General features: G+C 41.6%; 9 protein-coding genes, 3 long non-coding RNA genes and 1 other non-coding gene across 16 annotated transcripts; 9 read left to right on the top strand and 4 right to left on the bottom strand.

Moving 5' to 3' along the window:
- The first annotated feature begins 13676 nt into the window (after positions 1-13676).
- LOC115573860 (mucin-5AC-like) lies at positions 13677-28518 on the top strand. The gene is made up of 22 exons (XM_030404907.1): positions 13677-13731; positions 16490-16596; positions 16722-16773; positions 16906-17049; positions 17294-17467; positions 19524-19553; positions 20873-21028; positions 21131-21298; positions 22981-23010; positions 23552-23593; positions 23919-24074; positions 24177-24344; positions 24588-24617; positions 25170-25295; positions 25621-25776; positions 25879-26046; positions 26293-26322; positions 26683-26748; positions 27074-27229; positions 27332-27499; positions 27743-27772; positions 28328-28518. The coding sequence occupies exons 2-22, from the start codon at positions 16495-16497 to the stop codon at positions 28516-28518; spliced, it is 2343 nt and encodes a 780-aa protein (XP_030260767.1). The 5' UTR covers positions 13677-13731; positions 16490-16494.
- Positions 28519-29750: 1232 nt separating this feature from the next.
- LOC115573859 (uncharacterized threonine-rich GPI-anchored glycoprotein PJ4664.02-like) lies at positions 29751-32684 on the top strand. Its single transcript, XM_030404906.1, has 7 exons — positions 29751-30147; positions 30227-30315; positions 30419-30480; positions 31258-31379; positions 31495-31710; positions 32346-32546; positions 32659-32684. Exons 1-7 carry the CDS (start codon positions 29751-29753, stop codon positions 32682-32684), a joined length of 1113 nt encoding a protein of 370 aa, XP_030260766.1.
- A 40-nt stretch (positions 32685-32724) lies between these two features.
- Positions 32725-39572, top strand: adgrf7 (adhesion G protein-coupled receptor F7). Its single transcript, XM_030406273.1, has 8 exons — positions 32725-32846; positions 32938-33119; positions 33878-34048; positions 34140-35519; positions 35912-35953; positions 36857-36907; positions 37007-37073; positions 37901-39572. The coding sequence occupies exons 1-8, from the start codon at positions 32774-32776 to the stop codon at positions 37957-37959; spliced, it is 2025 nt and encodes a 674-aa protein (XP_030262133.1). The 5' UTR covers positions 32725-32773; the 3' UTR covers positions 37960-39572.
- Positions 39573-44376: 4804 nt separating this feature from the next.
- On the top strand, positions 44377-60596 carry adgrf3b (adhesion G protein-coupled receptor F3b). Its single transcript, XM_030406272.1, has 18 exons — positions 44377-44487; positions 46847-46907; positions 47068-47077; positions 47887-48027; positions 48549-48701; positions 48911-48975; positions 49063-49121; positions 49473-49597; positions 50636-50866; positions 53585-53827; positions 54000-54140; positions 54292-54491; positions 56598-56783; positions 57194-58492; positions 59411-59452; positions 59539-59568; positions 59651-59730; positions 59818-60596. The coding sequence occupies exons 1-17, from the start codon at positions 44423-44425 to the stop codon at positions 59720-59722; spliced, it is 3123 nt and encodes a 1040-aa protein (XP_030262132.1). The 5' UTR covers positions 44377-44422; the 3' UTR covers positions 59723-59730; positions 59818-60596.
- LOC115573858 (meprin A subunit alpha-like) lies at positions 60588-73903 on the bottom strand. The gene is made up of 28 exons (XM_030404904.1): positions 73355-73903; positions 73232-73256; positions 73097-73141; positions 72923-72963; positions 72606-72681; positions 72180-72297; positions 71789-71964; positions 70971-71192; positions 70739-70885; positions 70396-70611; positions 69319-69783; positions 68197-68370; positions 68036-68081; positions 66172-66190; positions 65971-66108; positions 65862-65886; positions 65720-65773; positions 65592-65629; positions 65433-65508; positions 65229-65346; positions 64881-65056; positions 64188-64409; positions 63575-63721; positions 62870-63085; positions 62290-62736; positions 61964-62137; positions 61498-61702; positions 60588-61114 (listed from the first exon to the last, which is right to left on the bottom strand). Exons 1-28 carry the CDS (start codon positions 73490-73492, stop codon positions 60964-60966), a joined length of 4095 nt encoding a protein of 1364 aa, XP_030260764.1. The 5' UTR covers positions 73493-73903; the 3' UTR covers positions 60588-60963.
- Positions 73904-78916: 5013 nt separating this feature from the next.
- LOC115574618 (centrosome-associated protein CEP250-like) lies at positions 78917-83561 on the top strand. Its single transcript, XM_030406274.1, has 2 exons — positions 78917-81233; positions 81626-83561. Exon 1 carries the CDS (start codon positions 78944-78946, stop codon positions 80666-80668), a length of 1725 nt encoding a protein of 574 aa, XP_030262134.1. The 5' UTR covers positions 78917-78943; the 3' UTR covers positions 80669-81233; positions 81626-83561.
- Positions 83562-85563: 2002 nt separating this feature from the next.
- Positions 85564-88098, top strand: LOC115574623 (uncharacterized). 2 transcript variants are annotated; one of them, XR_003982522.1, is made up of 4 exons: positions 85564-86419; positions 86513-86690; positions 87482-87529; positions 87910-88098. It is a non-coding gene; the product is annotated as an uncharacterized LOC115574623 (long non-coding RNA). The 2 variants fall into 2 exon arrangements; XR_003982521.1 differs by having other exon boundaries at positions 85564-86690.
- A 601-nt stretch (positions 88099-88699) lies between these two features.
- On the top strand, positions 88700-88781 carry trnas-gcu (transfer RNA serine (anticodon GCU)). The gene has a single exon. It is a non-coding gene; the product is annotated as a tRNA-Ser (tRNA).
- A 141-nt stretch (positions 88782-88922) lies between these two features.
- LOC115574621 (protein FAM177A1) lies at positions 88923-90835 on the bottom strand. The gene is made up of 5 exons (XM_030406277.1): positions 90333-90835; positions 89914-90075; positions 89756-89810; positions 89557-89651; positions 88923-89399 (listed from the first exon to the last, which is right to left on the bottom strand). The coding sequence occupies exons 1-5, from the start codon at positions 90351-90353 to the stop codon at positions 89196-89198; spliced, it is 537 nt and encodes a 178-aa protein (XP_030262137.1). The 5' UTR covers positions 90354-90835; the 3' UTR covers positions 88923-89195.
- On the top strand, positions 89645-90338 carry LOC115574624 (uncharacterized). Its single transcript, XR_003982523.1, has 3 exons — positions 89645-89850; positions 89925-90091; positions 90201-90338. It is a non-coding gene; the product is annotated as an uncharacterized LOC115574624 (long non-coding RNA).
- Positions 90836-91926: 1091 nt separating the features above from the next.
- Positions 91927-100705, bottom strand: brox (BRO1 domain and CAAX motif containing). The gene is made up of 13 exons (XM_030406276.1): positions 100571-100705; positions 99934-100053; positions 98652-98758; positions 97707-97803; positions 97310-97405; positions 97092-97164; positions 96293-96398; positions 96021-96110; positions 95661-95746; positions 95485-95566; positions 94519-94669; positions 93868-94027; positions 91927-93758 (listed from the first exon to the last, which is right to left on the bottom strand). The coding sequence occupies exons 2-13, from the start codon at positions 100032-100034 to the stop codon at positions 93675-93677; spliced, it is 1233 nt and encodes a 410-aa protein (XP_030262136.1). The 5' UTR covers positions 100035-100053; positions 100571-100705; the 3' UTR covers positions 91927-93674.
- On the top strand, positions 100576-111523 carry LOC115574625 (uncharacterized). Of its 3 annotated transcripts, XR_003982526.1 has the most exons (4): positions 100576-100803; positions 106554-106728; positions 107800-107886; positions 110959-111523. It is a non-coding gene; the product is annotated as an uncharacterized LOC115574625 (long non-coding RNA). The 3 variants fall into 3 exon arrangements; XR_003982525.1 differs by lacking the exon at positions 106554-106728; XR_003982524.1 differs by lacking the exon at positions 100576-100803 and having other exon boundaries at positions 106196-106728.
- On the bottom strand, positions 102259-105570 carry LOC115574619 (alpha-1,6-mannosyl-glycoprotein 2-beta-N-acetylglucosaminyltransferase). Its single transcript, XM_030406275.1, has 2 exons — positions 105473-105570; positions 102259-105395 (listed from the first exon to the last, which is right to left on the bottom strand). Exon 2 carries the CDS (start codon positions 105149-105151, stop codon positions 103913-103915), a length of 1239 nt encoding a protein of 412 aa, XP_030262135.1. The 5' UTR covers positions 105152-105395; positions 105473-105570; the 3' UTR covers positions 102259-103912.
- Positions 111524-114271: the final 2748 nt, after the last annotated feature.

Raw genomic sequence — 114271 nt, 5'->3', positions numbered from 1 at the left:
CTGAAGATCTCTTTACAAACGCCTGAGTACACCGAGGCCTCTGTGACATTAAGACCACAGCGCTCCAGGTCTTCTTGGTAGAACATGATGTTTCCTGTCTCCAGATGTTCAAACGCCAGCCTCCCCAGCTTCAGAAGAACTTCCCTGTCAGCCTCCGTCAGCTCCTGTGGACTCGTCTCACGTCCCTCATCGTACTTCTGCTTCTTCCTCTTTGTCTGAACCAGCAGGAAGTGTGAGTACATGTCAGTCAGGGTCTTGGGCAGCTCTCCCCTCTGGTCTGTAGTCAACATGTGGTCCAGAACTGTAGCAGTGATCCAGCAGAAGACTGGGATCAGACACATGATGTGGAGGCTCCTGGAGGTCTTGATGTGTGAGATGATTCTGCTGGACAGATCTTCATCGCTGAACCTCCTCCTGAAATACTCCTCCTTCTGGACATCAGTGAAGCCTCGTACTTCTGTTACCCTGTCCACACATGAAGGAGGGATCTGATTGGCTGCTGCAGGTCTGGAAGTGATCCAGACGAGAGCCGAGGGAAGCAGCTTCCCCTGGATGAGGTTTGTCAGCAGCACTCTGACTGATGACTTCTGTGTTACATCAGACACGACCTCATGGTTGTTGAAATCCAGTGAAAGTCTGCTTTCATCCAGGCCGTCAAAGATGAAGAGAAGTTTACAGACAGCGAGCTTCTCTGCTGTCACCTTCTGTAATGTTGGATGGAAAACATGGAGCAGCCTGAGAAGACTGTACTGCTCATCTCTGATCAGATTCAGCTCCCTGAACGACAGCAGAACCAGCAGACTGACATCTTGGTTTTCGGAGCCCTCTGCCCAGTCCAGAGTGAACTTCAGCACCGAGAAGGTTTTTCCAACTCCAGCGACGCCGTTGGTCAGAACGACTCTGATGCGTCTCTGTTGGTCAGGTGAGGCTTTAAAGATGTCGCAGCACCTGATTGGAGTTTCACTGAAGGTCTTCTTCTTGGAAACTGTCTCAAGCTGCCTCACCTCATGTTGGGTATTAACCTCTTCACTCTGTCCCTCTGTGATGTAGAGCTCAGTGTAGATCCTGTTAAGGAGGGTTCCACTTCCTGTTTCATCACTTCCTTCATTCACACGTTCACATCTCCTCCTCAGACTGATCTTATGTTCATGGACAGCCTCCTGCAGACCAACATTCACTGAAAGAAGAGAACAAAGTGGGAAACAAAAATATAATATTTTTAGCAGTCACTCTTCTTTTCATCATAGATTAAAAGCCATCAGTATAAAAATATGTTCGCTGTTTTCTTTTTCTTTCTTTCCACCTTAACATCGTGGAGAGGTCTGTGTGGGGCCAGACTGAGAGTGATTCAAAGAACCTGTATGAATCAGCCACAAAAGGGCTGCAGCACCTGAACCAGGAAAGAGAAATCAGAGCACCTTTCTGGAGTTAAACCTGGGAGTGGAAGCCGCTGGTGAATATCTGATGGCTGGTCTTTGACTACATGGACACACCCTGTTTCTTGAACTGAACTGCTTTGCTTGAGGGACGACATCTCAGGTTGGCCCCTGTAAATGACCAGCACCTGCACCTCAGCCCGTCCACTATACTCTGACTACTGCTAACTGCTTGTTATTCCCTTATAACAAGGGAGGACCAGCTACTGCTCAACTAAATCCAGACTGGTTGATGTCCTGGATTCACAGTAGTGACACAATCCCCAAGTGACATCAGAACAGAACAAACTCAACACAACTTCAGACTGAAAACTCTGCTCGGACTGAAAACTCTCCTGATCAGACTGAAAACTCTCCTGTTCTGACTGAAAACTCTTCTGTTCAGACAGCATCTTGGTCCATAAAAACAATCTCTCTCTGGATCTCTTGTTGTTACTAATTGTAGCACTTGACCCACTTCAGTATAATTGATGAATTTGATCTACTCATGTTGTACCCACATGGTTCAATCAGTTATTTTCAGTCTCTTTGGATACAAAGATCAGCTAAATGAACATATTGTAATGAAGCAGGCTACATTTTTAAGCTGTATAATGTTGTGAAACTGAGCAGCTAAACTATCTCCTGTAGCCTGAAAATAGATGTAGGCTGTTGTTTAACATGCTGTTTTGTCTCAAGCAGCTGTCTGACACTTCTCCATCTCCATCTATGCATACAGAGAACGAACTGCTTCCTGATTGATAAATGTGTGACATTGTAGTGGACTGAATGGACATAATTTACAATCTGGTTAGTTTCCCTCTCACTGACAACTGACTGTTGGGCAAGGCCCCCTAGTAAGCCCGCATCGTCGCATCATCCGCCACGACGGCCGATGCGGACCCCTGCAACCTCCCTACGATGGACCATTCCGTGTACTGGGGACCGAAGACAAGCACTTTGTGGTGGACATCGGCAGCAAGCTGGAGTGTGTGTCAGTTGTTATGTCAATAATTATGTTGGCATCCAAGGCACTGCATTGAAGTGGTTTACATCTTACTTGTCCAGTAGAACCTTCTCCGTTATGGTTGGTGACCTGTCCTCTTCCAGTGCTCCTCTCTCCTGTGGAGTCCCACAAGGATCTAGTCTTGGCCCCATCCTCTTTTCATTGAACATGTTACCACTTGGGTCAAGTATAGCCAGGCACAACCTTTCCTTTCACTGTTATGCAGATGACTTACAAATCTATCTGCCAGTAAAACCAATTAGTAACAGTGCACAATGTTCTTTGTTTGATTGTATTGCTGATATTAAGTAGTGGTTGGCCCAAAATTTCCTTCATTTAAATGCCGATAAAACTGAATGTATTGTATTTGGTGATACTGTGACGGCTGGCTTTGGCACCTTGTCTTCAAAGCTCAGTTCAACCGTCAGAAATCTGGGAGTGACCTTTGACAGTCATCTGAGGTTTGACAAACAAATCAGCAATGATGTCAGGACGAGTTTTTTCCAGTTACGTCTTCTGGCCAAAGTTAAAATGTTTTTAAGCCGTCATGACCTTGAGAAAGCCATCCATGCTCTAATAAGTTCAAGGCAAGACTACTGCAATGCACTTTATGTTGGCGTCACCCAGTCTTCTCTTAGTTGCCTTAAACTTGTGCAAAACGCTGCTGACCGTCTTTTGACCAACACTAACAGACGTGTGCACATCACTCCTGTTCTTAACTCCCTTCATTGGCTTCCTGTCCTTTACAGAATTGGAAAAGGATTGTTGTAAAGGGCTGTATAAATAAAGTACATTTACCCCCTCAAAGCAGCTGGCCCAGTCCCCGTGGAAAGGGCGCCCACCCACACTACCCCGGCACAGCAGCAAGACTCCCACAGTTTCCCCAGCAGGAGCACCAGCCCCCGCACCTGTTCTCTGGAGCCATTACGGTTGGACCATCTGCCCTCCAACAAGTTGATGTTGTAAATTTGTTCCTCTTAAGGTGAATTCTGGGGGGGTGTATGTAGGGGACTGAATGGACATAATTCAACATCAGGTTAGTTTCCCTCTCACTGACAACTGACTTTCGGGCAAGGCCCCCTTGTAGGCATCAGTGAATAGCATGGCAACTAAGAGTTGTGAGTGAGTAACCATGGCAACTTAGGGCGGGGCTAGGAAATTAGCGTTTTTTCCGCTGTTGTAGTTTCTCTTTGTTTTGGGTGAATAAATGACTGATAAATGCAATCAAAGAGAGAAGTTGTTCGCATCCTACTTTCCACAACTTCTTCAACTTAAATGTATTAAAACAACAAATAGTGTGTTCAGACATGAAGACAGCAGCAGACAGTCTTACTTTGTACAGTGTTGGTCAGACTGGCTGTCTGCAGTCCAGCTCTTGTTCTGGATCTTTCTCCACACTGGGGACAGGAGGAGTGTCCTGGTGAAGCAGACTGGTCCGAGTATGATGTGATGCACTGTCTGCAGAACCAGTGTCCACAGCTGGTAGAGACTGGATCCTTCAGGACGTCCTGACAGGAAACGCAGCAGGACGGCTGCTCCTCCACAGAAACATGCCTCCTCTTCTTCTCTCTGTGAAGACATTTATTTACAAATAAAACCATTTGTTGATCATTTCTAAAAATATCCAGATTTGTTCGACACTGTTGAGAAGCTCAGATCAGCTGACAGAGGACAGTAAAACTGTCGTTACTTTTCTGACTGAATTTAGCATTCAGTCTGGAATAAAGATTGCTGTAAGGGATATATAATACTGTTTGTAAACAAAAAGGTACCTTTTGCAAAAAAAAGTATTTGATGACAGTTATGTTCACTTAATCACTTCCAATGGGAAAACTGATCTGTTTTTATGAAAACATGCTATCTGTAAACATGTAAACATGTAAAAGTTATATTTACAGAAGCATTTTATCAATGGGAGACACATATTTTTTGTGAGTTTGAAGGTGCATTGGTTAAATGGAAGGGCAATTGTGTTTACAATAAAAGCATTAAAATAAAACCAATGCTTTTAATAATTTCTTTGTCATTTGTAGTTTGTTTTTGAGAAGGAAAAAACAAATCAGTTAAAATCATAAATCGAGTATAGTGTGAAAAAATCGGAGATTCAATTTTTAGGCCTTATCACCCAGCCCTAATATAGATCAATAGATCAATCAATATATCAGTAAATTCGATCTACAACCTAGCTCATCAACAGGTGCACATAGATGAAGTTTCCCACACGTTTATGTATTTGTGGCGGACCGACATGATATCAAAAGGCTGCCACCCTCTCACTCACGTACACATGACATAGTGTTTCCCACATATAGACTTTACTTGAGCGGGTCAACAAGGTCATTAACGACCAGTAAAGTTTACCTGATGACCCATTTTAGCATTTTGTAAGTGTGAGAGAACAACAGCAGTCGTAATGGTTTAACAAGTGGACAATCGCTCTATCCCTCCTGTAGCTCGACCTGCTCTGCACAGAAAAGAGAGACGTTCTCAAGAATCACCGTCAGCAGTTTGTGGCTATTAAACCAGATTAACATCATCTCAATCTAAAACAGGATCTGCAGGAAAAGTTCTTAAAGAGAAAATGTTGTCTTCATCCTGAAAGCATCATCTTCATCAGATCAGCTTACAGTAAGAACAGTCTCTTACTCTGAGTCTGATGGTCCAGGTTCAGTACTGAAGTTTGGAGGACGATCGTTGGACCGGTCACTGTTCATAGACAGACAGCTGGATACTGGAGACTCTGCTCTGTCCTCCTCCTCCTTCACACAAACACTCATCTTCTGCTCTGAAGTCAGTCTGAGAGGTGAAACAGTAGCTGTGAGCTCAGGACACAAGAATCAGGAAACAGATTTGTTCAAGAGTTACACAAGATGGAGAGAGCAGGAAGTAACTTCACACACACATTATACAGTATAACAGCCAGCCCCGAATTGGATTTAAAAGGTCCCATATTACACTGTTTTTCATCAATTTCACACAGCTGTCAGAGGTCCATCAACTCTGTATTTGATATGCATTGCCCCAAACCCATCCGTGGTCCTGAATTTCAGCTGTCTAAAAGACGCTCCTGCACCTTTAAATGCAAATGAGCTCCGTCTGTCAACATAGCCTTGCCTGCTACCCATCACTCCAGGAAGACAATGCCTCTTACGCTAGTGGTAGCATGCGCTAATGTTTTACGGTGGATAGATAGATAGATAGATAGATAGATAGATAGATAGATAGATAGATAGATAGATAGATAGATAATATATATATATATGTGTGTAATATATGCATATATATATATGCAAATATTATATGCAAATATTACTAAAACTATTATTATTCTATTCTAGGCAGCTACAGCAGGGAAGCAGTAGGCCATCTACCAGCAAAGAAGTTGAGATAGATGAATCTGGAGATTCATCTACAGATAAAGCAGAGTCCATAGCAGCACCAAGTCTATGCACAGTTACAGAATCAGAAGTGCTGTCTGATGACCAAAATGAGGGTCCACACTGAAGAAAAGTATAAAAACAGAACAGCGTGGACAACTGATGGCATAAGAAAGTGGAACACTGCTCTTGAAAAAATCAAGCACATCACAGAGATGCACATGACAAGCATGGTTAGATGGACAAATTTCCAAAAAAAAGGCCCTCCAGTCTGCATTTGATGTTTCAGATGTAAAGGGGGTGGAGCTTAGAGAGCGAGAGCGGCAGACAAATAGAGAAATCCTGACAAGATTAATTGATCTTACATTATATCTAGCACGTCAGGGACAAGCATTCCGAGGTCATGATGGGAGCGAGTCCAGTGACAACCGTGGAAACTTCCTTGAACTGGTGGATGTGTTTTCCCGTTATGACAGTGTGCTAAATATACATATGGAAAAAGTTGCCAAAATTAAAGTCACCAAGACAAGGCCCCAGGTGTCACTGCTTTCTAATAGAATCCAAAATGACATAATTTCAGCACTTGGTACTTACATCAGGAGGGAGATACAAAGTGAAATAAAAGAGGCTGAAATGTACTCGATCCTACTTGATGAAACCTCTGATGTTTCACACAAAGAAAGTGTCATTTGTAGTGCGATATTTCCAGCATATGCAAATAAAGGAGAGATTCATTGAGGCGTGCAATGTTGATACAACTACAGGCCAGGAGCTGGAGAATACTGTGTTCTTGCTTCTGCAGAAGAATGGCCGAGAGCTGAAGAATATGTATGGCCAAGGCTACGATGGAGCTGGCTGCTCCATCGTTGGCTTGGCCTTAGCCTTGGACATGAGTGGTATGTATCTTCAAGCCAGAATACGTGCACACAATGAGAAGGCCCTCTCTGTGCACTGCAAGGCACACTGTATCAATCTGATCCTAGTGGAAGCGTCAAAGTCAAACAAGAATTTTGTGACATTTTTCAACCTTGTGGAGAAATTGTATGCCTTTTGCACAGGCTCCCCATAGCGCTGTCAGATACCCGATGGTCTTGCAGGGAGAAAGCACTGAAGGCCCTTCAGAGAAATCTGAAGGCTATTTTGAAGCTCCTTGATGACATCAGTGACAGCAACCCACCTAACCTGGCCCGGGGTGATGCTCAGATGTACAGAAATGCCATCAACTTCATGTTTATTCTCTGCCTGGAAATTGCCACCCCAGTGTTCGAAGTCACTGCTGTGGCATCAGATTCTCTGCAGGAACAACGCTTGGACCACTCCACTGCCGACAAGGTAATTGATAGTGTGCTTCACACATTGCAAACCATGAGGTCTGAGGAGAAGTTTGGGGAAATATTTGGATATGCATCAGAGAAGGCAGAGAGTCTCGACATTCCAGTACCTACTGTAGTGCCTGGTCAGGAGAGGAAACGGAAAGTGCCAGTGCGTTTCCAACACAGCCCAACAGTGTCTCAAGTAGGTGCTCAGTTTGAGTCTGTGGAGGCATACTTCAGGAGTAGTGTGTATTTCACCTTTCTGGATACTATGACTGAGGAGCTAAACAGGAGATTCAAGGGGGACAACACTGGAAGTCCCACTGCTAGAATCATTCAGTCATCCACTCCTTAACTGTACATGCCAACTGGGTAAGCACGCCAAACGCAGAAGCCAAGGAAGCTGTCCACATTCTCTGTGATTTCTATGGAGAAGACGAGGACCAGCTGAAGACAGAACTAAAGGTGTTCCACTCCAGCTTTCCTGCAAAAGACCTTGAAGAAATATTTGCCATACTGAGGGATAACAGTGGGCAGCTCATCTTTCCTGCCTTTGTGAAAATGATACAAATCGATGCAACATTGCCAGTGACAACTGCCTCTGTGGAGAGATCATTTTCAAAGCTGAAAATTATCAAAAACAAACTAAGAAGTCTGTGTGGAGAAGAACGACTCTCTGACCTTCTCCTGCTTGCCATAGAGAAAGACATCGATGTAAATCATAGTGAGGTCATCAGACTCTTTAAAGACATGGCACCAAGGAGGATGATGCTTTAGAGAGTGGTAACGCTCACTTCTCACTCCTCACTTCAAAATGACGCTTTGTACACTTCTGTTGTTCTGACAGGGGAAAAAGAGTACACTAATCTATCATTGTAGCTTGTAACTTGCTTAAAACCTCTCTATGTGCGTTCATTCCAAAGAAATAAAACAATAGTGATTGACTGATCAGTGCTATAGTGTGAAACTACCAGCTCAAAGGTCAAGTAATTTTATCAAGATATTGACATAAATAAATATGCAATTACATTCAACATGTGCCTTTAATGTTTATTTTTTAAATCTCACACTGCTGTAATAAGGCAGCCGTCAGTTCTACATGCCGCATAAAGTGCCCTTATTTTTCACTGAGCAACTGCCCCCCAAAATGTCTGTGCAAGCCACTGGTCAGAGGCGGCACAGAGTTTAGGTCGTGTGAAAAAAGTGCGTGATAGCATGACTTCCCTGAGGACTTTTAGAAGCTAACTGGTGTTTCTCCGATTTTGTGTGTGACACCAGCGCTTCCGCTAGTGTACGGCGATAAATTGGGACCAGGCTGTTGTCAAAATGCTACTTACGTCTTAGTGTTGCTAACTTAACGACTTTGTCACTGTATTTAGTGAGTTTTCAGACCCCTCTAGCATCTCTTTTTCAGCAAAGTCTAGCGACTTTCTACTGATGTTCTTGGAGACTCTGACGAGAAAACATGTATCACTCTTACTCTTCTCAACGAGCAGCGGCTGCTGCCGTGGGCCCTGCACACCGTCCTAAAACACTCACAGGCGGCCCAGTCCTCACGCAACATTCCTCCCAGGTGCAATCAGAGCAGATTGGGTGACAATGTAATTTAGCGACTTATAGCGGCTTTCAGGATAGCCAATAGCAGCTTTCTTCACTTGGCCTTTAGAGTTGTTTTTCTATTTTTGGTACAATTTTTAAAAGAACTTTGGGATAAATGAGGTTTTGAAAATGTAGTATGATAATGAAATCATTTGAATGTTTTAGAAATGATGAGATTTAATCAGTAATGTGTGATAACACAATGACGTATGTACGTATGCTGGGGGTCAAACCTACAGTGCGTTTTCAAAATGGAGAAGCAGGGGCTCAGTGGATCAGCTAAACGAAAACAAAGGAAAGAAAAATAAGCCAAAGAATCCACTTTGGTGGTACAGCAAATTCCATCTCAACGTTTTTCACCAGAAAAGTGAGGCAAGATGATGGTACTCATAACAGCAGTGCCAGTACTACAATTCACGGGGATGACCTGCAGGATGCTAACACTGCTAGCTCAAATTCGCCGGAGACGTTTGGTAGTGGTGGAGTGGCACTGCCTCCGACGGACACCATAGCGGACAATGCTAGCAGTACTATGGCAGGCAGCAGCCGGGGGCCGAGCCAGGTCAGCCTGAGCTAAATCCTCTCACATCGCCAGCGAGGGATGAGATGTTGGTGGCCGGGAACAAACCTATACTTGATTGTGGATTACAGTCAACTTTTCCTAATGTGTACATTGCCGTAAGACTGTATCTGACGCTTCCTGTCACAGCATGCGAGGGAGAACGGTAATTTTTGCAAATGGCTAGGATAAAAAATTCACTTCAGACAAAAATGACCCAGAGACGCCTTAACAGTTTGTCACTCATGGCCATAGAGGCCGAACTGGTCCGAGAGATGGACTTTGATGACCTTATCAAGGACTTTTACTCGTTAAAGGCCAGGAAAAAGCCGTTGGTGAGTAGTTTCACTGTGGTTTTGTGTGGTCGTAGCTGTGGCTTTTTACTGATGTTCATTCATGTTGCCTTTATTACTTTCACAATCTGTTTTAGCTGGTCATATATTAATTAAGGTGTGTTTTACTTCATAATACTGCAAGGGCTGGCTATTTGAGCTTGCTGTCTCTCCTTTAATATGTATATTATCCTGTACATGGCAGGTGCCAAACAAAACAGAACTAAAAAGACAATAATTTTGTGTGGTCATGTGTTGCCCGGTGTTGTTATGTGCATAATGGGAAGAGCGCCTTTGCATGCAGACTGTTTGCATGTGTAGGCAGGGGCCCAAGGTCATGATAATCCATCTATGCTGGTGCTATTACAGGTCATTAGGCTCCGGTTACAACTGCAGCGGAAGAACTTGTCACACAGGTAGTGTTACATTCCTGGATACTTCAGTAAGAAGTACAATACACGGAGCTAACTGTGAATCTCACCAACACACACACACACAAAAAAGGCGATGACAGAAGCAGTAAATGAACGTACATATTTAAGAATATTTTTCTTCACACCTGTGCTTGTTTTCTTGGGTTACTGGAGGTTTAAAGAGTATTATTCAGCCAATCAGGACTTTGTGTCCACAGATGAATCAAACTGTTGACTTCACTCCAACATTTCTTTCCTCCACAGTCCACAGGGAGAAAACTGACTCACAGTAAGTAAAGTCACAGTAAATAATCACAATGTGTTGTTAACACTCACCCTGCCTCAGACTGCAGCTGTTCTCCTTCTGCTCCGTCCTCTCAAAATAGAGTCTGACTGAATACTTTCACTTTCAGGTTCCTCCCTGTTCTCACATACCTGTTGTTTGCTCCTCCCCTCTCCTTAAAAAGTAGTCAGGTGAGTTAATCTGTTTGTGTGTGTGTGTGTGTGTGTGTGTGTGCGTGCGTGTGTGTTTGTGTGTGTGTGTGTGTGTGTGTGTGTGTGTGTGTGTGTGTGTGTGTGTGCGTGTTTGTGTGTGTGTGTGTGTGTGTGTGTGTGTGTGTGCGTGCGTGTGTGTTTGTGTGCGTGTGCGTGCGTGTGTGTTTGTGTGTGTTATGACGTCCTTGTCTCCTCCCTGTGCTCATGTTCTTCTGATTTCATGGTGGATTGCAACCACGACTTTTAAGGTTCATACCGCCACCTATTGTACCAGAGTATGTAGCATGGAGATGAAAATACTTTACATCATGGGGTAAATAAGGTAAATAAAATGAACACACAATCAAAAGATTCCCTAAATTCTATGAACTCTCTCTTTCTCTGTTATCATGTTACATCCCCCTCTGAAGTGCAGGTTCATCAAGGACTTCACGTTACAACCTGGAACATTTTTTGGAGGTGGAGCTCCGTTAATTCTAATTCTTCTTCTTGTTTTTGTGTCTTTGAAGCTGGTTGGTTATATGACAGTTTCTCATTTCTTTACAGAGTCCTTTGCATTTTCATTGAACACTGCAAGATCCTTTGAGCTGCGCTTTATGACTCGTAAAGACACATAAATCTGAGTTTGGTAATGTGCGTGCATTTGTTAAATTATTCGCCATGTGTGTTTGTTGACATTAGAACAGCTGTAGTGAGAACGGGAGCCGGGTAGCGGCAGCCCACTACACAGTGGAAATTGGCACGGCGTTCAGCGGTAGTTTAGTAGCTAATCCACGATCAGGGTTCTCCCCAGACGGTGGAACAACGGCGCTGCGCTGCTATACTGCTAGCTAAGCGCCACAATACTCATTTGCAATGTTAGCTTCTTTATAGCGAGTGTTAGTGGGCTGTCGCGATCTTCTTCGTCCGTCTGTCCCCCAGCTGACAGTAGTGTTGTGTAGGAACCGTGACGTTTTGGCACCGCGAGTACCATGCAACACTAAATGTTTAAATCACAGCCCTACGTTGTATACGCCTCCCTGTAATTCACTCACTCATTAGGATACTCTGCTCAGGCCGTGACGAGCAGAGACAACCATGTTGCTGCTAATCAGTGTGCTTGCAGCAGCAGGGCATTATAATTCATTACTTGTGGTGTTGTTGTTGTTGTTGTTGTTGTGAATGTACGGCAGGCTGTAGCCAATAATATATAGCGCAATTCATTACTTATGGGAAACGTTTTAAGAGCAACAGGCTCAGCACAGCACAATGCGGAAGACGTAGCTGGCGCTGGAGCCAGGTCAAGTCAACCAATAGAAACTCTTCTCTCATCCACCAGCGTAGGCCCCGCCCATCAAGTGCAGTTGAAATCGCAAGCAAAGGTTTTTAACTTGAAAGCAAAGAGGACTGATTTATAAGCAAAATGGCTGTATGTTTTTACTTACAAACATTAGTTTTGATTGAAGTTCAGGAAATATGTTCTCTCATATTTTTTTTTCACTTGCAACCTGTTCTGTTTTGATCTCAAAAAAAAAAAAAAAAATGGATTGCCACTTACTCTTTTTTGCTCTCAAATCTCTTTTTTGGTTTCAAATCTATTCTATTTGATTGAATAATAAAGGAACAAAATTCTCTCCATACTGCTCATTATGAATTATAGAGAGATATAGACAGTGGACTTTTAATGTCTTAAATATGGTCGGTATGTGGAGACAGGTGTTTGATGCTCGTAAAGAGGTTTTCAATCAGGATATTCACATGATCCCACAGTCACTGTTAGGAGTAACACCTGCAGCCTGCACAACAGGGCCAACAAATATCTTTTACATATATTACTGACAGCAGCCTTAAAGTGTGGCACCATCAGGTGGCTGAAACCAGACCCTACCACTCACAGCACCTGGATTCAGGCTGTAAGGGAATTAAAATGTACACGCGTCTGTTTGTGATGAAAAACTAAATAACAACTGAGTTTAAACAAAAACTGAACTTTTACTTTGAGATGTTTTTTTAGTCTTCAACCTGTGAAGAACGACCTTGATAATAACACTTTTACCAAGAAAGTGAGAATATCAGTCGCTCAGTCAGCCTGCATTCATTTTCCTGCCAGCAGACATGAGCCAGGAGCCTTAAATCCAGGCTGGATCAGTTTATGTCCCGTCCTGGATCTCTGGTTCTGCTCCCTGGGGCGTTCTGAAAGGTGGCGTGTCTGGTAGCTAGTGGAACAAATGTCTGGCGCACTCTACTTCTGATGAAGACTGAGGCATGTCTGTAACTCAGCCCAGTACAAACATTTGAGTTATGTGTCCACTTATTCATTAAGCGAACAGGTCGAAGGTGTGCTGGACCTCTTTGGTAGAATCATGGATGACACTGCTGAATATTAATTCCTCCCTCAAAATGGTTTTGGACTGAGCGTAAAGAAAGAAGAACAAGACGAGGCAGAATGAGAAAGAATAGTATAACAGGTATCATTATCGTTAATTATGATAAAGCCTGTTCTCACAAGAGTTTTTAAGCTTGTGTGTTACTTGTTTGCTTGATATCTTACTTGAAATCTGATCTGAACAAAGCTATGTGTAAAAATTCCAGTCTGACTTAAGATAACATAACATGAGGGAAACAGCTCGGTACGATCTGAGGCCTGCTGACACAGCATACAGCAGGTTCTGAAGACAGCAGCTCGAGAAATGATTTGGGTCCTGACTCTGTTTACATCCATTAAATTAAATTAGAGAAACAGCTGAGTTTCATGCAGTGACTAGATTTAAACTAACACTGAGTTGTTTATGTGAATGTACATCTGAAGAGATAAAAGACACAACATGCACTCTGTTTGAATGCAGATCCTGTGAAACACGCTGATTTTTGTGTTCAACATGAAACAAATCAGCAGAAATATAATAAAAATATAATCCTGATCAGCATTATGAATAACAATGGGATTAAAATGCTTCAGCAGCCAATAATAAGCACTTGTCAGCCACCTGTGGATACTGAAGCGCAACTTAAATCTGTGTGCACACAAACAAATCATCACTCTCTCAGTGCTCCACGTTACAAGAATGTGCACTTGTGCCAAAGATCGAGTCACTCAACTCGCCTGACGGGTGTTTTCCAGGAAGCTGACTGATTGCCTTTCTCTCTCATGTTTAACAATCAGACTGTGTGTGTCGGCCGTGCAGTAAAATGATACATGCTTCCTGACGAGAGGCTTTTTTGCGAGCCAGAAGACAACGAGAGGTAAACAAACACAAATACAACTTTAAAATGTAACTGCTATGATGTGGTGCTGGTTTTAACATATTACAGAGAGACACAGGCAGAGACTGGATAGTCTTTACTTTTTTAAAAGAACATTCAAAACACTGAAATAATGAAAGCATGTGGAAACTTACTGAAGGGAACAAAGGAGGACAGTGATTCTGATATTTTCTTTGTAAACACTTTACATTTACGTCCTCTGACTGGATTTTTGTGTCAGTTTACTTACAGATGAACTAAACATCAGTTTTGTCATTATATTGTGATGCTTAACATCCTGTGAGCTGTTGATGCTACATGCTAATAAACATGTATTGTGTCATACAGGTGAGACTGTTCAGTTGTTGACCTTTTAAATGGACACTGAATGTAGAATATTAAAGGAAGCCCGGTGTCATGTGTTACCTCGCCGTGTGAGACAATCATGTCATGAGAGAAACATCATGTACCCGAGGCAGCGACACAAAGAGTGTCTGCAATACGTAAAGCTGTTGAATTCATATATTTAAAGATTTAAATAACTTCACATTTATAGTGATCCAAAGTTGACAGTGTTAAGCTGTAAGTGTCTCTTCAGGAACTGGAAACACGAGAACTGTGTTTTAGTCAGATGTTGTGTGAAAATTCTTCATTCCTGAGCCAGTTGACAGACGTGTTGTAAATTAGATAGAAGCAGTCGTCGACTTCAGCCTGGAAAAATGTTCCTTGTTTTAAAAAGTGGCTTAAATTCATTTGGATTACTGACGCGTTGACCGCGGAGTCCCAACAGTGTCTTCAATGTAAGTGGTCATTAGTAGGAGCGTCTACACAGCAGCTGTGTGAGGCGGCTCATTAAACACGGCGAGGTTTTTAAAAAGCTGAACAGGAAACAGGAAGAAAAATATATAAGCGTTAAGAAGAGCACATTCACAAAAACAGTAAGTTTAATGTGCTCAGCCTAGAAATGATGTTAACTTACAATAAATCTCAAACAGTAATTTTACATTTTCAAGCAGTGCGATTTGAAGTAGAAATAATCCTGGAACTTAATAAAGAGTTTAAAGTGCTTCACAAGCAAAAACAGGAACACTGACAGTAAACTAATGATTCTACAGTGAGTGACCAAGTTTGTGTGCACTTAAAAAGAAATGCATGTGCAAAGAAACAACAACATATAAACTCTGATCAGCAGGACTGATAATCAATACATTCAGTGCTATGCTGCTTTTCCTCAACCTACCGTAGCTGTCATGTCACGCAGAACCTTTTGCGTCCTGATTGGACGGTTTGACTTCAGATTGGTTCAACCGGAGGCAACATACCAATGCGGATTTGCTCGTTAGTTCAAGAGTTGAAACAGGGTTAAACTTCAGGTTTGTCAATCGTAGCTTGTAGCTTGTAGCCTCGCGCACACACAGAGGAAATCTGTGTCCACTTTGTGAAAACTCGCTGTTGAAAACATTCAAGAGCAAGAATTTAACTTTATCACGTGTGTAAATTATATCTCTGTTCACAAAAACTGTCTCAAACACCCACAAAAATATTTCTATATTTCACACATGCATGAAATATTAAACATTTCTACAGCTACTAAAACATTTAATACATAAAATCACAAACCTGAACAATGCTTCCCGCATGCTGAAAGTGGGAATGGGGTGAATACGCAGTTTTTAGTAATTTCCAGCATTTACACGTGTGTGTTTTGAATATAAATCATGGCTCCTACACAGTTAGAAACAACATGTCCCTTAAATGTACCAACAAATAGGCAATTAAAGAATTTCAAACTAATGTCTGAAGTAAAGCGGAAGCCTGTGTAATGTAGAGATGTGACGTCTCATCTGGTTGCAAAGATTTAAACAAGGCGGAGACGATTAGTGACAGAAGGAGAAGCCAGAGAAGAGTAGTCAGCAGTGTAATCAGGACACGATGAAGACATTCTCAGTGTCATGAAGTAAAAGAAAGCATGACTGAACCTTTTTATTCTCCTCATGTCACTAATACAGAATCCTATACTCAGGCAAACTTGCATCACGTGGTTCAATAAGGAAATCAAGTGATGCTGAACAGATGTGACTAACAGAGTCGCGGTGATTAATATCTTAATAACACTGATGAGGAAAAGGCACATGCTGCAGGATCCTGCAGGTCTCAGGGAGAACTGCTGCATATGTGGAGAAACTAGTGGAAACCCTTTATGTGTCTCCAGAGGAAGCTGCTGATAAACAGCCTCCAGTGATGTCACTCAGGGGCAGAGTTGCATTATGGGTAATGTAGGCCAGCAGATTTGAAAAGGAATAAGAATACTTAGATACAAAAAGGGTTATGTCTGGTTCTGTCCATACTGAGTTAAACAGCAATAGGGCAGTGGAATTCTTTTCATAACCCGGTGTTATCACTCCAACGTTCAGAACACAGCGGCCTGGTCAGCAGCACTATGGCCCTGAACTGACACTGAAGCTTCCCTTCTGGTGCATATTACGCATTAATTCTATCTTGATGGCAGAGCTCTTCAGGTGCAACACTGACACTATAGGTGAAGGTAGAGCGTCACAGTTTGAGGATTTAGGTCACTGACCAAGCTGCCAAATAGGACGAGGTGGACGTAAGAACATGTTGGTATTAAACATTATTTCATTTTAAAGCATCCACACCACCATCAGCTATCATATTTGTCCCACAAGGAATAAATGTAACCGTTTGTTCTGATTGATTTAGCAAATAGGAGTCAGTGTGTTTCTTGTGTTCTCTGCAGTCAGGATGGAATTATCAAAGGCAGCTGGATACGCTGTATTTCTTCTGGTTATGTACTACATCCTGGAGAATCAGGACTCCACCCAGTCTCAGAGTTTACCCCTCGAGGTAAGAGTAAAAAAAAGCAATGCGAATTTTGTATTCGTGGCAATACCTAAGGATACATAACTTAACATGATATACTTAGTTATAGTAAGTAATCAGATGGTAATGTTTATGGTTTTTTTAATCAGGATCTGACGAGTGTGAAAGCATCACACATTCATACCAGAGAAAAAAGAGCAGGTACGTCACATGTGATAGTATCAACAGAATGCATCAAAAGTGTTCTCATTAGTGCAAAAAATATAATTAATCTATAGTTTTCGTGTCACTTCAGTTCTGAGTTAACATGGATACTGTCTGATGTCTTCCCAGCTACCTCAAATTCCTCTGACTATGAACTCCAGGTGGTTGTTAACATCTCTGACCTGCAGCGCATCCAGGCGTTCTTGAACAATCTTAGTCTGCCGTTTCAGATCAACAGCACTGTTGAAATCACCAGCATTGAAACCACAACAGGTAATTAAACCTTTTCATTTTGCTTCCTCATTGTTTGCCAACGGTGAACGCACGACAAGGAACTTTAATTGGTTATGAAACAGTTTCAAATTCAGATCAAGAAAGATCTGTGCGACAGAAGGTGGCACTACCTCTTTTGTCCAAAATGAAAGTTCCTTGTGGCAGCTTTGAAATGTTCTAACCATACCAGTAAACATGTAATTAAATGTTTATGACGTCATGTCCTGCTGTCCTCTTCACGCAGTGTGTTCATCAAACACGACTGGATACCAGTGCAGATGTGAGCAGAGCTTTGCTTGGTCGTTTAACAACTGCATTACCCACGGAGCCTGTGACGCCATCGTCGGTGACACGTGTGGATGCATTAATGCCCTTCCAGCTGACGGCCAGTACTGTCAGCCAAACACCAGTCAAACAGGTACAACCCAGAACAACCAACAGAGCCGAGGTCTCTCTCCTTACACATCAGCACACACTCAGATGTGCATCATCCCGGAAACAAACTTCTTGTTATTGTTCACTGAAGCGCATTTGAGGTGATTTAGTCAAGCATTTTAGATTCATGCTGTTGTCTTAGTTCAGCCCACAACGTCTCAGTGGAAAACACTTCACTGCTAACTCCACTATAGTAAGAGTAGTGGAGAACTATTTATTGTTATGTTGCAGATGAAGATTTAAAAACAAAGGAAACCACGCTGAGCTTCTTGAATGCAGTGCATTGTTATGCAGTAACTTAACCCTCTCATGAGTACACAGGAAGAAATGTAGCTGTTGACAAGAAACTTACTGTCAAACTGTGATACTACACTGTAATATTATACCGCACATTGTTGGTGACTGTAATCACATACAGGACACATGTATACTCCGATTCTTAACTTATCTTCATCGTAACTTTTGGTTTTCTGTAATTTTTGATCGAATACACAATGTTCTACTGTGAAATCAACAGTAATTTATTGTAGATTTCTACTTTTACTCAAAGCTTCCACAAGGAACTTTTTTATTGATGCCCTGTTTGTGCCGTGCCACCAAACTACAGAGCAGCTTCTGTCCTCACTGTGATACTTTAGCACTCAGCTATAAAGATATTCACATTCTTTATCTGGATAAATCGTAATATGGCTTGTTGACGGGCATTAATACGTTTTAATTATACAGAAACAGCTTTTCACTGATCTTCTTTGCATATGTCACGTCAAGCAGAAGCTTTTAACTGAGACTACATTTACACAAGTTGAATTTAAAGGCACCTGAGTATTATATCGCTACACAGTTCTATGTATTGCTCCACTACAGTCATTCTACAGCTATAGTTACTTGCAGATACAGATTTTACATTCAAATATATGATCAGATTATAAAATATTATGCCTGGTTGGAGCTGAACAAACAAACAAACAAAATTAAGATATGGCTCACAAATCAATCCATTATCAACAATTTGATTTAAAAAAAGGAAAAAAGGACTTAAGTACAATAATCAGTCTAAATAGACTCAAGAACTACATTTTTTCTGTACATGAAACTGTTTTAAACAGTTGTTAGTCATAAATTGTTCCCTCCACTGTGAGAAGACTCATTTAAAATGTGGAGAACCATAACTCAGGAACATTTGGGTAAATGTTTGCGCTCTATGAACTTTTGGATTTTAGAGTAATTGCCAGTTTTGGCCAGCAGATGGTGGTGAAGATTCTGTTTGTGGTCGTATTGGGCCTTAAGAGAAGCTGCTCCGTGGGTTGGACACACTGGTCTTCACTTTCCTGATTCGCGTTACCACCTGTGACAGAAAAAGTTCATGCTTGCTCATGTTCCCCTTCAAGAACTAGATGAACTGTAATCACATCATCACATAGTGTAATCACAACGTCTCAGTGAGGTTTTATCCTGAAGAGAAGAATTTCACGCATTCAGATGGATAAAATCTCTATTCAGGTTTGATTGTAACAATTGCGATGATTCTGCTTCGTGTCCTAGAAGTGTCTACGTCTTGAATGAGGAAAAGTTGTTTTGGCTTTGCTTGGAAGAACAAAATTCTTCAGTTGGAGTGTAAAATACAGGTCATAGGTGTCGGCTACACTGGCCATCATGCTTTGGGTTTAACTGTCCAACAACATCTGCAGGAATTCTGTTACTGGTTTTGCATCGCCCGAAGTCCTACGTACTCGAGAACTGCCTGCTGAAAAGAGTTTGAGTTTCAGTCCAAATGTCTCCTGCCCTTTTATAAAACTAAGACAACTTACCTTCTGGTTTGCAGTTCATTACGGTACAGCACTTGAGGGGGAAAAGTGAAGCTTGCTGCTTTATCTTTGACAACGTTTTTTTCATCTGAGGCCAAGATAAATTCTGTATCGTTTTGCCGTGATAGAAAATACTAACATATAACATACCTTTACTATGTGAACAGAGTTTTATGATGCTATATGGGTGGCTGACTTGTTTTTTTATTTTGTTCATGTTTTGTCTTTTTGCAGAGCCAACACCGTCACCTACACCACCAAATGGTATGGCAGCTCTTTGAGTATCTGTTGTAGCTATACACCTATTTAAATGGTGTGAAATACATACACTACTCAGTAGTGAAGGATGGGGTCTGGGATATTGGGACATGGGTGCATGTATGTTCCTTAGCAGTGTATTTGTTGCTTTGATTCACTCACGGAGAGTCATGTGTAACCGATTTTTTTCTTTGTTTGTTTGTGGAACTGCTTCAGCTCAGTTTTTGGGGCAATAACTCAAATAAGATTTCAAAGGGTGGAAGCTTTTATTGAGCAAATATTTTTTGGGGGGACTGTAAACGACTCAGGATAATGAGTGATTTGAATAAGTAGTGGTCAACCGATGCAAGCTGACTGAGCAGGAGCGCCTCAGTGTGTCAGAGTGTTGTTAGCAGACTGATCTCTTGATATCTGAACACTGGTTTAGTGCATGAAAGGCATCATAGGGGTTCCCCACATGTCACAGACAGGGCAGATGACCAGTGTCTGAGGACCTACATCAGCAGGATGAAAGAAGATTGATGTCAGAAGAACCAATGTGTCTGATCAGACCATCCAGAACAGGCTTCACAACTATGGGTTGAACTGCAGAGGACCGTTACACGTCACATCTGCAATGGGCCAGGCAACATGTTGGTTAGACCACCCAGCATCGGAATGATGGGCGGGAACAGGTTTGGAGGGTTAAGGGTCAACACTATGCAGCTGTCAACATGGTCCCACATCCTAGAGCTGGAGGAGGTGGTGGTGGTGGAGGTGTAGGTTAGAATATAGATGGACAGAAAACAGGTCAGTCATACATGCAGGACATCATCCAGCCCATCATCATTCCCCAGTTCATGTTCATGTTCATGGATGACAAGGCACCACCACATCGTGCTTGTGTGGTCACATCTCAAGCATCCGCAACCATGTGACCTCCAGAGTTGCTGTCATTGCAGAAATCAGGATCTATTCGATTCATCCGTCTATTATCTTCTGCTTATTTGGGGTCGGGTTGCAAAGGCAGCAGGCTTAGAAGAGTATTCCAGATCTCTTTATCGCAGCAAAACTTTCCAGCTCCTCTTGGGGGATCCCGAGGCAGTCCCAGGCCAGATGAGATATATAGTTCCTCCAGCAAGTTCTGGGTTTGCCCCGGGGTCTCCTCCCAGTTGGCCTTGCCCAGTACCAACTTCCATGGGACCTTGGAGGCGTCAAGATGAATGTATTCTGGGCAAAAACAAATGACAGAAACCATGAAAAAAAAAATACATTTGAGATTTGATACCTAAAAAGCTTGATGCTGATAGAATGTGTGATGGTTTTTCTCTTGTTGTGGTCCACAGACCCGGTGGACATTGATTTAGTCCTTGAGCTGCGTGTTCCTGTCTCCAGTGTGCCATCAGATTTCATTAATCTGTTCAGGCAAAATGTGAATGATTCCCTGTTGCCCTTCTCCATCACGCAGTCTTTAAAAGTAGTGAGCTTAAATTTCACCACAGGTAAGACCCATCACCTGCTGTCTTGTTACCTTGTTTCATATGTATGACTCATTAAATGCCTCATCAACAAATACGTTCTGATTTGAAACCTTTCTGTCAAAGGGTGCTACCCAAACTCCACTGGAGGACTGCAGTGTGAGTGTGAAGAGAACTTTGCTTGGTCATGTGACACGTGTAACAACTTCACTGTGTGCAGCAATGCCACCGGACCAACCTGTGGCTGCATAAATGGACTTCCTTCTGATGGACAGTTCTGTGAACCAATCACAGGTAAGCGTTGTTATGTTGTGGCTGTTTCTTTAGAAGTTATACAAAAGGACACCAAATCAACACAGACTGTATCTGCATGACTGTCCTACATATGTTGGCATAAACATGGTTGTGTTACGTTTAGTTGTCTGTTAAACATGGAGTCACATGTGAAGTGATGATGATGATGTTTATGCATTGTGATTAGTAATTAGCAGCAGACAATCATGGTGTAATAATTGAATCTCCAATGTTGCTCCACAGATGTGATTCCATGTCCAACCTCAGCTCCAGGTATGTAGTTGGTCAGAGTCAGTAGTCATTGAACACAGCTGTTGGAAAAATAAATGAAGTAAAAAGAGCATTTATTGATACCAAGTGTTGCACAGAGATGCACTAACAACTCCACTGACAACAACAACAACAATTAAAATAAAAACAGGATATGTTACTCATTAAATCTCTGAAAATCTCTGTTACACTTTGCATGGATGAAGCAGAATATACTCTTGAGTTGAAACAGAAAACATTAACATATAACTGACATTTAAATACAAAAAAATATTATGATACTAAAGGTGCTGCTGACTTTTTAATCTTTATTGTTTTAATTTTTACAGAGCCAACACCATCAACCACACCATCAACAACACCATCAACCACACCATCAACAACACCATCAACAACACCATCAACAACACCACCAAGCGGTATGACACATGAAATGTAGAGAAATGTACAGAGAGCATCCGTGTGTGTTTCTGATGATTTCTATTGACTCTGTAAAATCCATTAAACTGCATCTGTTGTATCTGTTGTCACTACAAACCTTTTGAAACGGTTTGCAAGTACAAATATGTGCCTGTTGGCTCGTGACAAATTACACAAGTCATGTTAATTTCAGTTCAGGTTACTTCAAAGGTTTGATAAACACTTAAGATGAGCAACACTCAAAGCAACATAATTCTTCATGATATTGTTGTTCATGCTGCTGATAGAATGTGTGATGGTTTTTCTCTTGTTGTGGTCCACAGACCCGGTGGACATTGATTTAGTCCTTGAGCTGCGTGTTCCTGTCTCCAGTGTGCCATCAGGTTTCATTAATCTGTTCAGGAGAACTGTGAATGGTTTCCCTTTGCCCTTCTCCATCACACAGTCTTTAAAAGTAGTGAGCTTAAATTTCACCACAGGTAAGACCCATCACCTGCTGTCTTGTTACCTTGTTTCATATGTATGGCTCATTAAATGCCTCATCATCAAATACGTTCTGATTTGAAACCTTTCTGTCAAAGGGTGCTACCCAAACTCCACTGGAGGACTGCAGTGTGAGTGTGAAGAGAACTTTGCTTGGTCATGTGACACGTGTAACAACTTCAGTGTGTGCAGCAATGCCACCGGACCAACCTGTGGCTGCATAAATGGACTTCCTTCTGATGGACAGTTCTGTGAACCAATCACAGGTAAGCGTTGTTATGTTGTGGCTGTTTCTTTAGAAGTTATACAAAAGGACACCAAATCAACACAGACTGTATCTGCATGACTGTCCTACATATGTTGACATAAACATGGTTGTGTTACGTTTAGTTGTCTGTTAAACATGAAGTCACATGTGAAGTGATGATTATGAAATTTATGCATTGTGATTAGTAATTAGCAGTAGACAATCATGGTGTGATAATTGAATCTCCAATGTTCCTCCACAGATGTGATTCCATGTCCAACCACAACTCCAGGTATGTAGTTGGTCAGAGTCAGAAGTACATTTTGGACCCTGACACACACAGACCTCATTTCTACATTTAATGAGGCACATATTCTGTTGTTGTTGTTGTTGTTGTTGTCAGTGGAGTTGTTGAATGCATCTCTGCATAACACTTGGTATCAATAAATGACTATCAATGAATCAATGAATTAAGAAGAGCATTTATTGATACGAAGCGTCACACAGAGATGCATTCATCAACTCCACTGACAACAACAACAACAACAGAATATGTGACTCATGAAATGCAGAAAATGAGGTCTGTGTGTGTCAGGGTCCAAAATTGACTCCTGTTTCTCAGTAAATTCTAATAGAAATCTACTCTAACGAATAAAATGCATGAGGTCAGATGCCATTGGTGTTTGAAAACCTCCGTTGCACTTTGCATGGATAAAGCAGAATATACTCTTAAGCTGAAACAGAAAAAATAAACGGCATTCAAATAGAAAAAAAGCATTATGATACTTAAGGTGCTGCTGACTTTGTAATCTACATTGTTTTAATTTTTACAGAGCCAACACCATCAACACCACCATCAACAACACCACAGAGCGGTATGACACATGAAATGTAGAGAAATGTACAGAGAGCATCCTTATGTGTTTCTGATGACTTCTATTGACTCTGTAAAGTCAATAAAACTGCATCTGTTGTATCTGTTGTAACTACAAACCTTTTGAAACGGTTTGCAAGTACAAATATTTGCCTGTTGGCTTGTGACAAATGACACAAGTCATGTTAAGTTTCAGTTCAGGTTACTTCAAAGGTTTGAGAAACACTTGAGATGACAAACACTCAAAGCAACATAATTCTTCATGATATTGTTGTTCATGCTGCTGATAGAATGTGTGATGGTTTTTCTCTTGTTCTGGTCCACAGACCCGGTGGACATTGATTTAGTCCTTGAGCTGCGTGTTCCTGTCTCCAGTGTGCCATCAGGTTTCATTAATCTGTTCAGGCAAACTGTGAATGGTTTCCCGTTGCCCTTCTCCATCACACAGTCTTTAAAAGTAGTGAGCTTAAATTTCACCACAGGTAAGACCCATCACCTGCTGTCTTGTTACCTTGTTTCATATGTATGACTCATTAAATGCCTCATCAACAAATACGTTCTGATTTGAAACCTTTCTGTCAAAGGGTGCTACCCAAACTCCACTGGAGGACTGCAGTGTGAGTGTGAAGAGAACTTTGCTTGGTCATGTGACACATGTAACAACTTCAGTGTGTGCAGCAATGCCACCGGACCAACCTGTGGCTGCATAAATGGACTTCCTTCTGATGGACAGTTCTGTGAACCAATCACAGGTAAGCGTTGTTATGTTGTGGCTGTTTCTTTAGAAATTATACAAAAGGGCACCAAATCAACACAGACTGTATCTGCATGACTGTCCTACATATGTTGGCATAAACATGGTTGTGTTACGTTTAGTTGTCTGTTAAACATGGAGTCACATGTGAAGTGATGATGATGATGTTTATGCATTGTGATTAGTAATTAGCAGCAGACAATCATGGTGTAATAATTGAATCTCCAATGTTCCTCCACAGATGTGATTCCATGTCCCACCACAACTCCAGGTATGTAGTTGGTCAGAGTCAGTTGTCAATTTTGGACCCTGACACACACAGACCTCATTTCTACATTTAATGAGGCACATATTCTGTTGTTGTTGTTGTTGTTGTTGTTGTTGTCAGTGGAGTTGTTGAATGCATCTCTGCGTAACACTTGGTATCAATAAATGACTATCAATGAATCAATGAATTAAGAAGAGCATTTATTGATACCAAGTGTTACGCAGAGATGCATTCAACAACTCCACTGACAACAACAACAACAACAACAACAGAATATGTGACTCATGAAATGTAGAAAATGAGGTCTGTGTGTGTCAGGGTCCAAAATTGACTCCTGCTTCTCAGCAAATTCTAATAAAAATCTACTCTAATGAATAAAATGCATGAGGTCAGATGCCATTGGTGTTTGAAAACCTCTGTTGCACTTTGCATGGATAAGCAGAATATACTCTTGAGTTGAAACATGAAAAATAACCTGCATTCAAATAGAAAAAAAGCATTATAATACTTAAGGTGCTGCTGACTTTGTAATCTACATTGTTTTCATTTTTACAGAGCCAACACCATCAACCACACCATCAACCACACCATCAACCACACCATCAACAACACCATCAACAACACCATCAACAACACCATCAACCACACCATCAACAACACCATCAACAACACCACCGAGCGGTATGACACATGAAATGTAGAGAAATGTACAGAGAGCATCCGTGTGTGTTTCTGATGATTTCTATTGACTCTGTAAAATCCATTAAACTGCATCTGTTGTATCTGTTGTAACTACAAACCTTTTGAAACGATTTGCAAGTACAAATATTTGCCTGTTGGCTCGTGACAAATGACACAAGTCATGTTAAGTTTCAGTTCAGGTTACTTCAAAGGTTTGATAAACACTTAAGATGACAAACACTCAAAGCAACATAATTATTCATGATATTGTTGTTCATGCTGCTGATAGAATGTGTGATGGTTTTTCTCTTGTTCTGGTCCACAGACCCGGTGGACATTGATTTAGTCCTTGAGCTGCGTGTTCCTGTCTCCAGTGTGCCATCAGGTTTCATTAATCTGTTCAGGCAAAATGTGAATGATTCCCTGTTGCCCTTCTCCATCACGCAGTCTTTAAAAGTAGTGAGCTTAAATTTCACCACAGGTAAGACCCATCACCTGCTGTCTTGTTACCTTGTTTCATATGTATGACTCATTAAATGCCTCATCAACAAATATGTTCTGATTTGAAACCTTTCTGTCAAAGGGTGCTACCCAAACTCCACTGGAGGACTGCAGTGTGAGTGTGAAGAGAACTTTGCTTGGTCATGTGACACGTGTAACAACTTCAGTGTGTGCAGCAATGCCACCGGACCAACCTGTGGCTGCATAAATGGACTTCCTTCTGATGGACAGTTCTGTGAACCAATCACAGGTAAGCGTTGTTATGTTGTGGCTGTTTCTATAGAAATGTATGTACAAAGGGACACCAAATCAACACTGACTGTATCTGCATGACTGTCCTACATATGTTGACATAAACATGGTTGTGTTACGTTTAGTTGTCTGTTAAACATGGAGTCACATGTAAAGTGATGATGATGATGTTTATGCATTGTGATTAGTAATTAGCAGCAGACAATCATGGTGTAATAATTGAATCTCCAATGTTCCTCCACAGATGTGATTCCATGTCCAACCACAACTCCAGGTATGTAGTTGGTCAGAGTCAGTAGTCAATGAACACAGCTGTTGGAAAAATAAATGAAGTAAAAAGAGCATTTATTGATACCAAGTGTTGCACAGAGATGCATTCAACAACTCCACTGACAACAACAACAACAATTAAAATAAAAACAGGATATGTTACTCATTAAATCTCTTTAATGAATAAAAGGCATGATGTACTCATACCATTGTGTTGAAAACCTCTGTTGCACTTTGCATGGATGAAGCAGAATATACTCTTAAGCTGAAACAGAAAAAATAACGGCATTCAAATAGCAAAAAAGGCATCATGATACTTAAGGTGCTGCTGACTTTGTAATCTACATTGTTTTCATTTTTACAGAGCCAACACCATCAACCACACCATCAACAACACCATCAACAACACCATCAACAACACCACCGAGCGGTATGACACATGAAATGTAGAGAAATGTACAGAGAGCATCCGTGTGTGTTTCTGATGATTTCTATTGACTCTGTAAAATCCATTAAACTGCATCTGTTGTATCTGTTGTCACTACAAACCTTTTGAAACGATTTGCAAGTACAAATATTTGCCTGTTGGCTTGTGACAAATGACACAAGTCATGTTAAGTTTCAGTTCAGGTTACTTCAAAGGTTTGAGAAACACTTAAGATGAGCAACACTCAAAGCAACATAATTCTTCATGATATTGTTGTTCATGCTGCTGATAGAATGTGTGATGGTTTTTCTCTTGTTGTGGTCCACAGACCCGGTGGACATTGATTTAGTCCTTGAGCTGCGTGTTCCTGTCTCCAGTGTGCCATCAGGTTTCATTAATCTGTTCAGGCAAAATGTGAATGATTCCCTGTTGCCCTTCTCCATCACGCAGTCTTTAAAAGTAGTGAGCTTAAATTTCACCACAGGTAAGACCCATCACCTGCTGTCTTGTTACCTTGTTTCATATGTATGGCTCATTAAATGCCTCATCAACAAATACGTTCTGATTTGAAACCTTTCTGTCAAAGGGTGCTACCCAAACTCCACTGGAGGACTGCAGTGTGAGTGTGAAGAGAACTTTGCTTGGTCATGTGACACGTGTAACAACTTCACTGTGTGCAGCAATGCCACCGGACCAACCTGTGGCTGCATAAATGGACTTCCTTCTGATGGACAGTTCTGTGAACCAATCACAGGTAAGCGTTGTTATGTTGTGGCTGTTTCTTTAGAAGTTATACAAAAGGACACCAAATCAACACTGACTGTATCTGCATGACTGTCCTACATATGTTGACATAAACATGGTTGTGTTACGTTTAGTTGTCTGTTAAACATGAAGTCACATGTGAAGTGATGATGATGATGTTTATGCATTGTGATTAGTAATTAGCAGCAGACAATCATGGTGTAATAATTGAATCTCCAATGTTCCTCCACAGATGTGATTCCATGTCCCACCACAACTCCAGGTATGTAGTTGGTCAGAGTCAGTAGTAAATTTTGGACCCTGACACACACAGACCTCATTTCTACATTTAATGAGGCACATATTCTGTTGTTGTTGTTGTTGTTGTTGTTGTTGTCAGTGGAGTTGTTGAATGCATCTCTGCATAACACTTGGTATCAATAAATGACTATCAATGAATCAATGAATTAAGAAGAGCATTTATTGATACGAAGCGTCACACAGAGATGCATTCAACAACTCCACTGACAACAACAACAACAACAACAACAGAATATGTGACTCATGAAATGCAGAAAATGAGGTCTGTGTGTGTCAGGGTCCAAAATTGACTCCTGCTTCTCAGCAAATTTTAGTAAAAATCTGCTTTAATGAATAAAATGCATGAGGTCAGATGCCATTGGTGTTTGAAAACCTCTGTTGCACTTTGCATGGATAAAGCAGAATATACTCTTAAGCTGAAACAGAAAAAATAAACGGCATTCAAATAGAAAAAAAACGCATTATGATACCTAAGGTGCTGCTGACTTTGTAATCTACATTGTTTTCATTTTTACAGAGCCAACACCATCAACCACACCATCAACAACACCATCAACAACACCATCAACCACACCATCAACAACACCATCAACCACACCATCAACAACACCATCAACACCACCATCAACACCACCATCAACACCATCAACCATCAGTTACCATCAACACCATCAACCACACCATCAACAACACCACCGAGCGGTATGACACATGAAATGTAGAGAAATGTACAGAGAGCATCCGTGTGTGTTTCTGATGATTTCTATTGACTCTGTAAAATCCATTAAACTGCATCTGTTGTATCTGTTGTCACTACAAACCTTTTGAAACGGTTTGCAAGTACAAATATTTGCCTGTTGGCTCGTGACAAATGACACAAGTCATGTTAATTTCAGTTCAGGTTACTTCAAAGGTTTGATAAACACTTAAGATGACCAACACTCAAAGCAACATAATTCTTCATGATATTGTTGTTCATGCTGCTGATAGAATGTGTGATGGTTTTTCTCTTGTTGTGGTCCACAGACCCGGTGGACATTGATTTAGTCATTGAGCTGCGTGTTCCTATCTCCAGTGTGCCATCAGGTTTCATTAATCTGTTCAGGCAAAAATTGAACGGTTCCTGGTTGCCCTTCTCCATCACACAGTCTTTAAAAGTAGTGAGCTTAAATTTCACCACAGGTAAGACCCATCACCTGCTGTCTTGTTACCTTGTTTCATATGTATGACTCATTAAATGCCTCATCAACAAATATGTTCTGATTTGAAACCTTTCTGTCAAAGGGTGCTACCCAAACTCCACTGGAGGACTGCAGTGTGAGTGTGAAGAGAACTTTGCTTGGTCATGTGACACATGTAACAACTTCACTGTGTGCAGCAATGCCACCGGACCAACCTGTGGCTGCATAAATGGACTTCCTTCTGATGGACAGTTCTGTGAACCAATCACAGGTAAGCGTTGTTATGTTGTGGCTGTTTCTTTAGAAGTTATACAAAAGGACACCAAATCAACACTGACTGTATCTGCATGACTGTCCTACATATGTTGACATAAACATGGTTGTGTTACGTTTAGTTGTCTGTTAAACATGGAGTCACATGTGAAGTGATGATGATGATGTTTATGCATTGTGATTAGTAATTAGCAGCAGACAATCATGGTGTAATAATTGAATCTCCAATGTTCCTCCACAGATGTGATTCCATGTCCAACCACAACTCCAGGTATGTAGTTGGTCAGAGTCAGTAGTCACAGAGAACTATCTTTAATGTTGATTCACAGTTATCACTCAAGGTCTCACCTCAATATTTAGTTTGCATAGATAAAGTCTATCAGAGGCTTGTCATGGAAAACACTTGGTGGAAAATGAAAAACAATGTTGATCTAAAAGAGTATTTATTGAGTCTACTTTTCTACAACAGGGACGACAACAACGACAATGAGCACAACCACACTGATGACGACAACAACAACAATGAACACAACCACACCGATGACGACAACAACAACAATGAACACAACAACACCGATGACAACAACCACACCAATGACAACAACAACAACAATGAACACAACCACACCGATGACGACAACAACAACAATGAACACAACCACACCGATGACGACAACAACAACAATGAACACAACCACACCGATGACGACAACAACAACAATGAACACAACCACACCGATGACGACAACAACAACAATGAACACAACCACACCAATGACGACAACAACAACAATGAACACAACACCGGTGACAACAACTACACTGATGACGACAACTACAACAACAACAACAACGCCAATTACAGAACCGCCCATATTAGAAGGTATTACACACAAATGTATAATTAAGGCACAATTTTAGAAATTTTAGATTCAATTGCATAACAACTGTTTGTGTTGCAGAGAGGAACCTTTCGTTTAGCATGGACATAGATTTCCAAGAGTCATACAATAACCCAGAGAGTAGTGTTTACAAAGACACTATTGATGCTGTAAGTCTGGATGTCTCACTTTGTTTTCACACTGTTATGTCACACAGCACACACACAGTCGATGCAATGAGTTTGCCATATTTGGTCTTGTTTCCTCAAACAGATTCAGAATCAATCGAAGGTGCACATCTCGGTTCCAACCACGGCAAGTTTAATCGGGTTCAGGTGAGTCAGAATTTTCTTTTGATTGTACTCACATTTGTTATTTTGATATTTAAACTTAGTATCTGCACAATAGAGTGATAGCAAATATGTGTTTGTCTCATATTTTGAGGGTGTGGTCGCTACATTGAAAATCAGAATTAGTTGCATTATTTTGCTGCTTGTGTCGCTGGGAGATGACGGTGTTGGTCCGTCAGTAAGTCAACAACAACAGTTTAGCAAAGACATTCAGAGTTCCCAGGCAATGAATCCTGTTGACTGTGTCCAGTGAACCTCTAGCAGTGACAGTTGGTAGATGTTTTTATTATTTAATTAAATAAGTTCCTTATGACTTTGGTGACCCCTTAACATTTCCTTTAAATTCCCCATGAAACAGGGGGAGGAATGCTATGCTGTAAAACGGTCAGGTAGGGGGGAACTTGTTTTGAATATTGATTGACGTTTACAGTAGCCAGTAGCATTAGCGCCAGATGTAAATTATACATCTTCCCATGCAGTTATATGTCAAAGTAGCCAATTCTGCTCAACCCAGAGCTCCTTGTGAACACAGGTTAACTCTGTGATAAGAGGGCTGGCAACACATAGACCGAGCTGGACCAACCCAGTGTCCACGATCAAAGTCTGACAGTCAGCTTGACAGGGAAATATCAAGGTGGTTTCCTAGCCAGGTTTGGTCCCGTAGCAAGCACAGCAAATTCAACATCAAGAAAAGTTTTCATGCTTGCAAAGTCTAACACCGACTGAACTTTTGTGATATTTTATTGGGATTTTATATTGCAGGAGTGGAAGTACGATCGCTGACTATTCAATAAGTGCAACCTCTTTAGAAGACACGGAAATCGTTGCATTACAAACAGGGGTACTTACACAGATGGGAGCAATATATCGCATACTATTTGACAGTAAGACAGTTTTACACATATTTGAATTAATTTTTGGAGAAACAGCTTTTTTTTACGTGAGATATGTGATCGTTTAGTCCAGAATTGTCTGACCCTTGTGTCTGTTTTCTTAAAGGCCCAGATCCATTAAAGTTTGACCCATCCGATGTATTTATTAGTGTCCGAGTGACTGTAACATGTGGGCCTCCGCCGGAGAATCTCAACTTAGACGACTGGAGAGCAGAGTGGAGACGTGACAACGAGTTGATACGAGAAGACAGTCTACACAGCTTTTCAAAAGCGAACGGAGCAGCAATACTGACAGTGTCAAATTTTTTTATCACTGACAATGGTAAGAAATAGATCCAGTAAGATGCTGTCAAGAATTTTTATTTTGTCATTCTTATATCCGGCATGTTTATTTTTTATTTTTTCTGAATATTGGACACCACAGTGACATACAACCAAGATAAACATCTTGAAGATGAAGGATTTATATCCTCCTTTTGCCTAAATGAGAGTCTGCTTAAGCTGACATGGACACAAAGTTTTCTTGTAATGTAACAGAATCTTTGGCTTTCTCGGTCTTCAAGCATCCCACATAATGTTCACCGTCTTCTTTGGTCTTCAAGTAATTCGTGAGAGCATTTCAGGTGAGCTTGGGGTCCAATTATTCTGTGACATCAGAAGGAGCTTTGTGGAATGCTGTCAAATCATGCTTGAAAAACATGAGTCCATGTCAGCTCCAGTGTCTGCTGTCAGGGCTGTCAAGGCAAAAGGAGGTATAAAGGGGATATAATAATTATAGAAATAATAATAATAATAACAATAATAATGATTTCAATTAGAATTTAAAGGTTTGTTCAAGTTTTCACGCAAGTTTCTTTATAACCTGATAGTGATCTAATACCTCATCATATTGCAGTTGTTTAGCAGAACTGACTTCACATTGATTTGATGTTAACTGATGATCACCTTTAATTTCAGGTCTTTATGAATGCAAGCTGATAGACAACAATCCGAACCCACCTGGAGTGAACTTTAGACAGAGAGGAGATATCGAACTCAGAGAGACACCCGTGATCCGAGTGACACCGGTCAGAATTAAAGTGGAATGTGTGGATCAACAGATAGAACTGCGGTGTTCTGTCAACAGTCCCTACGAGGTTGAGTTTCTAAACGTTCCAGGTAAACCAAAAAAAGGCCCAAAAGAACATAAAGCTAATCTGCTATTGGGAACTTTTTTCATATTGTTGTAGTTCTCAAACCACTACTTTAAATAATGTATATACATGTATAGTATTTGGACACCGTTTTCCAAGTTGAAAGTTATTGTTGTTGTTTTTATAGTTATTTCAGATACAGAGATAAGTTACACTGCACAAATTTTAACCTCCGACTGTGAAAGCAACGAAATGAAGTTCACTTGTCGAGAGAAGAGCTTTCAGAGGTTTAAAAAAGACATAACACTGGACTTGTCCTCGGACGGTATGTATTTCACCAGATATTAGAGCATTTTTATACATTTCAGCTCATGATATTTCTTCCTGTTACTGAAAACGACAATTTTTCTCTCCAGTATTTACCTGTAGGAACGACCCTGTCTTTGGTAACGGAAATATTAATGAGGAAGCAGTAGGTCCCTGTGAGGCGGACAAGGTGGGAGAAAAAATTGCATTTTGTAATGCAAGTGGTGAATGGAAAATCCGACGAGACAGCTGCGTTCTCCAGGTGGTTCAGGACCTGCTTAATCAGTCACAGGTGACCTCATTAGTTTTTGTCTAACACTAAATGTCACCATCCAGAGAGGTGGACCTTTGTGATGTATTTGTGATTTGTGCCTTATTTATACCCTTTCTCTGGTTGACACTGGGAGTACATTATATTGTAAAAACTAAACGTTAAATGTATCCTAAGCACTCTGCATGAAAATAAATTAATACCTTAATACTTATTTAAAGTGACTACAAGGAACCTTTAAGCGTTTATGAAACACACTCTGATTCCTCTGATGAATACAAATGACCTGTAACAGCAAACGAGACCATCAGCGAACAGACTGGTGTTTTTATATAGTTATTATTAACGCTTGTGCTCAGCTCCGATCACATTAAACACATAAAATGACATAAATACATTAACTCATCGTGGCACGCACAGGCAACAATCTCTACAACAGCGGATGCTGGTGTCATACCACTTTTGTCCAAAGGGGCCGCTAGAATCAACAAAAACTTTAAGAAGTTCAGGGCACGTTTAAGTTATTGCAATATATGGATTAGAATAGTAACATAATGTCATATGTTTTATATCCAAACATGATTATAAGTCTAAAACTTTGTTTGTTGTCTAGTGAGACGGAGAGAGGGAGACAGAATCTACCCTACATTAAAATTTTCCTATAAACAAAAACTCAAATCATTCTCATAGCATGGGAATAATTTACTCAGTGAATACAGAATTTGATACATTCGGTAGCATCTGATGCTAATGCTTGTTGTTTCTTTACAATCTCACAGTCTTTGAACAACAATTCACTGCCGGTGTTCTTGGACGAACTCGGGAACGTCTCTGAGAACTTCACTGCAGACATTGTTGAATCCCCCGCAACCATTACAGCCATTGTTAACATACTCAACAATGTAGCTGTGGCATCATTAGAAATCCCAATAAATAGCACTTTAATGGAGGTATGTGAATTTGTCCTCTGCAGTTTACACGTCCTTTTGCAATATAAACTGCATTTCAAATGATCCAGTATCCTCTTTTCTCTTACTTTAGGACGTCCTACGAACAGCAGGAGTTCTCACCAGAGATGATGCAAGGGTTTCATGGAAATTTCTAAACACCAATGACACCAATAGCATGACTGCAACAAAGAATAACATCACCACACCTGAAAGTGTCAGCTCAACATTATTGCTGTCTCTTGAAAACATCACAGGCAGCCTCACGAATGAGTCCTTTGAAATTGACACACCCTTAATTCTCTTGAACAAAACTACATTCACAGACACTTTCAACGATGACTTTAATTCCTCAGTGGGGATAGACGTACAAGAGTCTGATGGAGGACAACAGTCAATCACTGTGATAACATTCGCCTCAATGGATAACATACTCCCTGCGAGAGACGAAGACAATTCAACCTCCAATTTCATCAATGGGAGAGTGGTACTCGTTCGGTCCAATAGCACCATCAACAACGTTTCGTTCACATTCGATGTCTTAAACACAACTCTGGGTAACCCTCAGTGTGTTTTCTGGAACTTCAGTCTCTTCAGCGGTCTCGGGGGATGGGACAGTGAGGGCTGCGAGCTGGAATTCAATGTAAACGACACTGTCACCTGCAACTGCAACCACCTGACCTCGTTCTCCATCCTAATGTCACCTTTCAGTCCAGATGACCCGGTGTTGGACGTCATAACCTACGTTGGAGTTGGCATATCCATGGCCTCCCTGGTCATATGCCTTGTTATTGAAGCTGTCATATGGAGGAAAATAAGGAGGAACGCCACATCTTATTTGCGTCATGTTTCCGTTGTTAACATCGCGGTGTCTCTCCTGATTGCAAACATTTGGTTCATTATTGGGGCGGCCATCTCAGATGTAGAGGTGACGAACCTACCAGCATGCTCAACAGCCACTTTTTTTATCCATTTTTTCTACCTGGCCCTGTTCTTCTGGATGTTCGCCTCGGCTCTGCTGTTGCTCTACCGCACAGTCAATGTCTTCGACGGGGGTTTGTCCAAAAAATCGATGTTGGCTATTGGATTCTGTCTAGGCTACGGGGCACCGCTCATAATTGCGATCATAACTATAGCTGTAACTGAACCCCAACAAGGGTACATCCGGCAAACTGGGCAATGCTGGCTCAACTGGGATGAGTCCAAGGCTCTGCTGGCATTTGTGATCCCTGCGCTGTCAATAGTGGCAATAAACTTTGTAATCCTGCTTGTGGTAATATACAAAATGTTGAGGAGGAGGGCTGTGGGAGACGCTGCACAGGCCGCCGAGAGGCACGTTCTGGTGGTTATTCTGAGGAGTTTGGCGGTCCTCACACCTTTTTTTGGATTAACGTGGGCTCTGGGAGTCGCAACCATGATCCCCCCGTACAACAGAGCAGCACATATTTCATTTGCGTTCTTCAATTCACTGCAGGTACAAACACAGTGGTTAATAATACTTAATGTATTCTTATCAGGGCTGCACTGCAGGTCATTTGTTTACATTCATGCGTTCTCATTCCAAACTTGTCAAATGATTCAAGTGATTCTGGAGCGATAGTTGGATCAATAATTGTTGCGTCTCCTTCACAAACTGTGGATGTGACTGAACAATCAACTTTATTGCAAAAAGCTGCACAACATGAAAACATTCAAAAGCCAACATTTTTAATAACAATGAGTATCTGCACAGCCCTGAGTAAGACTATAATTACTCTATTTATTCCTGTATATTACTGTTATTCAGTGGACTTTGAATATGGAGTTTGACTTTGGTCATTGATGCGCTCTAACACGCTGATGTTTCTCTGTGTTTCTTCTTCAAAGGGTCTCTTTATTTTGGTATTTGGAACGCTGTTCGACAGAAAGGTATGTACGTCTCACTATTCAACTCTATTTAAATTACCTGCCCACTTGACGAAGGGAAAGTCTGTCCTGGACTCGCATGTGGACAGCAGAGAGAAAGTGATCAATCTCAAGAACGAGTGATTGATGAAACAAACTCATTCAGATTGTGATTTACTGAGATAAAGATATATTCTCTTGATTTCACAAACAAAAGCGCTCATAGCAATTAGCATCATGTTACATTTGTTAAACCGTTTGCCCCTTAACGATCCAAACAGCTGTTTACTGGAACATCCCACATGGTTCCCCCGTCTTGTTTGACACCTGCTACCATCAAAATTTAGAAAAAGCAGGTGAAGTTGTTCATCTACCTCGATCTAGATCATCTACCAGAAATATGTGCTTGAACGTAGGCATAGATACATCCGCAGACAAACGTGTACATTGCAATACAGCTAGGTATTGCTAAGCTTGTTTCCTGATGTCAAAACACCACCTTTAAGGTACGGCAGCCGTGAGTTTCATAGGCGTGAATGTGTTTTTCATGTCGATCGAGCCCCAACCGAAGGTCATTTTCTTTTCCTATGTGATAGACGTTAAAGTTTGAATCAATGCAAATGTGAAAACAAAACAAAAGAAAACAAAAAGTGAAATTAGTTCGACAAATAAGCATGATAAAATTTCATCAACAAGCACTGACACAGACTAAAAGTTTTCTTGAATCTTGAACGATCGCCTGTAATAAACACAAACAGTAAACAGTTTACAGGAGGACGTTCTGCAGGGAGTGTGTTAGCTCTCGTCGGTAGCTGTCCAACAGTGAGCTACTACAGTCAAAGTAAACTGTTAGTAGGGATCAACTTTTCACTCAAAGTGGTTTGAGTTTTATAGCAATGTGCTAATATTTGATTATGTAATTCTCAGGTGCGGTCAGAGATAGCAATAAAGTCTCAAACCTCCACGAGTGGGACAAGGGTGAGGACGGTTCTCTTAAACATATGTTTTTTTCTTATTCATTACTATTTCTTTTGCAACAATCTCAACACTGTGGTTTTGATTTTATTCATGTTTTAGACCACCAGTGCTGGAAACTCATCATCGAGTGTTTTTGGCTTTTTTCGAAACTGGAGAAGAGGAAGAGGTTTGGCAACAATTAATGCATTTCATAGAGTGTTTTAATGTCTTATTTTAAGATTTGTTCACCTGGTTTTACATCGAGCACTGCCACATGGTAAAAAGAAAACCTTTCAACCAAGGCTGCACTTTCAGGACCCTGGTTTTATACTTTTTGTTACAGTTTTGAGGGTGTATTCCACCTAAATAATACTTTGATTCATTATCTATAGTTTGGAAGGTAATTGCAAGGAACAAGACAAGAGAACACAATGTGACCAGAAGTTAAAGCTCAGCAGGATCCAATCTGCAGTCCTGCAGAGAGAGAGAGAGAGATTTTAACGTTTACTTACCAGTTGAATGTTCATAACGTCTGTAACAAAAGAACTGTCCAATTCAGTAGGTAAACTAAGGTCCTGAAAGTGCATCTGCCACTGCAGCTATACCCGATTCTATTTATTAAATCACAGTTATGCCATATGGTTAATTTTAAATAGCTATGTTATCACGCACACTGCACCATGACAATAAAGGTCTAGTGCCACTGTTCACATCACATCGTTCACTCTGTAATTACTGGCAGCCGCAAAGAGAAAACTGTTTCTCTGAGTTGTAACACTGCGTCTACACCCATGTTGCACAATGGCTGCAATTAACACCAATTCAAATAAATTCTTGTATCTGGTTTAGCTTGTTACAGTCCCATCGTGCCAACATTGTGTGCATGCAGAGCAGACATCAGCATGTTAACACCATCAGTGTGAGGATGTTCGGCCTCTGTGGAGACTCTTTTCAGGCGTGGCATTTTGTTTTTCCACAGACTGAATCACTTTGTTGTGTTTCTGTTTTTTTCAGATGGCTACAATATATCATCTAGTGCCTCCGGTGTATCTCAGTCCTTCACCGACACATGATGGTCTCTGCAGAGGTCTCTGGTCAGTCCGGATGACAACCATCCAGGAGAACAAGCTGCTTCACTTCTTTTTTCTTTTTCAACGATATAATTTATGAAGTATTTGGTCTTTGGGAAGGATTGACACAAGCGTTAATTCAGTTTAATACAGTTTAACGTCATATTGTTTAAGTTGTATCCTAAAACATGTATTGTTATGTTTATGTATAGTAATGATGGTAGATTTTTATATCTGATGACTTTCCAAAGTGAAGAGAGTTGCACTTTGTGTGTGTGTGTGTGTGTGTGTGTGTGTGTGTGTGTGTGTGTGTGTGTGTGTGTGTGTGTGTGTGTGAACCTGCACTTCCTGCATAGTGGGGACGTTGAACACGATTTGGAAAGTGGGGACATTTTTGGCTGCTTCTCACTTTTCAACAGATCTTCAAAAGGATGTTAAGACGTGGTTTTTAAGGTTTTGCTGTAACAAAAGTTATCATAACTTCACAGCGTGCAGGATCAGAGATTGCACTAAGGCAAACACAGTTCAAACAAGAAAAGTATTCATCACATCGCTCTTAAACAATGAAAGCAGATGCAAAATGGCTCCGGTTTTGGTTTACTTTGCCAATCAAATCAGTGAGACGACGATAGGCTGTCTTACACAGATCAGTGAAGTTGTTTGCTCAAGGGTTGGCATCACAAAGACAAAGTGACTTGAGACAGAACAATCAGTCAAATCAAAGTGCAAGCAGCTGATGGAATTACCCAGAGAAAATAAGAAAGGCTCGTAATTAATTTATTATGCTGAGCAAAAGGAAGAAATCTCTCAAAAGCACCTTTCTGTCTCCTCATGTAGACTAACACATACATCTGTTTACACAATCACGTTGTGGAGACTCACTTTCCTTTTGGGGATGAGCTGCAAGTTGTTGTTGTTGAGAAATCTCTTTGTTTTGGGTTCTTACTGATGTGATTCAGTCTTCGTCTACCTGCTGCTCAAAGTTACTACTACAGACGCTCTGCAGCTGAGACCTGGACACCGGTCAGCTTCAGGTAGAACTGGAAGCTGCCGTCATCCAGACGGGACAAATTCACACAGCTGGGTGCCACGGGGATTAAAAATAATAATCCTACAGTCAACGCAAGGTAACACAATGTGAATACTTTCTTCACAACAGGTCTGAACGCACCATGAGACTTGGGAGGCTTTGACAGCTCTGACAGTATTGATGTGTACAGAAACTGGCACTGATATTCTATTCTATCATTTTACAAACGTGTGTTTATTTAGGATGACAAGCAAACTGTAATCAAAACTCTCTAAAGCTGGAGGTGGAGGTTTTGTTGAAGACGTGAAGGAACTTCATTTAATTTAACGCAGAACAGTGTTTGCACAGTTCATTGTATTTTGATTGATTTTATCATTTTTTGTGATTTAGCATCTAATATTAAAAGAAGACATCCATGTAAATATTGTGATTGATGTAAAATATCCATTCATTTGTTTTTTTTAAAAAGCAGCATTACATTTTCTGTGTTGAGGTCTTGAAAATCATTAGAAACGGATTTGAAAATGTGTGCAGATCTGTAGATGTGCTGTATGTTCGGTCGATTAAAAAAGAGATTTAGCCCTGAGTTTTCTTTTTTTACATGTATGTAAATAAGGTCTTACACAATTTACCAGTGAACTCACAGCTGCCCCATGCAGGCGGCCGCAGGCTGCAGTACGTATCACTCAGATGTAGTCGTTAACTACACATGAATGAAAACGTCTTAGTGATTGAAATTAAGCCCTTCTAGAAACCCTTCTGACCTTTTATGTCAGAGCCTGCATTCCAGAAACCGGTTCATCTGCCACATTCTTTTCCACTACAGTCACAAGGTGTGTCTACCTGAGTCTACCTGTGGCTACCTGTGTCTACCTGTGTCTACCTTAGTCTACCTGTGGCTACCTGAGTCTACCTGAGTCTACCTGTGGCTACCTGTGTCTACCTGAGTCTACCTGTGTCTACCTGTGTCTACCTTAGTCTACCTGTGTCTACCTGAGTCTACCTGAGTCTACCTGTGGCTACCTGTGTCTACCTGAGTCTACCTGAGTCTACCTGTGTCTACCTGTGTCTACCTGAGTCTACCTGTGGCTACCTGTGTCTACCTGAGTCTACCTGAGTCTACCTGTGTCTACCTGAGTCTACCTGAGTCTACCTGTGGCTACCTGTGTCTACCTTAGTCTACCTGTGTCTACCTGTGTCTACCTTAGTCTACCTGTGTCTACCTGAGTCTACCTGAGTCTACCTGTGGCTACCTGTGTCTACCTGAGTCTACCTGAGTCTACCTGTGTCTACCTGTGTCTACCTGAGTCTACCTGTGTCTACCTGAGTCTACCTGAGTCTACCTGTGTCTACCTGTGTCTACCTGAGTCTACCTGAGTCTACCTGTGTCTACCTGTGTCTACCTGAGTCTACCTGTGTCTACCTGAGTCTACCTGAGTCTACCTGAGTCTACCTGTGTCTACCTGAGTCTACCTGTGTCTACCTGTGTCTACCTGAGTCTACCTGAGTCTACCTCTGTCTACCTGAGTCTACCTGTGTCTACCTGAGTCTACCTGTGTCTACCTGTGGCTACCTGTGTCTACCTGTGTCTACCTGAGTCTACCTGTGTCTACCTGTGGCTACCTGTGTCTACCTGAGTCTACCTGAGTCTACCTGTGGCTACCTGTGGCTACCTGTGTCTACCTGAGTCTACCTGAGTCTACCTGTGTCTACCTGTGTCTACCTGAGTCTACCTGAGTCTACCTGAGTCTACCTGTGTCTACCTGAGTCTACCTGTGTCTACCTGAGTCTACCTGTGTCTACCTGTGGCTACCTGTGTCTACCGGAGTCTACCTGAGTCTACCTGTGTCTACCTGAGTCTACCTGTGTCTACCTGTGTCTACCTGTGGCTACCTGTGTCTACCGGAGTCTACCTGAGTCTACCTGTGTCTACCTGAGTCTACCTGTGGCTACCTGTGGCTACCTGAGTCTACCTGTGTCTACCTGAGTCTACCTGAGTCTACCTGTGTCTACCTGAGTCTACCTGTGTCTACCTGTGGCTACCTGAGTCTACCTGTGTCTACCTGAGTCTACCTGAGTCTACCTGAGTCTACCTGTGTCTACCTGTGGCCCTGTGCCGAGACTTTAAATGTCACAGAGAGACACAGCTGAACAGGAAATGCTCAGTAATTACTGTAGGTGTGGCTGCATTCTCACTGAGGCCTCATCACTGGGAGTGTTTCAGTATTTAATGTTCAGCTCTCTTCAATAAAATCACACAAACATTAATACTAAAATACACATTCATGTCAGAATGTGTAGGAGCTTAAACAACAACCTGACTCACTCCAGTGAATAAAATATCCAAGTTATTATTCATTCTTAGATCCAGTTCTCAGATCTTTACACCGGCTTCCTGTCTGAACACGGAGGAGCAGCGTTCAGTTATTATTTATTCCAAACTCCCAGAAACTTCAGCTGTGCTCCGACTCTCACCTCTTTTAGATCGAGACTGAAGACCTTTCTCTGGTTTTAAGGTTTTGAACTGCACTGTGACTTTTATTCTTTAGTCTCGTCTCTTTTAAACCTCACTTTCCTATTTCTTCACTTGTATGAATGTATTTTAATGTCATTTCTATGCCCCTGTGAAGCACGTTGAGTTGCCTTGTGTCTGACTGAATTACATTCCAAGCAGAGTGCCATCGTGCAGACGGGTCAGTAACAACACCCTGACTGTACGTGTGGTTATGTTTGTGTTGTTGGCCCCTCTGAGGCTGCTGAGGGATTTGCATAGCCTGATGCAGTGGTGCTGATACGGACACCTTGCTTGTGGGTCAACAGTCATTATTTCCACCTACGCCGATGTGGCCACATAATGATGACTAAGAGGAATTCATATGACATGCCTGGAATTCACTGACACAAAGACATTCTTTGAGAAATGTGTGTTTTCCTCAGAATACTATAAATAAAACAGTAAAGGCAACTGGAAAAAAAAGTTCCCCTTAATTTACTTCCACCAAGATTTGTCTTTTTTACACCAACACTCAGATCCATGGCTGTTTCCAGTTGTCATGCTAAGCTAAGCTAAGCTAAGCTAAGTGGGTATGTTTCTATGTTACCAGGGTCTAATATTCTTTCAGCACACATTAACCTCCCTGTTGGGTTTAGGCCAAATAACCTTAAAGCGAAGGGAATAAATCCATAGAACATCCCAGTCGCAGTCACAAAATGTGAATTAACATCCACCAGAGTCGCAGGCTATGAACCAAAATAACATTTCTGTAAAACTACATGTTTATTTCCTGACTTTGACATCAGGAGGTGGATGGGACGGCTGTGGAATTACAGCTGACAAAGCTGCCAAGCGAGTCTGCATTCAGGCATTTTAAGTATGAAACCAGTGAGTATTTTTTGAGGTTGTGCGGCGTTTCAGCATTTGTAGGCGTGACACCATCGCTGAAGGAGATCTTGGTACTGTTCCAGAAGGTATATTAAACAGAACCATTTTGTTTTTTCTAAATCTTTCCAGAGCAGAAGCACAGTGTTGTGACAAAAGAAAAAAAGAAAAAGTTTCAACCTGTGTTTTTTTGCACAATTGTACTTTGCCAACATTTATTCTGGGGCCTGGGTTGCTTTGTCACGTCCTTTTTTAAAGTGGAGAACAACAAAAAAATCTTAATTCATTCATTTATTTTGAGTTACTGGACAGTTTACAGTGAGAGACAGAAGAAGGTCCAGGCCTGCATGCTTGTAGCAGAGCTGGAAGTCTATAAAGGTCGTTGCATCATTTGTGCTGCTATGCAAATACCCAACATGTGTTAGTTTGCTCACCTAAAGTAAACGACAGATCATAAAAAGTAGAGAAGAATCGCTCGATAGCTTTGTTTGCTCTCGACACAGAAGGAGGTCAGTCTGTTCCAGAGTTAGAGGCACTTAGTCAGTTTAATTCGCCTGCCTGACCTTGACGAGCTGATGTGTGCCGTGACTGAAGTCGAGATATTTAAATGAGCAGGGAAGCCATGAGAAGATGCAAAGAGACGAAGTTAAAAGGAGATTAATGGCTGTGATCGTTCCCCAAACAAAAGAAGTGGTTTATATTTTTTGCCTAAAAAAGAACTTGAATCCAGAGGTTTTGAATCTCATATCCACAACTGAACACGCTAAGCTTTGTAGCACAGAGGGAACTGGTTTCTAATTTTATTTTATTGTTCAAAGCAAATTAAAAATGAAATCCAGTAGTATTCCTGCACAGAGACCGCAGTGACCCTCAAACACTCTGAGCAGCTTCCACAGGAGCGACCGTGCTTCGTCTCCGCGGCTGTCCAGGTTTAAATGTGACGTCCTCGGTGTATAAACCCACCGTGACGTCACCCACCAGTCTACAGACTGCTGTGTTTATCACTGAGCGTTACGACTGTCGTTATGTTCTTTAATAAGCTGTGTTGAAAGACGTATTTGGATCTTTTACCTGAATAATAGTAATACGACAATTTATTTTTAAGTCTAAGTAAGTAGCAAAATTACCTTAAAGTGTTTGTAGCTAAACTGATTGAGCTCTCTAAGTTATTACACTGATGAATATTACACTTTTTTCTATCGTACTCTGTAAATAAATTAAATGATCAGGGAGTTTGGTTTGGACCTGCTCAGTCTGTAAAATGCCATGAGATGACTACTGTTGTGAAATGGTGCTATGCAAACATAGATTGACTGAAGACTGATTGATTGATTGATTGATTGATTGATTGATTGATTGATTGATTGATTCTCTTCTTTGTGGACCTGTTATTCTTCCACAACACAGTGAAGGTGATTTCATCTACATTTGGTTTGCTGTCCTCCTGCAGATCAGCTGAATTAAACCTCAGTGAAGCTGTTACAGGTGGTTTAAAATGTTCCTTGTTGAGTTTGACTGATTTAAAAGGGCAGTGATGGAGATTTGCACTCTACTGAGTTTTAATACAGTGCTTATCTTACTGGTTTTATTCACTGCTGGGTGTTTTAATTGTACGTGTGCCTTAAATTTCTTAAAGTTTTTTTAACAGATTCTTGATGTGTCAAGTAACAACAGCAGCGTCACCATTCAAGGGATCATTCCCATTATTAGATCGGACAGATATTTAGTTAAAAGAGACAGAAAATGAGCCGCTTTGTGAAACTCATGAGGGTTCTGTGAGGATGGCCGCTGCAGCCTGACCTCCTGAAGGAGAACGCTTCATTTGGTAGACAAATATCTGCGGCCCTGTGTGTATGACAACAACTCCATCCAAATAGAGACATGCTGTCCATTCAAATTGTCTTCCCCACACACACACACACACACACACACACACACACACACACACCACCCTCCACACACACCCTGCCCAGCCTCACTTAGGCAGCGGCACTCACTGACTTTGACTCTTATCCTGATGTGTACCTGACAGATATGGAGTACAGTCTGATATCTGTATGCTAATTTCACCAAAGTTGACGGGTTATGCTCTCTTCTTCACGATGCGGAGTGCAAACATGAGGTAAGAGCTTTTTATCAACATATTTTTTTCATCTTTGTGAGAAAGATGAGATCATGACAGAGGCTCGATTTGACTGTGCTGATAGTAGAATCCCTGATGTGAAGGTGTAAATATCTTAGAAAGCACGTGTGTGAACATTTCTGTCTGAGCTGACATTAGATGTAACTTTTTCCACAATATATCCTCTTGAGTCTAAACTGACTGTCTCGTTTGAGTCTGAGAGCTTTTCCTGCCAGTGCAGCAGGAACTCTCGTCCTTCAGTCCAAAGATTCAGACCACTCGATCCAAGTGTAGCGCTGTTAGCGGGAACTGTGCTGAAAAAACTGAGAGCGGATATGATATTTTGAGATAAGATCGAGGTGGACTGCAATGAGTTTTCTCTGCTTACATGAATTAGTGACCTGCTGTGAAGAAGAATCACAGTAAGACAACGTTTACTCCGACTTGAATGTGGAAACACATTTTTACAGGGTGTAAAAACAGCTTACCATGGAAACACTGATAGTGAATAGGAGCAGATTTACTGCATCTGTTATAAAACAGTGACATAACGTATTTGATTATAAACACTCTTCAGATTTAAACACCAGAATAAGAACAGAATACATTTAATTTGATGGCGCCTGTCATGGCACTCAATGTCGCCTTACATCAAGCACAAAAACAATCAATAAACATTAAGCATGAATAAAAACAGCAGCGTGGTCGACAGTAAAAACATTAATGCTACTATTCCACTTTTTTCAAATTTTTGAAGCTTAATATTTCAGTTTTTTTATGTAATATGTGTTAAATATGTAATTTTAAATAAGAACCTCACCTTGACAATCTCAACAAAACTGCAAACAAAAATATCATGTTTTTAATATTCCTGCTGTTGTTTTAATTTGTGTGTATGTGTGGTGGCTGTATGTGAGTTCATGTCAGCAGGAAAGTGTTTAATAATGACACAAATCTTCATGTGTGTTTATGAACTTCTGCATTTTTGTGCAATAAGGTGTAAGCATACATGTGTAGGTGTTTAAAGACGCTCTCTGTGCAGTTAGTCCAGTGTTTTGTATTGACAGTCTGACACCAGCTGAAAGATAACAACGTCCCAAATCCACAAGAAAATGAGGCGGGCGTGAACTTAACCACATCCACCAGTGTTTGACCATACTGGGCAAATACCGTCATTCATGTGGGCAGCAGCGAACAGAGCGATGTTACGAGAAATGAGAAGTACCAACGCGTGGTGTGTATTCATAGTCCACATTCAAAGTGATGCAAACAAGTTGGAAAAGCTGCAGTACAGGTGGACATTACTTTGGAAGGCAAAACAGATAGCTGCTGATAAGAAGGCTATGGAAGCTTAAAAATAAACATGTTGTGTTATACCCTGTACAGATGCACCGCTGCCGACTCATAGTCAAATACAGACTGGTGGATTTTGGCAAAGCTAACACACAAGTCAAATAAAACTCAGTGACAGTAAGATTATTCTAAATGAAATGCTGTTTAACACAGAGGAACGGCTCGCAGCACGTGGTTTATATCGTTAGCTCATTTGAACTGTTCACATGTTCTAAGTGAAAAGTACTTTGTGTGTATTCTGACTGATGGCTAAACACAAGAACCAAACACACGAGACGTCACTGCACAAACACACTGAGACAACGGTGACATCATCAGCAGGTTTTTGAAGGGACATTATCAAGACTAGAAGATTTAGGTTTAAAGCTGCTATAATCAGTGTTTTTATGCTAACAATAAAAACATACTATGTGTAATGTACATAAGCATCAAGGTAATTAACACAGTGGAGCATTTAGCAGCTAAAGAGACAGATTTTCTCTTCAGGGTTTGGAAAAATTGGAGCTAGAAGGTGAGTGAATGTTGAACCAGACTGAGTCCAGCTGGATGCAAATCTCCAGGATCTTTAGTGGACGACTGTATGCTAGCATGCTAACCACAGTAACTACGGTAAGGTGATAAGTCAGTGTTGTGTTTACAGCCAGTTGTGCTGTAGTGAGCAAAACAACAGTCAATGTAGCTCCTAAGTTGCCATTTCCACTTAAGGGTAGAGCAAATAAAGTCGCCAAAATGAAGTACGATACGTAAAAGTGTCAAAGTTGACTGATGAATGAAACAGAGAAGAATCGTGTCAGTGTTAAATGTCATCTTGAGAGTAGGATCACGTCTGTACATGTGAGAACATTATATAACAAGTCCTGATATGTTTTTATGAGTTTGAAAGAATTGAGTGTTTATACGTTCATGTATGTTTGTGTGTGTGCATTTGTGGACTTGTGCTTTTTGTTTCAGTCTCCTTGTTCCTTAATTGTTTCAATAGTTTGTCTTCCATGTTTTCCTCCATCAGAGTCACAATGTGTTCCAGGGCGATTATTTTCCTGGTGGGAGCTGTGTATATCTGCCATCAGGTAAAGAAGCCTGTCACACTGTGTTATTTACTATTTACAGGAATATATCCAAGTATTATATCTATGTATTTACTAATATGCTAAAAATTGAACACCAAAATCTTTCAATAAGACTGAATTAAACACTAATTCTGCTGTTTTCATGTTCTTGCCCTCGCAGGTCCTTGCAGGTGAGTTGTTTGTCTTCATAGTCATGTTGGACATGTCATCAAAAAAAACTTCAGTAAACATTATAAAATATCTTGCTTTAATATATTTGCAGGGAATTCCATTCACACAAATTGAATTGTGGATTTGCTCATGTGGCTGCACAAAAATCTTTGCAATGAGTTCAATTTCAGTTTCCACTTTTATTTAAACTCCTCTGTTGGAGTAAAAACTGTCTTCAAGTTATTGGTTTGCAGACAGTTTTGAGACAGGAGTTAATGATACAGCTACATCTGTTAAATGAACTCTGAACTCATTATTCCATTAGCAACCAAGCTAACAAGCTTCAGAAGCTTCTCCAAACCAATGCCGGGGGAAGTAAACACAACATCCTACATGCAGGTTAGCGGTTAGCTAAAGCTACAGAACAGGAAGAAGCCTGCTAATCTTTTAAAACTAAATATTTTGTAAAGGCATGCTGATACATTTTGTTATACCAGTTTATGGCATGACTGTATGTCACTGTGAGGTTTTTTCTAGATTTCTTTTACTTACTAATTCAGTTACTAGTTGTTCATTTGCCCTTTAACTATGTGCATAACTTTGTGTTCTGCTGATGTTTCTGCCCTGCTCCAGATTTTCATTTTCTCACAGAGTCATTCTTCTCAGTGTTTGTTGCATTTTTTATTTTTTAGAATCATTCCTAGTTTGCAACACTTACTAGTTTATATTTTAACCATGAAATCATGTGATCCAGGAATGAAATACTGTCATGCATCAACCGTTGCTAAACAGAAACGATAACACATTGAAATGATATCTAATGTTGCAGCTAATGTCTTCATTGCCGAGCTGCTGGTGGAGAGTAATGTCACACTGGAGGCTCAGACTATCCTGACGGCTTTGAATGAGACGGGTGCCATCACAGTGAACAATACAAAAGTGACCTTCTCAGAACATCGACTGATAGCAGGTGTCGTAAGTTTCTTGTTTGGTGACTCCCTCCTGTGAGAAACTCAGTGTAGTAGTTGTTTGGTTGATTATTAAGTACGATCAAATCACTTTCTCACTCCCAGCGTCATAATCTGCTCCACTGACAGGATACGTTTGTTATTCTAAGTGTCTGACAACATTAATGTAACACCACCCATCAAGAGACTTTTTTTTTTGTTAAATCCGAAGATCTTTTTGTAAACAGAAACATAAGTCTTGTTCTTAAAGGAAAGTCTCTCTTATCTTAAATGAAGTCTGACAGGGAAGCCGTCACTGCTGTTGCCTCAGATTATCAGACTCAAATAAATAAGCAGACTTGAGTTTGGAAATAAATCCTTGCTGGAAACTCCAAACTCCAGTCTCCTTCTCAAGATTTCAGAGTTTTCCTCGAACTAGACGTGTGTTTCTTGTAAACATAAGGATCATATTATTTAACAGAAATGTCTCTCTGTGTAGGAATTGTAGAAATTCTCCTTTATTTATTTGTGCCTCTCCCTGTAGAGTGCCTAATTGTTGGAGATGAAACCACTTGCAACTGCTCGGTCGGATACGTTTGGAGTAACGAAGTGTGCTACACTTCCGACTGTTGCACTGAAACAACTTGCAAAAAAAACGTGTCCCTGATCACACCACTGTGTGTGGCTAAGACCAAAGGTAACAGCACTGATGCACAACACGGTGTGGTAGTATTTGTACCGTCTTCTCCTCTGATGATTGATTATATTTTGTAATCAATCATCAATCGTTAGTTTGTGTTCGCCTGCTTCATTGTTCTCTCCATTTGTACTAACTGAACATAAACTGTATATCATGCTTGTTGATATCAGAACTGAAACTAATTGTAATGTTTGCAATCAACACAGTTGATATCAATGGAACAATTACATTGGCTAGTACACTCACCTGGGATTCTACCAAAACTAATACGGTAAATCTCACGCTCATCACAAATGTCTACATTCTGAAAGATGTTATAAAAAGAGTGTAAATGATTGAATTCTCTTTCTTTTCAAAGCTTGAAACTACCTTAAAAAAACTGAATGGCTTTGAGGGGGTGAATGTAACCGCTCAGAGGTATTGATTTATTAATTTCATGTGTCATTTCTTTTATTTTCATAAAGAAGTGGTGGTTGTGGACAACATGAGTGTTATAAAAACAAACACTTCAGGGTCCCTCAGGGCTTCAATACTATATAATAAAAAAAATATATATATCATTATTATTGTCACATATATATATAACTAACTAACTAACTAACAAGTACATTTGAAATCATTTGAAAACATACATTCAAACAGTGATCAGGACGTTAAGGTTGTCCACCTCCAGCTGCAAGTCTTATATTACTTTAATCACTAATAAAAACATTTACCGTCTGTGTCACTAATCAATCATCTTTCATTGATCTTTTCCAAACCTCAAAGGGAAGGAAACACAATTGTTGAGTTTGAGGCAGCAGTCCACGTCAGATTAAACACTTCTCAACTTCAAAAACTAGTGTATGACCTGGAGGGGAGTCTTACTGGAAAACTTAAGGTCGACACTTCAGGTCTGTATTCAAGTTTACTGTCTAATTCATCTTCATGTGAATCATTAAGATCATGAGGACTTCTTAATTGTTGTAGTGCATGCTCTCAATGTCTTCTTCTACACTGTGACCCTGATCCATCAGCAGCGGGACTCATTATCTTTGTTCTTTCTAACTTCAGTCATCAATCAGTGTTTCTCTTGAATATCAGAAATAACAAGAAGACTGACGGACAGAAACAAAGAGAGTGGGTGCGCCTAAATGTAAAAAAGCGGAGTTTGCAGCCCTGGTTCTGAAACATTATCACGATACTACGGTTTCAGCAGCGGAGCAGCAAAGTGCATCCTGTCAGTTTTCAAAATAAAACACCCGGGGCAGACCTGGGATCAGCGTAACAGTGTCAGAAATAGTCACATAGACGAATTTCAAAACTTGTTGTCCACTCAGCTGCAGTAGAAGCACAAAATCAGGGAAAATGATGAAAAAAAAAACACAATCTGATCAGCTTAACAGCACCAAAACAGCAGATAACTGATTATAACAGATCTCTGAGCTGAACCACTTTGGGCCAGGATCAGTGGCGTGCACAGACTTTTTGAAGGGCAGGGGCGAAAAGAAGGGCACTTTAGTGCGCGTTTTGGCTCCCAAGAGGGCGCTTCAGCGTGCTTTTTGGGCTCTCAGGAGGGCACTTTAGCACACGTTTTGGCTCTCAGGAGGGCACTTTAGCGCACGTTTTGGCTCTCAGGAGGGCACTTTAGTGCGCGTTTTGGCTCTCAGGAGGGCACTTTAGAGCACGTTTTTCAACAATTGGGCCACGAGGGGGGCGACTGCCACATCACAGGCCAGGAGTGTACTGGTGATGAATGAAAAGATACATTAAGTGGACATGTGTTAGTCGAGACAGTTCATCTGTATACTGGTGGAGCTGTGGGATAAGATTAAATATGATTCATCCTCTGGCGACCATGAGAATGCATCATGACGACCACAGAGACTCTGAACAGGCACTGAACCATTATTCCTCTCAACCAAACCAAATATATTTCCTTCTTCACACAGGAATGGTCAACATAGAGTCCCCCAATTCAACAGTGTGCTATGAGTCCACTCCAACTCTGAAATGCAAATTTGAGGAGGAGACGGACAGCGCCGTCTGGAGCATGAGCACCCAGCACCAGCGCTTTCAGCTCAACACTGGCATTGTTGTAGAACTGATCAACAACTGTGCGAATGAGACATACAAGTCCTGCACTGGAGTCATACTCAAGAAAGTGACAGAAATCTGGTCAGGTAAATTCAAAAAGTCAAACTGAGATTAAGTCATATTTCCACAGCCCATCATTAAACTCTCGCCAAAATGCAACCTCAGCTTTTTTTGTGAATGTACCCGAGTCAGACATTTGTTTAAAAGCATAATTACAACCAAACAACCACTTTCAAGATTTACTGTATTTTCGTTTTCGGGTCAGACTCATTTTCAGTGGGAGTGCTACGGGAACTTTTACGATAGCATCAAAATCTCTCTGTTTAAAACAGTAAGAAGTCTCGACACAACATGAAACTTTGCTGGTAGCATCACCAGGGTCTCTACACATGAACACGAGCATTGAGAACATTGTTTGTGTACACAGAGTTTACTAAAAAGAAAGTTTTTGAACAACTCACGTTAGCAGTAGCTTGTTCCGCTCGCCGCCGTCCTGCCAGTGGAGAAGTGTCGATCTCACACTAGCCCTTTTTAGGTAGAAAAGGCGGCACATTTGCTCCAAGGTAAGGGCGGCAATGTGCCAGCCTGTCTTTCAAAAACGGAGGCGTAATATTCCTCTTTTTCCAAAACCCACCTTTGAGGTAGGCGTAAACGTGACGTGACGTGAAGCTCGAAGTTGGGCTGTGAACAATGTCAACGAATATGACTTCAAAATAAGAGCTTTACATTGAACCCAATAGAGCTCAACAGTGAGGTTCCGGAAGTGAAAATGCCATTCATATTCTGCATATATAGATTTTGATTATTGGCCATAATGTCGTAACCATCCAAAGTAGACTCACCACGAGTTATCAGATTGTCAAACGATGGTATATGATCCTGTAGAAGTCACAAGTCCGTATGATATCAATCTTGTTTTGAGAAAAACATGTTTTATTCGCGATGTCATGGAGAAGTACCACACTACCCACAATCCTATAGTGTAACAGCGACGTCTCTGATTGGTGGAGCTCGCTGTTACCATGGAAATGTTTACCAAACCCGCGAATTTCATGTTAGCTAGTTACTGCTAACACTGAACTCTACAATGGTTTACCACAGAGCGACCATGATTTCATTTTCTGACCTACTGCGTTTATTTAGTGATGAGGAGAAGAGTTTATTACGGGTTCAGCCGAACATGAAATTTGCAGGTTCAGTAAACATTTCCATGGTAACAGCGAGCTCCACCAATCAGAGGCGTCACTGTTACATTCGCAATGGTTTATGGGATGAGTAGTTGCTTTACTCTTAAGATAATTATGTACACAGTCTTGTACCTTTGCTTTTTTTCTCCATTTTCCAATTTTTTTTTGCGTCAAAATAAATGTTTTATGGTCACGATTCATCTCCTAGCTAATTGGCCTAAAACTCTTTATATAAAGATTTTATGAAACGTCAATGGTGTAAATGAATGGCAAATTCACTTTCGGAACCGGAGCTGTTAAAAAAGTGGGCAGCCACTGTTGAGCTCTATTGGAGTTTAGACCTGGGTTCTTAGCGGGGGGCTTTTAATTTGAAAGTAGCGGCCGTTCCTAGCTTGCCGACACAACAACAAGCTAACACAACCAAACAGCTACAGAGACCGAGGAGACGCTGCATCTCCTGGATCTCAGCGGCGGTCCAGTTGTTCATCTTAATGTCCGTGGATGAAGTGATGGACTGACTGCTGTGATCAGCTGTTTCCTGGTTTGAAAACTCCCCGGCTGTGGGTCGCACAACAGTGCAGGTCATCGACACCTCCGCCCACCTCACGCAGAGGCCGACACATTTCTGCCTCGCTTTTAGATAGCAGGCGAGGTGGAAATAAGTGTACCCTCCGAGGCGGAAAAAACAGCGGACTAAAACAGACCACCAATTTGCCAGCCTCTGTCTAAAACCGCAGACTGAGGCGCCAAAAGGACGGACAGATTGGCGGCTTGGTGCTCTGTCTAAAAACGGCTACTGTGACGTAACCTGGAGGACAGTTAAGGTGGAACGCTCCTAAAGCTTAGTTTCATATAAATGCAGGATAATTTGTTGTTTTGTCATCAGCGAAAAACAATATTGACCTTGAAGTTAAAAAAGAAACCTCATATAAGAAACAATACTAAATCAAAAAGCCGGAAAAGTCACGTGAGATCTCGTGTGGATAGTTGTTGCTGGAAGACAGTAGTTCCACCTTAACTGTCCTCCAGGTTACGTCACATTCTGAGATCGACACTTCTCCACTGGCAGGACGGCGGCGAGCGGAACAAGCTACTGCTAACGTGAGTTGTTCAAAAAGCTTCTTTTTAGTAAACTCTGTGTACACAAACAATGTTCTCAATGCTCGTGTTCATGTGTAGAGACCCTGGTGATGCTACCAGCAAAGTTTCATGTTGTGTCGAGACTTCTTACTGTTTTAAACAGAGAGATGTTGATGCTATCGTAAAAGTGCCCGTAGCACTCCCATTGAAAATGAGTTTGACCTGGAAACGAAAATACAGTAAGTCTTAAGTGGTCGTTTCATTGTAATTATTATTATTCACAAAAAAAGCCTTGGTTGCATTTTGGCGAGAGTTTCACTTTAAGATCATATATTGGTACTGAAGTATTTAAGCAAAGGAATTTAGAACTTCTTCCATCAAGGCCTGTCGGTGCCCAAAAAGTGAGAATAATTAAAACTTCAGTTTGACTTTGAGTGAGTTTGATTGGAAGACGGATCAGCTGTTGATACTTCTGATCTGAGTTAGTAGATCACCGGATGCAGCTGAAGACTGAACTGACCTACATGTTCCCTGCAGGCACATACGAGTGTGGATTCACTCGCGGCTCGCTCACACACAAAGCCAAGACCAGAATGAGAGTGGCACTCCTCCCTGACGTGATCACCATGAAGATCGACCCTCTTACTGCAGACTGCTCGAAGAAGCTTGAATCTGCTTCTATTGATGTTGACGTCACTGCCACCATCTTAAACTCCTCTGAGAGCTTTAAGGTTTCATGGAGCTACATGAACAAACCTCTGCATGATCTATCTAACAGAAGTAAGAACAACCTACAGTGTCTCTCGCTTCCATCTGTCCTCGTTACTTCTGTCTTCCAGCTACAACGTATACATTAAAATCAAGGCAAATGTAAATTCACAATATTATTACAAAATTCATGTTCAAGTTCACAAATCTGACGCTTACACTACACCTTTTTTTTTCTTTACAGCTGATGGAGATTTTCTGATCTATGAATTCAAGGCTCCGATCAGCTGTGTGAAAATCGAGGAAGCACAAACTATTACTGTCACCTTTAAAAACGCCAAGGGACAAATCAAAAATGGAAGCATCAACGTCCCAGTTATTTATGGTAAGCTTTCTTTTGTCAACCGCAGCTTCTTTCATTCAGTTTAATTGTTTATGGCATAATACATTTATATAATATGTGACTTTGTTTATAAATACATGTATCTGCCTTGTCTCATGCATTCAATAATGATTCCCTATATTTTGTCTACAAGAGGGGAAACCATTTTGCCGTGAGGAGGTGGTAAATGGATCTTTTTGGCCGAATACCCCGGCTGGTGACACGGTGATTAACAGAACATGTCCGGCGGGCCGGGTCGGCTTCAGCTCACGCACTTGTGAAGGCAGGAAATGGCAGCAGGTGTACCACTCCTGCGTCAACGAAGAGCTGAACAAAGTTGTAAATGCAGCAGATGTGAGTGTTGAGTTACAGCTTGTGACCTGGTTTCCACGGATCAGGAGGAATTAATGACTTTTTTGTCAAAAGTGGCCGTAAACATTGACAGAAGAAAAGGATCTATCTCCAGAGTCACTCTAACTTGGCATTATAATGTTCTCGCTCACATTGTGCCTGCTCCTTCTGTCTCTTCACTGTCGCCTCACAGCTCTGAGAAAATATCAAATAGTTACTAGAGATGCACCGATCGATCGGCAACCGATAATGCCCCTATCAGTTTTAATCGGAGTTCTCAAAATAGATCAAATCAGGCCGATCAGATGACGTTTCAATATACAGACAGCACATTGACTGCATGCACGGAGGGAATTTCATGGCCGCCGTTGCCCCGTGAAAAAAAACCTCATCGTACGGCCACAGCGGCCTCTGTGCCCCTGGCCCGGTCAGCGTAGCGGGCTTGCCTTGAATTACAGCCACCTGAGTGCACAGTAGTCACTCACAGTAACTTCAGTGGGTTCGCGCAGGTGGAGTCTCATCATCACGATGATCTCACGTGAAAGCCTCTCACACAGCAGCAGCGTCTCAAAACAGAAGAAGGAAACTTACAGCACAGCGAGCGAGCGCAGCCGGTTTGACATGATACGTAACTGACTTATGTGGTAGGATTTAGTTTGGTAAAGTTGGAAATATATTCACAGATTCGAACCTTCCGGATCAATAACTCATAAGTGAAACCTTGTTAAAACACAAACGACGGCTCTTTTCTACCGTAGTGAGGAAGACAACGAGCTACAACCGTATGTTAATCAAAACGAGCGTCTGGACATTAACTCTGGTCTGTATGGTCAGCCAGCTGTGAGACGAGGGCGCAGGGACCGTCTACAAAGTGCAGCACTGAAAAGAGAAACTACAAAAAATATTCAATAACTTCACTATTATTCAGAGTGTAGTGCCACCAAAATCAATCCACACATCAGTGGTCTCCTGCTGTTATTCTACAATTTTTGGGGGGGAAAAAATGTGCTTTGCCATAATTTTGGGGAATTTCTATTTGGAGAAATATTCAATAACAATAATATTCAGTGAGGTGTCACAAAACCCACCTCACCCTAACCCTACTTAACAAAAACTACTTTCTAATGTAACTTTAACTTGATTTTGGTATTAGAAAATGTTTTAATACACAATCAATTTCTAATTAAAATTAGGATGTTATGGTATCAGTCTGAAAGGTAAATCAACACATTTTACTCAGTGGCCTTTGTGCCCTGTCATGTGGCCTTGGTGCCCCTGAAAACAAAACTGAAGGTCAAATGGACTTGCCCCTAAAATGAGGAAATTCCCACCCTGACTGCATTCCCACTAGTAAGCTACAGTTACTCTGTGTAAGCTGAGTCCAAGTTGTCTCTAAGAGTCTCTAGAGTGTGAAATACTGCACATTGCCTCAGCCTGCAATAAAACGGTGGTCAAATTTATGATACTTTCTCATCTCCTAATTTAAGACTTAATAATACAATGTCAATGTTGTGTAAGAAAAATCATTAATTAAATATATGAAAGTTACACAAGACAACAATATAGAAGAATTTATGGATTTGACGCTGTGATCGGTGATCGGCAATATCGGGATCGGCAGATACTGCTTTCGGTGATCGGCCCCAAAAATCCTGATCGGTGCATCTCTAATAGTTACTATGTGGTGCCATGCTAGACAGCTAGCTTTGCTAAGTTTAATTAAAAAGCTCATACTGTTTGAACAAAAGACTTAACTTACTTTAAAGAGATTATGGCACCAGGCGATTTACTCTCACCCATGTTCCTCTGATTTGGCACTGAGTTTGGGAAGCTTGGACGTTGTCCAGTAAACGTTGGGAGTCTGTTATCTTCCTCCTGAGTGATCACAAACTGTGAAAACAACCAACAGTGAAAATCCAGAAAGACATCTGGTCGTATTTAAGATTAAACACCAGATTTGAAAATGGATTCATTAACTTTAGAGCTCAGTTTAATCAGCTCTCCCTCTGTATTAACTGTGGTGTTTTATCTTGTATTTGTATCTAGTGGTTGTAATCTGTGTGCTTTCGTCCACTGTTTACGTAAAGATGATGTTTTCTTTGTGTCTAGAACTTCCTGAAGGGACTCGGGGCGACCCAGGAGGTGGCGATGGATATCTTCAGTGGACTCAAGAACAACTCTGTGTATGATCCCGATGAAGTTGAAACGATGGCCGACACGAGCGCATCCATCAACATTCTGAACGTGATGGCTAATGCATCAGGAAGAGTTGTCTTGCAGGAGGATGTCCTTTACGTAAGACCCTGTTTATTACAATTTCCTTCACTGTGATAGATGTGGTGTTTTGATCCTAAAGTTTAATGCTCGACCTCGTAAAACAGCAGTTTGAAAACTACGAGTTCCTGCATAGGCTTCTAGTGTTTTTCCAAAGCTTTTAACCTCAAGGCCTTTTTGTTCAGTTGACATGAAAATGGTTTCCCAAGTGGCCTAAATGCAGAATTTTGTTCATGTTACAAATAAATAAAATACCGACCCAATAAAGACAAACAAGGATCTGTTACACCCACAGAAGCAGTTGTGTGGTGATGGAGAGGTGAGGCTCAGTTAGTCCAGTTAATGTTAACTGCTGCTGACGCTGCAAAGGAGATTTTCCCCATTTTGAAATAGATGAAATGTGCCTTCTTTATTTTACTCTTCTGTTCCAGGATTTTGCTGAGGCAGCGAGCAACATGTTGAACAAGACCTGGGAGGGTGTCAACAAGTCTACTGTTGAGAACATGTCAGCAGATTACCTTCAGTCTGTGGAGGGTCTGGTGAAGAACGTCAGGGTTAACGATGACAGAGGACTCGAAGAAGAAAAGTTAGACCTCAAATTCTGTATGGGTGGTGAATGTAATGTCAGCGTGTTTGGCATCAACATGAACCTTAACTCGTCCAGCGGACCAGTGAAAGCTGTTGCTGTGAAAAATCTAACGGATAAGTTAAGAAACAACTTAGACAGACAACCTTCCAGTCTGTTGATCTCAGTCACACAGGAGAACAAAACTAATTCGACATTAATTAGACTGGCCTTCCCCAAGGAGAAGCACAAGTACACTATACCCTCCTGTGTCTACTGGGACACCAAAAAGGAAGAGTGGTCAGATAAAGGATGCAATGTCACAACTAACGATGGAAACGACACAGTCTGCGAGTGCGACCACCTGACTTCATTCGCTGTCCTTTTTGCCAAGAGTGACGTCTCTACTGCTGTCTTAGATATGATCACTAATGTGGGCCTGGGTGTGTCAGTCTGCTCTTTGCTCATCTTCCTCGTCATCGAGTCTCTCGTGTGGTCGGCTGTGGTCAAGAGCAACCTGTCACATTTCCGTCACACGGCGCTGGTGAACATCGCCCTCTTCCTCTTGCTCGCCGACTGCTGTTTCTTGGCTTCCACTTCTCCGAAGACTCTCAGCAAAACCGTGTGCCTAGTTTTGACTGTATGCAAACACCTGTTTTACTTAGCCATGTTCAGCTGGATGATGTGCATGAGCGTCATGCTCGTCCACCAGCTCATCTTTGTCTTCAGCCCGCTGAGGAAAAGAGTCTTTATGTTCCTCTCCAGCATCGTAGGCTATGTTTGCCCGATCCTCATCGTGGGATCGAGCTATGTGTATTGCAAATACACCGAAACAGAGTACTTTGATCCAAACACATGCTGGCTTCGATACGAAAGCCTCCTGAAGGGCTCCATGCACGCTTTCATCCTCCCAGTGGGAACCGTTATCCTGACCAATCTCTTTTCCATGGTAGTCGTCATTCTGACTCTGACAAAGTCGTCTGTCCCCGAGGGCAGCAAAGCAGATGACAAGGAAACAGCCAAAAGCATCCTTAAAGTGGTGGTTTTCCTAACGCCCGTCTTTGGAGTGACATGGATTATTGGCTTCGCTCTGCTGATTATTGACGAGACCACTCCAATGTTTCAAGTTGCTCTCTACAGCTTCACCATCCTCAACTCCTTCCAGGTAATTTGAAAGTGTTTGAAAACTGGACAATGTTAACATGTGAGTTAGAAAGAAGCGAGCTCACTCGTCCTCTGTAGCAACATCAGCCTCGAGCCAGATACCAAATCTGCAACCCCAACTAACTTTATACCCACAATGCAACGGTGCAGTTGCATTGTTGATTCTTGAACAATATGATTTATTTGGCTCCAGGATCATCATTGAAAATCACATGTTTGCAATGTCAAGGATCTCTCAGGATCCTGGTTTTTGTTATTATTTCCTGTTTTATTTTGAAATTCTGCCCTGATGTGTCCTGTGTTGCTTTTCAGTTCCTCCCTTTGTGTTCTTTCCCCACCTCAGTCCAGCTGCACCTCTTCCCCTCGTTAGTGTATAAAGTCTTTGTCTGTTATGTCCGGTGTCTCCCCGCGGCATGTTTCTGGTTTTTGTTCCTGGCTTTATGTGTCTTCTTGGCTCGTGGGATTACTGGTTTGTACTTGTTATAGTTTATTGTTTGCTCCTTTGCATTTAAGCATTTTGCACCTCTTGGATTTTTGGTTTATCCTTAGCTTTAGTTATTAAAGCTCGCCTTCTGCTTCTTAATCCTACCTCCCGTGTGTTCGCTGCATTTGGGCCGTCATCTTTTACCAAACTGTAACAGCGACTCAGGATAAAGATAAAAATCACAACAATATCAGATACACTGTGTATTTCTACTAAATGTAAACTCGGCCCATCGAGGTGGAAGGCACATGACACCAGTCCTGACCCCGACCTCCGCAGCCTTACTCTGAGTGAACGTCAGATAACTTCCTGCATTGGAACAAAATGTTGTCACACAAAAAGCTAATGCAACAGAAGAGAAACGTTCATTTATGTGACACACATCAAGCAAAGTATCCTGAAGTCTGTTACACTGTCCCAACTCTTGTCTTGCAGGGCCTTCTCATTTTGATAACAGGGTGTATTGCAGAGGTGAAGGTAAGTTAGTTATTGTATCAACTGACAGAAATCTTCCTGTGACATGATGATTACATTAATAAAGCAATCATTGTTATAATTAACAGGTTCGAGAGGAACTGTTGAAGCTCATCACGGTACGTTTACCAAAGAGGTCTGTCCAGGATTACACCAGGCAACGATGCACGAAACATAACTGTGTTTGTTTTCTCCCCGCAGGCAAAATCCAGGAGAGGAAAAAGTGAGAGCTTGAAAAACTTAACTTCAACCACCTACACGAAGGACAAATGAAGACAGAGGTGAGACTCATATCATTAATAGTCTTCTTTTAACATGTTAATACGTTTATAAATGTTCTGAATACTTTGTTTGTTTCTACTTTTCAGGTTGTGAAGACGACTTGGAGAGAACACTTGTTAGCGTTAGCGTTAGCGTTGTGTTAGATGATAGAGGTGTCACGATTCTGACTCTAAATTTAAAAACATATCAGCGATATCTGAGAAACCAAACTTTGTAACACACTGATTTCAAATCTTCTGTTACGTCTTGATGAATCACTGACAGGTGATATTAATTTGTTTATTTGTTAAACTATGGAATCTTTATTTTAGGCGAATGTTATTTGGACTCCCACCGGGATGAAGTCGAGCTGTTGATCTTTGTTTGTACAGATGCACGTCTCATCATATATCAACTTCAATTGTGACATTAAATATGAAAATGTAATTGACATTGTAGATGTGGAGGATGGTGACACTCCGACTGATGGTTACAGATGTGCAGATGGGCGTCCTGAAGCTTATTAGATTAATAGCATTGACTGTTATTATTATTATTATTATTATTATTATTATACGAGCACTGATTGTCGTCCTCAGCTGAGACTGCCAAAGATTTCACAGTCAAACAACTTGACCCAACATAGTCGCATGTAAATATGGTTGATGTAGCATTTTCTTCACTGTTTGCTTCTTTATTGGATGACGTGTGTTCTGCATAAATGTCACGTTCGGCTCGGTCCATCGTTTTGTTTACATATACATTCATATGACATAATAACCTGTAGACTGTGTGTGTCTAACCACTATTCAAATTTAAATACGTATTTTAAAGTTTAAGCATGTGACATAAGATATAATAAAATGAGAGGAAAAAAAACAAGAAATATGGATTCTTTTATTTTTGTGATACACTGCAGGATTGAAATATACATTTTTCACAACAGAATTAATTTCAAACTGAAAATGATGATTTTATTTATGATATTAAAACAAACATGGACACAATTCTCCCTCTTTTTTCACTGTGGTTGTTTAGGATCAGTTTTAGCTTCCGGTGCAGACTGGAGTGTTATTTTACTATGCCTCATAATTAAAGCATTTATTTTTATTGTATTAATTAGTAGTTTTGTGGGAGGAGGTCCGGGTTTGAGGAGTCTTATCTGTGGAGAGAGGCTCATGACGTCCAGAGAGTACAGATCATTCTCTCTCTGGTATCGGCACCATCGGCCCGTTAATCCTCTAGATCGTGTTTCACTGAGCTCTCCTGATGACGGTGAAGATGGCCAGAGTTAGAACTACAGTTCCTGCTGCGCCGCCAATCAGAGCTCCCAGAATGCCTCTGTCCATGTTCAGGTCCTCACACATTTTACCTGTGTAGTAGGTGGTCTGAGTCGATGCACACCTGTAAAGCAAGGGACAGACTTTTACTTCATAATGAAGTTACTTGGGGCACGAGTGATTGAATTTAACTGTCTGGTCCACATTGAAATACATGCTGAAGGTTCTGACGACAGCGGCGGGTCCAGATAACAGACGTACACTTTACCACGCTGACAGAGTGAGTAACTTATGTCATCAATGGACAAAGTAAAGATGAGCAGTTGTGTTAATTACTCGTCTTTAAATGTGCTGGGAGGCATATTTTTTAACTCTGGAGAGAATCATGTTAGCTGTTTCCCTCCGCTTCCAGTCTTTATGCTAAGCTAAGCTAACTGACTCTTGGTTCTTGCTCTGTACTTCATCGTACAGTCAGTCATGTAAATCCTATCCACTGCAAACACCCACCTGCATGAAGCTTTCCCTTCACTCTCCACACACGCCCCTCCATTCAAACATGGGTTGGGGTGACAGGGGTTGATGGAACGAGCTTCTCTGTGTTTTGGAGCCTCCTGTCTCATTTCCACCTCGCTGATTGGCTTCTCATCGGGGAGGTCATTATCTGCTGCGGCTTCATGGATATTAATCTCAATCTTGATCAGGGGGGTCAGATCTAAAAAAACAAAACATGTTAAGATTAAAATCCAGTCAGTCAGTTCCAGTTGTTCAGCCCAAAATCAAAATCACATCGTCTCCGCAGGCTTCACAGTCTGTGTAGTGAACGACTTCTCGGTCCTTTGACCCTCGACGTTAAAATGTAAAAGAAACTGTTAATGTTGTATGTTGCTAACAGAACGAGCTGTCGTGTGAAACACTGTGTGTCTGTGTGACATGAGAACCGTCCAGGTAGACGAGCTGAGTTTTCCAACCTCACCCTTGAGGTGAGCTGTGATGATCATGTGGGCGTGCTTGAGGAAGTGCTTGATGTGCATATGCCAGTGAGACATAAACGTGGTCCAGCCAAAGTCTGGGCCGCGGTAACACTGGCAGCTGGGATCGAACACCGCTCCCGAAGACGCTGTTGGTTTGTTCCAGCGGGTGTGATTGTCTGAGGGTCAGAGAACACACACCAGAGGTCACAGATGGAAGTAAAGCAGAAAACATGGGCTAATAAAACCTAAACAATCTGCATGGATCGACTAAAAGCTAAAACCACCGCGGCTGTAGTGAACTCTCTTTGTTCCAGTGACCTGGGCCTACCTGTGGTGAAGCTTCTTGTATTAGACATCCTCAGTTTTATGTCGGGGTTCTGGTCCATGGCGACGATGGTCAGCTGCCTGTTAGCGGCGGGCCACTCCAACACTGCATCATTCTCCCCGCTGCAGAGGTGCATGGTCATGCCAACATAGTCTGGGTAAGCACTGTCTCTCCCATTTGGGTAAACAGTGATCCCGAACGAGTATCCCTCCGAGTTGTAGAAGCACTCGCTCTTTATCGGAGTGCCAGCAGGAGTGGTGGCGAGAATGTTGGTGAAGTTGCGGATTTGCCAGACAGCATTTGGGCATTCGGTCTCAGAGAGACTGATGTCGTCGATCAAGATGGCCCCCGAGGAGCTGGACGATCCTCTGATGCCTTGGAAAAAATAGCGGAACTTCTTCGTCACCTTGAGAGTCACGTGGGCTATTTTCCATTCGTCATCTCCATCACCTGAAAGATGGAGGCCAGGTGATTCTGAGACTATTGTAGATCTGTTGGTTTGTTTGTCGACATTAACAGACAGTTTCAGAGGTTAGAAAAAATGTGTTTTCTATGCTGGCATATAAATGATGAAGTAAAATACCAATAATAGTGTGGATCTTCTTGACACTGCGTACGACCCCCGTCCCGTCATCGGTCCTGATCCATATCACCAGTTTGTCTCCAGCTGGTCCGGTCATCTTGTAGAAGAACTGCAGGCACTGCTCGTCTCTCTTGGGGTAAAGGATGCGTGACTCCAGCAGGGCACTGTTTCCAGCTGCGCCGGAGGACGTGTCGAACTTCATGAAGTAGCCAGAGTCTGAAAAGAGAAGTGGCCATGAGTGCTCACAGTATTTTGATTTCTGGGTTATTTTGCCAAAATGATTAGAGGCATTTTTAATGGTGCTGTAAGAGCAGAAACTGAAGGATGTATCGCTCAGAGGTGACGTCCTCACGTTAAACAATATTCAGTTTGTCTTTGAACAAATTGCAACAACTTGCACCAGCCTGATTTCTAAACTCAACCCTTCAAATTTTATCCTTAAAGCAATATTTTTGCTGGAGTAGAATTTGATGTTGTAAAACTTCTGGTTAACTTTATTATTATTGTATTATATTAGACTGTAGACGCTGGTTAGCTGTGCAAAATTAATGTGTTTTTTAATGTAAATATTCTTTTAGTCTTTTGGTTTTACTGTACATTCAGCAAGAAAAGATCCAATAAAATATGAACTGTTTGTGACCTGGTTACCAGACTTGTGGTTGAGGTAAATAAATAGATAAATGAATGAATGAATCCTCTCAGTACCTTTGCAGAGCCCTTCCAGGGTCTGGTCCGGGTCAGATGGACTGCTCAGCGTCTGGACCCAGTCTGCGTTGTCATCCTCGTTCTGGATCATTCCACAGATGTTGATCAGCTCGAAGGAGCACTGGTCCAGGAGAGTGTGTGTGTTGGCTGGAACAGGAGATTCATCAAGAGTCAACATTTGAAGCTCAAAGCACCACAGAGATGAGCAGGAGTTCACTGGGGAAACATCAGGAAAATCTACATCTACAGAAAATGATCTGTACTGCGACGCTGCTGTGGCATCAATACCCCTCGAGGGACGACCGTGACAGAGTCAAAAAAGAAAAATGTTGGCGAGAAGTAGCAGAGGCTCTTCAGCTTGCCGGTGTGTAATTTGCTTGACAGCTATGCTAGCTTCAGCAGCCATGATTGACAATGTCCAGCATCCCTGATGACCTCTGAACTCGAGGAGGATCGTAAACTTATCTTTAAATATGTTCGCGACCAGTTACCTTTTTATCCGTTCCATCGACACAGGGAATCGTTAGTGTAACCCTCGCCTCCTGTTTTCCCTGTTTTAATGAACTCCTGAGGGATAAGTCATGTTGGACTGGTGTAAAACGGAGGCACTCACCACAGTCATACATGCGGTTGAGCCTGGTGATATCCACAGGACTGAAGTCCAGCCGCTGGCCGATGACATCATTAAAGTACGGTATGGTGGTGGTGATGGTTGGGATGCTGGCGTTCTTGTTGAAGGACAGCGGCCTGTAGTGCATGACGGACTCGTAGTCATACGGCGTGTTCATGTCGGTGATGAAGTCGTCCTCGTACTTGTTGAAATTGTGCTCCTTCCCTGTGAGGAGAGAGAAGATCGTCATGTTGATAGTCGATTGATAGTCGCCCAGAATCACACACGACATACAGCGAGGTCCAAAGTTTACATACACTCGTAAAGAAGATTTATATGAGTTTGGTTCAGTAATTAATTTATTATAGGTATTTGTAGCACGGCCTCTTAATGTTCAAAGTCTAAGGAGCTCAGTTTTGATCTGAAAGAGCTCATTATGAGGTCCATGACAGGCAGATACTGAATGGACCTTTTAGTCTGAATATCTTTTGTTTTCACGGTCAGGAATGAACGTTGAATCTGGACAATAAGCCGCAGTGCTATAAAAAAATGTCTCCATCTGCCAGATAACGTTTTTTTGGTCCAGAACAGCTTCTGATTTGACCTTGTGGTGAAATGGTCTTTGTCGCTAACCATCTCAGTGAACGTGTAACAGGTTCAATATGAATGTGTTTGGAGGAGAAACTGGTAACTCACCTTCCTCAATCTGGTCCCACCAGATTTTGACATAGTCGTCTCTATCTGAGCGGGACTGTTCGTGGTAGAAGCCCAGAGCGTGAAGGAGCTCGTGCTCCACAACGGCCTTAGTGTCGCACCCGGCACCAATGGACAAATTCTGACCCACTTTATCATCTCCGACAAACGACCAGCATCTAAAACAAAGGGGAAAGTTCAAATTACAGGACCTGCGCTGCTGTTGCTGAGCTTTAAAAAGCACTTCATTACATCAGCATTTCTTAATCTAAGGTTTTGAGCGCTTTGAGTTTAATGACTTGACAGCACGGCCCATAAAGTTGTGCAACAGCGTGTCGGGCTGCAGCTCACCCGGACAGCTTGGCAAAGGAGATGAAGCTGGACTCTCCTTCATACGGCTTGAAGTCCACGCAGGTTCTCAGACGGTACTCCTCAAAAGCCTGGAGGATCACTCCTTTAGCATTCAGATCTAGAACAATGGAAATTAATTTAAAGTTTTAGCCATTTCATCAAACGATCTGCTGGTCGAAGCGTATTGTTCTGTGCACAGCGTACCTAAAGAGTCAGTTAAGATGTAGGGGATGGGAAACTTCCATCTTCTTGTTTCATCGAGGATTGCGTTTCTGCTGGGCTGCAGGAACATTGAACGTGTAAATAAAATGCTTTTTTAAGATCCTGGCAAACAATCTCAACAGAAAGAAACTGTCTACTTACATTCCCGGCGATGTCGCCCTCAAACAGGTGGTTCAACCCTTTAGAAGTGAAGGACAGATGAATATATGACATATAGTATATCAGTCATGGTGCATATATATTCAGGAGACGGGGTTTAGAAATGTTACCTTTATTAATATCAAGTATGTCTTCCCTCAGCTCACCAGCATCTGCATTACCATCTGAAAGACACATTTATTATTAGTGTGAGAAAGTAACGAACAGGCTTGTTTTATATTCATTCAGATAGAAAAGTTAATATGAACCAACCGGAACGTGTTGGAAGAGCTTGCACCTAGCAGACAAAAACAAATACATTTCATTCAAACCTTCCACAGAGGAATCAATCTTATTAAATGTCCAACAACCATCCTCCGACCTTCAACACCACAAAGACTCCAATCAGTGCAGCGATCCTCCTCAGACGGTCTCCGGAGCCCATGTTGTTCCCCCGACACCAGCGTGTTTCTGTGGTTCCAGTGTAAACATTCCCATAAAGGCAGCAGCCAGAGGAGAACTTTGATCAGGATCGTTGTGTTTAATGAGTTACAGACACTTCACACGTGTCCTCTGAGCCCACTGACACCTCGTCAGGTGTTCTGGAGTGCACAGGTGATGACAGCAGTAAAGCTGTCGACCCTGTACAGAGGCAACATTATCAGCAATAGATCGATATGAAATGATCTTCGGTCCGATATAAGCAGGCAGTTCTGTGGTTTATGGTTTATGTTGTTGCATGGCTGAAGAAAACTGGCTCTCAGTCATGATCAATCGAGCCAAGCAGGATGATTTTGTCGTTGACTGCTCGTAAAGCTCGCTCAGTCCTCCGTTAGAGGTTTATCACAGTGATGGTTCATTCTTTGGCAACAGAATGAAGATCAAATCAATCATAAAGTGCAGAAACTAGTGACACTTCAATCTGTTGTGTCATTAATACCTGATAAGGTGCCAGACTTCACATCTAATAATCACTCATCTGTAATGTATTAAATGTCAATGCAGCTGATTTATTAGTTGATATTAAAGGAGCACTAAACTTAAGTTCACAGAGGACTGATGAGGCCAATATTTCCCGTCGAGCTCACCTGATAATCGGACCTAACATCAGTCCTGCTACACTTATTTCACTGTGTCCACACTGACATCATGTTCCTGTTTCTGGACTGTTGAAGGTTATTTTGTTTTGCCCAACACCAACCAGTCGCCAGTGATGAACTAGTCCATTCCACCAAAGTATTTTTCAGTTGACATGGAAGCCGCAGTAGTGTTTGCAAAGAACAGTTAAAGGAAAAGTCAGCCGAAAATTTCAATTAATTATTATCTGCTCCCTCCACGCTGATGTAAAGTCGTGTAGTCCACAAAACATTACAGCGTTCTGCTAAACAACTGAAAAATTATAGCGACAGAAGCCAGAAGCCCAGAGATCCCAAATGATTTGATGAGACGATATTTACATCTTCAATGTGCAGTCGAGCTCGTGCACCCGCTTCAGACGTGATTTCTGCTGTGAACAGAGTTTAAATATCGTCTTGTGAAATCAACTTTGGATCTCTGGGCTTCCAGAGACTCGGATGATGCCGGACCAGCTGTCAGGAGCCATCATGTGTTTGTCTTTTGTCTCCAGCTACTTCAGTTCCTGTGACGCTGCAGAAATATGTTTTAGAATGTGAGACTTTTAGTATTTTTCCGCAGCATGGAGGTGAAACTTTGACTCGGGTGTTTCACATTGATGAAATTGATGTCATTTTAATTATTTCTTTGTGAGGACTTCAAACTTGTACGAGTGCGTCAGTCTCAGCCACATCGTCTTCTGTCTAAACTGATGATGTCGAATGTTTTTACTGCGGTCCTGTTTACTAAGCTGTGATTGGTTGATGACATGTTTGTACAGGCTGGGTAATTAATAAACTGAGCTCAGTGTGTTTGTTTGACCTTTCAGAGTAACACTCAAGGTAAAGCATCTTATCTAAAGCATGTTGATTATTGCTGCATATATTATTTTATTGCATCCTTATACAGACAAAAACTAGATCTTAATTCCAGTTAATCAATTCAAATTAAATATTTACATGTATTTATGTCCTTGGCTGTGTCGGTCACTCTTGAGGTGCGACACACAAAATGAAAGAAACACCACAGGATGCTCGTAATTAAATATATTTTATTAAGACAGTTCAGTGAGATGAAAACTTTGCCATCAGCATTATTTGTACGAACATATTCCAACTCTTATTTATAAATTATAAACCAAAAACAACTTTGCATCTTTTAAATCATGTGTGTGTATAATTGTGTCCCAGCAGTCGTCTTCTGTCTTCATCTTCAACTCCACACGCTGCATCTGCTTAATTTTAACAGAAAATAAAAACATGAGCTCATACAAGCGTGATGTAACTTTTGGAATAAGAGAAGCGTGTCCAGTGTCGTACCTGCAGTGACTTTACTCCGCTGGCTGAATGGGAACTTCTGTTTTTATCAGTGATGTTATATCTGTGGAGAAACAGATGTTTAGCTGTGACGTCTGGCTGCTTTAAAACACAGTGAAAGTATCGAGGTCATTCTTTAAATCCACATCGTATTCACACAGATATCGAACACCACTGACCCTCAAAGTCAACAAAGATGATGAGGTCATCGTTCTTGAGGTAATTACGCCGCCTGAGGTCAAAGTGCTTCACAAAGTTCCTCCAGCCCCACGATGAACCTCTGTAGCAATCACAGGAAGCGTCATACGTCCCCACCTCGGAGGGATTGTCCCAGAGCAGCTTTCCATCCGCTGCTGGAGGACAGAGACGGACAGAGACAGACATGAGGAGTGATCCTGCTGACTGCAATCATCAGAGAAAGCTGGCAGGTTTAATGACTGTTTAGTGATTTTATGGTTAGTCAGTCAGTCGGTATCACTGTGACTCAGGCTGAAATATCAAGACAACTCTTGGATGTTGTCATCAAGTTTTGCAGACAGCTTTCATGACCCCTCTTGACTTTTCCTCCAGGAAGATCCCATTTGGTTGACATTTGTGGTTTTGGTTAAAATGTCTTAACTAAAACAGAAATTCCCCTCAATTGTAACTAATAACTTTGTAGCTTTGGGTACCGAACCGATTCGATACCAGTTAGTGTAGAAGATTACTTTAACCGGTGTCATACGATTAACCCTGTATGGTTAATGATGTGATTGCTATCACTGTTTCATGGACTGTTTCAGGTAAAGCCTTGCAGAGAATGATCACCATACAAGACTTTTATTATCTATTCTGACAGTCGGTCATAACTGAAAAAGAAAAACAAAAGACATCTAGGAATATATAACAGTTCCTTTAAAAACTGTTGACGTGCAGCCACGTTTTCATATAGAACAGTTTAAACCAGTCCTGCAACAGCAACTTAAATAAATCTAGGAGTAAATCATTCCCTTAAAACTTACTCATGGAACTCGTTTGCAGGAAATATTTTGAGATACTGAAGCTGAGAACTGTTTATAAGATCTGTACTCTCACTTTGAGATGTTTTTTGCGGGTGAGAAATGTTGACATTTACAGATGCAAGCTATTACAATAAAGGAAAGGAAGGAATGAAAGTTTCAGTGTCCGTGGACACGGTTTGTCTCTAAGAGTTTTGACAACACGACCCTGCAAGCAAACAATGTTATATTTATTATACTGCCATTTAAATTCATATGTATGATGTCATTAAAGCGCCTGACTCTTGTATTCGGTGCACTTACTCGTCCTCATATCAGTCGTAAGGCTGCGAGCGGTGGACATCCGCAGCTTAATGTCTGGGTCTTGGTCCATCACCACCAGGGTGGCCTGTCTGTTCACTGCTGGCCACTGCATCACCACATCGTTTTCCCCACTGGCCAGGTGGAAGTACAGCCCGGTGTATTCCCCCGTGTAATCAGTGTAACTGGTCCGAGGTATGACACGGACCCCGTAACCGTAGCCTTCAGGGCTGTAGAAGCGAGGGCTGTCAATAACTGTGTTGGTGTCAGCCGTTTCCATGATCTTGGAGAAGTTCTGGATCCTCCACACTGCGTTGGGGCAGCGGGTCTCCGTCAGGCTGATGTCATCGATGAAGATGCCACCAGTGGAAGCAGAAGGATCACCGCGCACGGCCTGGAAAGAGTAGCGGAATTTCACCCCTACCTCCATCGGGACGTGGGCGATCTTCCATGTGTGGTCAGCATCCGCTAGGTAACAAAAAAAGGGACAAGATGCCATATTATCTAACTGTGTGTGGCAAGATGATGCCAAGAGATAGATGAAATTTTCATCAGGAAGCTCGAGGAAATCACTGGCGCTCTCAAGAAATTGTACACAACTTAACTAATTATGGAACACGTCATTAAATAAGATTAGCTTAGCAAAAAGACTAGAAGCAGGGGGAACAGCTAGCCTAGCTCTGTAAGGAAAGTAAGGAAAGACACATTGAAGTTGAACATTGGGTTGTTGCTGGAACACCAGCTGCTTCCAGACTTCAAGCAAAGGTAAGCCAACCACCTGCTCGCTATATGATACTGACCATACAGACAGTTGACAGGTGAGAGTGGTGTCAAAACACTGAAACTTGTTTTCCAAAATGTGACACAGAAGCAGACTTCACCGCTGACTGTGCAGATGGTCAGGGGTGTATAACTCGTATGTATTCTGATGTCTAAAAATAACTAAATTTGAATATAATTTTACTGACACCTACAAATATTCAAATTATTATTCGCTGGAAAGAAATGCATCTAATGTGAAGCTCGAGGTAGCTGCTGTGAAATATGTGTCCTCTATTGTTATGCCAAGTAAATAATTACCATAGAAGGTATGTATTTTCTCCATTTTGCGAATGGTGCCCGTGCCGTCATCCATCTTGACCCAGATCACCAGCCTGTCTTTGGTGCTGCCAGTCATCTTGTAGAAGAACTGCAGACACTGCATCTTCCTTTTGGGGTAGAGGGTCCGGGACTCCAGCAGCGCGGACTCCTGAGGCTGCCCAGCCTTGGTATTGAAGTGCATGAAGAACCCAGCATCTAGACAGCGAGACAAAAAAAAGACTCCCTTTCTTTAATAACATTCAAGTTTGTGTTGATTTCAGTCAGGCTGTAAAACTGACAATAATCAGTGGTTGGGATTTCACAGACATTATTCAACTCTGACCTCTGCATCTTCCCAGGAGTGTGTGATCCTCTGCACCCACGCTGCTCTGGGTATGGACCCAGTCAGCATCATCAGTGGTGGCCTGGATCATCCCACAGATGCTGGCTTTCTCAAAGGCACACTGGTCCAGCAGGGTGAGAGGACCAGCTGGGGGGAGGAGAGTCATTTAAAAGTTTTGGTCTACGAGTACATACAACAACAAAGGAAATCTACTCTTACAAAATATACGTACAGCAGTTGTACATGCGGTTGAGCCTGAGGGTGTCCAGCTCACTGAAGTCGAGGTACTGGCCGATGATGTTGTAGAACTCCGGGATCTTGGTGGTGATCGTGGGGATGGATTCGTTCTTATTGAAGGAGAAGGGCCTGTAATGCATGACAGACTCGTAGTCGTAGGCCGTGTTCTGATCAGTGATGTAGTCATCGTTGTATTTGTTGAAGTTATGCTCCAGTCCTGCAGGAAATTCAGGTTAATTCAGTCATTACTACATACTGTAGGTTATTATTTATGTGGTTAAAACATCTAACTTGACAACAGTAAAAGTCACGGCATTAGGCTGGATTCACACTGGATCAGGCGGCAAAAAACGCAGGATTTCCAATTTATTTTAATGAGGGCAGTCCGTTTTGGCTGCAACAGCATGTGCGCATAAGCTGGGCGTGTTATAAAGCATAGCTAAATGCTACAGAAGGAACACAACGAACATCTCTCTGTGTGGCGCTGTTTACCTTGTGGTCACTCGGTTTTTTTTTGCGTCCCAGTTTAAAACACAGAAGTGATCTGCCTCATCCTGGTTGTTTACTAGTTTTTTTTAATCCATCAGTGAGGACAAATGATCACTAGTAGGACCAGCGTGCTAGTAGCAGAACAACATAGCAGCAACGTCTTTTTGGGGGGTTCACAACACGTCACACACACGGACCACAGAGTGACACTCCCTACTCTATGTTTCGCTGCACCCCTGGATTTCATGTGAATGTCCCCTTACTCCTAATAACAAAATGTTGTTTTTACAGAAACAAATTGGACCATACAGTTAAAAGACACACCTGGTAGAACCTGATCCAGCCAGATGTCAACGTAGTCATCCCTGTCTGTGCGGGACTGTTCGTGGTAAAATCCCAGAGCGTGGAGTAGTTCATGTTCAATCACAGCCTTGTGGTCACAGCCGGAACCCAAAGACAGAATCTGGCCGGTCTGTTGGTCACCAACCGAGGAGAAACACCTATGACAAGCAACAACAACTGTCAAAATAGGGTTAAGGAAAGGAAGTTTTGCTCTGACGTCTGCTCTGCCATTTTCATTTCGGGGAACTTGAATCTTGGTCAAAGCTGATTTCAACAGCCGAAGAGTCAAAAGGTTTTGGATTTGGATTTACCAACATATTGTAACTGTAAACTGGTATCTACTCTGCAGCAGCAGTGCGGTGAACAGACATACCCTCCTCTCTTCTCAAACTTGATGTACGTCTTTTCTCCCTCGTAAGGCTTGAAGTCAATGCAGGACTTCAGACGGTACATTTCAAAAGCCTGGTGGACGCAGCCCTTCGCATTCAGATCTGAAGAGTGAAAGACACAGTCACAACAGAGGACAGAGAATTTGTTCATCCAGCTGGTTGGAAATAACCCCAGAACAGTCTTGAAGGTCCAGTGTGTACGATTCAGGGCGATTTCTACTAGCAGAAATATGTTTTTATTTGTGTTTATTCACCTGGAACTAAGAACTCTTGTGTTTGTTAACGTAGAATGAACTAAATCCTGTAAGTTTTTAGAAAGTATGATACTGGACTGGAATTGTAATACGTGACTGCAGGCCATACAAATGACACTGAGTGTTCAGAGTGTTCTCAGTGTGACAGGAACTCACCCAAATCATCTCCCAGAATGTAAGGGATTGGAAATTTCCATCTGTATCTTGTGTCAGTCATGGCATTCTTCCCTTTCTGCAGTATAAAAGAGGTAATTAAAAAGGAATTGTGACCATAAAGCTAATCGACGCTTATAAAAACACACACCATAAAACTCTTCTTGTTATCTGAAGTACCTATTAAACTGTAGTTACTGAAGAGCAAGAAGGCCAACAGTGCCAACAGCCGGACATGTGATCGCATATCGCACAACAATCACGGATAAAATGAATGATGCTGCAAATTTATTTTTCTCAATTACCAAAATAAAACTTACAGGAATCAGAATGTCCCCTTCAATCAGGTTGGCATCTGAACCTGCAGCACAGGAACATGTTATATTTAAATCAGCAATAAACTGTTGCACTCATCATTTTACATATTATTCCAGTGGAAAATGCGTCCGTGTTTAGATTATGGAGCAGCAAACAGGTGAAGTGTTGCAGCTTACCTTTGTTCAGGATGGGGTTCTCATCCTCACCATTCTCATACACCTCTGCAACACAAGCACAGACACTGTTCAGAGTCTTTTTAAAGCCTTTTAACAACTCTTACTCATTTTAGGAAAGATCATTCTTTGACCTACCATATACCGCGGGGGAGACAGGTATCTGGATAAAACATAACCAGGACATGTCATCACACTGTTCACGGCCACATCAACATCATACACAAAAACAAAAAGGTCAGAAAGTAAATTAATACTTACTGCGTGTGAGGTGGCGAGAACCACAAGTCCAAACAATAACAGCACTCTGTCCATCATCACGCCGAGTGTCACCAAGAAAACGCTGCAGCTTTGTTTTAAATGTGCGCATTGACAAGACGCAACCTTTAAACCCCCCATGAATTTTATGTTGCTGTAAAGAGTAACTTGAGGACTTTGACTCAACAGCGTTACTGATTGGTGAGCAGATTTATGAAGTGAGTGCACTTTTTAACACAACATGTGTCCGTTATCAGGCTTATTATCTGATGTTGTTCGTAGCATCTTATAACCCTTCTGAATTCAAAAGTTTCCTCTCAGCTCATTGATGTGTCGTGTGATATTATTTAAATGAACTAACACTGAAAGTTGAGGATTCACTTTAGATGCAACATTTTGTTGTATGAATGTTACGTATGAAACAACAAATGTGCAGTTTGCACGCTGACACCACCTCAGCTTTGATTTTCTCTGGATGTTTCACTTTCTGACGGAGCCCCTGAGGGGAAAGTGAGAAATTTTGTCTTTGTCTTTTGTCTACACACTTGTGTGTGTAGCAGAGTCAAGTTTTTCTTTTTGTCTCTTCCACAAAAATTGTTTGTTCAGAATGGTTTTTTTTGTTTTTTTCCCATGCAAAATTGTTCTTTTTACAATTTTTACAAATTGTTCAATATTACAAAACAATAATTTACAATGTTTTTTTGGACATGAAAAAAAAATTCTGGAGGAAAAAACTTTTATTTTAAGAGGAAATTAATGGCATTAGGTTCAACAATAAGGACATTTAAATTAATTAAATGTGCTTATTGTAAGTCACTTCGGACAAAAGAATGCAAAAAAAAAAAAGTTTAGTGAAAAAGAAATTTTCATGAAAAAATTCTTGTGAAAAGAAAGAAATCTTGTGAATTCTCGAGAAAAAAATGTCTTATGTGCAGAATTTGTTCACCAAAGCTACCAAAAAGTGAAAAGCTAGCTTTATTGTGGCCGAGGAAATCACATGAGCGTCCAAGTGCTTTTCGGAGGGCACATTTTTGAAGAGGTGCATGCTAAAGGTGTGTGAGCAGGTGTGCCTCGACAAGATACAGACTTTCAGTAATATCAGTTTGTCAAGAAACACCATCGCAGACCGAGAGAAGGAACTAACAGACAATCTGACAACACAGCTGGCCGAAGTGTCTCGCAGTTACCTGGCTTATTCATTAGCTGTTGATGGAGCACTGACAACATGGATACAGCACATCTGTCTGTTTTCATAAGAGGCGTGAAGGCAGACTTCACTGTCAGCGAGGATCTCTTGGATGTAGCTGCCATGCATGGGACGACGAAATCATACAAGCGACCACTCACTGTTTAACCTCCTGTGCTGTCCTGAACTGTTCACTCTCCACCCATCAACACACCGGTGTGTAGATGTTCCTGCGTGTGGCCAGTAGACGGTGCTTTTCCCATTCAATGACTCAGCCACCAGCATACCTGCCAGGTCATTTCAGCACTACTTTCATCCAATAAGAAAAAGTAGATTTGTTGTTTCATCTCTGATGAGTTTCTCGATGGGAACAATCGGCTTGATAATGATGAAATCAGGCAACCATGGCAAAGATGTAATGAAAGTTGGGATATATAGGGAATCATGAGAAAGTGATAAACACTTTATCATTGTCTTAATCACTTTTTTATTGCTTTCTTCTTTTTCTCTCTCTGAAAATGATGCGCACACACAGAGACAAACAGCTTGGTTTCCCCATCACACCAGTCACAGGGTTTTTCTAATTTCCTATTCTGATCTCACCTCTGTGTCTCCTCGCCTCTCACTTCTAAATCCTGCGCTCAGCAGCACTTATGAGTCACGCTTGACCTCTGAGTTCCCAGTTACAAAGATCTCACCTCGTCACACACCGCACAAGGCACACAAACACACATCCATGCATGCTGCTTTCACTTTTTTAGGCTGGAGCGCTGATGGAAAGAGACAAACCCCTTCTCAGTAGCCGGCCTTTGTAGAGAAGCCATAGTGTAAATGGAGTTACATTACTGATGCTGGCTGAAAGAGGAGCAAATGGCAGCAGGTCCCATTACTGCTGCACAGTGGGGCCCATGACTGTCAGACTAACTTTTTCTATTGAGCTCTGTTCGTCAAATATTATTTTTCCTGAAACATGAGCGCATGAGAGCAAACTTGAAACATGCTCCCTCTGTTTCGATTTTTAGATAAGAATGAGCGCCGTGTGTGAATGAAGGGTAAGTATTTGTGGTAAGGTGATTTGGAAAAGTCTAAATCAGACTGTGAGGACTTTCCAGAGGTGCAATCAATAATATCTAATAAACAGAACTCATTCTTAGCAATAACACTCTATGGGAGGACTGTACCGGGTCCACTTGTGTGTCTGTGCCTTGTGGATTTTAAATTTGGAGAACAGACTAGCTTGTCGAAGTGAACACAAAATGTGTGTCCACTGTTTGTTTTTACTGCAGCAGCATTCAGGATAAATACTTTTTTTTTGTCTCAATTTGCGCTCTGCCAGGTTTCGTTAAGCTCGCAGGGTTAGTTAGGAATGAGCTGGCTTTGGCTCTTTAAGGGAGCGATTGTAAGACTGTGCAACGTAAAAAGAAGAATGCTATCCTTGCATAAACTACTGGTTATTACTACTTGCTTAACTGTTAAAATGCTCATATTTTTTATTCATGTAAATGTCACTATCAATACAACAGTGTATAAAATCCTCTATTACAACACCGACTCTTGAACTTTGTCAGTGTTCAGTTCAGTGCATCAAAATATGCCAGAGTATGGAGTGTGGAATGTGTAGGGAAAGGAGGGATTAATGCTTTCAGCACCACATTACCTATGAAGTGAAGTGCAGAGCTGATATACTGCATATACTGCTGGGTTATTTAACCTTTAACACATCAAATGAGCCTTGGTGCGTTTATCTGTCATGAGTCCCTCCAAATTGTACTTAAGGGTACAGTGTTTAGGATTTAGGTTGATTTAGGGGCAGAAATTGAAAATAATACTCAGCATTATGTTTTCATTAGTGTTTAATCACCTGGAAATATGAATTGTTGTTGTCAGTTTGTTGTAATCTGCAACCTCACCGCTTGATACCTCAACATCCTACACACACTCGCTGAGTTTTAAATCTTTTCACAGGCACTCTGTCATCAGAGTTTGTTCGGTGGTGGAGAAAGACAAACAGCACCTTGATAAAAACTGGGGCTGAGTGGATTTTGTTTGGTGTCTGATATGGAGAAACTCAGTGACGGACAAACTGTGTTTCATTGCTGGGCGAAGAAATCGAGTTTCGTGTTTCGGCGCACGTCAGCCTGCTGTTGTTTACTGTAACATCGGCTCAATAATGTCACGCTTTTGTCATTTTGTCTTTTATTTTTGTATTATTCCTTATCAAGTGACCTGATATAGGATGACTTGAGATAAAAGGGTGAGAGGTGAAGGAAGTCCCTCTGAACCTACTCAATTAGCGACATATTCAATTTCACCACATAAAATACATTTCCATGTCTTGGATGGTAGCTGACTGTTCTGACATTACATTTCCTGCCCGGAAGTAACTAACTACATTTACTCAAGTGCTGTACTTCACTCAAATGCATCTACTTCACAACATCTCGGAGGCAAATATTGTACTTTCTACAGGGCCGTATGCAGGATTTCAGAAATACTGAAGTCCAAAATTAAACATTTGCTACATAGTAGAGACTAGAAATGATGATTGTTGATGTTTGTTAATTTTGTGAAAACTAATTAGTAATACCTTAAAATAAATATATTTCATACACTCTAACATATTACAGTAGGCCTACAACCTACAGGGGTAATTATATTCACATATTCATAGAATAACAACATAGTCTACATACGCAAGACTGAACCACATGGTGTTGAGATATAAAGGCTATCATGATAATTTGGCAATTGAACTTTACAATTACACCTCTTTATCTTTCTCTCTGTCTCCTCTCCAGTACAAAAGTTCTGCTTTGCCTGATGTAGTATTTTCATTTTCATCTGTCAGAGAGCAAAGTAATCACATGGTCAACTGACATGCCACTTACATGCTACCACAGTCTGCTGGAATGTCATGAAGACACTTAGGCTCGCTACTGGGAGAGGTTTACACATGTGTCACAATCCATGGATGAAAAAGCACCAACGTTTCCATAACAACACATTTTGACACCACTCTTTCTAACAGTCAGTGAATATATGTTTGTTTTTTATAACTTTACGACCATACCTTTTAATTGATGCTGTATAGACACTGGTCTTCTTCAAACTGAGTTAAAAAGTTTGTCTCTGCTTCTCCTCTGGCAAACACACTGACCTGACGCCAGCTGGACTGCATGATTCAAATATACATTTACAAAAATATTTGATCTAACCAGGGCTGTCAACATATTTTCTAACACTGAATACTTATTTCATATCATACATGCGTACAAAAGGCGTTTGGCCTACCGCCTGTTATTGGTGAGTCAATCTTAAGACACTTTGTTTGAGTCTAATGTTACACCAGCCATGATTTTGAAGTATTCATGTAGATTTGGACGATCACAAAGTCAAGCGTAAACTCTGCCAGTGGGTAGGCTACCTGGTAACATACATCCATTTTGATTTTCATAGTATTTCAGTCTATGGTTGGGAGGGATGACTTACAAACTAACTAGACAACAAAACATGAGTTTGAGTCATGAGTTTTCATGGCAACCCGGATGCGAGAGGACACTGGTGGGAGTACCGCCGCTTCTCAATCCGTGGCAAAACTGCTTTTTTCTGTTGAAAACAAAAAGCCAAGTTGTCCCTACATACCAGGGGCTGTGCTACTAACTTTGAGGGCTGCACATCTGAACAATTGACTTTCCTTTCTCCGTTTATCAGCCGTTAGCCTGGCAACGCTAACTTTCAAACCGACGGACTCTCCCCCCGGCTCGCGGCGGGGTCCTCGGGTGTTCAGCGCAGGAGCACCTGGACCTCTGCTGACACTTCACCCCAGGCTTCATCGCTGGGATTGGGTCTCTCAGTGTCCCCGCTGTGTACACGGAGCCTCCAGACACAAGTCTGTGTGTTCATAAGGTCTTATTCCCTCCGTGCTGAGTGACAGGCGCTATATTTACCCTTTGTTTTGTTTGTTCCTCTTTTTTAAATGTCCTTGGGTACCCTGAAAGGCTTTCTATACAGTAAATGTATCATTATCATGAGTCATAACTTAACGGAATTTCTCTGTCTCATCAAAGTCAACGAAAAGTGCAATTTAAAGTCAGTTTGTTTATTCAGACATGAAAACAATGATAGTTTGTTTCTAAAGTTTGTCTATTCAGATGAAAATCAGTCAATTAATGAAAAATTTAAATATTTACACTTAAACTTAACATATAAAGAAAAAAAGGCCATCAAATTATTTTAAACCACAGCAAACATTTGATTGGTTGCTATAGCAACAGAACGTAGAACGCCCAAGCAGGACATGAAAGAAGACATATCAAAGCCCCGGTGATGTCATGAATTCTAGAATGTTAAAACGTTATGGAGGATCTGACTTACATATATATGCTATTTCTAACCAGACCACAATCATGAGAGGAAAGAGAAGCAAGACGGTACAACACTACGAGGAGAATACCAGAGAGTCCTGGTCAATGGACGGGATGGAGGAATCTGAACCTCTCTTTGAGGACCAGGAGGAATCCGAACCTCTATTTGACAATCAGGAGGAGGGAATGTCCCCGCTGGAGGAGATGGAGCAGTCTTCGGCTCTCGATGATGTTCAGCTGAATGAGCAGAGCCATGAGGACGAAACCCTTGTGGCTGCTCAGAGCAATGCTGAGCAGAATTTTGAGAGTCAGCAGATTGAGTGGCAGTGGGAAAAGACATCCCTCTTTCAGGCCACAGGAGGCTTCAAGAAGTATGTGCAGGATATGCAACAGGGAGCAGAGGATCCTGTGGTTGCTTCCCATCGAGCCCAGCTTGAGGAGCACAGAGAGGAAACCAGGAAGATCGCATCTGCACTGAAAAAGGCAGAGGACCTTTTAATGACTGAGCGCCTCGGCTGGCAGAAGGAGAAAAGCTCCCTGCTTAAAGGACACAGAAAGGAAACCAAGAATATCACATCTGCCCTTAAAAAGGCAGAGGATTCTCTGGAGACTGAGCGTGTCTGCTGGCAGCAGGAGAAAATCTCCCTGCTTGAGGAGCACAGAAAGGAAACCAGGAAGATCACATCAGCCCTGAGAAAAGCAGATGATCTTCTTGAGAATGAGCGCCTGTGCTGGCAGCAGGAGAAACTCTCCCTGCTGGAGGAGATTGAGAAGTGTACAGCTGTCTGTCAGGTTCAGCTGGATGAGCAGAAATGCGAGAACAAAACCCTTGCGGCTGCTCTGAGGAATGCTGAACAGAAGCTGGAGAGTCATCAGGTGGAATGGCAGGAGGAAAATACATTTCTCAGTCAGCCCAGAGAAGGCTTCAAGCAGACTGTGCATGATATGCTACGGGAAGCAAAGGAGGCTGTGGAAAGATCTCAGGCTTCCCATCAGGCTCAGCTTGAGCAGCACAGAGAGGAAACCAGGAAGATCTCATCTGCCCTGAGAAAGGCAGAGGATCTCCTGGAGACTGAGCGCCTCTGCTGGCTGCAGGAGAAACTCTCCCTGCTGGAGAAGACAGAGAACTTAACAGCCCTCTCTCAGGCTCAGCTGGATGAGCAGAAATGCGAGAACAAAACCCTTGTGGCTGCTCTGAGGAATGCTGAGCAGAAGCTTGAGAGTCATCAGGTGGAATGGCAGGAGGAAAAGACATCCCTCATTCAGGCCACAGAGGACTTCAAGCAGACTGTGCATGATATGCAAGAGGAAGCAAAGGAGGCTGTGGAAAGATCTCAGGCTTCCCATCAAGCCCAGCTTGAGGAGCACAGAGAGGAAACCAGGAAGATCACATCTGCCCTGAGAGAGGCAGAGGATCTCCTGGAGACTGAGCGCCTCGGCTGGAAGCAGAAGAAACTCTCACTGCTGGAGAAGACAGAGAACTTAACAGCCCTCTCTCAGGCTCAGCTGGATGAGCAGAAATGCGAGAACAAAACCCTCGCGGCTGCTCTGAGGATTGCTGAACAGAAGCTGGAGAGTCATCAGATGGAATGGCAGGAGGAAAAGACATCCCTCATTCAGGCCAAAGAGGATCTCCAGAAGACGCTGCAGGACAAGGAGCAGGAGTGGGAGGAGAAAGAAAGCTCCATGAAGTCCCAGCTGGAAGATCTCCTGAGCAAGAAGAAGAGAAAGAGAAAATGGTTCAGGAGGTTATTCTGTTTGGCCTGATCCACTCTCAGGATCTGAACTGGTCTGCAAGGTCCTCCATGACAAAACTAATTGGGCTTAACAAAAAAAATAACATAAAAAATTAGATAAAATTAAATAAACAGCTCAGGGACTCAGGTCAATAACATGCATTTGTTCACCCTGAGCAACAACTGGTTTCCTCCAGGTACTCTGGTTCGCCAATTTTAATTTAAGAAGAAATTCTTAAATTAAAAAAAAAAAAAAAAAAAGTTGCTCAGGTGTGTAAAACAAACATCCTAGAACAAATGCACATGACACCCAGCTGTCCGTGGAGAGGGGATCTCTCTCTGAATTGCCTTTCCCGAGGTTTCTTCCCATGTACTTTAAAGGCTTTTTGAGGTTCATGGGGAGTTGTTCCTCGTCTTCTTAGAGAGCTTGGGCTGGGTACCGGTTCCTGATCTGGGTCTGGAAGGCCTTTTATAATCACATTTGGGCATAATAAAAAAAATAGCAAGAAAAATAAGATAAAATTAAATAAACAGCTCAGGGACTCAGGTCAATAACATGCATTTGTTCACCCTGAGCAACAACTGGTTTCCTCCAGGTGCTCTGGTTTGCCAATTTTAATTTAAGAAATTCTTAAATTAAAAAAAAAAAAAAAGTTGCTCAGGTGTGTAAAACAAACATCCCAGAACAAATGCACATGACACCCAGCTGTCCGTGGAGAGGGGATCTCTCTCTGAATTGCCTTTCCGGAGGTTTCTTCCCATGTACTTTAAAGGCTTTTTGAGGTTCATGGGAAGTTGTTCCTCGTCTTCTTAGAGAGCTTGGGCTGGGTACAGGTTCCTGATCTGGGTCTGAAAGGCCTTCCATAATCACGTTTGGGCATTATAAAAAAAATAGCATGAAAAATTAGATAAAATTAAATAAACAGCTCAGGGACTCAGGTCAATAACATGCATTTGTTCACCCTGAGCAACAACTGGTTTCCTCCAGGTACTCTGGTTCGCCAATTTTAATTTAAGAAGAAATTCTTAAATTAAAAAAAAAAAAAAAAAAAAGTTGCTCAGGTGTGTAAAACAAACATCCTAGAACAAATGCACATGACACCCAGCTGTCCGTGGAGAGGGGATCTCTCTCTGAATTGCCTTTCCCGAGGTTTCTTCCCATGTACTTTAAAGGCTTTTTGAGGTTCATGGGGAGTTGTTCCTCGTCTTCTTAGAGAGCTTGGGCTGGGTACCGGTTCCTGATCTGGGTCTGAAAGGCCTTTCATAATCACGTTTGGGCATTATAAAAAAAATAGCATGAAAAATTAGATAAAATTAAATAAACAGCTCAGGGACTCAGGTCAATAACATGCATTTGTTCACCCTGAGCAACAACTGGTTTCCTCCAGGTACTCTGGTTCGCCAATTTTTATTTAAGAAGAAATTCTTAAATTAAAAAAAAAAAAAAAAAAGTTGCTCAGGTGTGTAAAACAAACATCCCAGAACAAATGCACATGACACCCAGCTGTCCGTGGAGAGGGGATCTCTCTCTGAATTGCCTTTCCCGAGGTTTCTTCCCATGTACTTTAAAGGCTTTTTGAGGTTCATGGGAAGTTTTCTTCGTCTTCTTAGAGAGCTTGGGCTGGGTACCGGTTCCTGATCTGGGTCTGGAAGGCCATTTATAATCACATTTGGGCATAATAAAAAAAATAACATAAAAAATTAGATAAAATTAAATAAACAGCTCAGGGACTCAGGTCAATAACATGCATTTGTTCACCCTGAGCAACAACTGGTTTCCTCCAGGTACTCTGGTTCACCAATTTTAATTTAAGAAATTCTTAAATTAAAAAAAAAAAAAAAAGTTGCTCAGGTGTGTAAAACAAACATCCCAGAACAAATGCACATGACACCCAGCTGTCCGTGGAGAGGGGATCTCTCTCTGAATTGCCTTTCCCGAGGTTTCTTCCCATGTACTTTAAAGGCTTTTTGAGGTTCATGGGAAGTTTTCTTCGTCTTCTTAGAGAGCTTGGGCTGGGTACCGGTTCCTGATCTGGGTCTGGAAGGCCATTTATAATCACTTTTGGGCATAATAAAAAAAAATAACATAAAAAATTAGATAAAATTAAATAAACAGCTCAGGGACTCAGGTCAATAACATGCATTTGTTCACCCTGAGCAACAACTGGTTTCCTCCAGGTGCTCTGGTTCACCAATTTTAATTTAAGAAATTCTTAAATTAAAAAAAAAAAAAAAGTTGCTCAGGTGTGTAAAACAAACATCCCTGAACAAATGCACATGACACCCAGCTGTCCGTGGAGAGGGGATCTCTCTCTGAATTGCCTTTCCCGAGGTTTCTTCCCATGTACTTTAAAGGCTTTTTGAGGTTCATGGGAAGTTGTTCCTCGTCTTCTTAGAGAGCTTGGGCTGGGTACCGGTTCCTGATCTGGGTCTGGAAGGCCATTTATAATCACTTTTGGGCATAATAAAAAAAATAACATAAAAAATTAGATAAAATTAAATAAACAGCTCAGGGACTCAGGTCAATAACATGCATTTGTTCACCCTGAGCAACAACTGGTTTCCTCCAGGTGCTCTGGTTCACCAATTTTAATTTAAGAAATTCTTAAATTAAAAAAAAAAAAAAAGTTGCTCAGGTGTGTAAAACAAACATCCCTGAACAAATGCACATGACACCCAGCTGTCCGTGGAGAGGGGATCTCTCTCTGAATTGCCTTTCCCAAGGTTTCTTCCCATGTACTTTAAAGGCTTTTTGAGGTTCATGGGAAGTTGTTCCTCGTCTTCTTAGAGAGCTTGGGCTGGGTACCGGTCCCTGATCTGGGTCTGAAAGGCCTTCCATAATCACGTTTGGGCATAATAAAAAAATAATAATAAATAAACAGCCGTGAAAAATTACATAAATAAATGAATAATGATAATAATAATGTCATGTTTGTCAGTTGTTCTTGATAATTTAAAGTATGTTGTAAGGCTTGAGCTACGCAGAGGTCATTTGACTGCAGAACCTGTGCTTTTACTTTGGATACTTCAAGTGCCTTCAGCAGATTAATCCTTAAGGTAATTAGAGTTTTGAATGCAGGACATATTTGCACATAAATCAAGGATTTGAGTACTTCCTCCATGACTCATATGATACTATTGAAAAGTGACATTTCAATTGTCAGTATCAAGTAATCAATAGACAAGTAATTGCATGGTCAACTGATAGGCCACTTACATGCTACCACAGTCTGCTGGAATGACGTCATGAACGCACCAATGCTAGCTACTGGGAGAGGTTTACACATGTGACACAGTCCATGGATGAAAAAGCACCAACGTTCCATAACAATGCATTTTTACATCCCTTGTTGTAACAGTCGGTAAATGTGTGTTTGTTTTTGTCACTTAACGACCATACCTGTTTTAACTGATGCTGTATAGACACTGGTCTTCTTCAAGTAAGGGATAATGTCCGACGAGGTGTCCAAAATCAGGAATTAATGGACGATGTGGAAGCCTAGAACGGTTGCCTCCGCGAAGTCCATTAATTCCTGTTTATAGACACCTTGAAGGGCATTATCCCGCTTATACCATGGTCATTTGCCAAAGAAAAAAAATTAAGACCATTAATTTATATTTTCATGCGTTTTACAATCAAAATATGAAGTTTTTCACAAGCCATAACTAAGTTTCAAGGTCAATAACACTGTGTATGGTTGACAAACAGTAAATATAATTTGACAGTATGTTTAACAACAAGACTAGTCAGCTGACCAGTCATGTCATTGTCCTCAAATCAATATCAAGATTTTCACAAACAAATGATCGGCCTTGTGTAACGTTAATGTGGCCGCAGCCTGAAGTAGAGAGTTGAACAGCCTACAGAGATTATTCACGTATCAGTAAGTTTAGAGGGGAAGCAGGGGTGGACTGGGACAAAAATTCAGTCCACAAATCTTGCGGTGTCTTCTCTCACACGTACAACAAAGGAGAGACATATTACTTGATAGCAGTTAATAAATAAAGCTCGTAGCTATGAACTCAAGGACTAAAATTGACAGCTATAGCAATCAACCAATCAATCTTTATTCATTATAGTGTCAAATCACAACAGAAGTTATGTCATGACAAGGGGTGGGACGAGACTAACGGGAAGAAAACAAAACCAGACTCGGGGTGGGCACTACCTCTACCAGTTGGGTGGAGGGGGTAGAAAGAGCCAGAGAGACAAAGAGACAGAGACAGGGAGATAAAGACAAACATAACTTGTACTCAGTATCTGTGTACTGGCAAGTGTATGTAGCCAGGTAGCCTTTATGTGACGTGGTGGCACCAGGTGAACAAATGTATCTGTCATGAAGATTGACTTAAAAGTCACCAAAGAGGCCAATGGCCTACCTCCATAACTGTTAATTGAACTTAAAATATATACAGTTGTTGGATAATTAAAATCATCAATAAGAAAATCTTCAACAAGGAAATAACCATAATCAAACTTTGTTTCCAAATTGCGACAAAACAAGTTCCATAATGAACTCACAAAGTCAAGAGGAAGGTCTCAGATATGATGGATGACTCAAGCACCATAGAAGAACTTCTAGCAGGTCAGGAAGACCCTAATCATCACAAAGTATGATTTCAGAAATCATAAAAAAATGTAACTTATTATTTCCTATAGGTTTACTGGTATTTTGTGCTTAAATTTAAAGTATCTCAGCTTGATTCTGCATCTCTGTTAGCTCATTAGTCCAAGTAAATGTTTACTGTTGCTATGGCAGCTGACTTTAGCATCTGTTAGCTAGTTTGGCTAAACCATCTGAACAATAAAAACCCATGATATCACAATTCGGCTTAACGTTATTTGAACGAAATCAACCACAGCTACCAACACTCACGGCCCTTCAACTCTGGGCTAATATGCTGTCACATGTAAAGTTAGAAAAATAACGTTTCAATCCCTGAGGAGCTACGTTAGCATTAGCGATAGCTTCATTCACCAGTATGCAGTTAGTTAGGTCACATCACATTCAATGTAAAAACGCTTTTTACTTTGTTTTGGACATGTCTTAAAAATGTATCCTAGCCAGCCCCAGGCTAACGTGACTTACCGTCTGCCTCCACTCGCTCTTCATCGTCAGGTCCTCCTCAATCGTCTCCCGGTGCAGCAGCACCTGTGGCTGCTGGCGGGTTGGTGGTCCCAGCACCGAAAAGGTCCGTCAACTTCGCACATTTAGAAGCCTCCACCTCCACAGACTTCAACTTTTTTAATCGCTGTTTCTCAGCACCAGCCGGGCGTTTCTTCATCTTATCCATTTTCAAGTTGCGGACACGACAGTTTGGAAGACGCTCACTGCTACTCTAACGGTCCAACGGTTGGGACAGTGAGTGGGGGCCTTAACGTTCCTACTGGCTCAGACAGCAGCAGCCCTTCCCGCCCGCCCCTCGAGGTCCCGCCCCTCGAGGTCCCGCCCTGGCCCCGCCCTGGTTCGTGTAGTGATTGACAGCACTGTCAGGGCTCTCTGAGCCTGTCAGCCCCTGATTGATTGACAGCGACAAACAATAGACCAATTATATGTGGCGATGCTGGTGACACACTGCTAGCCCTCTGTAGCCAATTGGCCGGCCCGATTGGAGGGAATTTAGAGAAGAAGAACAAAACAAAACAAAACAAAAAACACATAACGGACCGGACTGGCCCACATTAGGTCAGCGGACCACCGGCACAAATACAATTTGACTGGAACTACACGTGTCCATATATCAGGGGTTAATGGACACACCTGTGTATCTAGTTTTAACAGTAAGATGTTTCTGAAGCTAAAGAGAACTAATGCTAATTCAACAAGAGATAACGTTTGATATTGTGGCTCAACTTATGAGGATCTGTTTAAAGGAGGCAGACGTTGGAGGAGGAGAGAGGTCAGACGGTTTACATCAGACGACCTGCTGTTTCCCTCCTGTGACTTGTTGCTGTGTTCCATCGCCCACTTGTGTGTCTGAACTGTGACGGACGTTGACATTGAGAAAGCCATCTCTTGTCCTCTTCTGTCCTACTAACAAACAATGGAGTCGTGAGTACTAACTGAAATCATTTTGAGCTCAGTTGAGTGAAGTGACTGTTACAGTTTACGGGCCAACAAGCTTCATCCAGCAGGCCTGCAACAGGTTTAAATCTCATTTACTGTGTTTCATGTGACTGTGTGTGGGCCCACAGGTACATGTTGAGTTTTGAGTCACTGTTTTGAAGGTAACTTAAAGATTTTAATAGTTAATAGGTGTTTTTGCTTGTAACAGAGGAGATAAAGAGTAGCTATCGTTTATTTTTTATTTTCCAAGTGTATACAGGAAAAGGTTTTTGTTTTGAAACATAAAAGAGAAGTAACAACTTTAAGAAGCTTGAAACTTTATTTAAATTGTATTAAATTGTTGTATAAATAATTACCTGTGAGGATTATTGCATTTAAAGTACAGTTGTGGTGGCCATTATTAAAGTTACAAATAAAATAGTTGTATTTTTCTACAATGATACCACAAATACCACCTTTTATATCAAGTCTTCACAATTTTACAGATACAAACAATATTCACTCGAACTTCTTCCTGAATAGTACATAGTACAGATACAGTAGATGTACTTATAAATCTGAAACAGGCGCTAGTGAGAAAATAAATGTAAAGAAAATACTTCTCCAAACAAAATGAATAAACCTGAACAAAATAAAGGTGTTTAGAGCTCTGGTGTTATTTGTGATAATGGTTTCCATCATGTCTCAAATTTTTCTTCTTTCAGTTTTAGCTTTGTTGCAGTGTTTTCCATAATAAAGACTTTTTTTTGCTCCGTCTCTCCACTGCATGATGTCAGGGGGTCGTTCTTCCTCTCTGTCAGGTAGCTGCACTATCAGATCCTCAGGTATTATCCACAGTGTATTTATAAAGGGATGGATTTTAATTTCACCATTCATAAAAAACAATATTTCTGGCAGTTTGATAACAGGTGTAAAAACTAGCTTCTCTCCTATTCACTGAAGACAGATGGGTAGATATGTTTGATATCATATATCAAAAATGTTTTTTCACCAAGAATATATTTTTTTAATTCACAAAGAAAAATACATTTCCACAAAGAAAGAAGTTGTTTTTTTCACAAAAATATATATTGCTTAAATTATTCTTGATGTATTTATCATAGCTGTTTTAATTGATACTTGACATTTTGCTGCTGTTATATTGTAAATGTCCCCATTGTGTGACTAATACTGGATTATTTTATCTACTTCTACTTGAGTGCAGATCTTCAGGACTCCTTCCACCACTCATCTGTTGTGATCAGTCAAATTGATCAGTCCCTGATTCAAACACTAGATGGCCACAGATACTCAGACAATCACATCTCCGTCTCAAACCTCTTTAACTTAATGTAGAAGTACCTGAGCACAGATTGAGACTCAGGCGGACAGGTAGGAGGGACCAGGCGAGGACCAGGTGAGCACCAGCAGCTGCCTGTGTGGATATTCACTCCACATTTCCTGCAGGTGTTTTTAAAATGTCTAGATTCTTCTCTCAGTTCTCTTCAGATGATGAGTCCTTTTGTAAAATACTCCCGCTTCTCATATATCATAACACTGATTGGAGCGACTGAACTCGCTGTTGCAGCTGATAATGGAAACATTAGTGCTCGCTAAGTTTTACTGCACACAACGAGCAGGACTTCTGATGATAACGCCGCTGGTTACTTTATTACCAGTGAGTAACATTAACACGACGACAGCTACAGTCATGTGTAGTTGTTAGTTGTTAGTTATTAAAGGACGTGTGCTTTGTGAAGGAGGCAGAAGACACTGAAGCAGATGAAACTTCCACAACGTACAGAGTTTTAGTCGTAGCTAACGTTAGCACGGCACATTAGCTGCCACATTAGCATAGCATACTAGCACGCAAGCTAACGTTAGTAAGGTAAATCCATCCCGTAGTCAGGCTCTATATATATATATATTCTATGTATAACGAATGTAATGTAGCATGAGAGCGTTCGTGTTCGTTCTATGTTTCATATATCTATGATGATAGCATTGGTGTAGCGGACGAGGTGGCCGAGTGGTTAAGGCGATGGACTGCTAATCCATTGTGCTCTGCACGCGTGGGTTCGAATCCCATCCTCGTCGATAAACTTTATTTTTTTTTTAACAGACAATCGTATTTCTTTCAAACGGTGTTAAATCTTAAGTGGTAGTGTATACATATATTTATTGATATATTTAACCCCTTCTTGTGATATTATGCAAACAGGAAACGGCAGCAATTCATTTATTTTCAGCTGACCTTTATTTTATTTTTTTTACTTTATTTTGGTAACTACACGAAGAAAAGTCCCACACCATTTTAAAAAATAATCACATTTTTACAGTAGTATCCAAACAAAGACAACTTTAATGTTGTCATTTTATTTTCACATTTCTCTGTTGTAACATTAACATGAACACAACGACAGTCTCACCATTCTCTCAGAAAACGTTCTGCATCAAACACACTCAGTGCAAACAAAGGCTTCAACATCAGATCACGTCAGATTATTGCTTTTATTCCAAACAGTCCTCGTCCTCTTGATAGCCTCTGTTGTGACAGCCTTTGTTCCCGTCCGTTTGTTTCTCGTCACAGCTCTGAGGCGATCGTGTGTCTGCTGTAGCTCCATACTGCGCTCCATCCACTCCCTGAGAGAGGTGGAGGGTCTCGGCCTCTCCGTCCCTGAGTTCGTCTGTTGTTTGGCTGCTTGTAGTTTGTGACTGAGACAGAGGAAATAAGAGTCAGGAGCGAGAATACAACCATCCACAGAGCTGCAGGAGTAGCTCCATCTCATTTCCTGTCTTATTGCTGAAGTCTCTAAGATGGGACTGTAGTTTTGTTTTTGACTGTACTGGTGCTCCTGAGTTTTTACATTACCTTGTGGTCACGATCATACTGGTCTATGGCATACTGGTATTTGGCTGCCTTCAGTCCCAGTGCACCAGCTAGTCTCTCTCCAAGGAAATCACAAGCTAGTTTTGGAAACAACAACGACAATAACATCGGTGAGACTTTTCATCCCAGCTACAATCAGGCTGCTGTTTAATTGTTGTGCTTTAAATGTCTCATTACGTACTCAGCAGGGAAATCCTCCCAACCAGAATGGCCACATTCTTGCATGAGAAGCTGACCTGAGAAGGAAGAGAACACAGAACATAGACAAAAACACAAGTGCGTATTAATAACACTTAAATGCTACTGAACATGACATCCCTTCCTCAAACAGCGTCCCACCCTCTGTGCAGGTTCTGTGAAGGGAGGCCTGTCCGATGACTGCTCCTCTTCCTCCTCGCTGTCTTCCTCCTCCAGAGTTTCACCGCTGGAGAAGTGGATGGTCCTCCTCTGTTTGGACCCGGCAGGACCCCCAAACTCTGTTTCCTGGGTGTCTGGTGATGTCTGACAGATCACACAGGTCTTTACATTAACTTTTAGTTGAGCTGTTTATCAATTAGCCGACACACTGTTGTTATATCACTATCTGATCCAGCATGTTCACGTTTCCTCTGCTTTTTTATATACAGGGTGCAACAGGCTCCACAGTGCAGAGTGGCACGACACAAGCGGCAGTTAAAAGTTAACTGTTGTTAGAGTGTAACTGAACACAACCTCAGCCAACGTCTTTGTTTCTCTTTCATCATTATTACAACACTTACTTCCTGGTGGCTGTTGTTCATTCTTCAGATGCTACAAGTCCTCCTTCGCAAAAAACACCGTCGCTTGTTTCTCATGTCACAGCTGAACTGTGTGTTCATCCACGTTGACCCTGCGATGTGGAGAAAAAACAACTACAGGATCCAGGATCAGTCCTGAAACCTGAGACAGCCAAATACAGCAGTGCAAACCTGAGCTGCAGAGCTGTAATGCAGTCGGTGTCATTGCTGGGCTGGATGGGCTGGATGGGCTGGATGGGCTGGGCTTAGCAGGACGTCAGGGTTTACTGCATCCTGGTTAAACGTTAATGTTTCCAATATTCCCCTTAGATTTGTCCCTTAGGTCAAACATCTAAACATCTACATAATATATATCTACTTTCTGCAGCACCTCACTTCCTACTAAAGTAAAACAACTTCTGGATGTTTTCCTCAAACTCAGTCTGACATAATGTCTTGACTAAAATTGATTTTTAACGAGGGATGGGGAACTAAAAAGTCACACTTGAGTTACAGTAAAGACGTCATGTTAAATATCATATCTTGGTGAAAGTGAAAGTCCCCCATGTGTTTCTGATAACTACATTTTTAGTACAAATCAATGTAGTTAACACATTATTATAACAGACGTAATACAGCAAAGTCATTTCAAAATGTACTCAAATAACAAAAGTAAAAGTAAACTTTGTATATATACATGTACGTATACTATGATCGACCAATTATCTGCTGTTTTAATTAATTTTTTAAGGATCTGATCGCTGCTTTGGCTTTAATGCAGCATCAGGATCTAAAGTTATCAAACACAGTGGAGTAAAAATGTCAGGTTTTGGCTACAAAATGTAGAAAAGTAGAAGAATAAAGTGTCAGATAATCAGATACTCATGAAAGTTTAAATCCATAGTACTTGAATCAATGTATTTAGTTAAATTCTGCATCAGATAACCACAAAGTAGAACCCACCCAGCTCAGACGAGTACATAAATAACGTGGACATTATGTGCTCGTGTCTGAAATCACAGTAACCTTTAGAAGAATGTGATGTTTGATCATGATACTGCCAGAGATCCTAGTTTACTCCCTTCAGGTTCCTGGGTTATCTTGGTGTTACTAAAACAAACCAGAACATTTTTTACGTGTTGGCTAAAAACTGGAGAAATGAAAACGGACATGTTGAAACGTTCAGCTGTAATAAAAAATATCACGACACAAGTTCAGAAACACTTGTATTTAAATTTGTTTTCATTTTCACCACATGTGTTTGTGATGGACCGAGTGTTCAGAGTTTAATATCGTAGTCTCACAGCGACGGGGTCTGTACTTTAAAAAGAGTGATCGAGATGGAAACAGCAGAGTCTGAGATGAGGATCAAGTCTTTCCTTGCCCTCAATACTTGATAGATTGAGTGTGGATTCAGGACACTACACGTCTTTGAAGCCGAGATAACTCTGATCACATCACCAGAGCGACTGTCTGATCCACCGAGGACGATATACACTCACTATAACACAGAATCACTTTATAACAGCAGATCCGTTCTGTATCTCACTAAACATTTAATAATCGTGTTGAGTCATATCAGCACGAGACAGACAAATGCAGTTTTACGGATGATTTAATAGAGTTTGAAATACATTTTACATGAAGGACACATTGGAGGAGTACTGAGCTACAGCAGTGAGCACTGTACCGGTGATCTGACACACCGCGCTAATAAAGATTAGCCTTGAACAAAAGATAAGGACTCAGCCTGGGTCTGTTTTCTGTAGTTTACCTCACTGTTCCAGGTTTAATAACAAACAGTGGTTAAACTTCATGACCATTATAACCCCATTAGACTGAAAGTCCCGTATGATCGAGTATTAAGAGCAAACGTATCGTGCTATAATGAGATTTACTGAGAAAATTAGCTTTTTACTACAGTTGGCGTCGAGCCCAGGTAAGCTAATATACATGTAGGGGCATAAATGACTACATGTGAGCAGTATAATACAGTTTATACACGTTTACAGCAACTGATAGTTATGCTTTAACCAACATTTATTTTCAAAGTGGGGGAGTTTTGACAATACGAGCAACTTGTGAGAGCAGCACGTCAAATCATTTCAGACACAAACCTCAATCTGAGAGCTGTGCCCTGATCTTTGTCTGTAAGGAAGGAGGCAACACTCAGCAGATGTACAGCACACACACACACACACACACACACACACACATCGTGTCACTACTGACAGCAGCACTCTCTCAGCATCGTGTGTCTCTGGTGTGTCCACCGAATCAGAAAAGAAATCAAAATCATTATCACCAAGAACATGATTGGAGTTACACAGAACTGTATACCGTCGTAAGTGTTTCACGTCCTCAACTAAAAATATCATGACATAAGAATAGAAATAAATTAAGAACTACTTCAATCAGGGACGTATTACACAATCCCTAAACATGATCAAGAGTGATTCAGCCTCGTCCAGTAATAACGTTTGTTTTAAATGAAGAGTAGAAGAAAAAAAAAAAAAATAACAGCTACATGTCATGCACAAAAAGTAAACTACAGTACAAACATCATGTGATCCAAATCAAATATTGATTATTGATTGTAAACTGCTACAGCTACCAGCGATAACACGTGGTCCTGTTCATTCCGTCTGTCCGCTGTTCATTTATGTTTCAGAAGTGTGTTTCATGAGGAAGTGAACAAATCTCAGCCTGAAATGCATTCAGATCATCTTCCAGTACCGTCTGGTGATTGTGGGAATGCAATTTGCAGCATTGGTAAATATTCACTATAAAAAGTGTCTTTCTATCATGTCACTTGTTTTGTTCATCATGAGGTAATTTATCAGCATGTTTAAAAGGCCAGTTTCTATGTTTTTGAGTCATTAATCTATAATTCAGTGCCAAAAAGCTCATAAAACAAATACTTCTGTGCTTCTGGGCCACAGTGAACATGTTTACATCCAAGCCAAAGGCACCTTTAATAGAACTGCGTCACCCATAAGGCTTATTTATAATCCACCTTGACTTGACCTCATGTGAAGGCCTAATTTTAAATCATCCTTCAGCTGACATGTAAATTCTAACAATAACCTGAAAGACCTCCGTTCAGATGTTTGGTCGGACTTCATGAAGCTGTTCAGAGGATGTGAGCGGCTCTGGCTTTAGATGAGAGGACATGGCTGTCATACCCAAATACAATACGAATGTTTCAGCATAAATGTAAAACACCATGGATTAATATTAGAAAAAAAATATACATTTTTCCTATGGAGATTTACATGGAAAGAAATATGGATGCCATCATTACAATAGATGGTGTTGAAGCGTGAGGCTGAGGGTGGAGTGTGTTTAGGAGACGACGCAGCCTGTGTCCTTCTGCGGCTTCAGATCCGGCTCCTTCACCGGCTTCACCTCCTCCTCCTTGGGTTTGGCCTGAAGCAACAATAACAGATGAAACAACGGCCTCAGACACATGTAAGCTATTCTGAATATGAGGTCATCCTGCCTTCGTTGGAATCAGCTTTGAGCTGAGCCGCAGTACCTTGTCATTTTTGGCTCCCTTGGTCAGGTCGAAGGTGGCGTAGACCTCGGCGGAGCACTGCTCACTGAGAGGCGGCAGCTCGAAGGCGACCGGCTCAGCCAGGCCGTAACTCGCCTTCAACTCCAGCTGAGGCGCCTCAGCTGGGACCTTGTGGAAGTATCTGAGGAAATATGTCCAAAGTTGCAATTTAGTAGAGGGAAGGTGTGTCACTTCACCATTAATGCAACATGACAGAGGCTTTAGATCCAGTACATGCTGTTTACAACAACCAGCTGCTGCAAATATAAACACACAGATAGCCGTTATGGACAGCAGCTAACAGCTACATACTGTTAGCTGTGGTGGAATGCAGATGTGTTGTTAGAGAGACAGTGAGGATTCGCCCACACTGATCAGATCATCTGATGTACTGAGAAGCTGCCTCGAGTTAAAACGATCAGTTCCTATTCAAAAAGAAATAAAGCGAGTGTATTTCTTCCTGTTGAGACGGAGAAGTTTAAAGTTTAAAGCTGTTATCAGTTGTCCACCGCCACTGTTGCCATCAATGTAGGTAAAGATTATGACTATGGGGATTTTCCTGCATGTATAAACACAAATACAGTACATCAGGGTGTCCATGCATGTGTGCGCACGTCTGCTCGACTGACTCACATGAAGCCATTTTCTCGTTGGCACTTCTCCAGCGTGTTTTTAATGACGCCGCCCAGTTTGAGGAAGAACAGCTGCTCCGACGGCTTGGCTGTGGTGCCCGGGCCTTTGGTCTGACGATACTCTTTACACAGCGCCTCAGCACGGGAGTAACCTAAACACAGAGCTCTTCATGTTAATACAAAACAAATCCAGGCAGTAAAGAGAAAAGAGAAAATGTGTCTCTGAGTAGTGCAGCAACACAGGACACAAACAGGCAGGAAGCACCTGTATGCAAATAGTTTGTTACACTTTAACTGTCACATTGCTGAACCCAAATCAGCATATACATATACATACTAATATATTCTGTAAAGTAGTACTCACACATTACTGCATACGTTTAACTGTAACCTTCACATGTGCTGCACTGTCCTACAGATGTATCAGATTCATGCTGTACGAGGCTCGTTACAAACTACTTTACACAACGTAAAACACACATATGTACGTCACATAAAATATCTGAATGACTTTCAGAGACAAGAAGAGCTTTTCACAAATATGTTTACTGATAAATACATAAAAACTACCCAACAGCTAAAACACTGAGCAGGGACACGTACAGCCCCACATCAACAGACCCACACTATCACTTTAAAAGCCGTCTGACAGACACAACTTTATATAAAACCCAAAATTCATTGTTCAAGTTTCTGTACGTATATTTTTGAGCCAGCAGATTTTGGTCACATTTTCAGAAGACCTATAATAAATTAATTACTGAACCAAACTTCATGAATGTATTTTGAGACAAAGCAGTTTGTGTTCACAGAAACATGAGAGCTGTAGAAGTCATTGGAACTGAAGACTGAAGACATGATATACATGTCCTAAGTGTATATACCACTGTACACTAATACAGGCTATAAAAACCTTTTAAGTGCAATAATAGATTTATAAAAAGTTCAATAAAAGGCACAGACTTACACTTTTCTGCCTCCTGGAGAGATCGTATAGCCTCACCACACTTGTCGGTGGCCAGCAGCGTCTGTCCGTGATAGCAGTACGCCTGCAAACACAACCAAGTATCATCGTTTGTTCAGTGAGGCTCCTTTACATTAGTAAAAGTAGTGTGAGCTGCACTGTGATATGCATTAACTTACATAAGCCATGTAAAAGTGCTGCTTCAGCTGAAGATACTTCCTCCACTTGCTGCTGCACTCCGGCTCCAAGGTGTTCAGTGTGTGATCTGCAGACACACATACTGGACTTTAGTAGCCTGACCCAGAACTCTGACTGCTCTCTGAGCCCATTTTACATCAATGCAGGTGGCAAAACTCAGCAGCAACATACTCACAACTCATAACTTGTACTCTTCACATATGAACTACTGTGGTGCATCACTGATAAACTCCCCCATGTCAGGTTCACACAGGGCGTAGTACACCTCTCGATTATTAAACACTGTTTTAATCAAACAAAACAAGCACTGTAACACTTCCACAGACGTCTTCAGCACTGACCGGCTTTCTGATAGAAGTTTGCCGTCTCGAACGAGAGTGCTGCGATGAGTGTGGCGTTGTGCTTCAGTTCAATCGCTCTGGCAATCGTCACTGTTAAAGAGAAACAGATCAGGAATCAACAAGTGGAAACAAGTTACTACAATTCTGATATCATGATGTGATTTAAAGAGTGGCTTTAGGTTATATATCGCAACACTATTAAAACGTCAGCGACAGACACAAACATATCTTCACTGAGGTCAGTACAGTGTCTAAGTGTGGAGCTACTTCACCTTCTTGGGCCTCCGCCTGGCACTGGATGATGTATGCATCGATCACTCTGGGCTCCAGGTCTCGGCCTTTCTCAGCAGGGGTGATGAGACGAGGGATGTGGACCTCCTGTAGAGAACATGAAAGGTGCCACTTAATGTTATCTTAAATCCATGCTTCTTCTCAGTTTTCTCTTTGTGTTAGAGAGAATGTTTAATCTGACCGAGGCTCGTCTTCTGTGTGAAATCAAATACAGGGAAATAAAGAAGTGCTGTGTGTAGCTTCTTACATTTTACACCACAGGTTTGTAAAGTTATACACTGAGGGAACCAGTTCAGGAAACACTGAGACCACTGCACCTTTTAACATCCACAGAGCGTATACTCTCCTCCCCTGCCTGTTGCCATGGAGTCAGTTTATCAACCAACACTTGGAGCCCCATTTTAAAAGCCTGTATTTGTTTACATTTTGGCAAATTGGCCCTATTAAAATAATTAACTATTTGCACTTCCTGTTTGCAGTGTACCCATGGATGTACACCCCACTATCACTGTATCACTTTGATACTGAAGGAAACTGCGATGATTCTCAAAAGAGTTCTGGCAAGTTATACTAGCTGCTTTCTTTTTCCTTTGTAGGATTTGAAAGCAGATTTATGGATATTTATTCCCAGTGAGGTTTAGGTCACACTGAATCTAAAAATATGTCGTATCATGTGTGATGACGTCAGAGCGATGACTTTTAGAGGAAGACAGAAAGAAACACCCGTCTCTTTCACCTCACTCAAAACCTCGTCTGGACCCGTCTGTAGACGTAACTCACCTTCAGGTTTTTGAATATACCAGCAGCAACTTTCAGACTCCGGTGAACATCTTTAGCTTCAGGCTCTGTGATGCTATTGAACAGGTAAACACAGAAGTAATAAATATTTAGTATAGTAACAAAGAAATGTAACATAAGAAAAATACAAATCTAGGATTAAACAGTAAATAACTTGCTTCACATGAATGAAAACACAAACAGAGACAGGAAGCACATACTTTTCTTTCCCTGCTAGTCTCGAGGCAAACTTGGTGTACCAGACGGCGACGTTGAAGGCCATGGAGACCAGTTCAAAGACGGCATCCTGCTGGGCGCTGGGAGGAGAGACAGTTACGTGTTCAGCACAGAAGCCGGCAATGATAAAAATAACATTTAGAGAAACAACAATGATCAGAGATTCTGTGTATGGATTAAGACCCAATGAAATAGCAGTAGTGTGTTCCTAAGATTGCCACTAAAGGCATTAGGAAAAATAAAACCAATCACTTCTTCTCCGTTGTTTTGTGGCCGTTTGGTTTCAAGTTTTTTTTAGCTTTCAACGTTTCATCTGACTTCACTCCTCCTTAAATCCCACCACCTATGATGTGGATGGAAGTATTCAGTCTGTGTTTCTACCTCGGCGTGTTTCCCTGTAAGGTGTCAGTCCACTTGAAGTTCTGGATGAACCTCATCTTGTTCTCCTGTGTAGTTCCATCCAAAGATGAGATAAAGCCTGTCATAAACCAAACAATTAAAGCAGCTGGTTAGGTGCGAAGCAAAATCAAAAAATATTATGTTAGAAGGCAAACAAAGAGAAACACCATAATAACTGTTAATTAACATTAAATGTCGAACATGTTACCAACTATTTCCTTATCTCCATTGAAAACGTGTCTAACCTCGATATACATATTGCCATCGTTATGTCGCCCAGGAGTAATGGAAACATTTAGAATAACTGAAAGCTGCCTTTCTGATCATTACAGCAGAGTGTACGACCATACTGAACCCACCTGTGAAGGCGCACAGTATCTGAATAATGCACCCTTTAAATAGCAGGAAAAATACTGCACCACTGACTTTAGACCAGCTTTCTGTTTGTCTATGGCACGGTCACTTCTGGTTCCTCTTTGCATAGAAACAATAGCCAACAATACTGACCACATCTCATTTTGAGGCCAATGTGTCCAGGTACATGCAGGTGTGTTTGCTACCTACACAACCTGGGTGCTGGGCAAGAAAATGACAATTGTTGTGGTCGGAAACTAGAAATTATGCTTGTGCGTCACTTTTTGCGGGGCATCTGTTAGGGCCCAGTGTATTTTCAGCTGCATCATTACATCAAATGTAAAAAACACAGATGTTATTCATATTTCTTCAATATTTAACGACCCTATTTTGTATCTGGGCAATTGTTTGACTGAACAGCACATTTGAATAAACCCTTAGATGGGTGAGACTGTATCATCAGGGATTAAAACTGTTTGTCTAAGTTAACACGATAATAATGCGTTAGTGGCAATGCAGATTCTGTGATTATGACAGAGAGGATAACAGGTATTTGCTGCAGTGTAAACAAACCTTGTAGGAGAGAGAAATATGCATCTGTGGCATTTTTCATGATCTCAGGGTTGCAGGTGACATCAGTGAACATCTCCAGCAGCCTCGCCCTGGTTGTCCTCAGGTCACTGAATGGGTGAAAAAAAAGAAAGCAAGAAAAACATCAACTGTTGCTCATAAAATATGCATAAAGAGTTCATGTTATGCTTTTGGGGTTTTTGCCTTTCCTGTGTTTTGTTGTGTTGTGAAGCACTTTACAGTTACTCTCTCCAACAGAGAACACTGCTGCACTGCCTGAAACACCTGGTCTGTCGAGCCTTTACTCTCGTAACTTATGTGCATCACTGTGTAACAGGCGTTATGTAAATATAAATCTCTTTATTATCACAAAGTATACATGGCTGTATTGCAGGATGCTGGATCGACCACATCAAACTTTATCAGGTACCTGAAAACACACCGGATAGCTCAGTCACTTGGTAATGTGACAGGTAACCTCAGCGCCTGCTACACAAGTTTAACACAATAAAAATCAGCAAAAACACAAACAACTGTATCCACAAACATGTTCTGTTGTGTAAGAAAAAGACTTCAGATAGACAATAACTCCAATAATATATGAAGACTTTTATATTTCTGCTAGGAATCATTTGTGTCACACAAAGAAAGCTGCCAAACATTCACCGATGATTGATTACTTTTTTTCATTCATGTTTTCACATCACCAGTTTATGTACTTGCAGTTTATTTCAGATAATCTGGCAGCACTAGTGTTTAACATGTAGCTACTGTAGTTCCATATTAATATTGTAAAGTAATATCCAGTTAGGCATTTTACAGTGAGGCTTTCATTGTGTGTATTGTTATCATATTGTATTGCAATAGCCTGTTTAATACCAAACAACTAATCAGTGTTGATAATAGTCAGAGCTGATAGATAAAGCAGTGATGATAATACAGTACACGCTTTGAATTCCTAACATATAACTATGAGGCGCTCTAAACAGAGCGGACGGCGTGCAACAGAGGACACATCGCTCATTACGACCATGAGAGACTTGAGACATGCAAAACAAATGACTTGTGAGCAGAACATGACCTCCTCAGAGTCTTTACATCCAACACGACACCACCATGCTGTGAGTTACAGAGGTGACTGTGTTCCACTCCAGTAGTTTGATATATGAGTGTTTAAGGAGACATCACAGAAGCAGTGTGGATTCTGTTCACAGTCATGATCACACTCACAGCTCAATCTGATAACAGTGTTCTCAGTGTATGACGGGTTGATAAGAGGACATACTTGCATATCTTATTGGCTGCAGGGCTTCCTGCCACTCCGTAGAAGTTAAAGGACACCGGCGCTGTCGCCTTCAGCGGGTTTCTGTGAAACCAGTGTGCCATCCTGTGGAGAAGGACACACCTAAACAGGGTGGGAGAGAAAAGATGACAAGCACTTCATGAATGCTCCACTTCTGGTTAACACATAGTGGATACAGTGGAGCTGGAGACCTCCCAGATAGCAAATACATGATAATAAGCTGGCTATTTATCAAGTGGGCAGCGTTAGTTAGCTTTACGTGTCTTCTGGCTAACACAATTAACGTTACGGACACTGTGGCTACAACCTGCTAGCGGCCGCGTTAGCTCCCTCACAAACACTATTCACCAACATCCAGCGGTTATCATGCTGAGAGAAACAACACAACACCTCGGACGGCTCGTTTATCTGCCATGGATGGTGTTTTTGATAATAATATGTGTGTCAATTTGAGACAAAGTCCATTACGTAAGCTACGGAGAGCAACAGCTAACGGCTAACGCTAGCTACAGCCAACAACGTAAACATGTTTAGTAGAAGCGATGTGACAACCGATTCACTATACTTCTAAATATATTGGTTGTATTTGTTTGAATGTAGCATGAGTTTTGCTGTTTACCTGTCGTCCCGGCGCTGTAGATACGAGGTTTGATAGCCCTGATGGAAAGTGTGACAGTGACAACAACTTACTTCCGGAAATAAACACCGAGCAGGAGTTGACCAATGAGAGCCCAGGGTTCAGTCACATGACGTGTGCCTGGAAAATACCCCAGCTCTTCCTTCAGCTTCTGTTTAGTTCAGCAGCTGTTAGCAACATGCAGCTAGCAACATGCTATTTTTAGCAGCTGTCAGGTGAGTCAGGTATATTCTGTGTAACAATTACATCTGCCTAATTATAACAGTTATGATTGGCCCTCAATTCTCTCATTACAGGGTGTCTGATGGGTCTTTGAAAGTGTTAAAAAGCCTTAAATGCCTCTTTCCAAGGTATTAAATGTAATTGTTTGTTTTCAAAATGTTTATTTATTAAGTAGGTAAAGTGACCACAGGCTGTTAACTCCTCATATAATTTTAATTTATCACAATCAGACATGATCACATGGGAGGAATTTGGTCTGTAGGTGTAAAACAACAAACAGCACTAAAAATACTTTAAAGACAAAAATATGGAGCGAGTGTGAATATAAATATAAGAGGAGTGTGACTGATCTTAAAATAGGTGAAGACTGTCCAGATTTATCCAGTAGTGTACAAAGTTTGACCTGGATTGTGCAAGATCGCAGTAGATGTGCCAAAATAAGCTAAAACTTACGTTAATATAATGTAGGTGCAGGGGGCTCAGTGTCAGTGGGGGTCACAGGCCTTGTTAGTGAAATAGAATATAAATGGATATCTAAAGCTCTCATAGGTAAAAAAAATAAATAAATAACACAAATTTGTGTAGCAGAACTTATTTTGTGTCCGACCTTTAGGTCCGGCTGAAACTACCTGACAGTTTATAAGTAATTACAGCTACAACAGAATTGATTCACTATTAATAATCTAATGATAAATGATCTAATAATATTTCAGTCACAGGGCCAATTTACAATTTACTTATTTTCTACAGAACAAGTTTAACTTTTTATACTAAAACTGAACTTTTTCTTCAGTTGGATTTTGAATGCAGGACTTTACATTATTGTGTTGCTACTTTGACTTGAGTAAATATTTCATGACTTCTTCCACCGCTGTGTATTTGTGGTTGAATTCGTAAATGACACAACACTCCTGACCAAAGTTTAATATATTTAATTTTTAGTTTTGTCAATTGTTTTGATTATTCATCAAACACTGGTTTCTAATGGTTTTTTTCAAGTAAACCTTGCACTGGGTTGGTCACTCAGTTCATTCTCTTGTGCTGTGTTCCACCTGTGTGAATGATGTTGTGTAGATAAGGAGTTACCACAAACAAAGGACAGTTTTGAGTCGTGCTTTCTTACGATCTCAACATAACTCAAAGTGGCAATGAGGTCTTAAGATGTATAAAAGTTAACTTAAGGATTCCTGCATATACCCTGCATTATTTCTTTGAAGATTTCTTGGAAATAACTATTACTTGGTTTATTAATTATAGAAAAAAATACAATCAGAGTTACTTGGTTTTGGTTTGTCGTGTTGAAGTGTCTTCTGTACTTTCAGTTGACCTGCTGCGTGATGACGTATAACTCTCGGGTTTCCATCAGAATTAAATGAACGTGTGCCCACTGAACAGTTTCTCAACATGAACTATATTAAACAGCTATTTACAGGAAACCAAACAAACAATGAAAATCCAGCCTTTTATTTGTTCCCATTTGACAAACATCTGGTGAACAATGAACAGCTTTTTCAAGTGATTATCAGAAACAAACACGAAAACAAGCAACAACTAAAAAAAGGAAGAAGTTGGTCTCATTCTCAACAACTGTACATCTCACCGACAAAGGAACATTAATGGTCCTTAAGAATTGAATCTACTTTTCAACATCAAATAGGTGATAATTGATTTCATTATCACATTATTAATTTCATATTTCATGGCCAGGAATCTCCATAAGGCACATTAAAGTGTACAAATATCAGGTCAAACAACTTATTTGGAGCCACTTTCACCGGCCAAAGTGATGCAATCAATCCACCTGACTGTACTGCACAATGAAGATTGTTGTGAAATTAACATTCACATTTAATTTTCCCTCAACATCCCATGAATATAGAGACTATCAGAAAATACATATCAGGAGAGCAAAAAATCCCCACCGACAGATGCATACAAGTACTTGGTCAACAAAATCATCTTTGTGCACCTTTAAAAATATATATTAAACAAGTTTAGGCACAAAGGCACAAACCAGAAGGCACTTTTGGTCAGCTTAAAGGCAATATCAACACGCAGCATCAACATGTACTGTAGCCACAGTGGGCTGTTTTTTTTAGTTTCACTAACAATTGACGGAATGCCAGAAAAGGAAACATCTGTCTTTCCTTCTTATAAAAATGCAAAGCAATTCTTTCCGTTCTTGTTTTGATGTCATATCCCAAAATAAATTCTGACAAAGAAGGTGCAAATGTAGAAATGCAGAATGACAGTTGAGCCCAACAATGTTTGCACAACGCAGACGAGACTCCGAGGGGTCACAAACAGAAATCAATGTCGAGCCGGTGCTCGTGGCTGCAACCAGCGATCAATAGAGCGAGGGGGGTAAAAGTCTAAGTACGTGTTGTCAGTTGATCTCAGTCATAAAACCAGAGACCCTCAGTTATAACGGACGGAAACTGGAAGTTACACTCAGTAAAGCTTATTCCATTATGTGCATGATTTCATGTTGACATTTCACAGTCAATTTTAAAGAAACTGTTGCTGTCTAAACTACAACTTTCCCACATATTTGATTGTCATTTTAATTCAGCCTAAACATCTGCACACCACATGCATCTTTTTCTTGTTGCACTTAAAAATCGTACCATAAAAAGCATATTAACACGTTGAGCTGATTGTTAATAAACATTCTGTGCTCTGCAAATCAGTGTGTGTACATCACTGCACACTATAGTTTACACTCGTTCCTCGTCGCTGTGCAGTAGATCTAATCTGCAGCTTTGGCTTGTTAGACACCCACAGATAAACAAACCTGGGGACATGAAACTCAACAGCGTGACTGAGCTTTTATGCATTTCACTCAACACAAGTCTTTGGCAACCGTGCAGCTTTGGTGATTTAAAAAAAAAAAGTAAGAAAGATTCTTAAAACGTGTGTAGGTGTGTACACGCGACGTGCTCGGACCTGATTTGGTCCTACTTTTTTGGAAGACGTCTCTGAAAGGCAACATTAACACAATCAAAGCGGAAAAACGCAACTCACTGCAGCCTCTGGACCTGAAAAGTTGTGTATGAATGGCACATCTGCACAATACCAAAGAACATTTTACCCAGAGAAAAGTTACAGTTTGGCGTAGTTTTTGCACAGACTATGGTCTCGAACGTCTCCCCAGCCTCCGTTCTTCATGTGCGCCTTGTGCTCAACTGCTTCTGCACCATTAAGAACAAGTGATGGAGGGAAGAGGCTGTCCCTGGCCGTTTGAAGGCCCTCCTCCACCTTCTGTGAAGCCCATTCTGGCCTGCATTTGTCCTTCTGGTGAAGGCCACAGTCTCCTGTGTGGAGAACCCTGCTGCCCTGCGCCACCAGCACTTTGAGGGGTTTTGATATGCAGCCGCCCGAGAGGTGCTGTAGAGTCCAGTCCCAGTTATAGTCGTCGTAGGTGCAGAACTCGACGTTGCAGCCCATCAGCTTGTAGTACACCTCCCTGGAGATGGCCATGCCTATGTTGTGCTTAGTGGACATCCACCCAGCGGTCAGCACCTTATTGGACACTTTGGTAAAATCAGCGAGGCCATTGTGATTACCCAAAGCAAGCATGTCACAATCCGGACAGCTGCTCTTCCTGAAGCCGATCATTGATTTATAAAAATGGAAAAAGTCAGGTAGGATGTAGTTGTCCTCCTCCAGAAAGATGACAAAGCCGCTGTATCCCTGCATGGCCTGCACTCGCTCCCACACGAAGTGCAGCTTCCACCACCAGTGGTGTTTGGTCTGAGTGATGAAGGCCTCCCTGTAGTGCCCGTAGGAGTCGGGGTGCTCTGCGTTGAGGCATCTTGCCTTCAGAGCGCTGTCCTTGGACATGTCTCGGTGGCAGTCCTGTGGATCCTGTCCAGGAAACTCAGCAGGATACAGCTGAATGCTGAAGGGGAAATAGATCTGCAGCACTTTGCAGAAAGTTATCCTCTGCACGATGGCGTTTATTTCCTCTGAAAAGTAGTCATGGCTGAAGATGAGGAGGAAGCTGTGGACCTCAGCAGCTTTCTCCAGGGACCTGATGAGCAGTCTGAGGTATTCGGGCCTGTTGTGGACCTGCACGACCAGCACCAGCTGAGGCTCCCCTGGGAACTTGTCCACGTTCAGAACACACTGTTTGTAGTTGGCATTGTAAACGGACCGGGCCAGCTCTGCCGGCGAGCCGAACACAAACTTCACCGTGTCACCAGGACGCACGGCCGGATTTCCCTGAATGACGTCATTATCGGACACCAACAGCACGCGCGTCGACACCAGGAGCGTCACGACCACGAAGGAAACACCCAGCAGCGCCAGCAGATTCTTCTTGTGCAGCCGGAACCTCATTTTGTCAGAGAGTAGACAGTGAAGACTACAACAGTGATGGCGCTCATTCACCTGGTCGTCATTATAAACCTGTCGTGTCCTCGCGCGGTGACGCTCCAATCTCCTGCTCCAGGCAGCCCGACGTCGCGCGGCGCTCTGCCCTCACCCAGATGTCAGGCGGCTGCTGGCTGCGCCTCCGCTCGAGGACTCCGTCGACCCTGTCGGACACCGGGTCATCTACAGAACCGTCGCGTGCTGGTTCCACCTGTAAGACGAGCGGAGTGAGACACGAGTTGGTCCGCACGAGCTCGGTGCTGATTCTACTGTGTGACTGTAACTCACCTCAAAGTTCTGTCAACACGCGCACACCAGGAAGAGGATGATCAGATACATGTTGGCTACAACTTATTGACTGCTGACGTGTAAGATCCAGCCAACGGGGAGAGACCGAGCCGCTGCTCGACCAATCAGCGTCCAGCATTCAGTAGTGTAATATGAGACGGACATGTAGTAACAGCAGGAAGAGAAAAGGTACTTTACTTCAGTGACGTGACCAACACTTCTCTGTCCTAAAGTATGTAGAAGTATTCAGAACTTTACTGAAGTTAAAGTACTAATACCACACCGTGAGACACTACAAGTAAAAGTACTGCATTCAAAACTTTACTGAAGTAAAGTACTAATACCACACCGTGAGACACTACAAGTAAAGTACTGCATTCAAAACTTTACTTAAGTAAAAGTACTTATACCACACTGTGAGACACTACAAGTAGAAGTACTAATACCACACTGTGAGACACTACAAGTAAAAGTACTGCATTCAAAATGTAACTGAAGTAAAAGTACTTATACCACACCGTGAGACACTACAAGTAAAAGTACTGTATTCAGAACGTTACTGAAGTAAAAGTACTGCATTCAAAACTTTACTTAAGTAAAAGTACTTATACCACACTGTGAGACACTACAGGTAGAAATACTGCATTCATTACTGAAGTAAAGTACTAATACCACTCTGTGAGACACTACAAAGTACTGCATTCAAAATGTAACTGACACACTGTGAGACACTACAGGTAAAAGTACTGCATTCAAAATGTAACTGAAGTAAAAGTACTTATACCACACTGTGAGACACTACAGGTAAAAGTACTGCATTCAAAATGTAACTGAAGTAAAAGTACTTATACCACACCGTGAGACACTACAAGTAAAAGTACTGTATTCAGAACGTTAGTGAAGTAAAAGTACTGTATTCAGAACGTTAGTGAAGTAAAAGTACTGTATTCAGAACTTTACTGATGTAAAAGTACTAATACCACACCGTGAGACACTACAGGTAAAAGTACTGCATTCAGAACTTTACTGAAGTAAAAGTAATGATACCACTAAGCTCACTCAGGAACACTTTGTCCTTCAGGTCATCAGAGTCACCTGGAGCTTCGTGGTTCTAACTGGACCAGAAGAGGATGAAACTTTACTATCTTTGGACTTCAGACTGTCTTTACTTGTTATTTAAACTGACACCTGACAATGCAGAACGGAACCAGACTTAGTTGCAGTTGGCCTGACATAGTGCAGGATAACAACAACAGGTAATTACATAAAGATAAATAAGTAAAAAGTAAAGTAATCATTAGTACTTAATGAAAATACAAAAATATATTGCACATCTGAAAAGTAGGTAAAGCAGTCAGAGAAATGTATTGGAGTACAAGTACAACATGTGCCACTGATATGTGGAGAAGAAGTATAAAGTTTGTAAATGTACCTCGATTTTGTAGTTAAAGCAGCATTATGTAGAAACTGAATGTTGAACCCAGGATGGTGGTTGCAGGTGTTCAGTGTCTGTTGGCTGTTAAACATTTATTCCTTTATACTCTACCAGACACAAAGTAATGTTGTTTGCAGACGTTGTTTTAGAGCACAGGTCATGTTTTATTTTATTTTTGTCCTTTTTGTTTGTTTGTTTGTTTGTTCATTTAAAAATAAAAACATTTTTAAAATGCCATTTTGTGTGATTTGGCGCCCCCCACTGTTCAGGAGTGGAACACCACTGTAAATAAAATCCTGCAACTAAAATGTGAGTCGGTACGACATCACGTAGCGCAGAAACAAGCGATGAGGGCGGAGTGGCTGTGACAGTTCACACTGTTACAAGACCTTTGATTTTAAGCTGTTATTTTGAGGTAAAATAAGTAAATAATGTTGCTTTAAGTAGACTCTTTTTAGTGAACCGTGCAGGGGCATTTCAGCATTACCTGATAGTGATATAAGAAAGGCAGACAGGAAACATGGCGACAGAGAGAGAGAGAGAGAAAGAGGTGGAACTGGAACAGGAAGTGTGCCAACTCAAACACAAGGCAACTCAAAGTGATCGACAGGGGAATAAAATTAAATAGAAATACATTAAAAACGAGTAGGAAGACATCAAGAAACAGAACACTGAAACAAGTGAAGAAATAGGAAAGTGAGCTAAACTAGAAGGTTTAAAAGAAACAAGAGTAAATAATAAAAGTCACAGTGCAGTTCAAAACCTTAAAACCAGAGAAAGGTCTTCAGTCTAGATCTAAAAGAGGTGAGAGTCGGAGCACACCTGCAGTTTTCTGGGAGTTTGTTCCAGATGTGTGGTTCATCACAACTGAACGCTGCTCCTCCGTGTTCAGTTCTGAGTCCAGGGACTGAAAGCAGACCAGAACCTGACGACCTCGGAGGTCTGGATGCTTCAGAACGCAGCAGCAGATCAGAACCCGGTCAGTGCTTTATAAACCAACAGCAGGACGTTGAAATCTATTATGTGACAGACATGAAGCCGGTGTAAAGATCTGAGAACAGGAGTGATGTCACTCTACAGTCTGTAGTCCCTTTATAACTAGTATCATATTGAACTTTCCCCTGATAACCTTCTTAAGAAGTTACAGATAAACTCTGGTCCCTTTATCAGGAAATTAGTGAGAAACAGTGAGAACAGTGAAATGTTATTTTCCACCCATAAAGAGTATTTAAAACATGAGTATCTTTGAAGGGACGTTTCCTGGACGGCTCAGTTTCCCCCCTGACTTCCTGTTACCTGTTCAGGTTTGGCTGGTTGAATTGGATTCAGATTTGCTGGAAGACATCTCACCTGGATACAAAACAAAAGGGTGTTGGGCGTAATACCTGAAACTACAAGACTGGGGAACTTGATCCCCCTACTAGGAGGGGACGGTACAACAGGACATGGAACCAGAGCTGCAGAGACGGTGTTTCATACTGGGACAGTACTCGGCTTGAATAGGACCCTGTTGTGTTGGAGAATACCTGTTCTATCTGATCATTCATGTGTAAGGACGCATAGGAAGTCAACTGATTTGTTGTATAGCTTTTAACAGCTAGACGGTTTTAAGAATACAAGCTGTGGATGTGTTTCTTTACTCAGTGATGTCAATATATATATTAATATATATTATTATGTAATGACAGAAATCCAGTGAACCAAATACTCAGAATGTTCCTAAAGACTCATTCGTCTTGTGTTTAAACTCAGACTGTATTCATCTACAATGAAGAACAATCCCTCAGAAACCAGTTTAAAACTGAGCATAATTTAATCTATAAGGTTAAACATTGTTATAAATTGTTATAAATTGACATCAAATTGTAAATTGAATGTGTCCATTCCATAAACAAAAAGTTTAACTGATCAGTGTTTCTGTCTCAGACTAGTGACGTTTAATCGACAGGTCAACCGATCAAACACATTCCTGCTGAAGAAACGACGAATCAAAGCCCTCCATCACATTAATGACTCATGATAGTAATAAAGTAATTAAATGCTCGTGATCGTCTCACACACAGATGAACAACAGTGCTGTTCACACTGTCACAGCTCCAGACTGAGGTTGGCAGACAGGAAGACATTAAGAAATTAAACTTGGATTCATTTTATGAAAAACACTTTGTGGCTCTTTTGATGACTCGAAGCTCAGAGACTCAACACATTTAAATTATTCAGGAATGGACACAAATTCAATTTGTAAATCTATTAATACATGGATTATAATTCAGCTTCCAATCAGGTCCTACAATCCTACAACCACACACCAGCAGCCCAGGGTCATGCACTAGCAAACCCTCCGAGTCCACCAACAGTCCTCCAAGTCCACCAACAGTCCTCCAAGTATACCAACAGTCCTCCAAGTCCACCAACAGTCCTCCAAGTCCACCAACAGTCCTCCAAGTATACCAACAGTCCTCCAAGTCCACCAACAGTCCTCCAAGTATACCAACAGTCCTCCAAGTCCACCAACAGTCCTCCAAGTATACCAACAGTCCTCCAAGTCTACCAACAGTCCTCCCAGTCCACAACAGTCCTCCAAGTCCACCAACAGTCCTCCAAGTATACCAACAGTCCTCCAAGTATACCAACAGTCCTCCAAGTCCACCAACAGTCCTCCAAATATACCAACAGTCCTCCAAGTCCACCAACAGTCCTCCCAGTCCACCAACAGTCCTCCCAGTCCACCACAGTCCTCCGAGTCTACCAACAGTCCTCCAAGTATACCAACAGTCCTCCAAGTATACCAACAGTCCTCCAAGTCCACCAACAGCCCTCCAAGTCCACCAACAGTCCTCCAAGTATACCAACAGTCCTCCAAGTCCACCAACAGTCCTCCAAGTATACCAACAGTCCTCCAAGTCCACCAACAGTCCTCCGAGTCCACCAAATGTCCTCCAAGTCCACCAACAGTCCTCCAAGTATACCAACAGTCCTCCAAGTATACCAACAGTCCTCCAAGTCCACCAACAGCCCTCCAAGTCCACCAACAGTCCTCCAAGTATACCAACAGTCCTCCAAGTCCACTAACAGTCCTCCAAGTATACCAACAGTCCTCCAAGTCCACCACAGTCCTCCGAGTCCACCAAATGTCCTCCAAGTCCACCAACAGTCCTCCAAGTCCACCACAGTCCTCCGAGTCCACCACAGTCCTCTAGGTCCACCACAGTCCTCCGAGTCCACCACAGTCCTCCCAGTCCACCACAGTCCTCCAAGTCCACCAACAGTCCTCCAAGTATACCAACAGTCCTCCAAGTCCACCAACAGTCTTCCAAGTATACCAACAGTCCTCCAAGTCCACCAACAGTCCTCCAAGTATACCAACAGTCCTCCAAGTCCACCAACAGTCCTCCAAGTATACCAACAGTCCACCACAGTCCTCGGAGTCCACCACAGTCCTCCGAGTCCACCACAGTCCTCCGAGTCTCAGCCAGGGAAACTTCCCACACTTTTCTTTTCCTTCAGCTCACTAACAAGACACACAAGTTTGAAACATTATTACGTAACTTCAATATTTTCACTCTCGAATGTGAATTCAGTGCATTTTGTTTCAGCTGATTTGCAGAATATGACAGTTTGTCTGCCTGGGCTGGTTGCACAGAAGTCATTTAAATTAACACACATACACACACACACACACACACACACACAAACACACACACACACACACACACACACACACACACACAAACACACACACACACAAACACACACACACACACACACACACACACACACACAGAGGCCGTATCTCTGCAGGGACATTTTCCACATCATTCAAGGGTTTGTGCTGCTGTTTTCTTTTTTTCTTTTCTCTGAGTACAAAACTACTCTAAACTATCTTGATTAATTATTTTTTTTATATTTTTCTTTCCATTTACTTGTTTTGGGGCAAAAGACCAGCACCAAACTCATCACTCGTCATGTTTTGTTGGGTTCTTGTAGTTCTTATGTAACAGTTCCTGTTATTCTGGCCGGGTTGTGATTAATGTTTTGTACTTTATCTCAGGGAGGGAGTTCAAGGCACCGAGCTTCCGTTGTTTCCAGAGACCCCAAATCCTCCTGGACCTCTGCCGGGGCACCGTGCCGAAAGGCAGCTTCACCACCCGGTACTGCAGCTGTACCAGCAAGAATCGCAAGGTGCTGAAGATGGTGTTCTGGACAGCCCGGTGTGAGCTGCCCTGCCTGCAGGAAGGACCCCCCTCCCCCCCACACCAGCCTGACCTCCTGCTGCCCTCCTGGAGGAGAGATCTGCTCCTCCTGCAGGACACTGAACACACACCAGCTGACTGAAGTCATCAGGCCGACAGACAAATAACACGATCCAACCATCATTTAAACATCTGATATCTCATATTATTATTATTATTGTCTATTGTTTGTTACAAATCAATGATTTACCATTTCTGTAGTGGAGTTTTTAAGTGTAAGTGAGTGTTCTTGTACAACCAGAGTGACAATAAACATCGTGAGTCTATAAGTTTAATGTTTTGCTCATCAAATTACAAAAAATACAACCTGTAAATAGCATATGACAGATTTCTGGTGCCTGCACTTTGTTTCTACTTTGTAAGACTCCACTACAGTTACACGTTACTGAAGTAAAATAAACTGTGAACATTGCAGCTCGTCCATGATATGAAAGTTACCTGCACAGACTTTTGGTGACTTTTGTTCCTGGTCTTCTTCTCTCTGGGTGTTTCCTGCACAGTCTAACAGAAGTGCGTCTGACTCAGCAACAGTCCACATGATCACAACCACATGTTGTTATAAAAACATGTGTTGTACAAAGTGTCCAATAGTCAAATTTGAGTGATATATTGTGTTAAAATATGTTGGTAGGTTCTAGTTCACCTTCACATCTGCGAAAACACGTATTGTGCAAAGTTTTTATCACTTATCAGGCAGCAGACAGGAAGCAGGATCCTCCTGTTCTGGTAGTGACACCAGAACAGGAGCTGCCAAATCCAGCACTCAGTGACCAAACACACTAACTGTGACCTGGACAGGAAGTTAACTGAAATTACGACGCTTACAGCAGCCTGAAATGTGCTTTTACTGTATTTCAAATGTCATTTTCTGGAAACAAATGTACAAGTGTGAGTAAAAGTTAGTTATTCATAATTTGCATTTGTCTTGTTGCTTCTGTTTGCAGAAGCAACAAGACAAATGCAAATTAGATAACAGCCTCCATGATTATTTCTCTGTGTGAGTTCAGTCCCTGCGTGTTCCTGAACTCATCAGAGCTTTGTATCTTTTCTGGTTTCTGTATGAACTGTAAACGGTGATGATCTCGTCAGGGTACTCTGTCAGAACAGATCCTGTGAAGACCCTCCTGACCAACATCATAAACAAGAATGAGTCAGATGATCCAGATGTTTGAGTCACACACTCTCTGCAGGTTTGTGTTGTAGCCACCAGGTGGCAGCAGTAAACCACAGAGCACCTGATAAATCAGCCAACATGTTGGCTAATCTGTGTCGCTTGCAGTAATTGTATTGTTTCTGATGTGATGTGAGTTCTCATGCATTAATTGTGGTTTTGGGAAATGACATAAATTGTTTTTTAACACTGTGTTTACTTGTTGTTGGACACTCGGCCTGCTGTCCCTTTGTGTGGGTAATACGTCCCAGACAACAGCTTTCTCCAATCTGATATTTGGCAGGCTCTCAACAAATATTACTCTGAGTTGTGATTGGCTGCATTTCAAGGAGCCACAGCGTTAGGCAGAGAGCAGAGCTGCAGAGCTGCACGAAAAAAGACAGAAAATTTGCAAGAATAAAAAGAGATTCAGACAATAGTGAATATATCTCTCATCAGCAGGGAGCACTCCATCTGCACACTGCAAGTTTGAAAAGTACACCGTGTCCTCCTCCTCTAATGTGGAGCTAATCAATGGATCAGGGCTGTTCCTGTCTGATGAAGCTACGGAACAAGATATTTGTCATGCTGCAGACTTACAGGCTTTATTTTAACACAACAATGACCACATTATACATACAAACATGCACGTGCAGGGGAGGAAAAGTTCAGCTGAAGAGAAGAAGACTGAGATCTGAAAGCTCTGAAGAGATTAATCAGATGGGTGCAGACATTTATTAATATCGCTCTTCTTTAAGTGTGAGGGACTTTGTGGCGATGGTGACATTTATCATTGGAGAGTCACAGATCTCAGTTCCACGCAGAGACGTCCTGATAATACAGATCGTCCGCCAAACTAACCCGCTCCAAAATACATTCTGGTTTTGGTTTTCCTTGATATTACAGCCAAATTCAAATCAATGAAGCTCTGCTGTGAGAAAATAAATCTGGCGTCACAGGCGTCTGTGATGGTTTCCCATCATGCTTTGTGCTGCAGGACTGATCATAATATCTGTGCAGACACGTGAGGATGTGCTGCAGTCAGACAGCTTCTCTCCATCCTCAGTTCGTACCAAATGCTGAAGTTCAGGTGCAGTTTGTAAATCATCAGCACCGCCTCAGAGTGCAGCTCAGCTCACCACAAGAGATGTGAAACAGTCAAGAAGAGAAACAAGAAGATGTTTAAGAATAAAGGAGAGAAACAACAGGACAACACGCTGATGCAAAAATCCCCCCAAAGAAGCAAAACTATCAAATAAATCAAATAAAAAGAAAATTACACATAATGAATACAAACAATGCTTCTTGTGAGGGCGGGTTCTTCTACATGTTGGTACTGAGGGGCCCATTGTCTCATTGTCTGTCCCCATGGTTACGAGCCGGGCCTACAGGGGGAACCATGGCACAACATGAAAATGAGACTCCTTAAAAAACACCAGCAACAAAGTCCTTACAGCTGTTTTACAGGTTTTATTTAGAAATACATATGATAAGAAGAAGCAACACTGTTGGCTGCAACCAATCAGCTCCCTCGAACACAGTTACACCTGCAGCCAATCACACGCAGACAACAAACACATTCATGGTCAGAATCATACCAGCTAATCTACTTTAGTCCTGAGTATGAGACGAGTTCTGAAGCACCGTCTCCAACTTTCCAACAGGCAGCGACAGTGTTGTGTTCACTGACCTTCTGGTTAAATGTTCCAATCCTTCACAGTCACCAGCCCCAGTTTGTATCACAGGCTTTTGTTAAAGACGTTTTGTCTCCGAGCCCGACAAAGATCCTTGATTACATCATCTGGATTTATGTCTGAGAATGTGGACTTGTCCCCACACAGCAACAGAAGACATTAAACATGCGGAACAGAACTGAACAGAACTCCTCGTGACAAGTGAAGGATGCTTCATGTGTAAAAACCAGAAGAGTTTTGTTCCCTGCTGCCTTTTTAATCATTGTT

Source organism: Sparus aurata, chromosome 22 (assembly GCF_900880675.1).
Source record: "Sparus aurata chromosome 22, fSpaAur1.1, whole genome shotgun sequence".
NCBI classification, from domain to species: Eukaryota; Metazoa; Chordata; class Actinopteri; order Spariformes; family Sparidae; genus Sparus; species Sparus aurata.
The sequence above is the reverse complement of the archived record's forward strand: the minus strand, read 5'-3'. Positions and strand labels throughout refer to the sequence as shown.

Coding starts and splice junctions, on each gene's coding strand:
- LOC115573860 (XM_030404907.1), top strand. CDS start 16,495: ATGGAATTATCAAAGGCAGCTGGATACGCTGTATTTCTTCTGGTTATG. Junction 23,594..23,918: donor ATCAACAACACCACAGAGCG/GTATGACACATG, acceptor TCTGGTCCACAG/ACCCGGTGGACATTGATTTA. Junction 25,777..25,878: donor GAGCTTAAATTTCACCACAG/GTAAGACCCATC, acceptor TTTCTGTCAAAG/GGTGCTACCCAAACTCCACT.
- LOC115573859 (XM_030404906.1), top strand. CDS start 29,751: ATGAGCACAACCACACTGATGACGACAACAACAACAATGAACACAACC. Junction 31,380..31,494: donor ATATCGCATACTATTTGACA/GTAAGACAGTTT, acceptor GTTTTCTTAAAG/GCCCAGATCCATTAAAGTTT. Junction 31,711..32,345: donor TTTTTTTATCACTGACAATG/GTAAGAAATAGA, acceptor CTTTAATTTCAG/GTCTTTATGAATGCAAGCTG.
- adgrf7 (XM_030406273.1), top strand. CDS start 32,774: ATGAAGTTCACTTGTCGAGAGAAGAGCTTTCAGAGGTTTAAAAAAGAC. Junction 33,120..33,877: donor ACCTGCTTAATCAGTCACAG/GTGACCTCATTA, acceptor ACAATCTCACAG/TCTTTGAACAACAATTCACT. Junction 35,520..35,911: donor CGTTCTTCAATTCACTGCAG/GTACAAACACAG, acceptor TCTTCTTCAAAG/GGTCTCTTTATTTTGGTATT.
- adgrf3b (XM_030406272.1), top strand. CDS start 44,423: ATGCTAATTTCACCAAAGTTGACGGGTTATGCTCTCTTCTTCACGATG. Junction 53,828..53,999: donor GCATGATCTATCTAACAGAA/GTAAGAACAACC, acceptor TTTTCTTTACAG/CTGATGGAGATTTTCTGATC. Junction 59,569..59,650: donor AACTGTTGAAGCTCATCACG/GTACGTTTACCA, acceptor TTCTCCCCGCAG/GCAAAATCCAGGAGAGGAAA.
- LOC115573858 (XM_030404904.1), bottom strand. CDS start 73,492: ATGGGGGGTTTAAAGGTTGCGTCTTGTCAATGCGCACATTTAAAACAA. Junction 73,142..73,231: donor TGTCTCCCCCGCGGTATATG/GTAGGTCAAAGA, acceptor CTTGTGTTGCAG/AGGTGTATGAGAATGGTGAG. Junction 71,193..71,788: donor GCTGGATCAGGTTCTACCAG/GTGTGTCTTTTA, acceptor AATTTCCTGCAG/GACTGGAGCATAACTTCAAC.
- LOC115574618 (XM_030406274.1), top strand. CDS start 78,944: ATGAGAGGAAAGAGAAGCAAGACGGTACAACACTACGAGGAGAATACC.
- LOC115574621 (XM_030406277.1), bottom strand. CDS start 90,353: ATGAACAACAGCCACCAGGAA. Junction 90,076..90,332: donor TGAACAACAGCCACCAGGAA/GTAAGTGTTGTA, acceptor GTGATCTGTCAG/ACATCACCAGACACCCAGGA. Junction 89,652..89,755: donor TGGGAGGATTTCCCTGCTGA/GTACGTAATGAG, acceptor TTCCAAAACTAG/CTTGTGATTTCCTTGGAGAG.
- brox (XM_030406276.1), bottom strand. CDS start 100,034: ATGGCACACTGGTTTCACAGAAACCCGCTGAAGGCGACAGCGCCGGTG. Junction 97,804..98,651: donor ATATTTCTCTCTCCTACAAG/GTTTGTTTACAC, acceptor GGTTTATGACAG/GCTTTATCTCATCTTTGGAT. Junction 93,759..93,867: donor AGGGAGCCAAAAATGACAAG/GTACTGCGGCTC, acceptor TTGTTGCTTCAG/GCCAAACCCAAGGAGGAGGA.
- LOC115574619 (XM_030406275.1), bottom strand. CDS start 105,151: ATGAGGTTCCGGCTGCACAAGAAGAATCTGCTGGCGCTGCTGGGTGTT.